At 40.8% G+C, this 107,882-nt stretch overlaps 5 protein-coding genes across 9 annotated transcripts; 2 read left to right on the top strand and 3 right to left on the bottom strand.

Annotated features, from left to right (window-relative positions):
- Nucleotides 1-532: 532 nt before the first annotated feature.
- esamb (endothelial cell adhesion molecule b) lies at nt 533-60,785 on the top strand. 4 transcript variants are annotated; one of them, XM_004558120.3, is made up of 8 exons: nt 533-971; nt 46,170-46,315; nt 47,101-47,302; nt 47,718-47,873; nt 52,394-52,438; nt 57,928-58,050; nt 58,151-58,280; nt 59,417-60,785. In XM_004558120.3, the coding sequence occupies exons 1-8, from the start codon at nt 917-919 to the stop codon at nt 59,886-59,888; spliced, it is 1,329 nt and encodes a 442-aa protein (XP_004558177.1). In that variant the 5' UTR covers nt 533-916; the 3' UTR covers nt 59,889-60,785. The 4 variants fall into 4 exon arrangements, with proteins under 4 accessions (XP_004558177.1, XP_004558178.1, XP_076729396.1 ...); XM_076873281.1 differs by lacking the exon at nt 533-971 and adding an exon at nt 44,244-44,613; XM_004558121.3 differs by lacking the exon at nt 52,394-52,438 and having other exon boundaries at nt 534-971.
- A 67-nt stretch (nt 60,786-60,852) lies between these two features.
- On the bottom strand, nt 60,853-65,624 carry acad8 (acyl-CoA dehydrogenase family, member 8). Of its 2 annotated transcripts, none has more exons than XM_004558119.6 (11): nt 65,470-65,624; nt 64,434-64,534; nt 64,044-64,213; nt 63,315-63,424; nt 63,093-63,169; nt 62,873-63,010; nt 62,648-62,783; nt 62,126-62,223; nt 61,857-62,009; nt 61,655-61,757; nt 60,853-61,521 (listed from the first exon to the last, which is right to left on the bottom strand). In XM_004558119.6, the coding sequence occupies exons 1-11, from the start codon at nt 65,582-65,584 to the stop codon at nt 61,466-61,468; spliced, it is 1,257 nt and encodes a 418-aa protein (XP_004558176.2). In that variant the 5' UTR covers nt 65,585-65,624; the 3' UTR covers nt 60,853-61,465. The 2 variants fall into 2 exon arrangements, with proteins under 2 accessions (XP_004558176.2, XP_076729398.1); XM_076873283.1 differs by lacking the exon at nt 65,470-65,624 and adding an exon at nt 64,974-65,101.
- A 1,211-nt stretch (nt 65,625-66,835) lies between these two features.
- On the top strand, nt 66,836-69,963 carry thyn1 (thymocyte nuclear protein 1). Its single transcript, XM_076873284.1, has 9 exons — nt 66,836-66,854; nt 67,149-67,231; nt 67,513-67,615; nt 68,783-68,952; nt 69,036-69,104; nt 69,254-69,346; nt 69,418-69,513; nt 69,589-69,739; nt 69,823-69,963. Exons 2-9 carry the CDS (start codon nt 67,157-67,159, stop codon nt 69,867-69,869), a joined length of 804 nt encoding a protein of 267 aa, XP_076729399.1. The 5' UTR covers nt 66,836-66,854; nt 67,149-67,156; the 3' UTR covers nt 69,870-69,963.
- A 1,961-nt stretch (nt 69,964-71,924) lies between these two features.
- Nucleotides 71,925-77,056, bottom strand: vps26b (VPS26, retromer complex component B). Its single transcript, XM_004558126.5, has 6 exons — nt 76,347-77,056; nt 75,731-75,887; nt 74,842-75,006; nt 74,383-74,558; nt 74,158-74,300; nt 71,925-73,036 (listed from the first exon to the last, which is right to left on the bottom strand). The coding sequence occupies exons 1-6, from the start codon at nt 76,567-76,569 to the stop codon at nt 72,899-72,901; spliced, it is 1,002 nt and encodes a 333-aa protein (XP_004558183.1). The 5' UTR covers nt 76,570-77,056; the 3' UTR covers nt 71,925-72,898.
- A 2,195-nt stretch (nt 77,057-79,251) lies between these two features.
- On the bottom strand, nt 79,252-91,347 carry jam3a (junctional adhesion molecule 3a). The gene is made up of 9 exons (XM_004558127.5): nt 91,151-91,347; nt 84,090-84,161; nt 83,867-83,980; nt 83,495-83,647; nt 82,403-82,605; nt 81,712-81,811; nt 80,578-80,707; nt 80,442-80,493; nt 79,252-80,352 (listed from the first exon to the last, which is right to left on the bottom strand). The coding sequence occupies exons 1-9, from the start codon at nt 91,212-91,214 to the stop codon at nt 80,317-80,319; spliced, it is 924 nt and encodes a 307-aa protein (XP_004558184.1). The 5' UTR covers nt 91,215-91,347; the 3' UTR covers nt 79,252-80,316.
- Nucleotides 91,348-107,882: the final 16,535 nt, after the last annotated feature.

Raw genomic sequence — 107,882 nt, forward strand, 5'->3', positions numbered from 1 at the left:
TGAGTTCACTGTACTCAAATGGCCTCCACACTCACCAGATCTCAGTCTAACAGAGCACCGCTGGGAAGTGGTGGAACAGGAAACTCACATCCTAGATGTGGAGCTGAAAAATCTGCAGCATCTATGTCAAAATGGACTAAAATCTCTGTCTCCTCGTTGAATCTGTGCTGTGAAGAATTAAGGCAGTTCTGGGTCCAACCTGGTATCAGTGAGGTGCTGAAAGAAGCCCTGTGCTTACCCATAAGCCACAGAATAATACAACACCATAAAAATAAAGAGGTAAATACACACAAAATTTTTGGCAAGTGGAGAATTTCTGAGAATTACTTCCAGTTACAACAGTTACAACAGCGGTTATTATTTAACGTATGAGAGTATGAGTGGAGTCTCTGGGCGTAGAAAACTGTAAGGTGCAGCACTGATTGGTGTGCGTCCTAAGACGAGCTGCTTAAAGTTTGGAAACAGTGCGTAACCGTTGCTGAGAGGGGGCGGCACCGAGCAGTTCCAGCAGGTGAAAAAAGCGCCTACAGTTTACTGTGGGATCAGGACAAAAAGGAGCGACACACTTCAGCACAGACGTGCGGCAGAAGTAATCCCTCCATAAAGCGGACTCAGCACAGCAGCAGAGAAACAGACGGAAGTGGAACAGTTTGAATGTTTTCTTCTCTCCTGACATCCGTGGAGCGCAGGAGCGGGGGAGACGCCGGTGCGCTCCGCGATGTCAGCCGCTGTTAATGATAGGGATGGGAAGAGGAGAGGGTGCTTCGTTTGCAGACGTCGCCTCGCATGTTTGTGTAACGGACAATTAATTGTTACCTGAAGATAACTGGGCAGCACTTGTGGAAAGGGAAGTGCGAGGAGTGTTTTGGTGCCAGCTTTAGAAAAGCTGCTGGGAGCAGCCGGTGGATGTGGCACCATGGGGATAAAGACAAGACTCCAAGCCATGCTGATGTTATTGTGGATCATTCAAGGTAGGGTAATTAATCCACTCACGCTCCCTAAACCTCACAGCATGTCAGTGGCGACAAAACTATGTTTTTCTTCACTTTTATAAACATCTGAGAGCAAATAACCAACTTATCACTGATGGAAGAATTTGCTTTAATATTGAATTGTCAATGAATTAAGCAAAGAGTCAAACTCCATTGAATAAAATACTTTTTTAACTGAACATGCACGACCTCTATACACTTCTGCCTCGAAGCCGAGTGGGATTTAAAGGCGTTTATTCATTGCTCAGATTCAGACTTATTGGCAGTAACAAACAGCGAATAACCTGCTTCAGTCCTAATTACGCGTCTTGGAAAGCTGAAACCTCTTTCCCCCTCCTACCTTAAATTTTGAATTTAGAAGCAGGGACTTTTCATTAAATATGTAATTTATATCGCTGTGGCTGCAACTGCTTATGTGTGTGTGCGTGTGTGTGTGCGTGTGTGTGTGTGTGTGAGTGAGTGTGTGTGTTTTTATACCAGAGGTTCCCTTTTAAGCACACAGCAGAGTACTCCTCATTTTAAGAGGGCATAATGTTGTTGCATGGTTGAATGCTCAGAAATGAATTTCAAGGAACTCAAACGTTGCTGCCTTTTTTCTCCCCCCCCCCCATCGTTATTGTCCCCTGTGAGGTTAAAAATAACATAAAAGCTTGAGTCTACCTGAAGGAGCCGGATGTCATTTTTGAAAATTCTAGTCAGAGAAATCCCAGCTGTCAAATTAAGAAGGCTTACCTAAGAATACTGGTCATACAGGTTTAATGTCCTGCACAGTTTGGCCCCTGTTACTGCTTTGTGTGCATGCAGTTAATGCGCAAACGTTTAAATAAATCATAGATAGTGACTGACAGAGTGAAGCATTGTAAATAAAAATGTTAATGCTTTTTGAACAGCAATTTGATGCAGACAAGTTTAAATCATATTTAGCTTTTATCAGTTTGGACTGCAGTCATTTCATTTAGCTCTAAACCCTAGAGCCAAAACAAGCACAAACAAGCACAAACACACACACACACTCACACTCACACACACACACACACACACTGATGTGCTAAAATATTATTAATTTCCTTCTGTGAATACACACTCCAATACACCATCCAGGCTCTACTCCAAAACACCCTTTAGGTTTTTCTGACTTGGCCGATCTTATTCCTGTCAACCGTGCCGCTGCATCATTTCCTACCAGATGTTGGCTTTCTCCCAGTGTGGAAATCAGAGATTGTTACAGCTTGTCTCCTTTATGTCAGGATTTGTTTGGTTCAAACTGGGGGTTTTGACTTAAAAGCAGCATCAGGAAAGACAATACTGGAACTTTATATCAATCTTAACTTACATTCAATGCTGTAATCGCTTAATAAAAACATCAGTGTTGTTCTCAAGCAGTTAGAGGACACCTGAGTTCAAATCTGTGTGGGCTTCTGCATTGGAGCTACTGTAGCGTGACATTACGTCTGCCGCGCTTTGATTTGTGCAACTGCTTTTAATGGGATGAAATGAATGAATTCAGTTTGTGCCTCGCTGATGAGAGACTTCAACCGCTTCTTGTTCTGATGATCAAATAGCTTTTTGGATTTGATCGATGGATTCCTTTTTACGTCTTGGACAGCAGCTAAGCAGCCTGTCAAACCCGTCCTGCCTGTCAGGAAAACGTCTGCCCGTCCTGACTTTAGAAGAGCAGAGAAGACTCTGTTTGTACTGATGAAATGCAGCAGCTTTATTGGCCTTGCATGAGAAGACCCGTAGCTAATTGGTCACTAAACGCTTAAATAAATCTGTTAACCCTTTACAGCCGATCGGAGCGGGCACGCTCTGTTTTGCGTAACTATTTTTAAATCCCGGTAGCTCTGCAACCACTTAAGCTAGCACAATAATTTTTTTTGCATATGAAACTGGAGGAGTTGTACTTACATCTTATGCCATCAGCTTGTCCTCGGTCACAGTTTCCTTCCACATATAGCTTTGCAAAAACTGCATAAAAATCACTTGCAGCAACAAAAACATGATATTCCAGAAACACGCTTCGCCGATCCATCAGCTGTTTGTAACACTTCCTACGTCCATCAGCACGAACTATCACATGACCGCATGACCTGCCCGAAACCGGAAGTGACGTCGTTTTGCGGAAATGTAGTTTTTTACGATCGGGGCCTTATGAGCTTGTGTTTTACTTGTTATGTGTTTTAAAAAGTTATGTTTGAGTTTATGACTTTCTGTGTCGTTTCTGGGACTCATATTGCACTGCTGGAAATAGTTTATTTTGATGCATATGCTGTTATTTTGCAAATTTGCACTATAATATTTATTTTCGTTTTTCCTGCAGTATATAAAAATTGGTGTATTTCAAAAATAAAACTATGAAGACACTCAAAATAAATTTCCTGTGGTGGGAAACTAGTTTGTGTAACTTTTTTGTATTTACAGTTTTGAGGGATAAGCCTCTTAAATTTCTCTAACTAGAAATATATGTTAAAAAAACAAAAACGATTTTCAATTTTTTTGTAGTTTATTGCACTTTTTTGCAATTTATGTAACTACTATGCACCTAATGCAGACATATTATTAAAGTTTGGGCTATAATGGTTGTATTGATGTATAGCAACTTGAAATGCCCCCAAAAATGGCTCCACAGCATGTAAAAATATAATATAAGCTCTGGCGAACTTGGTTCTATGGTAGGTCTTAAAGGGTTAATATGCTTCCTTTGGGCACCCATTTTATTTTTGATGATTTGAGGCAGATTCTGAACAATCGTTTGTACCCATTAGCAGCAGTAAATCACATCTTGGTTGTACCATTCGGTGTATTCATGCAGAAATGCACTACTCTTGCCCATTAGATATTTCAGATTGGCCTGAGGACCGTGACAAGGTGACTTGACGTGGCACCATCGCTCCCTTCTAATTTGAATGTCTTTCTCTTTGGTTTTGCTATTAAAAGAAAGTCATGTCCTCAGCCGATTGTCTTCACTGACGTCTGGTTTATGTCGTTGGTGTAAGCTGATGATTGCGAGCCAGTTATATCCCTTTTCAGAGACTAACTCCCAGAGCTTAGCGTGATTCTGATTATGTATTGCATGATTAACTAAACAAGAAATGAGTCAGTTGTGGTCCAGCTTGGAACAAACAGCATTCCTGGCAAGGCTGCTGCATGAGTATTAACTGTCAGTGCAAAGATTTGGAAGCCCTCAGAGACCACCGCAGAATGGCAAAGAAGTGTCTCAGTCTTCTTGATGTCAAAGTCAAAGCATTTGTAGATATCAGGGTGTTTGTGTCACTCCCAGCAGGAAACTCATATGAAAGTGAAGACTTCAAGAACTGTTGAACTTATTCATTTAACATGTCAATTATCTTATGAACAAAACGCAGTCATGTTTGGTTCTTTTTAAGCAGTTCAGAAAGCCAAAGCATCACATACACATAAAATTGTTGTTGTCGGTTCATCATTGCAGGAAAAACGTAAGCCCAATATCCCCTCATAGTTTACCACACTGTAGAAGCAGGAAATAAACAATATGCAAGAATGGGACTGCATCAGGCATTAGTAGTCAGTACCACAATACCAGTCGAGTTACACAATTGTTGATGCCTAATTTGATACACAGATTGCCGAATGCGTGCAAATGATCTCAGACTAAGTTATAAACACAGACAGACTGCCAACTCTTTGGAGTCTGTGCCGATAGCACAATTCGCCTGCAGCGCTACTCTTTATAGTAAGACACTCAACTCAGCTGGTTGCATTTGGTTTTCCTAAATAAAGGCACGGTTGCTGAGTGTCTATGTCCTTTAGCAACATCACTATTGTGAAGGTTCCATTTAGATTCAGAATGGTAAGTAGTTACTGTGAATTTCTGTGTAAACAGCAGCAAATATGTGATTTCCCCCCCGATTTTTTACAGTTAGTTGCTGTATTATTATAAACAGATTGCCTGAAATTGCCAGCTTGACCCCATTCAGTCAGACTGTTGGTAGACATGATATGATAGCAGTCACTCTAAACACAACAACTGTGAGTTGCAGTCATCAAAGAAACCGTTTCAAAAGATTAAAAGTTCATACCACATGGTCACAATGATTTTGGTCGTGCTGCAGATCAAAATCATATTATTCAAGTAGAATCATTTTTATTGCCAGTACTGCTGAAATGTTTGTAAGGAAGGTTTGTCGTTCACAGCCCATGGCCACCATGTTGAAGGCCCACACTATCAAACAGGAAACGGGGGATTCCAAATTGTTTTATAAGGGGGGGGGGGGGGGGGGGGGGGGGATTTTGGAGTGTGCCAAAAACAGAGGGGAGATTAGCACTGTTTGCAGTAGTTTTCAAATCTCTTTTAAACATCGTGAGTAAATTTGATTTTGTCTTTCTGCTTAGAAACCCTATCAATGGAAAGCAATGGATACAACGTATTTCAAAAGGCTTTTACTTTGAAGATGAACAGTCTTCAGTTTGTGTTGCACTTTCCACAGTTTCGCTACAGCTGTGAGAGTGGCTGGACTGGACAGTGTTTGTAGACATGCAGTCAAACTATGTCAGCAGCAATATGCTAGCAACGAAAGAAATCACAAGGTTTTTGCCATCTGGTTGGGAAAGATGTTTTTCCCTAGTGACGGGTGGTTGCCAGCAGGTCACTGACCAGCCTGTAGGCCTGTGTGATTGGATTTTTAGCAATTATTTTTCCTTGCAACTGCCATCGAACTCCAGCAACCACTTGCAATCAGTCTGGCAGTACTAATTTTACCCTTAGAGCTGGTAGTTTTCACACGGTCAGATGGTCATAGATCAGTGTCCAGACATGTGCGACAGGCGCCTTATTCACTTTACTCTACATTGTCTTTACGATTGTTACACATTCAAAATGGCAGACAAGTTAATGCCATGTGGATAGTAGTCATGTGTCTGCAAAATCTCACTGCACCACAAAAGATCATTCCTGCCTCCGAGTGTGCTTCTTCCATCACAGACTCTTAGAAATACACTGTGTTCCAAAGAGATATGCTGAGCAATGGCATTTACTCCTTACCTCATTCATAATGTTGTTTAGCATTTAAAATGTTAGGAGAATTAAAAACTTGGTTTTCATTTGAAGGGGTCTTTAAATGTTGTGAGTTTCTTTTTTTAATAGGAAATTCTTTTTTTTCCAGGCTTTTTGCTGGAAACATTACATTTGAATGCTTTTGCAATCATGCCTCGTCGTCAGCTCCTCAGAAAACATCCTGATGCCGTGCATCTTCGGAGCCGCTTCATTGAACCAAATTGATCTTTTCTGGCACAAACTGGTAAATTGGCACCAGTTTCATGCACAGTTACATTTGTTAGGCTGACACATACCTTAGTGTGGGCGTTGGATGAGGAAGCCTAATTGACCAGAGTCCACTCTGTATAGCACAAACTCACAGAAAGACCCCTGCAGTGGGGAGAGACACTGATTGGAGGCAGAAGGAGCCAAAGCTACCTAAAGAATTCTCTCATGTAAAACTAGGTCAAATTAATTGGCTCACGCTTGCCAAACAATAAAGAGGACAGTGGTGAGCAGTGTTTTATGTTGCTGCACGCAACAGCTGCTGCATGTTGGACTTCATACCGACATGGATCTATCAAAACATCCAAGTTCCCTCTGTCGACAGTTGCAGTAGTGGAGGTTGACAGGTGTTGATTGGAGCTTTGCGTGCTGGATCACTGAGCTAATGTGACTTTGAGGCAGGTCATCAAAGCAGTCTGAATTTGCTTTGAGTTAACCATGATGGATGTGGAACTTTGAAAACACTGATGCGGAACAGATTTTTGCACCCGGTAACAGACCAGAAAGCCTCATCCTGGTGCAAAAATAGTTGTTTATATAATGCTTGCAGTGGTTTCTTACAGTTTGCTGGTTGTGTTTGCGCTGCTGTAATGAAACTAATGTCACATTTTAGCCATGCACATTTTAGCTGATGCACATGAAATAAGTAGCCCACATTTCCCCCACATCAGAAAGAAAAATATGGCACACAACGTTAACCATTATGCTCACAAACTAATCAGCATTTTGCTTGCTGAATGACTTGCTTTGATGTTTGGTACACTGACTGCATTAGTGATTTGCTATCCACAGCACACTCTTACAGTCCAGTAACGCTCAGCATTGTGCTGCTACGTTTTAGAACCTTTAAGGCAGTAACTTCAACATTGAAGAGTGGAATAATACCTACATTCAGGAGCTCAGTTTTCCATCTTTGACTTTAACAGATATTTATGAGCATTTTTTGTTTTTCAAATTAAGGCAACAAAGCAATAAAAAAATCTATGTATAGATCCCTTGAAAGTGAAAAGACTCAAACTAGGCCTGTGTAGAGGACGAAAATCTCATCTGGGTAATATAAGACATGAGCTTGGCTGATATTGGGGTTTTTAATTCCAATACCAATACCGATATTTGGTGATCAAAAAATCAGATATTCAAATATAGCGCCCAAAATATATATTTTTAATTTTACGCTATTGTTTGTTTCATTGTGTCGCAAAATAAACTGTTTACGGCAATATTTTTCATCGCAACACCCAGCTGAAAACAGTTCGTGCAAGTCGAGTTGCCTGAGATTCACAGAATTTACAGAAAATGTAAAAAATTTTTGATATATATCGTTGTCGGGATGATAAATGTCTTATACTGGGATATGAGATTTTGGTCATATCGCACAGCCCTATAGTTATAACTATAGGCCATCATGGAAACGCCTTATTACTATGGGGAACAGAGCTTTCAGTTGCTCTGCTCCCCGGCTCTGGAACTCTCTTCCTCCAGCCATAAGAAATATTGACTCCCTTTCCGTATTTAAGACACAGCTGTTTAAACTGGCTTATTCGCTTTAGTGCTGATTTTGTCAAGCTCTGTTTTGCAATTTTAACTTATTTTATATATTTTATGACTATTGTTCCTTTTATTAATTTTGTTCTTTGTAAGGTGACCTTGAGTTTCTGAAAGGTGCCCTCAAATAAAATGCATCATTATTATTAAAAGTAGCTGGGTGCCAGGTGGGTAACCCAAGTGGGCCCCAACCATCAGACCTGCTTCTACCCATCTGGGCCCCAGACTCATTTGTTGACTGGGCCTGATTTGGGGCCCATCCGGGTCCCATCATTAATCCATCTGGGCAAACACATTTGGGGCCACCATGGAAACTGAGGACAAAATTAGCTGGGTCCCAGGTGGGTAACCCAAGTGGGCCCCAACCATCAGACCTGCTTCTACCCATCTGGGCCCCACATATTTTTTTTGACTGGGCCTGATTTGGGGCTTATTCGGGACCCAGCATAAACCCATCTGGGGAAACACACTTTGGGCCACCATGGAAACTGAGGACAAAATTAGCTGGACCCCAGTTGGGTTTCCCAAGTAAGCCCCAAATATTAGCCCTGCTACTCCCTATTTGGGCCCCACATATGTGTGTTGACTGGGTATTTATTTACTTGCTCGTCCTCTGTGTGACTGTTCGCATTAGCTGGTAGTTTGTGGGATTTTAAACACGTTTCTGTCCATCTCGTGGGCAGATGATGGAACATCAGCACTCGTAACATAGCTGAAGGGTGTTTCTCCCATCTCTTTTCGAGACTGGCGTGTACAGTGCAGTTTTATAGTCCACATTAGACTTTATGTAACCATCCATACTACAGAGGTAACCCCTCATTTAGGAACAAGCGCCTTGATTTGTCTTTACTGATCCTTCTGTTATTCAGAGCTTCCTAGTTTTGTCTCACCTGTACTCACTGAGTTGATATTCACATGTGTGCCTGCATCCATGTGTTGCTGCATAAGATTGAGCACCGTCACCAAACGAGGAAAACATATTGCAGTAAACAGTGTATTTTGCAACACCATGAAATAAAGGATAGAGCATGAACGACAGAGATGAAAAGGTTTTCATTTCATCATCTTTTATATATTGTCATATTGCACAGCTCTAATTCACACAGAATATGTAAAGCACATTAAGATACCGGTTCTACGGCAACAGTAAACCTTTGCTTTGTAATAAGAGCGCATACACAGCAAGACCTTTTGTTTCTTTTGTGTCATTACTCGTGTCCGTGCCCGGAGAGGTCAGAGCTGTCTTTGCAGCATAAGGGAGTCCTAAAAAATATTAAGGAAGGGATGTTAATATTGTGTGTTTGTGTAGTTGTGTAGACAGTGAGGCAAAAAAGAAGCACAGAGAGATCTAGTGGTAAAGTTTTACAGGTGGGCTTGCCGTCCATGCTCCATTTTTAAGAGACTAATGATGTTTCCACTGGTGACCAGTCCGGTTCACCCACCAGGGGAGATGAGACTTGCAGGACTCATTTCAGTCTCACCCCTTTGCCAATTATATCGTCACTTTGCTCTTTGGTCTCACCTCAGATGCGTCACAGCTTCTGAATCACAGTTCTGCAGAGTAAAAAATATCCAAATGAGGTGCATTGCGTTTGTTCTAGCCGTTGGTCTCCCTGCAGATCGTTGGCCATAAATGATGTATCTTGGAGGAGTGTGTCATTTACACCCCAGGCGTAGGCGAAGGTCGTGATGATTCAGACCAGGTGCACCCTGGGTAAACAACACACACCAATGAGGTATATTTTCTCTTTAAATAAGACTTTTGCTCCGAGTGTGAACACATGCACAACACAAAGCTATTATGCATTGTGTGCTGTGACATTTGATTTGAAAAGGGCCGTTTATGTTGAGGTCTGAGACAAAGCAAGCCATTAATGCTACTGTTCATAGCTTGAGAAAGCTGCCTTAAGCTACTGGAATTAATTTCCGGGCAGTTTCTGCAATTCAACACAAACACTGAAAGGATTTTGAAATGTTATTGTTTGTATCTTCTTTTAACCATTTGAACATAAAAAAAAAACCTTTTTAACTTCTTCAGCATTTTAAAATCTTTGCTTTTATTAAAAGATTGATTTTTTTTTATCTTTAAAACCGCTCGTTTGTTAAGAAATGATACCTTTTTTTCTCTTGACTTGGTAGTGGAGGTAGGAAATGGCCTGTCTGATGGCAGGAGATGAGTTTTGCACTAAGATGCTTGAAGATTATAGTCCGGTTTGACTATCATAGTAAAGCAAAATTAAACTGGATGTTTTTGGTGTCGGTAATACATTAATTTTAAAATTGTGGTGACAGCCCTGTAAAGCTGCTGTGTGGTCCGTGTGAAAGCAGCAGGGTTTTTGTCTGAGGAGAGCGTCCTTTGTGCCTTTTCTGTTGTTGCTCGATCGTCTCGGCAGATGGAGGGGAAGTTCGTTGTGGCCAGATTAACGCTGTCATCTGGTTTGAGGTGTAACCTGGCATTGCACCCTACGGGCGTGGCTATGTGAGGCTAAAGAAGGTTCCAGAGGTCAATCCCACCATAGCGAGGCAACTCACAGGCTGCTGTTATTCCGCCTTACAAATTAAACCTGCATTACGCTGCGCCTCTGTAATGTTACGCTTGTTCATGTAATGCGTTCTTGAAGGAAAGCGTTCCTCTTTTTCACTGAAAAGTGTGATGTTTAGTGTGTGTGGGATTTTGTAGCATCACCGTAAAGTTAAACATATGTGGTTTAGTGTGAAAATGAAGTGCACTGTATAACAGAAACATGTGTAACCCTGAGCGGGCTCCCTTCTAGCAGCACAGGGCTGGCAGAGTTGAGCCTTAATCCCAGTGATCGTAGTCATCATTTTAGTAACACAACAAAATTTAACAGACCTTTATACAACAGAAGTCAGATAGGTGCATTAAGTGTGTTTTAAACTCTTGGAGGTTTTTAACATTACACAGCAGCTGACAGTGTGCTGCTCCTGTGACAATCATGCATGCGGGATATGCCCATGGTACTCCAATATTCTCTTATTACTTATTTGCAAAGTTCAGGGTTATCAAAGTTAAAGCAGAAATTACGTATAAAAAGGAGACGTGTCAGTCAGAGAGTCATGAGTAAAAACCTATAGAAGTCTGTCTGTGTGTAGATTTTGGGCAGCAAGCTCCGTGCTGTGGCTCCAAGTTTGTATTTTTTTAAAATATGTCACACACTCTGACCTGAACAGCCTGCTGGTTTGTTCGCTGAACCATCTGAGCAGTCTGTCACCTTCCAATATTGAAAATCACTGACAAGATAAATCGCTGCCCGACGATGTGCCTGCATGTGTCAATCACAGATGTTCCCTGCACTGCGAACAGCTGTGAGCATGATAGAGTGCAGTTACATACTACAGATAACAGACAGTCACACACATACACAGCAGAAGTCAAAGTGATGTTAACAGAGAACATATCATATGCAGAAAGCGCTCTAGAGTTTTGTTTACACCACAGAGGAAGACAGTTAACCTATTCAACCACATGAAAACGCACCACTAACTGGAGTATCATGATCATCAAGCAGTGGTTGGTCATGGGAATTATCAAACGTTAGCTCTAACATCTACAAAGTGAGGCTGTGCAGCAAGTCTGCAAATCCGTCTGGCTCACAAAGACACTGGAATCACCAATGAAGGTGCATCCCATCTGGCATTGCATTACAAGTGTCCAATAAACAGTAAAAGTAATAAAGACTTATGGAAACTTGTCAATTTATTGGATAAACATGTGTTATCCCCTAACAGTGGTGTCTATTCTTGTGCTGTGTGCATACACTGGAGAGGAAATAGAGAGGGATCCCACAGCTGCCGAGTACTTTGCTTTGAGTTTTATTCATATCCGTCATGCAGGTACAATTAATGTAATAAAAGGACTTTTAGGGGATGCATTTATCTGCAAAAAATGCTAAAATATACAGTAATGAAGAAGAGTGTAAAAATAAAAGCAATATCGTGTGTATTTTATTTTTCGAAAAGTTTTGGTCAAATATTTTATTTATATTTTTCAGAAGAATCCTCAGAAATAATTGTTAACTCGGTATTTATTAAAGTGGTTATGATCATCCTTTTAGCCATAATCACGCACCGATAGAGCAGCTTCCTGTTCATATTATATAGTGATTGGCCTGTGGTTCCAGAATCCTCTTTTTACTTTAAATATTAAGTGGTGGGCAGCTGATTTGAATCTTAAATCATCCTGTTAGTTTCCACTTTGCACTGAGGCTCCTTGCCTCACTTCCAAAGCTCAAATGTTCACCAACTATTGGATTGTTAACCCTCTAACAAGGAACGTGAGCGGGGTTAATCCGTTGTGAGACAGGTTAGTTTTACCCTGTTGTTGCAATAGTATTCCTACTTAGTACAGCAGGAAGTGTGGGTTCTTTATGATTTTTACCAGAAATCGTCAGCCTTATATTACTGCAAAGAAAACAAAAACAAATTAACACAAAATAAACTAACAACCTAAAAATACTCATTTGAAAAATATCAGCATAAACAAAATGTTTTAGTTTTAAGATCATGGTCCTTGACCTGCTCTCTGTGTATGTTAGAGTAAATCCTCGTAAAACAGGCGTTGTTGTTTCCATAAATCCTCACTTTGCTTTCTAGCCCTCAAGTGTTTAGTGCAGCTCTAACATCAATTTAGGTTGTGGATAAAATTTTCACTGTGTTTTGTGCTTCCAGGGATGGTGAAGCAATTGCCATTAGAATTAGTACCTCAGGCTGGTTATGCTCAAAATAGGAACAACCTAGCAAGCAGAATATAAAGCCAAACAGTAGATTATAATCTCAGTGATCTGTCAAACCCTAGAATAATTGGCTCTTTGGGATGACTGAGAATTGAAGTCAGAGGCAGCGTAATGACTTTACTTGAAGTAACACTCCTGTCTATAAGCCTCGCTAGGTTTCATTAGTGTGATCAGGAAGGTTTGATAAGAGGGATTTCTCCTCGGCACCATCAGGAGGGCCTGTAAGACTGACCAGAAGAGATTCCTTATTACAGCATCACATACGTAATCTTTATTCTGCTCCAGGGGAAAAAACACTGCTTGTTAATTTTCACCGTTAGTGAGGAGCAGATCTGCAGTGCACTTATTTCTGTTGTCGACATTTAGCTCAAATGAAAAAGGATTTGCATTCAGCGTCAAACTGCTGCAGTTAATAGAAGTTCAGTGAATTGAAACGTTACTTTGCTTGGACTTCCCTCCCAGTTAAGGCTGTTGTTAGTGAGTCTAGGTCAAGATTCAAGGGAATAGATTCTCCTCAGTAGGAAAAGTATTTTAATTGAACCCCCCCCCTCCCTTTTTTTTTTTTTTTTTGTAAATGTCAGCCATGTTCACAGCAGCCATATCAGTATTAATTTCTGAGTCAATTATCTGCTGTTGTTCAGTGGATGGTGCTTGGTGCGTTCTGTGGGACTATCTGCAGACACACAGTGTTTCAGCTCTTTTACTAATGATTTGTGCCACAGCTCTGCTGCTTATTCATTGATAAAGAATGCAGAGTAAGGAGCTTTTGATGGTTGATACGTCAGTACGGTATGTAACCCAGTCAGTAAACTACTCATATACCATTATGTAAGGTCAAATAATGTTATATGGGTGTTTCAGGACAACATACGTAACAAGAAGAATGTACTAGACTACTACTACATCATTGCACACAACTGAATCATTCCCTTTTTGCGAGCCGTCAATGCACAAATAACCTATCCTAATTTGTAGGGGTGCAACGATATTCGTATCGATATTGAACCGTTCGATACAGTGCTTTCGGTTCGGTACGCGTATGTATCGAACAATACAACATTTGTAATTTATTTTATCAACTTTCCTTCTGACGATGCTGTCTGTGTGGAGCGCTCAGTGAATCTGCGTTCGACTACTCCGCCTAGGCTGCACTGTCGAGCCAGATCCACTGTGCGCTCCACACAGACAGCATCGTCAGAAGGAAGAGCGCAGGGCACCTCCCCCACCCTCATTCAGATCTGGCGTTTGGAATTATTTTGGTTTTCATGTGACGTATGACCCTGAAGGTAAGCAAGTCATGGACTAAAGTAAAACAGTATGTTGGATGTACCATGCAATGCTCAATTACATGGGTGGGAACTAGTGTGTTAGCGCAGTTAGCTCGTTAACTGTTGGCGTCTAGCCCCATGCACGGGGCGATCGGCGGTAGCTCGTTAACGGAGATTTGCCATGTTGTGGTGTTAAGGTCATTTCAACAGATTAACCTGAAAGCACTAGTGGGAACACAACGAATATGACTGCACATTTACGCCGACATCATCCTAGTGCAAAGACAAAAACAACAAGCATGCTACTAACTTTAGCCGAGTCATTTAGACAGCTGTTAGCACATGATTCTCCTTATGCTGCTGAGAATATAGCCCAGAAGAAGCGGATAGTATAGCTTTTATTTTGGAAAGAGCCATTTCTCTGTAATAAACTCTCTTTTCCAAAGTTGAGTGATTCCTCAATCAGATACAGGGCTCGCAATATCGCTAGCCTGACGTCCTGGAGCTAGCGATTTTTTCAGTCGGGCTACCAAAATCTATCTCTGCCCTGCCCATCGGGCTATTGTAAGAAGGAAAATATATGTCAATGCTTTTGCATTCTTTCAGAAATGTAGCTGGGTAATTATGTCATTGGCATCGGTGAGCCACTGTCAATATGTGACATATTGAAGTCGCGTTTGAATTTGCGCTTGTTTTTTTGCTTTCACTTTGCAATCGTGTGAACTGTGTATAGAGAGCGACAGCACTGATCTGTGAGTGATGATAATTTGTGCACCAATTCCTCTGACATCGTCTTATTAATCGTTAGCTTACTATGCAAACATGACAAGTGAAATCTCCCGCAGCTTAAACATGTGAGAGGTTGATCGCGCAGAGAATCGCTGAGCTTATGTGAGTCCGTGTGTAAAAGCAGCAGGATTTATATTTGACTACTATGACCTGGATGACTGAGAACCTTCACAGACAGATATATATTTCAGTTCTGCTGAGCCAAATAAGACAGGTCAGGGTGAAGAAGTGACAGCCAAAGAAAAGCTTACCACAAAACGGAGAAGTTATGACAAATCAGACTATAAGGCAAAAAGAAAGTGCAGCTTTATGGTTTCATGGACAAAAGAATTTCTGTGGCTGCAATATGACGAGCTAAATAACCAGGGCTGCACATAAGTGGTCCGCAGGTGCGCATTCGCTGTCAAAATAAAAAACACGCACAAGGGTTAGGGTTAAATTTAAAAACTGTACTTTTGAGTTAAAATATATATTTATAATTTTAATAAATGACAAATTAAAAAGGCATGAACATTTTTTTTGTATCGAAAAAATATCGAACCGTGACACCAAAGTATCGAACCGAACCGAACCGTGAATTTTGTGTATCGTTGCACCCCTACTAATTTGATATGTGCAAGATATGCACTTTTTTCCAGAAGCCTTCTTTCAGTAGTGTTTATTAGCTTATAAAGAGAACAGGAGGTTTCTTTCAACATGTCTGACGGTTGCCTCAAAGCTCTGAAGCACTGCCAGCTGTCCCTAGAGGCTAAGCCATCACACAATGGCTTTTGTGTCCCCAGGTTGTTCTGTTTGAACTGTAGTCTCACACTGAACATCTTTTACAGAAAACTTCAGGACAGCACCTCACATGTACCCCTGATGTATTCCAATATGCGTCTCTTTAAGATCATATTGAGTCACATTTACCCTGAAGTGGCTCCTGAAAGCCCACTGAAGTTAAATCGGCTGCTTTGAGGCTTAACTTTATGCCGACACAGCTTTAATGATTAAGATTTTGCATTTATTGCCTAATGAGAATTTTTCAGTTAAAAGAAGTTTGGAACTAGAACATTCTAAATTACTAATAAAAACATTTCAGTTCAGTATCAGCTTTGTAGCTGTTCTGAAATAGTCATGCAACTGTGAAACGTAGGATAATATCAAGCGGGCCTAAAATTACACTAGCCTAAAAACATGACCTGCTCTGTTTAGCTCTCTCCTGTGACTCTGTCAGCAAAGTGGCAGCAGGGAGTCATGCATTAAATTACATATATTAGAATCTATAGAGTCTAACCTGTATAGATTTTTTTCAGAGGGGGAATTTACTCATTTCTATTTCAAGCCCAGGGGTTGGTTGGTCTTCTAAATTGATCTGGCGAACACAGCTGCTTCTAAGAAGCCTGCTCCAACCTGATAAGCCCAGTAACCATGGCACCTTTACCGGCATAGCTTAGACATCAAATATGCTTCATTTCAGATGGGAAGGTGAAGTCATGAACCTCCTCAGGTATCAAGTCTGCCCCCAGAAAGGCAGAAATGATTCTGACACCTGTGAGACACAGGAGAAATTTTTCAGCCCCGAGAACTGCCCTCCAGTGTGTTCAGTAGCTGCAGCTGCAGAACAGAAACAACCACATTCGCTGTCCATTCGTAGTCTTTTTGACTGGTTTTGAATCTCCATTAAGAGAAGTACAAGATAAATATAATCTATCCTTTGATCTCTTTAAAAGAGCACGCTGCGTTACAAAGCTCTTACAGTGACTAGTGACATTTTCAAACCAACCAGATCCATTCACACCAAAACAACCCAGGAGCTGAACTGAGTAATTTTGAATGAGTACGCTGGTAGCCTTCAGCAGTCCAGAAGAAAATCTCCATCAAATAAAATGAAATAATAGCAGTGGTTAGAGCCTGACCTTAATAACCCAATAAACTATCAAGTGTGTGCAGGGTGTAAATAGACATAGGTGGGATTTCATCATAGGCAAACAGAAAGTGACAATATTTGTTTCATAGACATTTCAGGCACTGTTTAATTATTTATTGGTGAACATACACACAAGCAGGCTCATTGAATCCAAAAACTCTTATAGAGGTGTGCAGGTTCAGTTTGATGTGCATTTACAACTTCCTGCCTTCATCTGTGTGTTGACCCGCTCTGCTGGAAGGATTAATCGTTTCAGCCATAGTAAAGGGAAAATCATCTCTAACTATACTCGCCCCATGTACTGAGGGATCGATTCCACTCCAGCCCATGTGCTACACGTCTTTTCCCTGCGCTCTCTTTGACTGCCTTGAATGTTCAGCAGTCACTTCATTTTTCAAGCAGACATGTTTCGTGACTTGCTTTATGTAAGCGCTGCTTAAATGTTTGGACAAAGACATCTGATCATATGATCTGAAGTTATTCTGAAATAACAAGATACTTGGTAGGTTGATAAAAGGTGAAACCAATCCTTAGTACAAAATATCAATAAATTAACCTACAGTGACACCACCACCTCTGTGGTTTAAGCAAGTTGAAAGAAATATTAAAAACTAAAGTTCAGACTCCTCTGTAGTCCTGTCCCCTTAGTCTGTTGCACAGTATCAAATAATTTATAATAATGAAACATATTAAAATTTCAGTTTTATTTGTGGTTGTATGTCCACATTTTAGAAAATTAAGCTTGCTTAATTGCCTATGAAAAGCTCATTTTTACTTTTCTTAGGCCTCACATGTGCTCTTTGTTATGAGGTTGTGTGTGTGTTTGTCTTAGAGTTTTTAAGATTTCTGCAGCATTAGAGTAATCCAGTGATTATAGACAGTACTTCTGCTGCTACACTGCAAAAAGTGACTGCGAACAGTTGGGTCGGAAAACTTCATTTTCTAAATTGTAAACAAATACACCATAAAACAGCATTTATGCTGCTCCTAAAGTGCATCACAGAGGGTGTAGCGTCACCGTTTTTCGAAAGTGACCAATCAGACTGGGCCCTTTCTTTCATTGGGCTCTGCCCCCCAAACTTTTAAAAGCTGATTGATTCGAGCGAGCAGAATTCATCTCTAGGAGTGGGTTTTGATTATCGATTTATCGATTAAAATCGATTCTAGCTTGGATAACGTGATATCGATTCATTAAAATCCTGAATCGATTTTTTTAATATAAATTTACTTTACGCCAGAATCTCAGTTACAGCTAAAACAGTAAATGAGAGCAGGTACACGGATTCTGCACAAAGACGTAAACACAAAATGCGGATCAGAATCAGTGAGCTGTCGCCTTTCTCACCCGACGGCACGGACAGCTCACAGCTCGCTGATTCCGATGTTTCGGCGGGTCCGCGCTTTGTGTTTACGCCCTTTTTGCGCTGATTCTGAAGCTGCAGGTTTTTATCTCTCTCCAAACTATTTAACTGAACCAGCAGCAAAAGAAGATCCAAGCTACGCTTCACATAAACATCGTCTTGAATTCCCTCTTACTTTCGCTGTTTTGCTTCCACCATGATAAAATCCCACTTCATGCACAGCTCTCTCTCGCTCTCTCTCTCTCTCTCTCTCTCAGTGTACTTCAAGAACAGTTTCCCGTCTAAAAATCTGTTTTCTGCATTAGTCGCTTGCTTGTTAAGCACAAGTCTACAGTTGTTTACAGCGCTGTCGGACGCTGTTGTTTTTCCTTTTACTTACTTCCGAAAAGAAGTAAGTAAAACATAAGGCAAAGCCAGTGGAGAGCCACGAGTCACGTCCCCTCAGGTCTGGGTGGGAATTAATTGCAGTCTCTTTCTGAACAATTTCATACAGGCAACCTTTGATAAAAGTGAATCGGAATCGAATCGATTCTAGAAATCAGTGATGACACCCAGCCCTATTCATCTCAGAGAGCAGAGCTGCGTGGCTGTTTTGTGCACTTTGCTGCTGAGTTCTGCGTGCGGAGGTTGTTGAACTTAAATTTAATTGCATGAGTGGCAATGAATACCAACAACTGTGAAATTTAATTATTTCCTCATGATTATGTTCTATCTTGTGCACAGTTTTTGGCATGAACATAATAATGCTATAGTTGAGATTTCCTTGCCTTATAAGCACTTACTTATAAAAACTGCTTATTGCTGACATACCATTAGACCTGAACACATTTTTACTATGATAACCCCAAAACTCTCTTGTAAACTGTTTTGTAAATATAGCTGTCGTGACTTTTATTGTACTTACAGCTTGTTGAAAATAAGCCTTCAAACTAAAGAAGATAAAAGGTTATTTTCCGCATCTGTTTTTAGCTTTTTGGCTTTGTGCTATTAGAGCGGCGTCACCTTGAAACGCACACCCTCTTTTTGTATCATTTAAAGATGACTGAAAACAAAGCAGGGATTAACAGCTCCTTTTAAGAGCTTGTGAGAATAATTGTGAGCCGCTACAAATAATTTCCTCACAGAGATGCATTTATATTCTATGTTCAGGCAAAAAAAAGCAATTTATTAGCTCTAAAATAACACTGCTCTGTTTTCACACAGCCTTGACTCATATGCAATTTGTGATAAATCAATGGTGCCAGCCGAAACATTTCCTGGTTTTGTGGCATTTACGGCTTTATTTCATTATTCATCTATTCCTCCCCGCACTGAAAAGTGACTAATTACCCAAAAGACGAACAAAATACGGACAGAGGTCCTGCTGGAGTTTTCTTTGAAATCTTCTAGTGGAGATGACCGCCGTGCATTTTGATCTTCTAATCAGCGCACTTGTACATCTTCACTGCCTCCAAATGAGAACATTAGTGTGACGGCTGCAGTCACAGAAGTAGAGCTACAGCATTAAAGGACATTCAGCTTTCAAAGCGTTTCTATATTGAAGACATGGAACTTAAAAAGAAAGTTGTGGAACGTAACATTTTGTAGTTAAACTTTATTATCATTTTGTTCACTTATTGTCATATAAACTGCGACAGATCAACATGGAAACCCACTGGATGACTTCTGCTATGGGGGAAGACAGTCAATATATCTGCTGGGTCAAGAGTTCATCATTATTTACTGACTCAGATATATATATATATATATATATATATATATATATATATATATATATATATTAGGGGTGCAACGATACACAAAATTCACGATTCGGTTCGATACTTTGGTGTCACGGTTCGATATTTTTTCGATACAAAAAAATGTTCATGCATTTTTAATTTGTCATTTATTAAAATTATAAATATATATTTTAACTCAAAAGTACAGTTTTTAAATTTAACCCTAACCCTTGTGCGTGTTTTTTATTTTGACAGCGAATGCGCACCTGCGGACCACTTATGTGCAGCCCTGGTTATTTAGCTCATCATATTGCAGCCACAGAAATTCTTTTGTCCATGAAACCATAAAGCTGCACTTTCTTTTTGCCTTATAGTCTGATTTATCATAACTTCTCCGTTTTGTGGTAAGCTTTTCTTTGGCTGTCACTTCTTCACCCTGACCTGTCTTATTTGGCTCAGCAGAACTGAAATGCTTTTACACACGCACTCACATAAGCTCAGCGATTCTCTGCGCGATCAACCTCTCACATGTTTAAGCTTGCTGCGGGAGATTTCACTTGTCATGTTTTTTAGATTAGATAGAACTTTATTAATCCCTCGGGTGGGTTCCTCTGGGAAATTCGATTTGCATAGTTTGCATAGTAAGCTAACGATTAATAAGACGATGTCAGAGGAATTGGTGCACAAATTATCATCACTCACAGATCAGTGCTGTCGCTCTCTATACACAGTTCGCACGATTGCAAAGTGAAAGCAAAAAAACAAGCGCAAATTCAAACGCGACTTCAATATGTCACATATTGACAGTGGCTCACCGATGCCAATGACATAATTACCCAGCTACATTTCTGAAAGAATGCAAAAGCATTGACATATATTTTTCCTTCTTACAATAGCCCGACGGGCAGGGCAGAGATAGATTTTGGTAGCCCGACTGAAAAAATCGCTAGCTCCGGGACGTCGATACACATGCGTACCGAACCGAAAGCACTGTATCGAACGGTTCAATATCGATACAAATATCGTTGCACCCCTAATATATATATATATATATATATATATATATATATATATATATATATATATATATATATATATTAAAATGTAATAAAAGGCTAAATAATTTGTTACATTCTCAGCCTAGGGATAACCTAGACATATAATGCTCTAAGCAAGGAAGGGTCAGCAACACAAGACTAACGAAAAAAAAGGTCCTAGTGTTCCCTGCTGTTCTCTAATCGAAAACAAAAGGTAAACAAAAGACAGTACACTAACCTATGCTCCAATCCAACAAAGAAGAGGAAAAAGGTTACATCAGAACAGGCTTCTAACTCTTTATTACCTGCTGCAGCTCTCAATACATACAGTGGATAATTATTCACAATTTCTAATTACTAAACTATTTACAATGATACAAGGAGTACAAATGAAATCACACTATTCATTAAGGACTCTCAGTCACACCTCACGTTCATTCAAAATCATCATGCATTCCCTTCTTTTGCTTTCCATCCGTCCGTTTTCTTAACCCCTTACCCAAATAAGGATCGTGATGGAAATCAGAAATAAACAGGCTCCAAGGTGTATTTTTATATTATTTAGTCAAGACAGAATAAGGTCTGTGAGTGTCTGATGATCTGATGACAAAGAAATGGAAACTCTTAACCTTTAAAACATGCTTATCACATTTACTGCATGTCTGCAGTTCATCAGTGATAAAAATAGGTCTAGTAAAGGATACCACAGAAGCTATAAATCAGATTCTTCTCCCTAAAAGCTCACACAGAATTTGCAGCTGTGAAAAAGGTTTAGCTGCAAATGTTACGGTTACACAAACAACAAAGAAGACTGCTACATATAAGCAAATTACACGTGTAGACCATTCTACAATGATGATGCTGGAGAGGCATTAGAATAGAATAGAATAGAATTCAACTTTATTGTCATTGCACATGTCACAAGTACAAGGAAACAAAATGCAGTTTGCATCCATCCAGAAAGTGCTTTAGCCATAATATAGATATATTACAGAAATGGGTCTGTTATAGGTATGAGGGTACAAAATATGGGTCTATTATGGGTATGTTGCAATGTGCACGGTATGAAGGTATGTTATGAATATGCTATAAGTATGTACAGGCTGTAGTGAGTGTACAAGCTATGTACAGGATATAAATTTGAAAACTATACAGAAATATGAACTATGCAAGCTATAAACAGTTGTAAACAGTTGTAGAATTATGATTATCATATTGTACAGAATGATTCTTTATACAGAATTATACAGTAGTGCAGTTAAGATAAGTGAAATATGTGAATAATTTCTGAGTAACTTTGTACTTTCTTCAGAGATAATATGCATGTACCTTCCCATACCATAGTCAGTAACTAAAACCCAAGTTAGCAGTGGCGACCGCTTGGAAAAAAAAGAAGCAGTCGAAAGTACCTTAGTTATCTCTTAGAGAAGCTAATGTGAAGAATGCAGCTACATAGTTAGCTAATGTATTTATTGAAGTTTGTTAAACCTCTGTTTTTGTTGTTTTTATTTTCAGCAGAACAAAATTACGTTGTAAAAAAAGTTAGAAGTGAAGTTGTGTGACAGCATCATTTTCTCAGAAAAACATTGTTGATGAGTTTATGGTCTCAGTCTCTAGTTTTCAGTCATATTAAATATGTTTTTAAAAATCTAGCATTAGGGGGGCTTAGTTTGTAATTGACAAGTACATTTTCTATTAACCAATGGGCTACATCCAGTTTATGGGCTTCCATCGTTTATATGCAGTCTATGCACGATAACTTTATATTTTTATGAAATATGCACATTTCCACTATACTTCAAATTTCACACTGTAAAAATGTTTTTGGTCACATTCTCAGAAATACAGAAATTTCTGCTCATGCTTTTTGTCCCACACTATTGAATTTTTTGTCATGGAAGTTGTAGGTTTTCAGTTCAGCGTCTTGTGAAAACTAATTTCTGAGTTCCATAATCTGTTGATGATGCATCCCATAACACTTCAGCTTTTGTTGTCGTTGTTGGTTTTTGTAGCACATGGAATCAACATGGAGGAAAATTCACATAAGACAAGGTCAGTGGAGAGCCACGAGTCACGTCCCCTCAGGTGTGGGTGGGAATTAATTGCAGTCTCTTTCTGGACAATTTCATACAGGCAACCTTTGATAAAAGAGATTGAAATGTGTTAATACCTGGTGTAAAAGCAATTATGCTGTGTTATACAGAAAAATAGAGCGATATTGTGCCATGCAATATTGATTTCTCTCCATCTTTTACAGAAAAAGATTATCGATCTGTGCATAATCTTACAGGAGTCAGTGCCTCTCCTTTTCTCCTTTTTCTACTATAATTGACTCTCAATTCAAAGGAGAGTGTTCATGCATGCTACAATGTGTCTTTTGTGTACAACTTTTGTCAATCCCATCTCCCTCCCTGCTAAAGCCAGCTTGGCCTGATAATAAGATTAGAGTGTGGAGAGGCAGCTTAGTGACCTGGTCTAAGAAACAGTGATTGATTATCTGTAAAGCTGCTGCAGAAAGGCAAGGCTGGGAAAGGGGTCTCAGAGCAGAGGGTGGACGTGAGGCTGCGGAGGTGAAAGGGCAACAAGTGCTATTCATATAGCACTGCACGAATGTGTCCAAAAAACCAGTATCAGAGGTTTTGCATAAAAAAAGAACGGTAACTTAACATATTTTAAGGTCAAAGGTATTTTAAGGTCATTTTAAGGCAAAGTGGCAGGAACACATAACTCTAGAAACAGTGGGTCAGACTTTTTGTAAAAGAAATGATGTAATACAGGACTTCTTCCACCATTCATCTTCTCCTCTGTGATTATTCACCTGCATGAATACAACAAAGTAAAGGCTTCAGTATGTTATAGTAGTTTTGGGTTTCTGACAGTTGTGCATTTTGTTAAAATAATACAGGAATATAGTGGTTAGCACTGTCATCTACCAACAAGCAGGTCCTGGTTTCAAATCCACTGATCTGTGTGGAGTTTGCATGTTCGCTCTGGGTACTCTGGTTCCCTCCCACAGGGGTTAGGTCAGTGGGCAATTCTAAATTGATCCTGAGTGTGAACGTTTCTTTCTCCTGATGTGTTGACCCTCTAACACATTGCCAACCTGTCCGGGTTGTACCCTGCTTGTCTCCCTATGATACCATGGAGGGACAGTCTTCACCTCCATGTGACACTGAGTTGATAAGGAGAAGAAAATAAATGATATATATAATATACTCACAAAGTTTGGGTTGAGGAAATGCATGCCGTGAATGCTACTGAAAATCATTTTAAAACCAAACACAGATAAAGTACATGCAGGAGATCATGGTCTCTGTATTCACACTTAAATCTATACAAAATGCCTAAAAAGTCTAACTCTTGACATTAAAACACAATGAAAGGAGGCAGGATGCCCCATGGACACTTACTGGGTGACGCATAGTAGACACATCCAGCTGAGAGGAGGCGTCTGGGGCCAAAAGCCAGAAATGTATCCTGCTCTCTTTCTGCATTTCTGCATCACACTTGTTGAGGTATGACAGAGGAACTGAATCCTGTTTCACTATACATTACAATTTAGGTGCACTTTACAATAATTTCACCAGTTTTGATTTAATCCTCACATTTGAATGAATGCCAGCTGGCATGTACTGAGGCACCAGCTTTTTATTTATCAACTTTGTTTCAGCGAAAAGCAAAGAAGCTCAGGAGGATTACACAAACACCACAATAAATCTCTTTCATGTCTTTGACCATAACACAGAGACACCACACCGAGAATCTCAAGGGAGCAACTGTTCTCCATCTAATCCCAAAAAAGGAGGGAGCACACGTACAAAAGCACAGTTTATAATGCATTCACAGCCAGACCCCCGAGAGGCTTTAAAAGCTTCTCTCGCTTAATCTATCATGTCAGGGTGTGGGGGCCATCGAATCCTTTTACACTTTGATATAATCCAAGCTGATTACAGTCCTCTCACCTCCCTTAAATTACTGCTGTTCTTAATTGTGTTGAGTGCAAGTCGACGTCGACTTTGCCTCCGTGTTGTGTACTGTCTTTTTTCTATGTGTGTGCAAAAAATCATTTAATTCTCCTGGAAATAGAAAGGCTGAGGTTATGGCTGAATTATAATGTCTACCATGCTGCAGCAATTTTTCTGTGCGTGTGTGCTTATGGATCTATTTGTGATTTTCTGTGGATCTGTTGGTGGTTGAAATAAAAGCCTTTTTCAGGTCTTTGAATTTAATCACTCAGTATGTCCTGCTGTCACACGCTGGTAATCTTTCTGTGTCGGTAATCTGCACTTCAGATTGCTGTCAAATTAAAGGACATGTGAAGACTTGACAATCTTGGACTATTCACCCCTAGCAGTCTGCTGAATGTTTGCTAACCAGCTGACTGACTTTAAGGAAATAGTGAAAAAACAGTTCTCCAGAAGTTGATTCTGTTCATCTGGACGTAGCGTTTTGTGGGAGAAACGTTTCGTCACTCATCCAAGTGACTTCTTCAGTCTCAGCTGACTGCAGGTTTCCCCAATCTTATAAACAGTACATTTGCATAATGACTGAAATCAGCCCACTGAAGGAACAATGGGCTGGGAGGACAGTTCCTTAATCGTAATTATGCAAATTCTCATGACCATTGATCAACAACCACTGACCAAAACCTACTGATCAAAGACCACTGATCAATGGCCGTGAGTACCATTCACAGAGAGTTGGGGAATGGCTGCAATCACAGCATTGTAAGATGGCAAAAGATCTACCCTTAGGCCCCCTCCTCGATTCAGAGATGGTCTTTCCCTTTTCATGTAAATGGCCTCCTCAAACCAGCGTTCCTCCCTGTCCAGGATGTGTACATCCTCATCCTTGAAATAGTGTCCACTGGCTTGTAGGTGTAAATAGACTGCAGAGTCCTGGCCTGACGAGGTAGCTCTTCTGTGTTGTGCCATCCGCTTCGCCAGAGGTTGTTTGGTTTTCCCGATGTATAAATCCTGGCAATCCTCCTGGCACTTAACAGCGTACACTATGTTACTCTGTTTGTGTCGGGGGACCCGATCCTTGGGGTGGACCAATTTTTGGCGCAGCGTGTTTTGGGGTTTAAAAGCCACAGAGACCCGGTGTTTAGAAAAAATGTGTCTCAACTGCTCCGATACTCCTGACACATATGGGATCACTACAGGTTTTTGCTTGGGCAGCGGTTGTTCTGCAGTCAGCTGAGACTGAAGAAGTCACTTGGATAAGTGACGAAACGTTTCTCCCACAAAACGCTACGTCCAGATGAACAGAATCAACTTTTGGAGATTTACTTTCCTGGATGATTGAGAACGCATCAAGATGAAAAAACAGTTGTCTTAAGCCATAGCTGATATCATGACACAGCTATTTTGTCTTATTGTTTATTTGGCTTCAAAAACCAATATTTAAAAAAACGACAAAACCAGTGTTTAGCTTTGTGCATTTATTGGCTTAAAAAAGGCTGCCAGCAGTACAAAAAAAAAGATTATCAGTGTCATGGTCCCAGGACCTAGCATTTTGAGTTTGGGGATATTTTCCATTTTGTTGTGGTCTCATGAGTCTTTGTTCTGAATCAAGAGATGATTCTACTTCAAACATTGTACTGTTTAGTCTTGAGTTAGTTTTTTCCAAGTGCCTCTTAGGTCTCTATCTATGTTTGTGGTTCATGGTTTCTTGTGTGATATTATTAGTTCCCTTTGTGTCCTAGTTTTGTCTCTGTCTTGTTCTGAGCATCTCCTGTGGAAGTCAGTCCTGTCTTATTTTTTCTAAATCTCTTAGCCCATGTCTTAGTCCTGGTCTCATTGTTTGTTACTTCCTGTTTTATTTTGATAGGCCCTTGTCTTTGTGTGTTTTTAGTTTTGCTTTCCCTTAGTTAGTTTGTCAGATTTCATTCAGCTTTGTTCCCTGGTGTTTCTCATCTCCTTACTTTACTGGTGTATAAATATTATCTGAGTCTTCCTTTGTTCTCCATTCTCCTGTGTTTTCTAGGAAGAATTTTGAGTTTGGATTGACCTGACCTGCTTATCTTTGTATTTTTGTTAGTCTGCAAAAAAGCTATTTAGAGTTTTACTTGGTGCTTTTGGAGTTTAACTCTGCCAGCCACATAGCCAATGTGACAGCCGGTTAATTGAGGGATTAATAATTAATCAAAGACACCTTTTGGGCTCTTTGTATGGTAATTGCCTGAGTTAATGTGGCCTGAAGCAGGCAGCTAGTGAAAAAAAGCAACATAAATCTACAATAGCGTGCAAAAAAGTCAAAAGCCACCCCTCATTTCTGTATATTTTGTTAGGAAAATGGGAAATAGGTGTTGTAGATTTTTTTTCTGTTCTCAAATATTTAAGAACACACTGGACATCATGCTGAGCTCTGAAAATTTCTTAGCTAATAGCTCTTTGGGAATCACTTTGTTGGTGCAAAAATACAATTATATCTGTAAAACTATGTTATCTTTGACATTTTTCATAGATTCAACTAAGGAAATGGGAATTAGTGATTTTTGTAACATGCTGCTGGAAACAAAGTGCTTAAAGATATTTAAAATCGGTTCTTTATTAAGTTATGTACACACCAGAGACAACACTAGTTCATCCCTAGAGTTATGCGTTTTGCATGCTTGAATGAGTCATCCCATATGGAAAAGAAATAGTAAAAACCTATATGTGATTACTCATGAAAGTGGCCACTTTCTCATTACTTTCATACATTGTTTTAGTAAGTATCCAAAACATACAAGTTTCATTATATAATTTTTCAAGGGATCTTATATCTGTTTTCACTCTTATATGCTTTTCATACAAGTTTCACACAAGACAGATACAAACTTTATAAGATTTATATATATCTTTTCCATATGGGATAGGTCAGCCTTAAGTGGCTAAACAAACAAACAAAAAAATTGCCCTAAATAAGGTCAAGCATAAGGACTGGAGTGTGTTAACTCTCATTCAACCACAGGCTCCGGGTTTAACATGACAGCATCTTTACCAGCAGCAGGGCTGCTCTCCCATTACTGACCCTGCACTTAGGCCATTCCTTGAAGAGAAAATGTCTCTACGGGGATCAATACTGTGTCACATTAGTACAGTAATGCACAGCAGGGAAGTAAAGCAAGATTTGAATTAGCTGTACAAATTACAGGGGCCAAGGTAATTGTGCCTGTGATTGATGAGGATGTCAAACAGATGATAATGAGTCACGTCACACGGCAGTACTGCCTGCAATACCCTGTGAACTCAAACAACTGACTATAATATTTTATTTTTATGTTATGAAAGCACTGTTTCTGAGAAGTATTGTTCCCACTCAAGTAAAGACTGTTCTTAATTACATTTCAAGGAAACCACATTTTCCTCTCCTGTGAAATACTTAAGGAGGTAGATGGGGTGGAGAATACTGGGGGTAGAGAATTCACTTAAAACAATTGTTGTACACTACAATTGATGAATAACAAGATATTTAGCTGTAAATTAGACACTGATGGACATTACCATTGGTATGACTGGCTAATGTACTTTCATGTTCTATCCAAGTTCTATCCAAGTTCTTGCTGAGGAAGCTGAGGCAGTAGACCAGGTCATCTACTAATTAACAGGTTGGTGGTTCCATCCCTGGCTGCTCCAGTCTGCATGCCAAAGTATCCTTGGGCAAAATACTGAACCTATTGTTGCTCTTTCATGTGTTCATCAGAGCGCGAATGTTAGATAGAAAAGCACTTAGGCATAGAAAACAAAGCTTGTCTGAATGTGTGTGAATGGGGAAATGAGGCATGTTGTATAAAGCGTTTTGAGTGCTCCAGTAGAATAGAACAGCACTATATAAGGACCAATCCATTTATCAAATTGCTGTATCTCTTTGTAGGCAGACTGTGCCACACTGCACAGCCATTCACAGTATACTGGTAATGCTGCTTTGTTGGGCTATTTTAAACATAGCACTAGAAGGGATATTATTCACAGCATTTTCACTCAGAAATCAAGAGTTTTATATTCTTAAGCTTCATTTTTCATTTGGACAGGTCCAGGTACAGAACAAATTGCTTTGTTTTAGGAACAGATCAGGTTTTAGGTTAATATAGGTCTTTTCACAACATTTACCCCTTTTTTAGCTTTCTGTTACCAGGTAATGAGTCTAATATGATTGATTGCTCAAAATTATGAGAGAACAGAATGAAAGACAAAAAACTTTGCTCGTGTTAGTTAGATTAGAGTCTTTTCCTGTTGCTACTCTCACCTTTGGCCAGACCCTTCAGCGATTCTGTAGGTGAACATGTGGGTAGGTGGGCGAAAGTGTCAGCTGTATTCATCTGCATAATTCAGACAGTTGGATATGTATGGAAAGGGATGATGCCCAACAGGGTCATCACTACCGACCATCTGATCCTGTCTCTTCTTGATGCCTGTCTCTTTGAAGCTTTATATAATGATTTCTTTTTTTCTTTTTTTTCTTTTTTCTTTTTTTTTAAATGACATCAGAAACAGCAGTATGCGACATTACGTGATGGCAGAGCTTCAGTTCATCCTTTGTCATTTTTTTTTTTTTTTTTTTTTTTTTAAATAAATAGGACAGGGGGAATGAATGAGAGAAAGAGGGGGAGAGAAAGAAAGAAAACCAAAGGGGAGAAGAGACGGTGAGAAGGGGGGGGAAGAGAGAGAAAAAAAAAAAAGAACTCCTGGGTCACCTGTATGGAGAAAAAAAACAAACAAACAAAAAAACAAACAAACAGAGGAGACAGCAAACAACAAAGAGCAACATAATAATAGAGAAAACAAAGCACCATCACAATAAACTAGCTAGTCATAGATATCAATATTTACTAAATAATAAACGATATTGTGCAGCACGCAAGATAGACAGCGCACAGTGTGCTTTGAGGCAGCAGCCAAGAAAGCTTTAGTCCGCGTCTGTGAATACCCATGTGTGCATACCTGTGTGGATCAGCATGCTTGCATTCCAAAGGTTTCTCCATGTAATGATCTGCTAGGGAGTGTGGGGGGGCCACAGCCCCGTCCTCCAGGGTGTGAAGCGGGTATGGAGGAGATCAAAACTCCAGACATCCAGAGGCCCCCAGAATACAAGAGACCATGGAAGACCAACAGAGGGGCAGCCGCGCCACTGTTCCAGTAAGAGCTGAGGAGAGTCCCAGATGAGGGCTCGCCCAGCAGCCGCGGAGCAGAAGTCAGGGGGAGTTGCAGTGACGCGCCCGTGAGCTCCGCCGGCCCCCAGCTGTGCCTGAGTGACCGAGCCCCAGGCCGAGAGGCCGGGGGCACCCCACCTCCAAAGGGGCCCGAGCGAGCCCCAGGCCCCAGGCCCCGACAAGCGGCCGCCAAGGAGTGAGCCGGTGTGTACCCGGACGCCCACCCCCAGACACAAAGAACCACCAACACACCGACACCTGAGGGAGTCCGCCACCGGCAGGGGAAGTGGTGGTGGGTGGAGATAGGCCTCCAAACCTTGGAGGGCCTGAGGTGTCCCCAGAGAGGTGGCGTCTGATACCCAACCTGACATATAGACACAGAAATACAGGCACACACAGACACAAACATCCATTCCCACCCTCATGCTCTCATATGCACTCACTCCACACTCAACCAACGTGGAGACAGACATAAAGAGACGCTGTACACACAATCACACTCCCCAAGCGTACTCTACAAACCGGGTCTAGGTACCCTTGCCCCTGGAGGGGGGAATTGCACCCAGACCCAGGTGGTGTTACCCTTTTCCCTGCGGTGGGGAGAGGCAGACCACCCCGACTCCGCAGCAGCAGGGAGGCCCCACACCCCAGACCGCAGTCGGACGGCCAACTCCTCCTACTAGCCCTCCCGCTCCAGCAGGCCGCAGAGAATGGAGGTGGGAGAAGACTCCAAACCTCCCTCCACCCGCTCATTGTAATGTTGATGCATGTGTGTTCTAAGGTGCAATTAAAACCCAGGAGGGCATGGAGCTACCTGCCAAGGAGCAGCAGGTAAGCGCATAGTCCCTCCTGCTAGCCCTCAATGTCTAAGTGTATTTAAAATTGAGAGGTGGGCAACGACGTCAGGGGTGAGGTATACACCCTGATGGTAATTTGGACTCCGTGATGGTGCCCACCCCCAAGATCCTATATGTATGTGTAATGAGAGTGTGAATAATGTGAATGTCTAAGTTGTGGGATAAAATTGAGGCAGAGGCAGCCAGAAGGGGACGGGGGGGGGGGGGGGGGGTAGCCTCCTCTGCACCCTGGTGACATATCCCCACTCCAAGGCCCTGCATGTGTGGGTGGTTGTGGAGGAGCGGGAAGAGGGAGGCAGCTGGAGATGGGGAGGGAAGGAAGGGAGGGGCAGGTAACCCCTCCCTGGGGCCAGCTCCCCCGCTGACCCCAGTAGGCACTCCCACCCTTCGCGACCCGCCAGGGAAGGGGGGCCCAGGCCCATCAGACCGGGGCCCAGTGCAGTAGCGCCCTCCGGCTCCACAGAGCCCTGGACAGTCCACCCAACCCCACCACAGAGAAAACTGCACCCACCCCACCATCCACACATCTTCCAGACTACATAAGACGGTAAACGCCCAGGCTGAGATCTTCTTCCACCTCTCCTGTATCTCCCCCTCCTGCAGAGAGTTCCTGAAGAGAAGAAAGCTCCTGCAAGATGTGACCATCCCCCCCACCAGTTGAAGAGCCCCCCAGGCGGCTCGACGCACCGGCGGCACCCTGCTCCAGGGCCGGGCCCCCATGCACCCACCCGCCCACAACCCCGGCAACACACCAACCAGGACCCAAGCCCCCGAGGCCCGGCCCGGGCCCCAGCCCAGAGACGGAGCGCCCCCAGAACCTCACGCCCATCCCGGACCCACCCAGGGGCAGCCAGGTTGCCAGGTCAGTAACCCACGTCCGTCAGCACAGACCCTCCCCTAGCCCCACTGCACGCAGCCGCGAGGAAACAGTCACCTGAGAGCCAACAGAGCCCCCAACCGGACGTGACCGCTACCCCGGGTTGAGCCCCCCAAGGAAGATGCCTCCGGGGAACCCCCCGACGCCCTAAGCCTGTCCCTACCCCCTCACCAATCACAACAGTGAAGGCGGGACCAAACTATGACCCCCCACCCCCACTAGGTGATGGAGCTGATAAAAGGGGCCCAGAGCAATTGATCTAATGTGGTGGCAGAGGCTGTGTCAAGACTAATGTAATCTAATAGATAATTTCTATATTGGTTAGAATTAAGATTATTTTTATTTTTCCAGTTCATGAGGACTGTTTTCTTGGCTATGCATAGGGCAGTGAAGATCATATGGGCTATATTCTTTTCTGAAGTGACATTATCTAAGCTGCCCAACAAACACACTAAGGGGGAAGTTGGAATGTTACATTTCAGACACTTTGATAAGTCTTCACATATCTCGCGCCAAAACTTTTGCACTGGTGGACAGAACCAAAGAGCGTGGATGTAATTGTCTGGTGTATTGCCTTGACAGTGTGAGCAGTTGTTGGAAGATGTAAAGCCCATCTTGAACATCCGATGACCTGTATAGTGCACTCTATGAAGTATTTTGTATTGTATTAATTGCAGACTGGGATTTTTAATTAATTTAAAAGTTTTTAAGCAAATCTGAGACCAGAAGTTTTGGTCTAGGTTGACTGATAAATCTGCTTCCCACTTTGCAGTAGGAAGGGATATTGATTCATCTAATTTAGAAAGTGTTCTGTATATTTTAGATAATAATTTGGGGGATTTAAGAGTAAAAAAATGTGCCGCACTTAGTGGTGTTTGTAATTCAACTTGACTGAGGTTAAATTTCTTTTTTACTATGGATTTAATTTGTTGATATTCTAAAAACCTTGTCTTGTTGATCCCATATTGTTCAACTAGTCTGTCAAATGGAATAAATTCTGTTCCCTCTAATATATGTTCTAAGTATTTAATTCCTTTACAACTCCATTCTGGGAAATTAATCATATTATTGTTTTGTAATATGTCAGGGTTATTCCAGATAGGTGTACGTTTGCATGGGATTAATGAAGACTCCGTTATTTTTAGAAACTCCCATAATGATTTCATTATATATTCAAGTCCAGTTCGTTGTTAAAAGCTACAGACTTTATACACACTTTTGTTGTGAAATAATAAACTACTTCAAACTTTGACTCATGTGTGCTCTACGGGAATGCATGAAGTGATTTATATTACCTATCTCCTAGATACATGTTAAAATAGCATGCTATAATTAGGATTTTTTAAAATATAGATTCAGCCTATGTAATGGCATGTCCATCAGGTGTTAATTATTGATCACTTCATTTATATGCTTAAGGTAAAGATAGACATTGAGATATAGGGCGTATTAGCATATTTCAAATGGGACTTTTATCCTCAAAAGGATAGTTGTGTGGTGTGATAGTTTAGCGATTTTACAGAGGTTGGATTTTTTTTATTAAAGGTTTCGTATGATATGAAATTACTTTCATTTTTTCCACCAAATGTACAGGTCAAAACTGAAATAAATAATATTTGCATAGTATTGATGGATCAAAGAAATGTTTTCCCAGCTTCCCAGTTTTAGAGAGCTTAATTGGCTTTAGCTCATTTTATGTGGCACAACTGTTTTGGTCACTACAGTACACTACATGGTACCTACAAAGAACTAAGATTAGTATTTAGAAAATGAATATAGCAGTTCACTATAATGATCTAAAGAGCCAGAGCTAAAATAAGCGAGAATACTGGACTTTGGTTTGTCATATTTTCAGACATAATGCCATAAACTGTGTGTGGAGCAGGCAGGATTGGACCGAAAAGCAGACTCGCCAGGCAGGATTTAACACAAGAACTCAGATTTATGGCTGGACTGTCAAAGAAATGCAAAACTAATCTAAACTGTGAAGCTTGAAACCTGAACTAACACATAGAAATACACAGTTAGGAATGAGGGAGAACACGACACTGGACTGAGGGAATCCCTGAACATGGAACGAAGACCTTCACAATAAAACAGGAAATGAAGGAATGCAAGAATCACAGGGAATGAACACAGAGGATGAATACAGACGAGGAATACAGGCAGGCACACACTATAAATACACAGAGGGACACTGGGAAATCACACACAGGTGGGAGACACAGCTGGACCTGATTAACCTGACGAGACAGGGGAACACTAACACCAGGGGCCAACAGAGGGAGCACAAGCCCAGAAACCCAGTATCCAAAACCCCAAAATACAAACCATCCCAAAACAGTCCACAAATAATAATAATAATAATAACAACATCAATAAATACACTAAACACAAAATCACTGAGTCACGGACCATGACAGTTACTCATTCAAACTAGTCCAGAAAACTACAAGGTTCATTGACATCTGCAGATACGTGGTCGTACATTGATTGAGGGAGCGCTTGGTTTGCTTTTGCTTTTGCTTTGTCTTCTTTTGGTGGCGTGCATATTTTCAGTGTCACTCGATCATCTTCACTTGTGGGAAGCTGAAATTGTTATTGCGATTAATATGAATTGTGCGACCCTTGTCTGCAAAGACTTGGCAGTTACTTACCGAGTGGCAGTAAAACATGAAAAAGTGCAATGCAAACAGGAAACAAAGACTGTTTGCCTTCAAAGTAAGAGTTGCACCTTTTGAAACCTTATGGTGGAAGTGGTACGACATTTTAAAAAAACTTGTGTTGAACTTTTTCAAATTTCACTAGCGTTTGGTTGTAGTTAACCACTTTTTGGAGATAAGTTTACATCTTTCATGCAAACAACAGTGAATTCAGCAATCTACTATCAACAAAAGGAGGATTCTGGTGCAGTACCTTCTTTGTGGCTGATTTCACCTAGCAACAGAAAACAACCACTTGCCAGTCGGCTTTTTTCCTTAGCAACTGAAGATTGACAGTGAGTTGCCAACTGGTCTCTAGGCCTGTGTGGCTGATAGCCACAACATTTGTTAAATGCGTGCTTTACACGTCTGTTAAAGGCACATATTAAAGGCAGAAGATGTGAAGGCAGATGTGGTCTGTGCATCAGTTAAAAGGCTCCATCCTGCTGATCACATTGATTAGGAACTTCAAAGTCACATATATCGATTGGATTGCACTTCAAAAAAACCCTGTGGTTAAGATTTGACACTTGCCCTAAGTCTGTCTGGTAAAAGTTGAATTCAGGACATCTTTTTTTCTGTTTATACCATGGCCTTCTGAGTCTTAAATCCTGCTTTCAGGTTGACATCTTAAAATCTGGGAGAATTTTAAACACAGACCTTTGGTGTCTGGGGTCTCTGAGGAACCACTGTAGCATAGGCTTATTATGCTTTGTCAAGAAATTCTGTGATCATTACTAACTGTAAACCTGTAATAACCTGTAAATACATCAGCTACATCTATAAGTGACCATATTGACACATCTGTATTTAAGCTGATACGAAGAGATTCATCTAAATAGTGTTAGTGCTAAAAAACTCAAACTGTTCCTTAATAAACAGACACGAGAAAGACGACTGTTCCAGTCTCCAGAAAGTGAAAGCAGCATCTAATTTACTTCTCACCCTGCACGTCCTCCTGTGATGAACTTGTGAGGCATCTGATGTTGTATACAGATTATGAGCCTCATCCTGTAATTCCTCTCAGCCGAGTGCTCAGTGGAAATCTGAAATCAGATCACTCAGCTTCTTAATTACAGTCTGACTGCATTAAGCCCTCCCCGTGTCCCACAGGCAGTAAAGTGGCAAGAGGGGGCCTTAGCCGTCATGTTCGACCCTGGACTTGTTCAGCAGAGGCCCTTTCAGCCCTCACCCTGTCACTCTTGTCAGCACAGCTCGCCTTGTGCATGGTAACACATGACAGATCTGGGAGATAGAACAGCCAAGCCTCACCCTGCTGCCACACTAATGGTTTATAAATATCTTCTTCAAAGAGCCGAGATGGTGTGAGGGGTAGCATGGTGGTTATGGGCTCTGTTGTGGTGTAACATTGCAGACCCATTTAAGCTCTCAGCTTGCCTTTCATTCCCTGCCACGAGGACCCAAGAGCTGGCTGGAAGAGGGGTTAGGAAGTGCACTGCGGGACTCGAGATGGACAGCTGGGATGAAAAGGCTTCTGGCTGGCATCCGCTAATTCAAATCAGACAAACCAAGTCACCACAACAGCTACTGTGGTCATATTCAGCTAATTTTTTTACCAGTTTGGAACATTTATACAAGTGATACATTAATGCCAACATGTACAGATGTTACCCTTTTTTTTCAGTTCAACTTGCATAAGTCACAGAAGTTGTCCTACAATAGAAGTCTTTGTTTTCCCACATAAACACCTATATCCCCTGTGTGAGCGGTATTTGCATGTGATCAAAGCCTCAGCCCACTGCACCCTCCTTCTTTCTCTGACTATAGAAAACTGTTCCTCTGCTTCCCAGTTTCTTGTATTGCGCTGTGTTCACAAAAAAGAGCATTGCGGTTAAATTTTCTGTATGTCAGGGCTGTAAGAAGACATGTAGGGCTTTCAGGATAAGAGTCAAAGGACAAAAAGCCAAGCGTGTGCAACGGTTCTCTGACTGACCTGTTGTTACACTCCTTAAGAGAGGAGGGGAAAGAAGAGAAGTAGTACGGTGAAAATTTACTGATCTCTATTTAGTTTTCACTGATGCGAGCTTTGTGAATAATGATTATTATCAAAGGTTGTAATGGTAGTAATCTCATTTTAGATGATTTAAGCGTACAATATATCACGCAGCGTTTGCCTCAGTGCTTTAGAGGCAACTGATCCTCGTATTTACCTTTGTGTTGGCAGAATGCAGTGTCAGAGAGGACATGAAGGGTCATGGCTCTCCGGTTTTTATTGCTTCTCATGTTTATGTTTAAAGGAGTCTTTTTTCAACTGATACTGACACCCACTGGCTACGTTATTACGTACAGCTTGCTACACTAAATGGATCAAATTCCTTGGCCAACTACACATTACACCTACAGGAGCTTTTTAAAGTTTTTGTGCTGACGTTAATGCCAGAGCAGGTTTGGAACTCGGCAGTTACTGAGTCAAAAGTTAAAATAGAAAAAGTCATTAATAGAAATCATAACGCCAAAGATGTCTTTTACCCCGTCGAGTCAATTACCAGCCAAACTGGGAAACATACAAGTATGACAGTGTGGTGGCGGGAATATAGTTACGTAGGTTTTTCTTGATAACCATAATGAGAAATGATCCAGAGCCACATTCTTTGAATTAAGAACATATTTAAAAATGGTATGTAAAAATCTGTGACTTGTTGAACTCGGGTCTGCCATAAGTTGTAGAATGACTGATGCTCCACCGCCTGTCACTCTAATGTCATAACGCAGACTTTTCGTCCCTCTTAAAAGTGGAAAATAGCGCTCAATAATTTGGATTAAAATAAACGTAACTGTGGTTTTTCTGACTGATTTAAATTTACAATTTAATCTTTTAAAGTCAAACCCAGTTTAATCCTCAGTTCAACAGCTTTACATGAGATGGCGCATACCACAAGATAACATAAAAAGATGGTGATAATCACTTAAACTTTAACTTAACATTAGGTTGGGTTAAAGTTAACCAGAAAACTTTAATACCATTTTAACTCTTTGGTCAGCCTGGCAGTTAGCTTAGCTTAGCCTAGCCTAGCTTAGCTTCCGCCTGCTTTAAATATATGGTTAATGCTCTAATTACAGTGGATACTTTAATCATAGTGGACAGTATTATTTCTGTGTACATGGGCCACAATCAGTATGTAGAGGTTTCTCATGTGATATCATGTGGAATTTGTTCGAGAACTAGTTAGGAAAAACCAGAAACCTCGCTAAGTGAAAGTGATAGCAAAGCGCACACTGCATCAAAATCCTTCTTTTCATTGTTTTGGTCACTATCAGATTGTTGTGGTTGCCTGATTATCAGAAACAGAAAACATAGACCTTAAGTAAAAGCCCTGCAGCGCTGTAGCCAACAAAAAGTGCAGCATTTCCTTTTAAGGTACCTAGTCTCTGTTTCTGGTTTTCATCATACTTTTCAAAGTTTCACTCAAAGTAGAGGATGCAGTTATTGTTGGCTACCAAAGCAATTGCAAAAAGGTTTTCCTGATCCAGTGGGGGCAGTTTGACCAGTTTGGTTGCCAGATTGTGACAGACTGGTTTCTAGGCCTGTGTTAATGTTTACTTTCACCCGAATATTTCCACATTCACTCAAACTAAATTTAGTCCAGTGGGAAACAATGCTGCATGTTCTCAGCTGCCACCTTTCTAATGTGAGTGGGCCGCTGCTTCTGCTACGACCTCAAGGTGATACTGTAAAAACAGTCTTCAGTTTTGCATGTGTGTGTGTATATTTGTGTGTGTGCATGACTACACATGTGTCTGCTTTTGCATGTGAGAGTAAAACGACTTTGCTGTGAGAACCAGAGGGAGGTTGTGGGAGTTGGGAGCCATGTGTGCGAGGAGAATCAATTTAAACACAATCAAAAGTTAAGAGGGATTAAAGCTACTGTGATGAGATAGCACACTCAAAATGGTTTAAAATAGCTGCAGAGATTACACTAATGTAATCCAATTTAAAGGAGCCTTCCCCAAATATTTATTATTGAAGCACCATCTGCTTGAAGCCTGTAGGGTCAGTCCAGTATGCAGTTTTACACCAACAAGGCTATTTTGTTGTCCTACATTCCTGCTGGTCCTGTCTGTCAAAAGACAAAATCAGAGAATAACCCATTTTTTTCTGGCTCCGCTTTAATCTTTGTTCATGTTTGTCCTTGTTTGACTTTTAAAAAAAAATCTGGAAAATCACTTTGCAATGGCTTTCTCACTTGCTGAACTTCTCGATAAAAGTAAAGCTCAAGGTCATTGAGATCTGTTAATCAGCCAGTGTGATGAAAGATTGTAATGAGCAAAATGAGTCTGGTGTTTTTAATTATTTATGTTCAGATCAGCTGTGAGTGCAAACATATGATCTCCATTTTAATTAAACATGTGGCGTAAAATATATCACGCTATACATTGGGAAATGATGGAAATTTGTCAGCTGTCACTGATTTTTTCATGTGGCTTTTGATTAAGATACTTGTGTTTGTTTATTCCCCAAAACATGATTTTTAAGCAGTTTTCCAGAAGGTTTTGCTTGGTATATTATTAGTATAATATATGTACAGTAACATAAAACTGCATACATAAAAATGAAAGACTCATTTTAATCTTGTTTTCTCTTTTCAGGTAGTATCAGGTATAAAAGGAGTTGTTATTATGTATTTTTCTGTTTCTGAGAAACACCTGTGGTTATATCACCTCCACTATGGCAAATCTGAGTAACACACACAAACAGTCTTTGAGATGTTTAGTCAACTGGCTTTTGGTGTCTTACAGTTGTCCTTTTCAGCTGAGTGTATAGAGAAGGTCTACTGACTAAGATCTTGTTGACTCTTCACTGTGGGTATAAATAAAATAGGAATATGACTCTTGAAGACTTTCCAAACGCTGTTCTGGATTAAATTCTGAAAATTACTGAAAGTCACTTCACAGATTTCAAACTAACCATATTACAGCCGCTCCTTTTCAGATAATCATTTGTGGGAGAATGATGGCAATATGTATCACATAATATAATAAGAAATTATAATGGAATTTGGACACTTCCCTTAGATTACTGTATACACTCACTAGACACTTATTACTATGCCTTACTAGTATCAGGTTGGGCCCCTTTTGCCGTATAATTCTCCATAGAGCTGTGTGGTGTGAATAAGGCACGGCGGGACCACGGGTTGTTGCTTTGAGCCATTTTTATTCGCGCCAGCTGCAGCTCACAGGCTGGCAGCCGCACATCACACCACAACACAATCCTCCACCAACCCATGAGTCCCCATGTTTTAACAGGCGGGTGTGATTGCGGATGCCATGGAGGTGCGTCCGCACGGCACCACCGACCACGCCTCACCACAGGGCTGTGTGTCTCTTCCGGGGGCCGGCCACACCTCCAGTGGTGGCAGCGACGCTGGTCCGGAGGCCGGCCACCTGACAAGCCGGCACGACCCTGCAGACACAGTCGTGAGCCCCTGCTCTCGGGCGGCTGGACCAGCATCCGTTGCTCCGGGGCAGTCCGTGCCTCAACCTCGCACCCGGATCGAGCAGGCTCCACTGGCGCGGGGACCTCCGTCTCCCCACATGGTTCTTCCACCGCTCCCAGCTGGAGCGGACCCTCGTACACCTCCATCTCTGGCTGGAGCGGCTCCTCCACCTCCAGCGGGCACGGACCCTCTGGCACCTTGTCCACCACTGGCTGGAGCGGCGCCTCCACTGCTCCTGACCCGCTCCCGTCCCCGTGTTTTAACAGGCGGGCATGATTGCGGATGCCGTGCAGGTGCGTCCGTACGGCACCACCGACCACGCCTCACCACAAGCAGATTCAACCATGTGCTGGAGACATTCCTCAGATTTTGGTCCATATTGACATGACAGCATCACACAGTTACTGCAGATCTCCTGTTCCCAAAGTAACTCTATTGGATTGAGATCTGGTGACTGTGGAGGCCGTTTGAGTACAGTGAACTCATTATCATGTTCAGTACACCACTTGGAGATGATTTGAGCTTTGTGACATACTATGTTATCTTGCTGGAAGCAGCCATCAGAAGATGAATAGGTATGCTGTGGTGTTTAAAAAATGCCCAGTTGATATGACGGGGCCATAACTGTACCAATAAAGCATCCCTAGCATCCTCTTTGGCCACACTAGTCATCTGCATGCCTTCTATTGGCGACTGTCAAGCCTTTGAGTCGCCGAGCAGCTGAATAGGGGAATAATGTTGACACGCTCGCTGTTTAAAACGTTAGTCAAAGTTCTCCTTTATTTGTTATCAAATCCTTAAAATCCGTAGAAAAACAGTGATCAAAAACATTCCAAGCTTGAGCGGTCAGCAAAAGTCGACTTCCCCCATCACCCACTCATTCACAAAATTTCCCTCGGGCCGTGAACAGGTGATATAGCAATCACTATTACTGACACCACGTGACCCAAAACTACGCCTATCCACAACACCTTCTATTGGATTCAATCCAGTCAATCTTTGGATGGACCGAAGTGGCCTTCGTCTTTTCCTCCTGCCTGGCAGCTCCGTCTTCAACATCCTTTGTCTCATAAATCCATTATTTCTCCTCTGCACATGTCCAAACTTTCTCACCCTTGCCTCTGTAACTTGTCTCCCAACTGCTCAACTTGAGCTGTCCTTCTGATGTACTCATTTTTAGTCCTGTCCATGCCGATCATTCCCAGTGGAAATCTTAACATCTTCAACTCTTCCATCTCCAGCTCAGCCTCCTGTTTTTTCCATTTTTTTTTATCACCGCCGTATCTAAACCATACATCACAGCAGGTCTCACTACTATCTTGTAAACCTTCCCTTTCATTCCTGGTTCTCTCAGTCTGTCACAAATCACTCTTGACATTCATCTCCACCCACACCTCTCTGCCTGCACTCTCTTCTTCACCTCTCTTATACGCTTGTCTCTCACTTAGGATGCTTGACCCCAGGTCTTTAAAATCATCCACCTTCTTTGCCTTCTACTTCTCCCAATTTCATTTATTCACTTGCCTCCTCTTCATTTACATACATGAAGTGCTCGCAGATTCAGCACCATATGACCTTCGATTTTCTGTTTTGTGTTGCTTCAGGGCATTTTCAGTGGTTTTATGGTTTTAATGAATGTAAATGAAAGAAACAACAGATTAAACTAAATATGTAAGAAGGTCAGTGGTTCTGACTGACTCCTCCAGTTTTCTATAGATAAGAGTTGTACACATTAAATAGGTGGTTTAAAAATGTGCTTGTGTGAGTTGGTGAATGTAACCTACAGCATAAAAGCTCGTTGAATGGTTAATAACATTGGAATAGTGATTAAAAAAGGTCATGAAAATGTGAGATTGTGTTTACCGTCTAATTAAAATTCAAATATATTGTTTGTTAGGTCATTTTACAGCTAAAGCCCCGCTCTGCTGTTTTGATTATGAAAAAAGGGGGGGGAAGAGGTGGAAATCAAGAGTTAATATCAGCCTCAGCTAAACCTTTAGCTCCAGAGAGAGACTCACATGAGGGAAAGACATGGGTGGAAGCAGAGATTACTCGGAGAGATAGAGTAAGGCTGGTTAAAGAGGATCAGTTTATCTTCACACAGGCCTACATGGCTACCTGAGGGCTTGGAGGTGGAAGGCGGGGGGGCGACTTTTAATCCTTCATTTGATCATAACACAGCAAAACTAGGTTTGGATGCCCTGTTAGACATGCTAATTACACATATCTGAGTAAGTGAGGCACTAGTTTGTGTATTTTTAGACACTTGCTGAGGCTGCTTTTTCAACATTTCATTTTTATATAAGTCTGTGATTACTTACTTACTGCGTTGCATCTGTTTACAGTTATTTATTCATCTGCTGGGACTTAAATTTAGCTGCTCTGGCGAAATGATGGTTTCCACTGGGGTTTTAGCTACCATCAGAGGATCTCTGGTTTCATATGAAAGTGCTTCCCCCTATGGACGACTGTCGGTACTACAGGAAACACATTTGGTCTCCTAATTGTGCTCCAGCTCCAGCATGCGTGATATGGTTGACTGGGCTTGTTTTTCTATTCTGTTTTGTTAGTACAGTTTCGTTGCCATCTGAAATGCTTTTGCAGCTGAGAATCCACCAAGATGCCCCTCAGGAAAAATAATAATATTATATATTTTTTTAAATGTTGTTTATTCATAAAGGAAAGAATCCTATTAGCAGAATCAAAGCGTGGCTAGGCTGAACAATAGCCTTTAGGAAAATATAATTAGGGCAAGGTTAGCTGAGGCTACCTAGTCTCATTTCCTCCAGTATCCTCTTTTATTAGTAGCTTTTCCAGATTTTTTACCTCTGGTGAGGGATTTAAGTTGATTTATATCCATATCCACATGTTGAACAGCCTTTGTATCTGAGTCTACTGACATACACATACAGACAAACACACACACACATACGCACATACACACACACAGACTCATCCCAGATGGAGACAGGCACGGATTAGTGAAGATTTTACTTCATTTAATAAACAATTGAATGACACAGTTCTGAGGATAAACCTGCTCAAAGAAGCACAAGAATAGTCTGGACTTAGAAGACTACAGGTTATTATCGCGCTTCATCACAAAATCTCCGTGTATCATTCAGAAATGCTGTTTGCATGCACTGCTTCTGCAAGCTCTCTGCAGAAATTCATAGCGAAAAGCGACCTGCAGAAAAAAGCTGGTCCTTTCTAATTGGGCCTTTTGTACACGCTGTATTTTGATCAGCATACACTGAGCATGTGACCATTTAGAGAAGTCGGAGATACGCCACACAGCTGCATCACAAACAAGACCATTTATGCAATAATATTACACAATTGTTGCAGCATGTACATATTGCTTTATTGATGGGCATGACAGTAAAGACGATAGCTGGTGGAAATGAAATCAGAGAGCTAACAGGATTTGCGAGGGAAAAATCTATGTTTCAGATCTGAAAATAGATGATTTCGCTGCACCCTGGGCTGCTGTACATTACCAATCAAAAACAGGCTGATCTGACGGCTGATATGGGCATGGCGGTGGTGATGATGATGGCGATAAAGATATTAATCTCATGCACACATGCCCAATAGATGGCTTTACTCCTCAACATGGCTGGCACGAGCAAATGAGGAACAAACAGGAAGAATGTTTTCCTTTCGTTTACATGTCACAGTATAAATCACAGCTTTTGACATCTTTACATGTGTTGATGAAAAATAAAAGCAGGGTAGATCTCCCCTCAGTTGTTGACGTCCCTTTTATCTACAACCAACACTGTGTCCGCATTTTAGCATTCAATATTTATGCGATTAGATGCCAACAGATGATGAGCTTCAGTTTGAGTATGAATGAGCAGCTCTGCTACATCTACTAATTGTAAGCGTGCCTCTGTAGGATTGATACATTTAAGGGTCTTATTAGTTTCAGTACAGCCTACTGAAAGGTCAAGGTTCACCTGTGTATTTGCACATTCACCCAAAGGGAGATCAAACTGCACTGCCCCTCATGTGCACCACGTGATCGCAATCCAAAAAATCCACCCGACATAAGAGGTGTTAGGGTTGGATGCAGGAGTCAAGTTGCTTTCTGCCTTGAAAAATATTTTTTAGATAATTTTCTTCTATCTAATGTTTCTGATTGCATCATTTGCAAACAGGTTCAGCTGAGGTCACCCTAACCCCGTAACCACCCCACAGTTTTGTAATTGAAAAGCCTACATGTTGCTGTGATGATCGTGACCCTGGTATTGGTGGGAGAAATGATCGTGTGTTACATCATATCTGTGTACAGCTGAGCTCTTTTGCTCACATGAGGTGAGAGGATTGAGTCTGAGATTGTTGAGGGATTAGTCAGAAGGACTTACCAGATTCAGAGATTGAGAAATTAAGGGATAGGAGCACCACACTTGCGGGGTCATATTGTCCCAGGAGGAAAAAGAAAGCACTGAGTCACTGCAGGAAAAAGTGCATGTGAAAAAACCCCAAAAACAAGTTCTGTTTCATTTTTTGGTGCTTTATACATGCACACACACTTTCCTCCTTTCCATCTGTGCCCACACCACCACCCTCTGACTAATTCTCCTGCCCCTGCATGGCTTCACTGTGGGAGAGAAGGAAGGCGTGTCTGCATGAACAGATGTGGGGATCTCAGCTGGATGTCTATGGATCATAACGCTGCCTCCCATTCCTCTCTGCTACGCCCTGCCATCCATTTGAGCGAAGGAGGGACACTTTTCACTGTTTCATTTGCAGCATTTAAAGGATATAGCAGCAGTGGGTCTTTTTCACGTCCTTGGCTTTAGTTTTTAAAGCAAGCTCCAAACTGGAGACTCAGACGGGGACCAGCTGCTGGGATCAGTTGATCCAGCTTCAGGTGTCTGGTTCGGGTGACTGGGCACCCTGTGAGTTCAAAAAGATCTCTTTTGTGTTATCGTTTCCCACAACCTGTCTTCATATCACCATGACTGCTTCATTATCATCATTCCACCTCCGTCGTTTCGTCTTTGGTTTCTTTTCTATGTGCAAATGTATTTAAGAGTTTAAGAGGAAGCATTTTCCAACCACATCAGCTTCATCCGAATGTTAACAGTAGTGAGATAGTGGACACTTGTAAATATGACTTTTGGTTGATGAAATTAGTTTGAGATAAGCCAAAATTCTACTTTCTTTACCTCTTAAACCTGTATCAGATGCAGATGAAGAACCAAATATAGCGTTTTAATTTGCATCTTAACAATGAAACATTGCTGGGAGGGGGGGGGGGGGTCAAACGAGTGAAAAGAAAAGCGTTAATATCCTCCAATAAAAATAAAGAGTTACAATTTTCATGTATTGATACGAAGGGTTAAGTTTGTTTTTCTCCTTCACCATTTGCTCGTTTCCCATGCAGAACAGTAGAGACTTAATCTAACTTAATGTAGTGTAAATCTTTTATGAAGGCTAAATTTGAGAATTTAGAGGCTGGGTGTGTGGTGATTTAGATCTTTGTTGATTTGGCAGCACTAATGTCCGCTTGTTTTGCCATAGATAATAACTTAAGAGATACTGATTTAAATTAAAATTGTCAAGAGTGCTCAGATCAGAGAAACTAGAGTAGTAATCTCCACCTTCTGCAATGTTATCATTGAGTTTTTACTACATATGAAGATGTTACAATGAAGCCATTAAGTCATTTGACAATTTTAGTTATTGTTTTTGTGCTGTTCAAAAGTTTTTATGCCGCTAATTTTGGTTCATCCAGTTTAAAGAACGATGAGCATACGCCACTTATGCCACCGTTTACTAGTCCTCCTGTTCTAGTCGTGGCCAGATTTTAGTGAAACTTACTTAAAAATACACAAGTTGTGTTCAAGGTCAACTCACATTTGTCATATGACGGGCAATAACCTGGGAATTGTGAAGGATCATGAGATGGATGAGCTGCTACGTCTCTGATGTTCTGGTTTCCTGAGTAGTTCTTTTCATATTGCAGATCAAAACAATTGCTGCGAAAAAAGATGGTTAAAATCACTCAACTAATATCTCTTACATGGCCATGATGATGGCAGACATTTACAGAACAAAAACAAAAGAAAACGGATTATTGATATTCAGACAACTTAAAATAGAATCAGGGTGATTTTTATACCAAAGTATTATTAAAAATTATTGCTTCAGCTTCTTATATCAGTGAAAGTCAGTGCTGCTTCTCTCTCCCTAATATTATTACGTGAATATCTTTGATATCTTCCATGACTGCAAAATAATGATCTCTTGTTGGAGCCCTGCAAAAAATGGATTCAATCTAATCCCCAGAAATAAGTCGAATAAAACAAACGCAAAAGTTAAACTGACTTATTGTGTTGCCATAGCAACCTGGCTTTCTGCAAAAAGCAGTCAAGGCTGCTGTTCAGCTGCTCCGTCGAGGTCATGATAAGAAGTGCTTTTTAAACCCTTGTTATCACTGTTTTGGTTCCAGGTGACACAAAGAAGGTGGAGTTCCCCAGAAAAGAGATGGAGGTGGTACAAGGCCAGATGGTGGTGTTACAAGCGTGGTACAGCCCCAGCGCAGACACTTCCAAAAACTCTGTCATTTGGTACTTCTCTGGGAACGAGTCCAAGCAGGTGAGAAGGGAACAGCCAAAGCAGTGTAACGTTGTGCTGAATAGCTGCTCTGACCTCTGGTGCAAAGACAACCGAGAGCCTCTTTAAAGGGATTAGAGTAAAGTACGGTTTGCTGGTTGGTTCTCTGGCAAGCGCTACAGAAGCTTTACATCTAATGCAAAAACTATTAGAGCTCAAACAACGAACTGAACTACTTTGCGTAGATTATTTTCTATCATACAATATCAGTTTAAAGACTGTATTTAAAGCTGTGTTTAGATCTTCTTATTGTTTAATTTAAGCAAGAGGAAGAGAGTAATGTTGCATTGCATGACAATGTTACATTCTGACTCACCCATAGAGATTTGTAAAACATGTTGATATGTAGAGATTAGGATTTTTTCTAAAGCCACTGTCTAATTCATAGTGGAAGGAAGAAGGGGAGGGCGTTAGGAAGGACAATATGCCTCTAATGACACTTGAGCCCTACATTGTGCTGTACCTCTCTTACATAGCACACGCTGCTAGTGAACTTGCACATGCCTGCACATGCACTATGTTTGTGTGTGTTTATATGATTAATATTATCTAAACAGTTTCCAATGCCTGTGAGATTATCTCAAACAGAAAATCGGGCTAAAATTCAACATCCACCATCTGTAGATGCCAGGATTATCTTTATGAAGGACATGGTAATCTGCACATCTTAATATCAGGCAGAATTCAAAAAAATGTTCATTTGAATGAAATAATCCATATCGATGTAGTGATGTCTGTGTTTCTGTGGACGTGTTCTCTCCGTGCAGGTGATAAACTTTAGCTCAGGTGAGGTCGGACACGGTCAGAACGAGTTCACAAAAAGAGTGGGCTTCAGTGTGGCCATGCCCTCGGCCAACCTCTCCATCTACATCAATAACACCCAGGAATCCGACTCTGGTCGCTACACGTGTATTGTCATCATCCCCGGAGCTCCTGGCATTTCTGGGGAGATGAGCCTTAATGTCAAAGGTAATGGTCCGCAGCGTCAGAGGAATTTCAAAGGTTAGATGTAATCAGAAAGTCTGCAGTGCAGCTCACACACTTCCTCGGATTTGGAAGTTCAGGCGAAGTAAATGCTAAGCATATTTTAAAGGATTCAGGATTAGACCAGTCTGTCAAAAATCATATATTTATATGAGAACGCACTGTCCACATAAAACTCATCTGCTGTTTAGGGATTCGCTGGGCTCTCAGGTTGTTATGTCATCCTCCAGCAGCAGATTGAAACGTACTTTTTTTTTGCGGCGTGGCTACTGCCCTGAGACATTTCCACATCGCTGGCGCTGCATTACAACTACCATAGAAGTTCACTAAATGGGGCTGCTGGTGTAGCTTCTTATCACACATGTTTTAAGTCACTAACATTATCTGTCCCTCTGCCCAGTCCCTCCTTCTCCCCCAGTGTGCACCATGACAGGGAACCCAGTGGTGAAGGGCAATGTGACTCTGAGCTGTAAGTCCAGTCATGGAAAGCCTGTCCCTCAGTACAAATGGACCAAGGCTGCACCCATGTCTGAGGTCTTCTTCTCTCCAATGCAGAGTAAGTATTTTCCCAGCACGCAATGCCTAAACTTAAATTACTCGTCCCCCCTCCTGCCTGCAAAAACAACTCTCCACCCACTCCATATTTGCTCACTTGATGTCATGTTCATCCTTTCAGGTTATGTTTGCCCAGGTTTTGCATCAGCACTGAAAAAAAAGTCCCCATCGAGCAGTGTGCTCTGGTGATTATACAAAGACTGTAAGGACCTGTTTCACAGGCGTCATACTGTGGCAGGAAAAAGCACACCGATCATTTCAGGTTCCTGCTGTTGTTGCTAGTTTGCTGTGGTGTTTCACTGATGCAACTGATGGAACAAAGCCATCCTTAAAGAAGCTGGTTTCACTTTGGCTTTACCTCAGCAACATGGGTTCAGAATGTCTCCCATTAAAGATGAATTTCTCAGAGGTAAACATGGTAATACCTGAGCAAAAGTGTTTTTATTTCTATTATTCATTAACTTAGTGTTTCACAACAGGAAGAGTTATTCAAACTAATTTCCAGAAAGAGTTATCATACTGAGAATACAATAGGATAGCGGAAACTCTTCCAGTATGTTGGACCAGGTCACTTTCCATATTCCGCTTAATTTTCTGACTGTAAATCTCTATATGCGTTTTCATGCTGTGTCAAAAATGAAAGACCAGAGGAATTCATAGCCTTATAGAAACTGTGCAGCAGTCAAAGACAAGAAGGGAAGAGCAAGTGCTTTGATGCCCTTTTCCCCAGTATTTTGCCTCTCAGCCATCACACCAAGGTGTTTGGGTTGTTTGAAGCCTGAGAACAGGAACTAAACAAGACCAAAGAAAAATAGCCTCTGCTTGGGTTTAATGTTATCCTGAGACTTTCAAAATAATATCATTATTAATCATAATCAATAAGTCAGCTATTTAACAAAAACTTTGAATTAACTGTTGAGGAATTACAGATATTTTTTATAGTCTCCCATTTTCAGAGGATCAGAAGCTGTGTTTCCTCCCTTAAGATGCTCTGCTAAGCCGTTACTGCTGCCACCTTCAGTTGTTGCTTGTTTGCACCTCTCAGCCTCACATTTATTTTCTATACCCAATTTCGTTGCCTTGAGATACTCTTGGGATGCTTTTGCAGTTTGCTTTTGGTCATCATCCATTTGCACTTTACTGCCTGATCAGTTTTGCAGCATTTGGCTGAATTTGAGCAGAGAGTGTAGCAGCAGTCACATCATCAAAAAACAATAGTGACCCAGTTCCACTGTCCACCTTACATGCCCACGATATAACCTTGTCTCCACCATGTTTGACAGATCATGTGGCATGCTTTGGATCATAAACTGTTTCTCGCCTTTTCCATATTTTTATTTTCCTGTCATTCTGGTACAAGTTAATCTTGGTTTGATCTGATCAAAGAGGGGGTTTTTTCTGTTTTCAACCATGGAAATAATTCTGTCATCATCCACTTTAGTTGTTTTCTGTAGTCTATGGGCCTTTTGGTCTTGGTGAGCTGATCAATTTGTTTCTTCTTTCTTTCTTAAGATTGTACCAGATTGTTATTTAGTCACTCCTGAAGCTTTCGCTGTTTGATGGGTTTATTCTGTTTTTTTCAGCCTCTCCCACTTTTCCTGAAATCTCTTTGGGCCTCATGTTTAAAATCACCATGAAAAGCTATAAGATATAAATTCAAGACCTTGAAACTTCACATATTACATCTGCTTTGTTTCATGAAATAACAAGAAATCAGCCATAAAACCGCTTGATGGAATTGATGGAACTATTTTAAGCCTCTGAAAATAGTAGACTATGTATAAAAATGGCTGTAATTCCTGAAAAGTTCATGCTAAATTTGTTGTGCAACCCTTTAAATTAAAGCGGAAAGTCTGCACTTCCGTCACATCTTAACCGTTTGATTTTAAATCCTCTGAAGAGGCAAAAGTACAAAAATGTTGTCTTTAATTATGGAACTAACTGTATCTTTTAAAAAAGGGCCACCAGTTGTTATTATGGTCACATACTTAGTTAATCAAGTTTCAAAGTTTAGCAAAATCACACATTTAAAAATAACAACTAGGAAAAAAATAACCCACTAACAGAAATAACAGAAACCTTGCTCGTCTCAGTTTATCCACAAAAAACACATAGATGACAACTTGAATATGCAAGAACCAAATCACATAATCCTGCTGAGTTCAGAGAATTGTTTTATTGAAGTGATGAAAGTGAATTGGAACACATGGTCAAAGCCTGCTAAAAAGACCATAAGATGTGGAGATTTGGTACTCTGTTACAGAGCAAAGCATCTTAGATCGTTGGAAGAAAGCTGTACTTTCTTAATGATGAGTTTTTCTGGGAAGGGGGTGACCCCAGCACTTCTAAATGTTAAAACACTGGTTCAGGAAACATGTCCCCGGATTTAAATCCCTTTTAAAATCATCAGTGAGATTTAAGCAAAACAGCTGCAGCACAAAAGGAAAGGAATATTAGTGAATTCAATATTAGTGAATATGAGAATATTAGGAGCAGAACACAAAAGACAGGAACGTTTGTCAGAAACTATCAGAAATGTATATTAATCATTATAGCAAAATGCACTGCTTGTTCGTCACAGTATTGCACACAGTCCGTTAAACCTCGGGCATATCAGTCTGTCCAGTTAGGACTGATAGATCATTATGAATACATTTAGTGCAAATGAAAGAGGGTTTTACTTGTAGTGGCCACAGATTGTTGCTCTCTCCTTATCCCTCCTGATTGAGTTTGCTCTAGTTTTGTTTTGTGTTGGTGCCCTCTTCACTACTGGCCAACAGAGTTATTTGCATCTCCCATGACAGTCTATCAGTCATTACATGAGGACATAGACAGAGCCGTAGAAGTGCATCAACCAGGAGGACTGGTATATGCTCCTTTGTGCCAGGAGGAACAGAAGGACCGCTGACAGAGCCCTACAGAATGACCTCCAATGGGCCGCGTATGTGCATGTTTCTGACCAAACTGTCAGAATCAGACTGCGTGAGGGCAGCATTAGTCCCAAATGTTCTTTAGAAGAACCTGTCCTCTGTGCATCTGCCAAAGAACAGCAGAACTGGTAGGACTTTTCTCTCAAAATATGACAATAGGTTCACACTGAGCAGATATGGATGGTGTGAAAGAGTCGGAAGACGCTGTGGCGAATATTATAATGCTTCCAACATCATCTGTGAAATGAATGGGGCACCAGTGATCGACCTGCCAGTTCTAGTGTTCGGCTGCGTGATGTCAGTCTGTGAACACATGCTATACTAAAGGATGCCGATCCCTATCATCTATCACCTCCTGCTACTCCTCGTACAAAGGAGCAGATACCAGTAATGCAGCTCTCCTCCTTGTATCCATTTCCTAGTATCTCCTCCACACTCTTGAGGCTGTTCTGGGAGACACAGCAAAGCTTCTTGCAATGGTACACATGAATGGGGATGTGCTCTCCTGGACAAGCTGGACTACATGTGCAACCTGAATGGACTGCAGGTACTGTCTCATGCAAAAGTAGCAGCAAGATTACTAAGAAAAAGCAAAATTGCAGAAAAGTCATTCAGAGTGTATAAAGAGAGAGTAATGGTCTGTGGCTACCACATGCAAAACCATTCCACTGTTGTGATCCTCTCCAGCACACCTGTTGTCACTTTCATCTGAACCACAGCAGGTGAAATGGATTCACAGTGATTCATGATTCCCAACTGAACAGATTGACCCTGTCGAAGTTTAATTATTTGAAGCTGTTTTGTCTTTGTTCACTACAGTATAGTGAATAAATAAATGATTCCCTTGAGTTTTATTGTTTACACCAGCAGGATAAAGGGGTTGAATAATTTTGACTGCAGCTGTAAATGTTTCAAATGGACTTCAGAGGAAGATCCTCGATCGTGGCATGACGCACAGTGTGAAATCCTCTTTACTGAATGAGACACGTAGCATTCTCCTTTCAACGTGCTGCACAAGCGCAAGAGAGAAAACAGGAATTTCTTGCATTATTTTTCACAAAGAAAAAAAAGACGCCATCTGTTTCTGAGCAGTAGGACTTTGGCTGATTGATTGAGTATTGACTTAACTGTTCTGATCTCTGGCCTTCATCTCTTTAAGTCCTCAAACTCATAACATGAAAACTACTCCCTCTGATTATGCATCCTCTCACATGCTTTCAACACTCGAGCTCCAACCCTGCGCGCATCTTTTTATGCACACTGATATATGCCAACTCTGTGACACTTGAACTTTACTCTGCCCATCACTGCTTATCCCTTTCAGCAGTCTCTCTCTCTCTCTCCCTCTCTGTTTTTTCCTCTCTCTCTGCTGATCCTCTCGCCGCACTTCTCATTTCCTGTTGGCCTAGGTACCTAATCTAACAAGCCCCATGTCATTACTTGATCAGCCCCTCTAAGAAGCATAAGTTGGATTTGGGACAGAGAGTGCAGCACATCTTGCTACCCCTCCCTTCAATTTCTACCATTCCCTCTCTACCTTTCATTTAAGCTCACTCTCTTTTTCATCTTTTTGTAAAAAAATAATTGAAAGAGTGGAGAGCCTGCCCCCAGACCATGCTTGTCCTTGGGTTCATGGGTAAGGGCTTTCAGTCATACGTTTTTCAGTTATTCCCCATACTCTTTCTCACCTCTACCTGCAAGAATAATTATGTTTGTAGAGTCAACATGGCACTCCTTAAGCTCTAAGAAAGCTTTAAAGGAAAAGACAAATCAACCCCATTTGTAATAATGCTTATAATAGTATTTTCAAAAATTTAAAATAAAAAGACTAGATTCAAACTCTATAAATATTAATTATAAAACCACTCAGTTGTCTTTATTTTAACCATTTGGAATTGTGAACCAGTGTTTTATGCTGTTATCTTTCCTGACTATTTCCATGACAAGCAGGGGTTAAAGTGGGCTGGAACAATCTGGAACAGCACGAGTAATTAAATCTGACAGACAGGTTATTGTACAGTGGTGAACAAATCTTTTCCCCTTTCCAGATTTCCTGTTTTTTTTGGTGTGTTTGTCAAACTTAAATGTTTCAGATCATCAAAGAAATGTAAATATTATACAAATATAATGCAGGTAAAGAAAAAATGCATTTTCTACATGAAGCTGTTTATTATTTAGGCAAAAAAATAATTATCTAAATCTACATGGCCCTGTGTGAAAAAATAAGAAATAATGTAATTGAGATCTCGTAGTCTGGTAAAGTTTATAAAGCCATTTCTAAAGCTGTGGTACTACAGTGAGAGCCATTATCTACAAATGGTGAAAACATGGAACAGTACCCTAAGAGCACAAGGACGACTCATCCAAGACTTTAAAAAGACCCCAGAACAACACCCAAAGAACTGCAGGCCTCACTTGGCTGAGTTATGGTCAGGTGTTCATGACTCTTCAGTAAGAAAGAGACTGGGCAAAAATGACCTACAAGGCCAAGTTCCAAGACGAAAACCTCTGCTGAGCAAAAGGAACATAATGGCTCAACTCAGTTTTGGAAGAAAACATCTTGATGATCCCCAAAACATTTGGGAAGATGCTCTGTGGACTGACAAGACAAAATTTGAACAGTTTGGGACATGTGTGTCCCATTACATCTAGTGTAAAAGTAACACCACATTTCAGAAAAAGCAGAAAAGGAGACTGTCGGGCCATCTGCTTCTGACCTCAAGCACACTTTGGTTCTGCAGCAGGACAATGATCCAAAAAACACCACCAGAAATGAAGCCTTCGGAGTGGCCTAGAATTCGATTCTAGCATGTGGCATGACCTTAAAAAGGTGGTTCATGCTCGAAAACTCTCCAGTGTGGCTGAATTACAACAATTCTGCAAAGATGATTCTGCCAGAATTCCTCCACAGTGCTGTAAACTCAGTTATTGCAAACGCTTGATTGCAGTTGTTGCTGCTAAGGGTGGGCCAACCAGTTATTAGGTTTAGGGGCCATTTACTTTTTCACACAGGGTCATTTTTTTCACTTAATAATAAAGGCTTTCATTTAAAAACAGGATTTTGTGTTAACTTGTGTTATCTTTGTCTAATATTTACATTTGTTTGATGATCTGAAACACTCAAGTGTGACAAACAGAAAAAAAGAGGAAAATCGGGAATGGGGCAGCACTGTATATCACTATTGAATGAGTTCATTCTTCATGTGCTGCAGGCTGTGGTGGCTGCCAGGGGCAGCTTGGTGGTACTTACTCAGTAACAAGAAAAAAACTGACATCCCAAGGCCCACTTACACTTTCAACACATCCCTCTTTTTATTGTTGCTGTGATGCGTTCATGGTGCAGAAGTAAATTTGTTGTGGTACTTAGCAACTGGGTAGCTACTGAAGTAAGCATAACAGAGTAACATTTTTTTTAAATGGCAGGTAGTTTTAAATGCAACATTTTAATCAACTTAAATGTCACCAAACACACACAACTGTTTCCGTGCAGTTTTTCAAAAAGTGGACAGTTTCTGTATTTCCCAGGGGGGAAAATGTTAATGTGTGACATTGACAGAGAAAGAAAGGGAAGAAAGGAAAGGAAGATCAAAGGTTATTTTCAAAAGTAATCATTGCTCAGCGTGTGACATTTTTATGGACTAGTAAGTTAAAATTTATGTGTAATTTTCTGATTCATTTTAGAGTGCTTAATTAAAATTTTGGATCTATAGGTGATGTGTTGCTAAATTATGTTTTTGTGAAATGTCTTCCAAAAACAAATTTAAGTCATTTAAATTTTAAGAATATACTGTTCAGGCTAGTGCAGGGTACACTGGTTAGTTTACAGTAATGCAGTGCGCTTGACTGGTTACAGCTAGGGCAATGTTACCAGATTACATCAAAGGTAGCAGACATCAAGGTATAAACCTTTTATACTAGCTTTATTGTATCTAGTTAGGGGGTTGGAAATCGGCCATATAGCCTGTGTAACATCTGCTTTAGATATTGTTGAATTCAGTTGGTTGCATCATCAGACAGAGCAATGAATATTAGAGTAGAAACCCAGGTCAGCAGATCACAAGGTTGTACACAAGGACAAACCTACTGGAGCTTACAAAACAATGTCTTATGTGCCCTTTTTCTAAGTGATTCTTAAGACTAAGACTTGATCTTGGTGTTCCCCACCTGCCAAATCCCACTTTAACCCCTCATGACAAGGACTTTTAAACTTCCAAGCCTCATTAATATTAAGCGGAAGGGTTGACTTTGTCCTTTAAATCTTTGCAGTATGTTGTGTTAGATTTAGCTGTCATCCCATTGCAGTTTTTAACTGTGTACTATAAGATTATGTTAATTTATTATTGTGTAGTTAAGCTATGATGTGGGTTAATAAATAAATATGAATATAGTCAATAATAGCCCTAAATTGTATAAATTTAATATGCTTTCATATTTTATTACTTATATATGAATATTTCACATGTGAAAAACATGAATATGATTTTCTTGCAGATATGGATAAAAATATCTGTAACCCTTTCAGTCACTTTTTAGCTTTCATGGTTAGCGAGTTAGCACACAGAATAACTGACTTAATCCAAGAGGACCTAAATATCACACAATAAAGTTTAAACTTTAAAAAAAAAACACAGCAAGCAATGTTTAAACCATATATTGAAAAAAATCTTATACAGTCATTGATTTAAAAAATAGTTAATGTTTGCTAGCTAGCTAGTAGCTAATTAGCTTTAGCTTGATGTGCTAGAAATTTGTTCAGCAGCTAGTTTGAAGTAACTGTAAAACTCAAAGGAATTGTTCAACTGTTTAAACTCATTAACTTGATATGTAAACTTTGTAACAATGCTATACAATTTGCAGTTTAGTGTGCTATAAATAAATGTTTATTAATAGCAAAATATAAAATTAGTAGGCTACAATACGAGTAATTAACAGTTTCTGCTGGTAATAGTTTTACTTATTTAGCTAAGTAAAACTATTATTATTATTACTAATATTACTGTTATTATTATTATTATTATGATTACATATTGTCTGTTCACTGTAGCTTTTTACAGCATATATGCTGTGTAAAAGTCTCAAGCCAACACTCATTTAAAAAAGAAAAAAAAAATTGCCTCCAAGGAGTCAGATGTTCTAAGTTCTCCAGGCTTTATAAAGGGTTTAATAAAAAATATATATATATATTATAATTTTATAAAAAAAAATAATTTTGACCACCTTTTTAGCTATTTAACACTAACCTATGACTTATTCAAGCATAAAAGAGGCACCTAAAGTCAAGGAGATTTATGGTGCAGAGTGCAAAGATGTCAGAATAAATTATGTTATTGTAAAAACCTATTTTTTTTTTTGCCCTATATACTGTATCTGTTTTAATATTGTTACTGCAGCCCAAAAACTCTTGAGACACTCCTCATACTAAGGATATCATTTAAACATAGGCATGAAATTAATAGATTTATGAGTGAATAAACAGGGAAAGGTGTCTTTTATGCTTCTGTTTTAGTTGTGCTTCTTACTTACTCGAAATTTTATCAGCTTATGGCTGTTTAGCCCTTTAGGTCAGAATTAATGTTATACCCTTTACTGACATCCAAACTAAACATGTTTGCTTACATTGCTGTGCAAACTAATCCTGCATTCGATGGGCACATATGCCATGTGAGGTAGCTGACTATACTATTAGCTGCAAAGTCTGCCAGTTTCCATGAGTCACATGTCATGTGTCAAGGCTTTGACAAATGCTGCTCATTGACCTTGCAGTGATGGCAGCATAACATGAGTAATGGTCCCATCTTGACATGAAGTCGCACTTACTGTAACATCAGATCCCTGCAGCTCTGTTGCCACGGGGATCTGTGATCACTGTGCAGGCTTGAAATCGCTCCAAACGAGTCAGCTGATACGCGGCTAATCTGTCACAATTAGGTTGGGGCCTTCACAGCTGTTTTTTAGGCCCAGGGATTAAATAATCACAGCAGGACAGGTGCATATCACCCTTATCCACAACTGTTTTTCTTGGGTTTATTTTGATTTCTCACGCATAATGTTAACACGCTGGTCTTAAGCTTAATAAGCATAGGCATAATTTATTTCTACTTTTGATTTCAATGTTTTTTTAAGACCTAGAGGGGCAGGATATATGTCAGCAGCTTCTTCTTCTTCTGTATTTATTGAAAACACAACAGATTTAGAAATTATTACATCTGCCTACCTTAGCCCTCCTTGTAGTAGTGAAACAGGAGAGACAAAACAAAGCTCAGTCCAGCCTTTGCCCAACCAAAACTTTGGGATTAGAGCAGTTTGGGAATAATTATTAAAGATTTTGCTCACACCTTTCCACTAAATCTACTTCTTTTGCCCTTTGTGACTGACTCAATGCTTTACAGTCACTTTTTCAGGGGAGGGTTTCCAGTAAAATCAAACACACCTACTCTCAGTTGCCGCCATGAATCAAAATGAGATCAGATGAAGGCGTGCTGCGATATGACGTCTCAGATTGGATTTCAGAGGATTTGCTGTGATAAATCCAGCATGAAGCTTGTTTATTTTTCGACAGCCTATGTCTGCAACATAGTATTTTAAGATCAGATGTGCTAAGAGGAACAGATTGTGAGACTGATGCACATGCTCTCACTGCATGTGTGAGAAAATATGAAAACAAAAACTCATGTCCAGCATCAACAGACTAGTGTTGTTAGATTGCAGCAATGTAACATTTCTTTTCCTCCACTAAGTAATGGAAACCAGCCAATAATGGCCAGCCAATAATTATATTCTGTATTAACACTGCAATGATATGTTGAATACATTAGTCTTAGCATGATATAAAAAAAACAACAAAAATAAATAAAGTGATACTAACATAATACTTGTGATACTGATAGAAAGAATCCCATGTTTAAGTTTAAAAGAGAAAACTAAGTTGCAAACGAACAAACTTTTTATTTTTAATAAATATAAATCCAGTTATAGTCAATTGTAATTGTGTATATATAGTAAGTCTGTTACTTCGTACTGTAGTAAGTTCATGTGTTTAGTTCCCTTGACGTTTTTCTTCTTCCTGGCTCAGATCACATAAATATGTGATTGTGAAGAGTGTGTAACTACAGTTGTTTTTTTCAGATGAGAGACACGGTACCCTCAGGCTGAGCAACCTCACTAAAAGCATGTCAGGGAAGTACATCTGTCGAGCCAGCAACACCGCCGGCTCCGACAGCTGCTCCATTAACCTGGAGGTTTTCACCTGTATGTACACAGCATGAACTCTGTTTTTATTCTCCTTCACCCCAGAGTATTTAAAAGTTTGTTTGGGAAATCACCACTCCATCTTTGTTACGTTTCTCAGCTTCCAACGCAGGTGTGATTACAGCAGCTACTCTGGGGTCAGTGGTGGGACTGGTGGCCATGGTGCTGTTTCTCATATTCATACTGAGGAGGAGAGGGGACACAGAGGAGGAGATAGCCAATGAAATCAAGTGAGTTTCACTGTCTGTAGAGTGGGCACTTTGTCACATTAAATCCTCTTTTATGCCTCTACAAGATCACAGTGACGCCATGCGTGGCTTATTATATTCTAATAAAAACATCATTAAACAAATTGCTGATGAGTTTAATATGTTATTCCCTTGTTTTAGGACATGTTGAACAGTAAAATTATGTCAGTTTTGTAAATTTTGGTCATTCCATGTAATCCAAAAGGAGGATTAGCCTGGATTTTCTCATTGGTTAATCACTTGTGATCAACAAGTCATTGGCCAATAAGCATCCAGTTTCCCTTCTCCAGTTTAAAAACACCACATAAAGGTTAAAATGCTCATCTCATGTCTTCAAACAGAAGTTTACCATTAAAAGGCTTATATCACCGGAGCTAAGGCTTTATACAGTCTATGTGTACATCATGTATTTCTTGACAGCTGTCAGAAATGTGGAGTAGTGAGATGTAATTTCTGTGTCCAAAAAATGATGATGATACAAATGGAAAGTAGAGTGTGTCGTCTCTGAGCACGACGTGACAGTAAAGTCATCCTATTCATCCTAAAGAGGCCATTTGGAGTCGAAGAGGGTAGATCCTGTTTTTTCTCATTATTTTCAATCCAGTTGTTTGGAGCAGGGCTTTAAATTGACTTTTGCTCAGTGTGAAATGTGCAGTGTTGCACATCATCCAACCAGAACCCCTGCACTAAGATATGGTAAGCGCCATAATGTGTGCCCTCCACCTCACGGTGTAATGTACCCACAAATTTTCCAAAAAAAACCAAACAAGCCTTCTGCTTCTAAGAGTCCGTTTACAGTAATGCAAAGCAGTGATTCAGCAAGTATGTGTTATCTGTGTTTTCATGCTATCCTAGTTTTTGTGCATTTTTGAACATTTAACCTTTGTAACTGATACTGTGTAAGTAGAGCATCGTTTACACTAAATCAGTAGTTTACAAGCGCTTGATTGTTAGGAGATCACGTGAGTATAAAATACTGTCACTCAATGTGTTTTGTTGACAGTATTGCAGCTGCAGTGTCCGTTATCGTTTTACTTGAAGCACTTCACTTCTGTTTTGTTTTCTGTCTCCTTTTTAATGATTTTTCTTTCACCCTCTTTCCTTGCTTTTTACCGCAGGGAGGACGCTCAGGCACCAAAGCGAGTGTCATGGGCAAAGAGCAACACAGGCTCAGATGGTATGTCCAAGAATGGCACGTTATCCTCCATAGCCACCAGCCCTCAACCACGAGACCCCCATCAGCCCAACTTCCACTATCCGTACTCCCCGATATCAGCTTCAGACGCGAGCTCAGTGATCAACGCCTACCAGCTGCGCCCTGGAGAAGCCAATACCTTACAAGGGCTTCCTGGCTACAACATCGGAGGCACGCCGTCGCGTAAACACAGGCGGCCTCCGAGTGCAAACGGGGCTCCTTCGCAGGTTCTCAGGAGCCCTGCGGTCACCAACCCCAAAAGAACTGAGGGGGCGCAGCCTCAGATGGCACCTCCACCCACTGTGTCCCCACAAGTTAGTTCCTCCACTCTGACACGCATGGGAGCTGTTGCTGTCATGGTGCCTGCTCAAAGCCAGGCTGGATCACTGGTGTAACGGCGTGGGAAGCAAAGGACAGAGAATCCCTCGCAATGAAGCGCCCTTTCTCGGTGAAGGCCTGATAGGTTGAGAGAGAAGGAAAAAAACGTGCTTCACTGGAACAAACTCTTCCTTCGGTTTGTTGACGAACCAGTGCAGTGTTCTTCATTTCAGTTTTCTTTTAAATGCTGCGATCAGGCTCATTAAAGAGAAATATATTTTTATTTCCATGCTTAGAACGAAAAGAAGTGTTGATTTTACGTAGCAGCATACAGTGATATTGTAAACCGTAGCAAGCAGGATGGTTTACTTGCGATTGTCGTGCAATGTTTTGGCTACATTTCTATGATTTCTACAACTTCATTGTAAAGAGATTTTTCTAATTTCATTTTTATGTTATTTTACCTGGATGTGTAAAGTTCACTTTTCTCAGGCTAACTGCACTCGTTCAGAGCAAAAACACACAATTCAGACACTGAAAATAGTTTCTAGAGTTTCACATTTCTGGCCCACATTCATGTTCACATCAAGAAACAGTTTCAGTGTGGGTTGAAGACTGATAAGGACTCAAAACGTGATGATTTTGCTTGTTATGGTAGCTGGAATGTAACCAAAGTAGTGAGTATAAGTGTTAAAGGCGATGGTTTCTGACTATTTTGCTTAAAATTGTTGAGTATAACAAGATTACTGCAAACATATGGCAGAGCCAGTAGTGGAGACCGCTCAAGAAAGCGTCCATCCTCGATATCTGACCAATGTTTTCTGCTTGTTTGTTTTCATGATTTCAATTACACTGAACTCTGGAGATAACGATGCAATGATGTTCTGATGTTGAAATACTACATGTAGCACTTTTAATGCAGTTCTGACTGTTGATGGAATTTTGTTTTTCAATAAAATGTTCTGCAGTATTTGACTAAATATTGATCAGTTCCATATTTAATGGAAACAAAAACCTAAAGGTGCTAAACTGCAAATGAAGTCCAATTTAAGAAAGCTTTATTTGGAGTGTAACATTTCATTATATAACCTTCACAGCACCTGTGACATATTTCTGTAATTCTGCAAAAAGCAAAGAAAAGGATGAAATACAGTAAAATTGCAATAACCATGAATATACATAAGGATTGAAAGACCACTTTAGGGACAGTGATGCTGGGATTTTATGAACTGTTACTTTTTCTTATTACTTTTTCCTCTGTCATCTCTCCGTCGCTGGTGGATGAGTTTAATTACCTGGGGTAAACCCTTCAAAGCAACAGACGGAGTGCCAGCAGGGTGGAGCAGTTGGAGACGAGTGTCAAGGGTGATTTGTGACAGAAGGATTGAAAAAACTACACTGAAGTTGGTTGTGCTAACTTACATTACATCTGATGTGGCGTACACATTCAAACATGGAGTCTAAAGGGTTTATTTATGACAATGATGCTGATTTGCGAGGGTTATTAGATGGAGGGTGGGTGGATGAACATACACTCAAGTCAGGAAACATTCATTGAAACTATGATGTGCAGGGCAGCACCAGTCATACTGTAACAAACCAGATATGAAGACCATAACAACATGGTCAGTTTAAATCCAGAGGACGAGCTTTATCACGACTCCGACAGCAGATTTCGGGAAATGATCATCCTCATCACTTCATTGGTTCCTTTAAGGGAAACAAAAGCAGGAAACAGCTGGTGAAAAACAGCATCACAGTTGCCTTACATGAAACCAAAGGAGCCACACTAAAATATGACAAAAGACAAACAAAAAGGCTAAAGAGAGAGAAAAAACCTCACCTTCTAGGATCTGGTGGACTCTGATGTCCCGGACAAACTGCTGCACTGCGTAGTCTTTAAGGTAACCGTACCCACCGTGCATCTGAAGAGCCTGGTTGCAGATCTGTTGAATACAAGCAGGAAAAAACATAAAAGATCACTTAATATAGTTAATTTCATGCTTTTTAGCCAAATACTGTTAATCCTCCTTAGCACTGCTCACATTAAAGCACTCGTCTGTGGCAAAGAGCTTGGCCATGGAGCAGATGGCAACAGCATCGGGGCGGTCCTCCTGCAACGCCTGCGCTGCTTCACGTATCAAAAGGCGAGACGCAACCAACTTGGTGGCCATTTCTGCCAGTTTGAACTGAAGAAACTACCATATTAAAAGAGAGGGGGGGGGGGGGGGGGGCGTGAATAACAGTGGCAGGACAAGTATTCTGTTTCACTGAGTTTTCACTAAATAAACTGAAAACAGGGGAACCTGCTTACCTGGTTGTTTGAGAGTGTTTCTCCAAACTGCTTGCGCACTAACAGGTGATCCCTCGCCAGCTGCACAGAAGCATGCGCCGCCCCAAGAGAACAGGAAGCTGGCGGCAGAGTATTTAGAGGAAAACCAGTGAGTAAGTTGTTTGGCTTTGTTTTAAACGCCTTCATGTCAATGCCAAATACTGTGTGACCACAAATACTGACGGTTTGAGCTGAGTTATTACTGAGCAAACCACTGCTACTGGTCATAACCAAGGGCATGCTCATTTATAAAAGTGTGTTAATCCAAATCTACTGAAACCATTCGTCATGCCTTAACCAACTCAAGGTTTCTTTAAAAGCACGCTGCACGCAATTTATGCACAAATCTGTTTCCCCCGAAGCTCGTTGAAGCCCAATTATGATGCAGATTACATACTGTTACTTCTAGCTTTAAAAAAAAAAAAAAAGATTTACATTGGATTGTAAGTATAAAAGACACAGTTTTTGGATGCTTGGCTACTTGGGTGGTGTTTTCCTCCTTACCAATATTAATTCTGCCTCCATTCAGGCCTTTCATTGCGAAGTTGAAGCCCTGTCCTTCCTCACCGAGCCGGTTCACCACTGGAACCGCACAGTCCTCAAATATCACGGCCCTGGTCGGCTGAGAGTTCCAGCCCACCTGGAGGACAGATTGTTTTTAACAGCTGATTGGCTCAATTCTGCCATCTAGTGGTTGAACACCAAAGTGGCGCAACTGTGAAGTCGTACTTTTTTTTCTTTTTTGCCAAAACTGAGGCCGGGGGTTCCCTTCTCCACCACCAGACATGAGATACCTTTAGGTCCTTTACCTCCAGTTCTGCACATCACGACGTAGACATCTGTGTCTCCTCCTCCACTGATGAAGGCCTAAAAAGTGCCGAATAAATTAGAGGAGCTTGCATTTCTACAGACCTTAAATGACCTGAGCGTACAGACAGGTCTGAGTTACCTTTGAGCCATTCAAGACGTAATGGTCGCCTTTCCGCTGAGCAGAGGTCAGAAGAGAAGCAGCATCGCTGCCGCTGCCTAAAACAAAGATCGCAGGTTGAACTTTAACTAAAGTACTCACATGTGTGGAAGAACAACATACATGTGAAACGAATTTCTCACATAGACAGCTGTGAATAATTTTACACAAAGAACTCTGCTGTCTTTTCGCATGCAGACTCACCTGGTTCAGTGAGACAATAGGAGGCAAACTTCTCCATAGAACAGAGATCAGGACAAAACTTTTCCCTTTGCTCTTTATTGCCATAGCTGTCTATCATCCAGGCACACATGCTGCAAAGATAAGGAGGACAGAGGAGATTAACATGCAAATAAATAAATAACATACACTCTCTGGCCACTTTGTTAGGCATACCACTTCAACTGTTTGTTAACACAAATATCTGATCAGCCAATCACATGACAGCAACTCAGTGCATTTAGACATGAAGACACAGTCGAGTCGACCCAGTGATGTTCAAACTGAGCATCAGATTGGAAGAAATGTGATTTAATGATGGTGTTGGTAGAATACGTGCTGGTCTGAGTACACAGAGTACCACTCCTGTCAGCTAAGTACAGCAAACTGAGGCTAGGATTTGCACGAGTTCACCAAAATTGGATACTAGAGATATGTTGCCTGGTCTGTTGAGTCTCGATTTCAGCTTCAACATTTGACATGAACAACATGAAAGCATGGATCCATCCTGCCTTGTATTAACAGTTCAGCCTGCTGAAGTACCAATTATTTAAATGCTAAAGTGAACCTGAGTATTGTTACCGACCACGTTCATCCCTTCATGGCCACAGTGTACCCATCTTCCTGTATGTATAATCCAGACAAACTGACACCTGCTGTAAATATGGCGTCTTTTAAAAATGCTCCCAACCAAAATAATCTTATTATTCATACTTGTGGATGCTGATGTAGGCTGTGGTGCTCACACATCCCGTGGACAAAGCCTCAAAGATGATCGACGTGTCCAGCCGAGAAAGGCCAGATCCTCCAACATCTGGCTGAACGTAAATCCCACCGAAACCCAGCTGGGCCGCTTTACGCATGGTCTCCACTGGAAAGATTTCCTAAGTGGGGAAGAAACATCTAACCATTAGCACACCCTGCCTAGTGCTGTTACTAGTTACTTATTGCCTAATACTTATTTTTACTTTTTTTTTCTCCTGATCAGGACTTTGGATTGATACAAAAGATTGCCTTTATATGAGCAAACATGGTTTTGAACCCCTCACATCTGTTGCTTTCACGTTTGATTAATAACAGTGTTTTAAGCTTCCTAGCTCATACCTTTTGGTCCCACTCTGCCATGTGTGGGGCCATTTCATTGGCTGCAAAGTCAAAGGCCACTTTTTGAAACTCCTTCTGTTCATCTGTGAGTCCGTGGGAAGCTGCAGACAAAGAGCGGAGGACATTAAATACAGAAACTGCTCTGTGTGCTTTTAACCATTACATACTGTTCATATTTCATGTCTTCACAGTCTGGCTCAGGTCACGTTGAACCCAGGCTAAGAATTCCCTCATAAGTGTCTACAGCATATTGTTAAACAGAGATTAATTTAGAGTATATAAATAGTCACCTTTTTTACTCACTATGTATTTATAAACCTATATTAATCTCTAGCTCTCTTCCACAGTCTTTGTCCTGTCTTTGTCCCTCAACCCCAGCCAGCTGTGGCAGATGGACGCCCCTCCCCGAGTCTGGTTCTGCTGGAGGTTTCGTCCTCCTTCTAGTTTTTCCTTCCTAGTGCTGCCAAAGCGCTTGCTCACAAGAGGTCATATGAGTGCTGGGTTTTTTCTGTTTTCTTTGTATTATTGTAGGATCCTTACCTTACAATACAAAGTGCCTTGAGGCAAATGGTGTTGTGATATGGTGCTATATAAATAAAATAGAATTGAACTGAACTGAAAAACATCTAATATCATAGAGTATTATGTCCTGTTATACCTAACACATTACAACATAACAGCCACGATGATTTAAATAACATCTAGGTGTTGAATAATCCGAAAGAGAGGGGCGGTGCTAAGGAGAGGCGTGCAGCTTTCTCTGCCTTCCGACTGGAACTGAGATCTAACAAACCAACCAATGACAGTCGGCTGCGATAAATAAGTAAATAAAAGCGCTGAATATGTGTAGCATAAGCTTCTTTTTTTTAAAATCTTAATCAGCAGTCACGTTTGTTTGCTACAAAGCTGTGTGACTACTTAACATATCGCTGGTTCATTTCATTGCTTCAGGTCCAATGAGGTAAATGAAAGAAACAGAGTTTTTAGAGCTACTTGTATTACTTAAAGCTAGTAGATCTCGTTTTCTGGTACTTACGGTCGATGCATGCGGCTATTCCTCTTCTCTGTGAGTTTCCGCTTAATGTTACACGATTTTTACATATTCTGGAGCCCAGCCGGGCTATTCTCGACAGAGCTCCTACAGCAGCCATGTTTACCTCTACAGTGGTGAGTCACTCGGCAGCGGGACTGCTGGTTATTGTAGTTTGTAGTCGCACTTCCGGCTTGTATTACGCATTTAAAGGTGCCATATTGAAACGGGGTTCGTTTCAATTAAACGAAATGTTGAAAGTAAATATTTTAAACATTTATACATGTTTTGAAATTTTACTTTGATTTGTTTAATCACATGAAGTAATTCATTTATGCTAGATAACACAAGTGAGTATTGATATTATGCTTATGAAAAAGTTTTTGAACTACCACGGCATTTATTTGCTGTTATTTATTCAGATGTATGACATGACCAGTTTGATTATTACACTACAGTGTAGGGTCCATAACATTATTTTTTTAATTGTATATCTTTTTAAATAATGATATTTAAATTGTGAAATGTAAATGATGGAAGCTTGTGTCTACCACTGATTTATTTTTTATTTTTTTCTTTTGTTAACGTATTCACTTATTTTGCCATCTGTAAGTGAATATTTCAGGTTCACATCTCAGAATTCAACTTGAGAAGTTAATATTTTGTCTTAATAAATCAATAACATCTCAAGTTAATTAAAAAATTTTACAATTTACACTCTGCCTGGCAAAACTTATTTTGGAAACAAGCTTCCATAAAATTGTGAAGCTTGCATAAATGAATAAATGTATATAGCTTTGAGAATCCTTTTAACCTTTATACATTAATACCAACAATTCTGTAGGCTTTAACACATAACATAACACTTTGTAACCTCATATTTACTTTCTTTATCACATATTCTCAGACTATTTATTTTATTTTGGATTCACTTTAGTCGTTTCCATGTGTATCCTGTACACACTGAAAACTTACAATAAAGTTGACTTTGACTTAACTTACACCCTGTTTATTTGTAGGTTATAATAATAATAATAATATATTAATAATAATAATAATAATAATAATAATAATAATAATAATAATAAAGGGGTGTTATTGTCATAAAAACTGAAGTAAACAGGCAAACGAAAAATAAATAGACAATAAAATCCGATTAATTTAATTCCTAATAAACCAAAAGGCCTGAAAATAGTCACGTGTTCCCCGTACCAATATGGCGGCAGTGCTTCTACAGCGGACACACGGCAGTGGCTGGAGAATAAATCGAGTGCACCTATACGGTTTTTAGGTCACGTGTTGCAGTTTTTTCCGCGGGATTGATGGCTGGAGCTGTGCGGAGCTGAAGGTACGACTCCATGACTGATTATTACCGAGTTTATCTCCGGACAGTACGTTACGTCTAGTTTGCACGCATTCCTGATGCTTCTGCTGCTTGTTAGTGTCTAAGCAGTTTACACATGTAAATAAGAGCACTTATTCAGAAAACATTTAATAATACCAGCATTAATATTGTTAACTAGTGCAGTATGTTTTTCTTTAGTTACAGCAAGCACTTGAGTCACACCAAATATAGTTTGTGGTTGTGTTATTTAAGTTGAGGTGTTTCTAACCTTCAGTCTGCCACTACTGATGTAAACTGTGGTTATTAAAAATATATGTTAGTAACACTTCTCAAATTAAAGCTTCCTACATGAAGAAGATAATCACGGCTCATTGGAAGACTGCTGTGCTTACCAACATTAATTGCGGCTGGACGCAACTACCGGTAAATAAAGCCAAATTTATGTGATCTTGGACTCATTTTGAATGATTTTTAGAGTAGTCCGTTTGGGATTACATAAAGAGACAAGACACTGACCCAACCTAATGTTCTTCAGTTAACAACACTTTGTATGAACTTTAGAAAAGTATAAATGGATATAAATATAAGGGATGGAAATCATTAGTGGATAAAAAGGAAAAAATGCTGATTGTCTGAGTTCTTGGTGGGAGAGCTACCAGAGTACAAGTTATACCTAAAACTTCTTGTGTTTTTGCCCTCACAAGCTTTACAGAAACAAACCATCCAAACCTTTTGTGGATCTTTACAGAGTCAAAGAGATGCCACCAAAGAAAAAGGCCAGAGTCAGTAAAAGGAATACAGGTTCAGGTAGGTAAATCAAATCACAGAAGAAAATCACCTGTCTGATATTAGAAGGTTAATACACTCATCCTGGGCATGAATCTCAGAGTAATTTCAGGATTTCTAAGGATTTTCCAGGGTAGAATATTTTATAGCTACATCTTTAATTAATTAACCAAAACCATTGGGTGCACAAGTGTGAATTTATTTTGAATTTAGTCTCAATTTTATATAATGAGTCAAGTGCATTCAAACACCCCCACTAATATTTGGTTGACTGTCCTTTAGCAAGCTGCACGTCAACCACACACTTTGGGTGGGCATCAACAAACTTCATGCATAATTCTGGCTGCATGTTTGACCACTCTTTTTTTGAAGAATTGGTAGGGTTCATTCAAATAGTCCAGAAATGTTCAATAGGGTTTAGGTTGGGGCTTTGGGAAGGCCATCCCAGAAGCTTAATGTTAACCTGCTTTATCAATTACAAAACCAGATTTCACATGTGTTTGGCATCATTGTCTGATTGAAACACTCAATTGTGTCCAGGTTGATTTGAGGTGAAGTTGAACAATTTGGACATAGTTCTCCTCCTTCATTATTCCATCTACTTTGTGCCCATGATGCTACCACCACCATGCTTGACAGTTAGTCCATGGCACTGTAAAACTAACTTCACTGTAGACAGTTTTCCTGTTGTTCCATTAGTTTCCCGTTCATGCTAGGCTTGAACCTTTTTGGTCCTTTAGTTGTTCCTGAACATCTGAACCAATTTCTGCTCATGCGAGGGTGACAGTGTGGGTCTTCTTCTAGAACCCCGGAAAGTTGTGTTTGCACTGATTATTTTGGAATCTGCATTTCTAAGAGACATTCCCAACTTGTGTTAATCTACAATTCTATTTATTAGATGTTTACTAAGTTCCTTCGATTTTTCCATTGTTCTGAGTATTGGTCAATCCAATGGGTGCTGCCAAAGAAATAACAACATTGCAGAACCTCCAGTGCCGCTTATTATTATAACTTAAGCGCTTGTTCTTGTTTTTTAAAGTCATCACAGATTTATGCTGTACAATCACTCCACCCTGGAAAAAGAACGGTTCAAAGAAATCATTAAAAACACCAAATTATTGTGACATTCAACCCCTCGAAGAGTGCGTGTAAACACAGTTTTAACTAAAGAGTGCTTCCAAACCACAGGCAAAGATGATGACAGGGAGCCAGTGTCCCCAGCTTTGAAGAAGAGGAAAGCTGCAACTTCTGGTGGAAAAACTGACGAGAGCTCGGCGTCTTCTGGTTCTCCACAGTACAGTCGCTGGCTGATGAAGTCTGAGCCCGAGAGCCGCTTTGAGAATGGCATCGACGTAAAGGTATGGAGCAGCACCAGCTTTGTCAGCGCATTTTAAAGTGTGAGCTGGTCTCACTTGTCTGATGCTTCCTGTTCACTCTGCAGTTTGGCATCGAGGACCTGAAGGCTCTGCCTGATCAGACCAGCTGCTGGGATGGCGTTCGTAATTATCAGGTAGAGTTGCAGCACAGAGTCCTGCAAAAAGAAGATGTTTATCTGAAAAAAGGAGCAATGCGCTGCTACTCCTGAAAGGGCTTTTCTGTCTCTGCTCACTGCACCACTGTGCAAATTATTTTTGAATTTGCTATGCTTATCTTCTGCAGGCACGCAATTTCATGAGGCAGATGAAAGAGGGGCAGCTGGCTTTCTTTTACCACAGCAACTGCAAGGAGCCGGGGATAGCAGGACTCATGAAAGTGAGTCGCTCTTCTATATTTAGGTAAAGCTCGAGACGGGCCCGATGTTCAGCTTCATTTCCTCTTTCTAGGTTGTGAAGGAAGCTTATGTGGACCACACTCAGTTTGACAGGAAAGATGTGCATTATGATGCAACCAGCAAACCAGACGACCCCAAGTGGAGCATGGTAAGCTGAACGCATTAAGCGCAGTTAATGATAAGACTCAAGCGTGAAGGCTGAGCTCGTTCTCTTCTCCCTCAGGTAGACGTCCAGTATCAAAGGATGATGAAGCGTTTTCTTCCTCTGTCGGAGCTTAAAAAGCACCACCTGCAGCATCGCGCTAAGGGGGGGCCCCTCAAGGACATGGCGCTTTTTACAAGGGCTAGGCTCTCTGTGCAGCCTCTCAACACCGGTATGACAGAAGCGGAAAGAAAAAAGTAAATAAATAAACAAATAAAAGAGAAATAGCTGTGAACACTGTTTCTTTCTTCGCAGAGGAGTTTGACTTCATCTTGAGTCTGGAGGACAAAGAGCCACTGTAAGGATTGACTTCACAACGCAGCAAAATCATCACAAGTACCATTGCTTCACTGTAACTGTTAACGTTTATTAAAGATATTAAATATTTTTATTAGACATCATAGTCCAGATTCAATCTGTGAAAACACAAACATGTGGTTATGACTTGAGTTTCTTGGAACTGGATGGAAAGCAGTGCCTCTTTATAAAGTATAAACAGAAGCAGCATTAATTATGGCTGGCCTTTGCTCTCAGAGTAGCGTCAAGCATCATTTTATTGACGTTATTTAATTCATAATTTATAAACGGCAGCATATTTTACGACTCCTGATACCCTTTCAACGCTCGTTTTATCACATGGGAATAACTTGACATTGTGTGCTCAACTGCTGCCCGGTGATGACAGAGTGAGTGGGAAAATAAAACCCGCAAACAGCCTATGTGGCATGGCCTTCCAGGTATTTGCTTAATTGCAAAAAAAAAAAACAACAACAACAACATGCAAAGGGCTCTTGGTAAATTTTCCTTTTTGTAGACTGTGGGGGACCCACATTAAATGAATTTAATGTGCTGAATGCTGAAAAGTACCTTATATAACCTCTGATGAGATGCTGGTTTGGAAGTATTAATGCTGTTGCTGCAGCCCGATGCCACAACAACAACTCCCGTATTATATGTCAGAGTCAGTCAGATGGTGTAGCACCATTTATCTCCTAACTGACATCACTGTTATTTAAATAGTTTTTATTAACTATTTCCAATTGATTTACTTGAATAATTGTGTATGCTGATGCAAAATAGCTACTTCGAACAGCAGTGGCTGAAAAAGCCCAGCCTGCTTTGGAACCCGAGCCCTGGGGCACACTGTGTGTTTCCACTCATGAAGTGTGGCCCAGGGCTCAGGTCACAAAGCTCCAGAGCGCTAATGACTGAATCAGTGTGTTGATATCTTCTGTGGTCTTTTCCACAGTCATAGTTTTATGAAACATTGTCTCCTTCGCTCTGGTTGTCACATTAGGATAACATCACCTTTAAGTTTTAAGCCTTGTCTTTAGTTGAGACCTTTCTCTTTACGTGTTTAAATTACACCTCAAAGCACATGCATGCATGTCCTCTTTCACCTGATGTTACTGTTGTTAAGATAAAACTTATAATTTTGACACGGATCTCCTAAGAACCCACCAGAACGTAGAAACCTGTTATAAAACAGATAAAACCGATATACAGACAAAGTCTTTTGTGGAAATGTCCTTATAATGAATATGTGGTCCAGCAGAAGTTGCTGTGGCTTGCTTGCACCGTTGCCTCAGAAGGTCCTGAGTTCGCCTCCAACATCTAGCCAGGGCTTCTGTGCGTGGTTTGTATGTTCTCCCCATGTTTGCATAAGGTCTCTGGTTTAACCTAACCCTACCCTGCCCCACCCCATGTTTTAAAGACATGCAGTTGGTAGGGTTAGATTAATTTGTTGTTCTAAATTGCCCTGCATCAGACTGGTGACCTGTCCGGGGTATACCCTGACTCTTGCCCTATGATAGTTGGGATAGATCCAGCCCTGATGAGAAAAAGTGGAAGAGAATGGATGGAAGGACATTTTCCTATGAGAAATTCAAAATAAAAATCTACTAATTTTGCAACTCATGAGAACTTAAAAATCAAACTGTACAGTCATGATGTGTATGTGAAAAACTGAAGTATATCGTATCATTCAGTAGCTTGTAAAACCACCTTCAGCACCAATAAACTGATTATTGTCTGTATCCCTGTATTAGTCTCTCACATTGTAGAGGGATTTTGGCTCACTCTTCTTTACAGCATTGCTTCAGTTTATTTAGGTTTGCAGGGAGTCATTTATGCACAGCTCTTAGAGAGGTTAAAGTCTGGAGTTTGATGGGGCCACTGCAGCACCTTGATCCCCCCCCCCCCCTCAGTCACTCTGTTGCAGATCTGCTCACTACTCTATAGCAGTTGAATGTTAAATAAATAAAACTACATTAGCTGTAAGTACATTTTAATGAATGCTCAGGTTCATTAAGTCAACACATTCATTCATTTTCACAACAAAACCACAGAGAATTAAATTCATTTGGCATCAATTTATTAGACTTTTGGGAACAAGGAGTAATCGAGTAGCATTTTGCAAAAGATAGTTCTACTGTAACTTTCTCTGGTTAAAAGACTAAAATTATGTTAGAGGCAGGAGGATTCAATTAGCTTGATACACGTAGGCACAACTTTTAAGTCTCTAATAAAGAGGATACAGAAGACTTCATACTATCAGACCTCAAGACAAACACTTTGACATCCTTTCCTAACACCACTGGAATGCTGAGGTAAAGCTTATGGACATGAAACGTCATTTTGTAGCACTGTGTACTAGATAGTCTGTGTACACGAGCTGGAAACAGGATAACAGGTTTAACTGGCCTTATTTACAGGTTTAAAAACAAACGTGTGGATTAATACTTTAGCTCTCTCACTCAAACAGCAGCGAGAGATTAGAGTTTCCACTTCCATCCTTTTTTTGTGCAAACACACAAACACAGAAAAATGTGTTCAGCAAGGTAAAGCAGTGCAAAGTTATCTTGGATTTCTTGACCTTAGAACAATGTTAGGAATGCATTCATTAAACGTGGAATGTTGGAGATGCACTTGATGAGCATTCGTTTGAAATAATTATGAGATTAGAAATCAATTGATCCCAAAAGTGTTAGAACGTAACAAACAGAAGGCTTAAAATTTCAATTTCACATGGTTTTACCCAGCGAACAATAAGACATGGGTTTACTTTGATTCCCAAAAAGAACCCCCCCCCCAAAAAAAATGCATTAATGAGGAAGGATAGGACCAGCAGCCTGAAGCCCATTTGAATGCCTCATGCAAACTGTTTCATAGTTCACACAGTTTTACCGTATGTCGGTCTCCCTTCTTTCTTTACTAGAAGCAGCAGCTACAAGTAAAGCAGCTGCCTCTCCAGATGTTGTACAGTTCACATGTACCCCCCACCACCCCAGTGCAGACCCTTTGTGAGTCCCGTGAGAGGAGAGCTGCAGCTCTACCCGCTCTCCTCTTTTGCAGCCTGTTCCAGTGCGCTCTCTGAAGCGGCTGATCCTTCGAACCTCTGAGAGGCGATGGCAGCCTGGTGAGACATGCTTTTCCTCACCACGTCCCCTTTTCTCCACAGTGTGATTTCCTGGAGGGGAGAGAAATCAAAGACAAATGTAAGGTGATGACATGAAGAACACCTCAGCCCATGACCTGTAAATGAAAGAAAAGGTACCAAACTGAGCACAGAGTTTTCCTAGCTCTCAAATGTGACTGATAAATGATTTTAGCCTTTTAGAACCAGTCAGTGGGACATCAACCAATAAAAGCACCACTACTTCTTATTCGCTGTCAGACTTGTTTTCTAGTGCAACATTTTCACTATCTAACACAGAAAAAAAGCAGAGCTCCACAATAGCACCTGTGTTTAAGAATTGCTATTGATAAGGTTTTACTGATGGTGTTCAGTTTCAAGGTTTCAAGCAGATTCTTTATTGATTATTGATCGATTTTCACCTACATAGGATTTCGTTTTTTGGGGGGGTTTTTAGTGCCAGTGCAGCAGGTCTATTATCTCTTCAGCTCCACTGCCATGAAAAAAAAGACATAAATAAATAAAACATGCCAGCACTAATAAAAGGCACTGATAAGCTGGGGGGCATAAGCTTTGGATGGAGTACAATTCAGAACAGAACCAGTTGGAACCTGCTCTCAGTTCCCACCTCTGATTATTCAGTAGCGCTAGCTGTAACTACAGTCAGAATCGCTACACACTCACAGCTCTATCATAGCCTGTACCCCCACATTTAGAAAGCAAACAACAGGAGGATGTTCGCCAGCTTTCTTAGTGAAACAGGGTTCAGCTGCCATTACATCCTGGCTGTAGGCACACTTCAGTTATTACAGTTACGGCTGTGACACAACAGGATGTAGCACTGATTGACTACATGCAGGCGGCTTTGTGTGCCTACAGTGGTAGTTGGAGGCTGAGCCTCCTCTTGAAGCCACACTGTCCTTTCACTCTGACACAATCGAAATACAGAGGCAGTCAAAATCAGAACCACATCCAGCCACAGCTGCACTAATGTCAGCCAGGCAGAGCATCTGCAGCTGTGCCCACATCCACCAGCTGGATACTGTTTGAGAGCTGCCCTTCATATAGACTAATAAGCACTAAAAATCACATTCACATGGATAGTTTTAAACTAGTGAAGTAGAAGATTCAGAAAAATGTAAAAACGCTGTCTGATGTTTTGCTTCCAGTCGTACCTGCTGTTTGAAGTAACGTCTCTCCTCCTCGTCAATCAAAACCAGGTTCAGGTAGTAGCGCACCGAGAACTTCTTGTTGATGTCTCGCATGGTGGGGGTCAGATCATATCCAGCCAGAAATAATCGGATGGGGATGGACTCTCCTGCAATGTTAAACACACTCTCAGAGGCTGAGCAGTGTTTGCATTGTGTGACTTGTTGAAACTGTGAATAACTTTTGTTTACCTCTGACCGGCGCTCCATCCATGATCTCGTACTTGGCAATAGTGTCATTTTCGTGGTAAACGCTTGGGCCTGTGCCTGTTGTCTCACGTTTGATAATGTCAATCTCCATGTGTTTAATCTTAATTCTCACCAGCAGAAAATAGATTTTTCCCACAATTACATCTTTCAGATGGTACCTGGAGAAAAAGAAAAGAAAAGCACAGGCGACAACTGCGAATGAGATCTACAGTTTAGTCACTAACAAGCACAATGTTCAGTACATGCTTTTCATTTAAACTGATAATAAATCAATCATTGTTTCAGCTACTGGTTCAGTTTCTAAATAAATAAATAAATGCATCTTTCACTTAAAAAGAGATGGTTTTGCTGATACTGTATAAAACTATTTCACTCTTAAACACAGCATAACAAGGGAAAAAAGTGAATGATAGTGGTTTGCTGCAGCCCTGCAAGCCTTACTTGGATTTGTTATACTCAAACTCGATGTGGAGGCAGTCCTCAATTCCAACTTCCATTTTAATGGAGGAGTTGAGCTCAGGATAGGTGCTCAGTGTGTGGACCACAATGTCCATCTCTTTAGTGATGTCATTTAGTCTTCTTATCACCGTGGCACGAAGAAAATATCTGAAAATAAAGCACACAGGCAATGAAAAAAGTGCCATTTCCTCCTTAGTAGAAAGTCACAACTACACACTAATTGACCATAATGTCAAATCCACCTGCCTATCCTATCGTTTACTGCTCCACCTCATGACAAAGACTCAACCAGATGTCTGGTTGCAACACTGAAATGCATATTCATAATGCTGCCACCTCTTACACTGGTAAAAGCCTACCTTCTCCCAGTGCCCTTCCAGCTATGACGCTGTCGCATTCATCTGTAGGAACCTTTGGTGGTGGACAGGGCTCACCATGGTCAATCTGACTAGTCTGACACCTTCAAGTCAAGTTTAAAGCGTTTTCTGTTCATTCAATTAACAGAGTCCAACCCTATTACCCATTCACCTTGGATACGTTTTGATAGGTACTTATCACTGCATACAAAGAATACCCCAAAAGATCTGGAGCTGTCTTCAAGCATTCACAGTCTAGCCCTTGTCCAACATTTGCAACACATATTAAGTCGTCACAGTTCACTTTTCACCCCTCGATTGTTGACACTGTAATGATTTAACGTTACTCACTTCCACCGTCATTGGTCTGAGCAGCGTGCATGTACTGCAAGTCAAATGTGGGCAACATCAAGCTTGAAAACTGCTCAGTTTAAGTGCAACCACATGACAGGCAGGTTAACAAGTAACGCGCTCACTGTACTGCTGACAAAACGACAGTGAAGGATCAAACTTACCTTAGCTTGACATTCTGGCCTGTGTAGGACTCGTAAGGTTTCTCAACATGAGTGAACTCAAAGTCAAAGGTCTGGGACTGAGTTATTTCACCAGGTCTTGCGAGATCTTTCACCAGGGAAACAAATTCATGATGGTTTCCTCTGTCGTAATACAACTCTAGAACAAGAGGAAAGATAGTATTAAAAAAAAAACTATACTGTGCACGATTTTGGATACAACTGAGCTCTTGAACTCGTAATTGATTTTAGTGGCCAGAAAGCCATACCATGTGAATTTTACTTTAACATGTGAATTTCACTTCTTAAAATCTATTTATGTGTCCAAGTTTTCACACAGCTCTTTCACAAATGTAACACTCAAGCAGGGATTGTCTGTGTTGCTTACAATTTCACTGCTGGAACTTTTAACAGTCCAGCTGCAGCAGATTAAGGACACTAGAGTGCAGCTTACAGGTGATCTGAAACAGGTCTACACAGGTGTAATATGTGGCCCCCTGAGTTTCCTTTCATGTCTAATATAAAGTTGAAAACTGAAGCATCTGTTTGTTTCACTGTTGAGGGATGCCTCCATGTTTCTTCACCCCACAGTCTATCACTCGCTGCTATTTTTACATACCTATTTGTCCCACAAATTCAATTTTGATGCCGTGGTGCTCCAGCCTCTTTCCGGGGTTCTTCAGCGTCACATTCACCTTTCCACTGACAGTCTCGCCGTCGTAGAAAAGAAAATATTTGTCTTTCTTCCCATCTTCAGTTTTGTGTTCAACCTTCTTCCTCGTTTCGGCGTCATTCAGGACAACATCGATTTCTGCGCTTTGACCAAAACTAAAGAAACTCATTATAATGCTGCGTCCTCGCTAACTCTTTATCTTATCTAAGTGCGAGTTAACTGACTTGTTAGCACGCTGCACCGAACCTGCTAACGTTTCAAAGTAGAAAACAAGTGCACGCTAAGGCCTGCGGAGTGCGCGAGCTTGGCTGCTTCTCGTAGCACGAATTACACCGACTGACATTAAAAAGTCTCAAGATATGTCACAGAAACCTCCACACGAGCTACATGTCAAGCAAATTAGCGCTTCGATGCTAAAACACACAATATTGTGAATAGCCGTTTTCTTTTTTTCTGCTCTCCGTTGCTGAGCCTGGATCTCACCGATAAACAGCCCGAAGCAGCGACGGATGGGTCTGCTGTTCACACAGAGCTCGCCGCGTAAATGTATCTTACATGTTTGTTTTCTGGGGATAAAACGACGAACGCTGTCAAACGACCAGGATGTAACACCAGCTTTCTTTACCTGCGTTAGCTGAACTACTTCCGGGTGGCGTTTTTTCACAGTAAAAGCGGAAAGAAAGGCGCGGAAGTCGCTAGGCACTAGCGATTATGCTTGAACTACAGCGTGTTTAAGACCTGCAAGTGTTAAAAGGAAAAGAAATATAAATAAATTGCATTACAATACTACACTCATGCAAACAATATAAACATTTATAAGCACTTTCAAACCATTAGCAAAAATTATGAAAATACTTAAATTATCAGAAGTTAATAATAATAATAATAACAATAACAATAACAATAATAATAATAATAATAATAATAATAATAATTATTATTATTATTATTATTATTATTATTATTATTATTATTATTATTATTATTATTATTATTATGTACAGCGTATGTAGTATGTATGAATGCTATTATATTTACACTGGCACTGGAGGCAAAATGTGAACACAACTCCAACACAGCTGTCATCTTTCGCACGCAGCAACTCACTACACAAGAGTTCTACGTCATCAGTATGTGCGATCTACACACACTTTCAGCAGCGACGCTTAGAATTCTATGCCCATAGACTTACTATTATGCTATATTGTAATGTACATAAATGAAATGTGTATACTGTAAATACACTATTTCATCTTTCTTTATAACTTATAGTACACTACTGTAGAGGATTTGAATTGGATTTCATGAAAAGGACCCATGAATATAATTTCATAGATGAAGCAGGATTCAATCTGGCAAAAAGGAGGTGGAGAGGCAGGAACATAATTGGTCAACATGCCATTATTGAAGTCCCTGGCCAGCATGGTGGCAAAGTAACTGCGGGCCTCTCCACTGTCATGCAAACCTGGGGCCATATAACACTGCACATCTCCTTACATTTCTGGGTCATCTACAGGATTTCATGGTTGCACGTGAACAGCTGGATCAACAAGCAGTGCAACCTGTATATGTCATTGTTTGGGACAATGTGAACTTTCACTGTGCTGTCCTGATACATGAATGGTTCACAAACAACCAGCGCTTTATAAACATTTCCCTTCCACCTTACAGCCCCATCCTGAATCCAACAGAAGAGTTTTTCTCTGCGTGGAGGTGGAAGGTCTATGACCGGCAGCCCTACACTGGGGAAACTTTACTGGAGGCAATAGAACACATCTGTGATGGGACAACTTTGGAGTCTAGTCAATGCTGGTTTCTGCACTCAAGAAGGTTTTTCTTATGTTGCCTGGCATGGGAGAATATTGCCTGTGATGTGGATGATGTGGATGAAGTCCTCTGGACTGGCCCCACACAAAGACATGATGATGTTGAATGAATCTGTGAATTACAGAAATGTGCTTTTAATTTAGTTTTATTTTTAATTAATTCATTTTTGTTATCTACATTCAGCACTTCATATCATTCTAATTATGGTCATTTGTTAAATACACTTAAATATTTCCTGTTAACTACATGCCCTGAATGCCGTATCTTCAATTATCTGATGTAGTGTCTAACGAATATTCTGTGGTGAATATATTTTTACTTGTTGTGTAAAAACTGATTTTGAAGTGATAGTTTGATTCTGACAGAAGAATCTGAGGTTTTGTGAATGTAGTTCTGTTTAAGGTTTTGAGAAAATGGGTGGAGGTTTCAGCAAATGTGTTTTAGCAATTCAGAAAAACTGGAATAATAATAATTACAACTTGCCTAATGAAGCGTTGATTGGCGCTTCAATGAAACTCTGGATGTCTACAAAACTATGAGCCAACTGATTTCAAAAAGCTTTTTCATTTTACTGTAATACCTGCACTAATTTTCCTCCACTCTGGATTTTTTGACTTGCATATATAATTTGTGTGTTGTCATGTGTTGTGATGGTAGTGAGACGGCGGCCGTAAAAACAACACAGGAGGTTGAGCCGGAGATGGTGAAGATTTTCGCTGATTTACCAGGAGGCACAGGATTAAAATGAGTATCAGAGGGATTGAGTTCAGGTTGAGAGGTTTGGAAACAAAGTTAAAGCGGCAAGGGTGAGATTGTGCTGCCAGGCAGGAGAGTCTCTTCCAGAGAGAGCTGCAATAGGAGGACCACAAAAAACATTTCTGGATTGAGTCAACATGGACAAGCTATGTTTGTGTTTGTGCGTGATTTCCCCCTCACTACACAGAAACCTTGTTTGTCTGTGTATCTCTATATTTCACTTTAATCATCTGGACAAAATCCACCAAAACATTTGAGACTCCAAAAATTCAGCTGAAATATATTTAATAGTAACAAAATAACATTAACGTATAACATTAATATCAAATGAACAGTGGACATTGTACAACAGTTCCTGAGTTGTTACACACATCTTTGACACTAATGTCTAAAATGACACACTGTTGTTACTGACAGGCTCAACACTGCAGATACACACTGAACAGTGAATACTGTAAATGTATTTCCAATAAACAGTTTATTGCAATATTTACAATAAGGTATGGAGTGCTACGCATTCAAATGAAAAGCTCCAAAAAGTATATGCATGTATGTACATTTATAATACTGAGTCAAACCTGGACAATATGTCCAATACTCACAAAATAATTAGTAAAGCACAAAAGGTCACTTATACACAGAAACAGCACTCCAAGAAATCATCAACACCACCTTTATATTGAGTTTGCAGCATATTGGAATATATGGTGTTAAAATTCACACTTTATTCTGTACTTGTACATGTTTGTTTTCATTTGTAAATATAGTCATAGGCTATTAAATTGTGCCTTCTAGTCAGCTCATGAGCCTTTTGCAGCCTGCTACTTATTGCCTGTTTAACTACAGTATGTACAAAAACATGTTTCGTCCTCTGCATGTGAAACAAACTAAGAACAAGGATGAAGTAAACAATTTACGTCCACTGTAAAAAATTGAAGAGCTATAAAAGAGGATTTGTCCAAAAACAGTGAGGGAATGTAGTTTACAGTAACCTTTGTGATGACACTGTGATATAAACATCGACCTCCACAGCTTTGAAATCGTTTTATTGTACAGTAGCTTTATGTTGAGTATAAAATGAGAAAAATATGTAAAAACCAAATATTTTCATGGAATTTAATATTAATAAACAACAACAAAAAAATCTGTGGCATTGCAAAACTCAACCAAGTGCCACAAAATGATATTAAAATTACTTTGGCAAGTCGGCTGATTTGATTTTGATGTGCATCAGAGAATAATGTGCCATGTTAGACTCCAAACTTTACCAAGTGGAGCATCATTGTTGCAAGTTTACTTCGTCGTGGTTACATCGCGTCCTCTGTGTCGGCTGTCAAATAACGAAGGAAGACTTGTGGCGGAAATGACCCTATGAAAAACAGGAAGTAGGAAGTTACCTTAGATTTTCTTTTTTTTGGATTTGACTTCCAACGAATGCGGTGTGCTTTGTAAGTTTACCTCATCCGCGTCTCCATACTCAACACTGCTATTCTGTGCAGGCCAGTTGTAGCTGAAATAAAGTGAAACAGAATGCATAAAAAAAAAAAAAGTCAGGATTTTATATCCTTTCATCAGAGCTGCAGACTGTACTCACTTATTTTCATTGTGGCCTTTTTTGTGGAAGCATCCACGTCTGAAGGAATGACAAATGGAAACCGCCAAGCATAAGAACGCAACCACAGCACCAAACACCTTGAGGAAAATCCCCAGGATGTCAACATCATCTGCAACAGGGCACAGAGAAGTGCTCTTGAGAGAGTTACGTGGCCTGAGACATATCGATAGCCTTTAACCATGACTTATATCATTGCTGCATTTTCATTTTTATGTATATCTTGTGTAATTGCCACACTCCTAAAATCCTCACTTAATTGTTATTGGCTTCGATGAAAATAAGAAGAATTTCATGTTCATTAAATACACCAACTCAAGATACCAAACAATGAAACAAATAAAAACAAACTTTGTCTGCTTATCACATTAAATAAGAAGAATTCCGATGATGTACAGTAACAAATTTTGACATTTAATAATAAATGTGATAAAAATAACGAATTAGATTTTTTACATGAATTATGGTGAATGTCTTTTGTTTGTTTTTTCCATTATTTTTTCTATAAAAATGTTCAAATGTTCAAAAATGAACAACTCCTACAACAAAATGAATGCCTATAGTGTGCAAAAACACTTTAACTGTGTGGACAGCTGCTTGATCCTTTCTGCTTCATGTTCTGGCTGCAGAATACGCTGTCATGGGCATGTTAGCATATCAGGGGCGTGGGTGTCTGAAACTGTTGCTTCCCAGCGAGGTGCTGGGATCAGACTGACCTGGACAGCCGGAGCTTTCCTGCATCCAGTTCGTTGCAAAGGGATGACGCTCAGCAGAGGGAATTAGTTTCCCTTAGCTGCCTTCAAATGGCAGTTATAAGCACAAAGTATGCTTGGCCTTCAAATAGTTTATATAATATTTAGTGGGAACAGTGGTGCTTGGGGTAAAATTAATGAAAAATATTGATGTTTGCTTTGAGATAAAGTTTATTTCATTCCTACATGTGAAGTCGCGCCTGTCTTGTCCTCTCTGTGTTCATATGTTTTAGCTTCCTTCTGTTATTTCACACTTTTTCTCTTTGCCGTGTTAACTTGAAACTTGAGAGTGAACGTGTCTGATTTTGCTTTTGGCTTAAAGTGCTGTCAAAAGACCTGCTTGGCTGGTGTGAATGTCACTCACAGACTTCCATTATTTGCGTGGGACACTGTGCATGCCCCGCATCATTCTTTGCCTGGCAGTAGTACTCCCCCGCGTCCTCCTTCCTGACCCTTCGAAATTTCTGTGGAGACATTTTTAGAAAACTGTCAGTGCACTGACACGCAGACGAACTGTCAACAATAGGATGTCTGGCTGTGGTTGAATATAGCGACATTTTGGCCTTCAGATGGATTTACGGGCTGCTTTTAATACTGCTGTAAGATTTTAGATTAGAGGGCATCGCTCTATGTTTTATAACATGGTTAAATTTCTGCCAGATGTTAAACTTTTACCTGGAAACACATCAGTTTGGCTTTAAATGCAACATTATCCTTGTTCCATATGCCAGGTTTTGGATAAGTGTTCTTACTGGCTCTTTTTACACACGAGGGTTAATCCTGCTCTTAGTCATATAATGCTTAAGGTTTTATTTAGATTAAGCGGGTAACATTTACATTAGATAAGCTCTGACAGAGAATACCCGGCACTAATGAGTCCTGTCTACAAACAGAACAGACAGGCAGGGAGAAGAAGTTTACATCTGTTCATTTAACAATAATAACAGTAAATACTGAGTGCTGCCGTGCCTCAAGAGATATTTTGCACAGACAATAGGAACTGAAATGATAAAGCCATAAATGTAGCAACAACAGGATGCTTGTCATTTTTGTACCAGGCCTCCGGTGTCGGGGTTGATGCTGTAGGAAGAGTTGGCAAACTTTGCGCTGTTTTTGGGATCCTGTGGAAGCTCTTCATTGTTGTGAAACCAACGGTACTGAGGAGCGGGAAAGCCCTCATTTTCCAGACATCGCAGCTCTGTTGATGTTCCCACTGTGACGGCCTCTGGCACGCTGCACCGTGGTACAACAGGTTTCACTACACACAAAAAGCACAGATTCACATCAGGCTGCTGAATGTTGTGTAGCATTTACACACTGCTGAAAGCGATACTTTTACTTACTAAATGGCTAAAGGATAACATTTCTTCATTTCATCTGTAACAACATACTTTGCTGGCCAGGATTTAAAAGTAGCAAATACGTCCATAAAATTAATCAGGAAACTGTTGACTGAGCTCAAAGACCAAGTGGGTGATTTCCTCATTGACTCCCACACAATCTGTTTGCAACCAGAGGTGTTGCCACCTGCTGGTCACTATAAAGAATGCAGGTTTAAAGAGCATCCACACTGGCTTCACTTTTCAGACACACAGGGTTATTGTCCATAAAGTCCATAGTGGTGCACAATTTATATACAGGCAGTGGTTATGCCACATACAGCAAACACTGCTGGCACTCGTTTTTTGTGTTTCTCTGTGTGCAGGCCAGGGTCTGCAACAGGCTCCGTGTCTAAAGACAAGTCTGCGACTCCCTGAGGTGAAGTGTGTTCTCAGCCACTGTATGGTGACAAAGAGAACTGTCATCAAGTGATACGTAAGGTTAAAGTTGGAATTGTTATAACGTCGCCACAAGCCCCAGATATCCCGAGTGATTTATGTAAGTGGGTGTTAAATGGTTGTGATTGCTGTCCCAGCAGGCCACTAGCTTAATCTACCAGCACCTCAAAGGCAACGGTTAGATGCATGGCAACCTCACAGTGACAGCAATCATGATGTAGCTTTATATTTCAGAAGTAAATTGAGTGTAAAATGTATAAACTGCCACATAATCTTAATATCTATTCGATCATAAGAACAAAGTGTGATTAGAACTTTAGAGGGTTGACGATATAGACATGCAGTGACTTTTAGCTCTGCTCTCCATACCTCTTACTGCAAGACTAATAAGTATTTCATCAAAGTCCCTTTGATCATCGATGGCGGCCACCTCGCAGCGGTACTCTGCTGTGTCTGATCGAGTGGCGTTGAAGATCAGAATGTTGGCCGGCTCTCTGAGCTGAGCTCTGCTCTCCAAGTCCCCTTTTGGAGAACGACAGAAAGAGAGAGAGATGGGGGGGTGAAAAACACTTTACAATTGCTCATTCAAATACACAGCGTGACTTCACGGCTTAAAAACAGAATTCTGAGCCAAGGTCTTTCAAGGTAGCATTCACTCAGCTAAGCTTTGAGTGCTGCGACTTTGCTTTGAAACACTGTGCTCTACTGGTTTCTCTAAAAGACAGTTTCCAAGAGGTTTACCTGCTATCTTGTTTTGAAAGTACACATAACTGGGAACACCATTTTTAATCTTTTTCCACTCGATCCTTGGGTTGTTTGTCGAGATGGACTCTATTAAGCAGGTCAGTTCGATGGCTGGGAAGAAAACAGAACGCATGACAGCATGAGAGAGAGGCAGGCTAAATCTGGAAAAAAGAAACGGTACTTTGGTTAAATAGGTTAGTGTGATTTTCAAGCAACTCACGCTCAAACTCATTTGCCCAAACAATCTTGTCCGTGGTCCGGAGGATTACCCCAAGTGATGATGGAATGTGACCTGTGGAGAAAAAAAAACACAGGCAGTAAACGCTGAGTAACCCCGATTGGACACGCGAGCATTTTCATTAGCAGACATTATAAACGGGGCATGTTGCCCAATAAACACTGGATTAGACCGACAAATATAGCTGACATAAGTGTGCCACATATTTTTAATGAACTCCTTGTAGAAATATACTGTCATTAACATTTAACTTGAATTATTTGTGGCGTTTAATTGGATAATAACGTGACTTATGATGAGTCGATGGAAGAGACCAGGGCTAGTTGTAAATGATAATGAAAGAAAACAGAGATTTGACACGAAGGACTCTGTAAATATTTGGATAATGACCCATTTTTTGTTGTTGCTGTTGTTGTCAGCTTTAATCCTGCGCAAGATGAAATCCAGACCGAGAATGCAGCAGACAATGTAAGTAAGCGTGCAGACAAGAGCCAAAGTCACTTTAGCTCAGTTACTAAGGATCAGCAATGCTCTTGTAATAAGTTGCAGGACAGAATAAAAGGATTTGTGTTTAGTACTGCAGCACAGCCGGCTCAGACCAAGTAAATGACACACAGGCTTTAGCCATTAGCAAACATGACAGTTGCTATATTGACTTTATTTCACACTGCTTGTTTTATAACAGAAAGGCTCCAAACATTAACTGTATATAGAAGATGGATGTTGCCACTGTAACCTCACTGAATTCCTATGTTGTAGTCTCAAGCTACACACTCACATGTAGTAGTAACTAAGGATGCTCCTGGTAACTAATTTGCTAGTTATTTAAACAAGAGAAAAAGTCAACCCTCAGAGAACATTCAGAACTGAAGTGAAGTGATGAGGTTAAATATTAGCCATACAATAACTGCACATGTATTTGAGAGCTATTTGAAGCCGCTAATCACATGTCTTGATAATCAAGTTGAGTTTTAAATGTAAATCTGTTGGACACTGTGCCATATATAATAGTCACAGTACTTAATGTCACAGTACCAACAAACCACAGCCCTGGTTTGTGGCTGGTGGCGTCACAACATTTCTCACCGGGATGGAGCTGCCACTGCTTATTAATAAAAACCAAATAAGTAACTTAGCTAACTAGTATCTTTGGTACCAACTAGCAAGAGGCAGAACATTTTAATGTGTAATCAAGTAGTCGCATGCATCCCTAGTAGCAACTTGGTAACTGCAAAAGCAAGCCTAACTTGTTCTTTTGTTTTCAAAAGGATGTGAAACTAACACAGAACATTCAGGAAAGTGTTTACTGAGGTCATAGGTCAGTGAAGTCCAGTAATTTTACTTTCTTTTTGCAACCAGGAGAAAAACCCGGAGAAAGAATGGAAGCAGATTTGAAGCAGATTTTCCTCTGGCCTCACTTTTCCAGCCTGGAGCTTATGTTCAAATTTTATGCACAGCCTGCTGTTCCCATCTTCTGTGTGTGCTTCTCTTGCACAGTACCCTCACCTGCATGTCACGTTACCAGGTTAACCAGCGATTTTTAACTGGCTGCAAGTTTGAGTGTGGTTGGCCCTCCAAATGTTTACCCCCCAGCTCATCACCAGCAACAGGGATGTCCTTTAGCCATTAGAAGTGAGTGTAGTTAATGCACATATGGTTATATTAGTTGATCATAATAAGACACACATAACAGAGTTTTCTTCCTGTTCTCTCTTTCCACAGTCACATGCTCGATCAAAGAGTGTTGTTTAATTGTTGGGGTTTCCTCTGTATTATTGTGGAGTCTTTACCTTACAACAGGTGACTGCTGTTGTGATTTGGTGCTATATAAATACAATTTAATTGAACTGAATGCAAGTTTTTAATTTCTTTTTTTAAGCGACCGTTACACTGGAAACCATTCTGGGGACATTAACTATTAAAAAAGGGGGAGTTAGAGATGATATCTTTATATTGATTTCTGACAAAAACACAGCTGCAGAGATAGTTTGCATCACTAGTTATGTTAGATATTATGGATGACGATGCGCCCCTGAGGAATAGCTGGAAATGGTCAATGATGTGTCACCCAGTAGACCAGAAAGCCCCCAAGTCATTTCAGTATTTGGTGCAGTGTACTATTAAAGCGTTTACTCACTGAAGAAAAAAAATACTGGTTTAGAGTTCATCCACTTTTACACATCGTTTAAAAACCATACACACTAAAATATTACTAGAATTACATTATATTATTATAATGTACATCTAGTATATAGTATATTATATTACTAGAAGTACATGTACATTTTTTTGTATTTTTTCAGGGCTAGCTCCTTTGCTAAATCATAATACTAATTCATACTGAGGTTGCAAAATAAATCATTTATCAAGATCCCCAAACAAATCAAATCAGAAGCACAAGAATAACTTCACAGCGGGAATGAGCTCACATTTGAACCATACTTAATCAACCATCTTCGTTTCCCTCTGGCACAAACACAACACATGAGACGCGCTTATTTTAAGTTCAGTGCTTGAGCGAAACGCTGAAAGCAATCAGTGTTATTTTGCAAATGTCAGATTATAACGGCGAGAGGCGTAATTCACAAGTTTTGTTCAATTTGGGTCCGCCGAATGCCAATTTAAGTGGAAAATACGTGAATCTGGGGACGAGACGGGTGTGCAGTGTGACATCGAATTAAGGAAATGTGAAAATTACTGCTCGGCAAACACAAATAATTCAACAGTCTTTGCTAAGGCTAAATAAGTAGGTTTCTACCTTCCCTTGGTACCCTATAGTCAACATTTTTTTGTTCCAAATGCAGTAATTACTGAGTACACGCACAACGAACAGCACCCATGCTGAGTAATGAAGGCAATCACGCTCCCAGTGGGGGCAGTAGTTAGGGTTTCAAATAGAGGCTGAAATTAGACAATAATAATCTGAGCCGCCCCTGAATACGACAAGACATCCCTCCTGTTTTCCCGAGGCAGCGTGCACTCTGACTAACTCCGAGGGATTTGAGCAGCCTTGTTAGGACACGGGCGTCCCTGAGTTGTACATTGTGACTGGGAGCCAAAGGGAGAGCGAGCATATAGCCTTCAAGTGATGAAAACATGGGTCCAACCAAAGCATCCGCTCTTATAAGCACAGCTGCGGACAGTGATGAGATCTGACTCGCAGGTCTCAGCTTCCATCTCTGCTGCTGACTTTCCCACCCTGTACATCAAGGGCTATTTTTACCACAGCAGTGACTGGACATCCCGAGAGACGCGACGAAGGCCCGTCCAACTGAAGCTCCCTCGACATACGCACGTACTGACCCTTCAAAATGCCCTTTGAACTGCTTCTTCCAGATCTGCGAGGTACTCGTTTTGAGGAACGATATTTTTGAAAAAAAGAAAGAAAGAAAGAAAAACAAAAGCTCTTTCAAATACTGGAACGTTTAATTAAATCTGCAGCTGCAATCACACTGCAGACTCAAAGTATCACGTAAGAGAAAACAACTGCTTTCGCAGTGTTATGGGTTGCAACACGGCCGTGTGTGATGTGCTTTTCAAAGTTTACAGGAAACAGATCTGCTCGAGTTCATCTGTTTTCATAAGTATGTTGTAACGCTGACAAAATCTCCTTAGAGGATACATCTCCCGTGTTCATCTGAACAAAAACCATGGAGAAAAACAAGTTTTTAGCCTTTATTATCTGGGGCGAACAAAATCTAGAATCAGTGCGCACCGGTTGTACAAGCAGGAACGGCGTTAACAGGATGTTATTAAAGGTTTTTCTCATCTCTCTTCCAAATAATGCAAAATGTAGGACGTGGGAAAGAGTAACCACAGTCAATTAACATGACAATGTATAACTAATTACTAATGCGAGCTTAAAATAAAAGCACGCAGACAACAATGTTTGGTAGCCTCCCTTCCCCCGTGACACGGTGCAGGCTGAAGAGAAGACAATGTTTCTGAATTATGAAAATAATCTCAGCGCTTGCTGGAAAGCAAACAGGGGCTCATTTTTAATCCCTCTGTCATTCTAATGCAAAGACAAAGTAGGTCTATAGTCAGTTCTGAGAGAAACTGGCTTTTAAATAGCCACATTCAGCAATCCTCTTACGCTCTAAATATGAAAACAACCACCCATCCCTGTCCCTGCAACAAAAAGTTGTTGATCCAGTGAATCTATAAAAAGCTTTTTCCCAGACATTCCAGTGCAGTCGCAGCAAATATGCCGAAGACAGTGGATGGAGCGAGGAGGCCCACTGGGATTTACAGCATACTGGAGTGACTGCGTAACAGAACAACTCAACGCTCAAGCAGATTTGATTAAGTTGGTTATGTTGTTATAAGAACTGGGAGGAAATAAACTGTTCATTCAAGCTACGCACGTGACACAATGACTGCAGCACCTCAGACAGATGAAATATAAATGAAGTCCCAATAAAGCACAAGGCCGATAAAATATAACTCATTTTTCGCAACCTATAACAACGCAGCTTAAATTACATAAAACAGCAACGCCAACAATGTTCATATTTGATAGAGCGTGTGTTAAACACTAAAATACCAGATATCCTCTGGTTCCTGCCTCTCATATGTGAATATATGATTGTAAACTTTATGAACTTGGAAAAAGCAATTTGAATACATTTTTGTGGTGTGTGGGAAATGGGACTCTAGCAGTTTTTTATCATCTATTGACAGAAAAATGTATCAATTGCTCCTGAACAATCATTCAAGACAATTAGCATTTAATGAAATCCTAACACAAAAACTCAACGGCCAATTCATTAGGTACGCTTTGCTCATACCAGGTTGGACCTTTTTTACTTTTAGGAATGCTTTAATTCTTCAAGGCATATGTTCAACAAGGTGGGGGAATCAGATATTTTGGACCATGCTGACATGATAGCATCACGCAGTTGCCGTGATCTGTACCTCCCGTTCCGCCACATGCCAAAGGCATTCATTGAGACAAGCTCTTGATATCTGGTGAGTGCAGAGGCCATTTAAGTATGGTGAAGTCATTGTCATGTTCAAGAAGCCGGTTTGAGAAGATGAGTACACTGTGGTCATGAAGGGTGGACATTGTTAAAACTACACAGGCAGGCTGAGGCATTTAAATCACGCAAACTTGGTATTAAGCAGCCAAAACTGAGCCCAGAAAACATCTCCAACACCATTACACCAACAGCAGCAGCCTGAATAGTGATATAAGGATGGATCCATGCTTCCTGGTTGCTTACACCAAATTCAGACTCTACCATCATCAGATCAAATCAGTAAACATTTTTCCAAGCTTCTCCTGTACAGTTTTGGTGAGCACATCTGTTTCCTGTTCTTAGCTGACAGGGGTGGCACATGGTGTGATCTTCTGCTGCTGTAGTCCATCTGCTTTGAGGTTCAACATGTTTTGCATTCAGAATGCTCTTCTGCGTGTCCTCATTACTTACTTATATTTATCTTCTTATCAACTCAAAGCAGTTTGGCCATTCTCCTCTGACCTCTGGCATCAACAAAGCATTTTCAACCAGAGAACTGCTGCTTACTGGATATCTTATCTTTTATAGTAAACCCCAGAGGTGGTTTCATGGGAGATTTCCAGTGGATCAACAGTTTCTGAAATACTCAGACAAACCCGTCAGCCATCAACAATGATGTCGCAGTTCAGTTTAAACTTCAGCATGTTGTCTTGACCATTTCTACATGCATAAATAGACTGTGCCATGTGACTGGCTAAATAGCTATTTGAGTTACCTGTTGTACCTAACAAAGTGGCTGATGAGCAAATGATTACAGATTTTTATTTTTGATGCAAAGTCTCATTCATAATGTCCAAAGCCCAATTCTGAGTCCGGAAAATCTCAGAAATAGCATTTCTTTTTTTTAACTTTTCAATTTTCTTGCAGCATAAAGGAAAAAAAAATTAACAATGTAAGAATTACATCCAATTTTCTGCACATCAGAATCACAAGAAGGCATCTATTTTTACCTTAACTTAAAATAATTCAGCTTTACACATCAGTGCGTTCCAGTTATATGCAGCATGAATCACAATATGCTAAATGCAAAACGTTTGAATAACGATTCATTTTCATTATTCAAACATGACAGCACCCTAAAGCTCAAGGTCAGAACATAAACCAAATCGTGAGCTACATTCACACACAGCTCGGAGTTTTTACAACCAAAACTTGAGAGCATAACAAATGAACCTCTGCCTGTCATCTCCGCTTAGTCATTTGATTTACTGCTTGCAGAGCACCTGGGTGAAAAGTTCAACACTTAGTGGTGCACCCACCCGCAGCCAATTAGCCGACGCAACCATCCAGCATCAGCTGATCGCCACAAATCTCTAGCTGTTGCTGCTGCACATCATCTTGTCACCGCTACCCTCGACCTGCCTCACTCATGGCACCCCACTCACCATCACTATCGATCAATCACCACGTGATCAGGAGAGGTCAAACTACAATAAAATGAAATTCAAGCAGCCTCAAATGTATATGATGCATATACATATATGCAACAACCAAAAAGACAAAGCATTTTAAATATATATTATTCACAGGCCCGTGTTTCTGTGTACCACAGGTCTCCACCATGTGGCTGCCGTCTTTTTATACTAAAGTAACGTTTGCATTGTTTGTATTCTGGAAATTTCTTTAGAAATTAGTCGACAAGTGAGCGTGCAATATGTATGATTTCTAGGCTAGGTTACACGTTTTTAAAATCACGTAAAAAAAAAAAAAAATTCAAAACGTCAAGGGTGCTCTGACAACTACGTCATTTTCCAGCTCGGATGTGAGGTTTGCTCAAGCGTAAAACAATCAAATACAATCTTCAATCGATAATGAACAGACTGTTAAAACGCCACAAAACACAACAAAAACGTTTTCCTGACATTTCCCAGCCCGTTTACACGTCAAGCTAACGTTAAAAAACGTCCTTGTCGGCTCGTAGCGCTGACAGAACCGCTACAGCTCGGATTTAACTTGACTGTAGTCGCACCTCGCCGACTCCGATATGATAATAGCTTTGTGAATAAGCGGGGGAAAACTCACCTAGGCTGCTGTAAAGCACAAAACAGGCTACGAGTCGCGCAATCGCCATCTTGCAGCGTATCATTTATCGGTTACAGCTGCACACACTCAGCACCTCTGAGAGGTAAGAGGAGGATGAGGGCACAAAAGACTGGTGGATGTTGCCATCGACGAGTTTCCATAGCTACAAGGGCTGCTGTGTGGGGTTGCGCCCTGAACGTAGTCTGACAGGCGGTAGGCGGTGCCAAACATGCCCTCCACCTCCTCCTCCACACACACGCACAATTCTGACCGTATGTTCTCGTGGGAAAGTGGCGACCTACACCCTCTAGTGGTTATTGTTCTTTTTGGGACCTTAAAAGACCATAATAGGGAAGATTTTTTCCCCTTTATTAAAAGAAACATATAACAGCTGAAAATCAAGCAGCATTTTGAGATCTCTTGCTCACGCTGACAGACAGACGCATTATATACATGATCAGAAGAAAAGGATGCCGATGCAGATTAACAGACTGGATATAATCTTTTACGGATGATGCTTTGTTTTGTTCTCCCCAGTTCAGTGTGAATAAGAAGTACAACTCATGCTAAAGTCTCCAGTGAGCTGACACTGTAATTGGTGTTTGAACTGAATCAGAGAGGAGAGGGAACAAGGCAATCATTGCATCAGAGTCTTGTAAATAAACATGTAACGCTGCTCTCTTCTGTATGCTCGGGAGGACTGTCCCTCTTTTTCATATAAGATAAAATGGTGAGAAATGCATAATCAGGATGATTTAAGATGGATGTAGGTCAGTGTTTTGATCATCAAAAGTGGATGAGAAACTGATTTATTTCTATGAAAAAAAAAATAATTTCTCTATTTAATTTCCTTGATACAGTAGGTGTGAGTATATTTATGACAATCAGTTTCAATGTTAAGAGTATTAAAGATGTTGAGTATGTCGTCTGGATATTTGAATACAGTGAACTGATTCTTCTGTTTTATGCATGGAATAGACATCGAAACTGGAATGAGAAATAAAATAAAGTCATTTAAAGGTCCATCCACTATAGCGTCAACTATCAGTTTGACTTCTCACACTTTCATTTAGCTTCCATGACACATTTTTTACATTTTTAAAGAACCGTTATGATGGAAACCTGAGACACATACATGTGAAAAAGAGAGTTTTTACAGGCCTAAAGGGACTTGTGGAGGAACTTTGGCACACTCTTCATTACAACATTGCTTCAGTTCTTTGAGGTTTATGGGCATTTGTTTATGCACAGCTCTCTTAAGGTCCAACCACAGCATTTGATTGCAGCACCTTGGTTCTTTTGTTTTTGGGCCATTCTCTTTTAGATCTTCTTCTGTGCTTGGGATCACTGTCCTGTTGCATGACCCAAATTGTGCCCAAGCTTTAGCTGCCAGGCAGAAGGCCGGACTGAATATACAGAGTTCATGACTAGATGGTCTGGTTCTGTGGGAGCAAAACAAGCCCAAATCATGATCGCTCCACCACCATGCTTGACAGTTAGAATGAGATTTCTATGCATGTAGTAGTGATCTGCAAACAGTCTGAGAAAACGTTCTATCTATCTATCTATCTATCTATCTATCTATCTATCTATCTATCTATCTATCTATCTATCTATCTATCTATCTATCTATCTATCTATCTATCTATCTATCTATCTATCTATCTATCTATCTATCTATCTATCTATCTATCTATCTATCTATCTGAAAACAGTTGCCTGTAAGACCCCGCTGAGGTCTTCGGCAATAATTAATCAACACCACAAGGGCATAAAGGCAGAGGATCCCCCCCCCCCCCCCCCCCCCCCCCCAAAGGAATCCTCACCAAAACAAATATAACAAAAATCACTGATGATGCAACATTTATTAAGAAAGAACCTTGTGCTTTTTTTATCTTTATTTCAATTTCAAAAGATTGCAGCGTCCTCTATAAATTGTTTTATATTCCCGACATCAAAGTGTCCTATAAAGATTCTATTAATATGATTTTTATAGAGTTGTATTTCCTATAATTGTTTTGACAAATATCAGCTTCTTGGATTCCTGGAAAAAGCAGTAGATGGCAGTGTGAAACCAGAAATAATAATCTGCCAATACATCTCACTCATCCAAAGATCAACAGCATGTATGTAGACATAAGGTCTATAATTAGGTATGCATATATTATATTTTGCATTTCCACAATTTCACAGTCACATGATGTGAAACTCTTCTGATGCAGTTAAGGTTTAGCCCACTGAATACAACCATGTAGTCCACCCACTACAAGAAAAAGAAAGAAAGAAAAAAAAAGACATAAAAAGGCAACATATTACAGATGAACTTGTTGCCCTCTTTGAATACTCATGCTCCATCAGACCATGCTGCCCTGCTTTCACTGTTGGTAGTGTTGCTAGGCAATGGTTCCTCTGTTGAGAAGCTCTTCGTGGCTGCCCTTTTGTTGCAGCTCAGACAAAACTGTACATTTTGATTGTTTTACAAAGAAATATCCAGGTTTTTCATTTTCCTTTTTGAGAAAAAATGTGAAGACTTCATTTTTCTGAGTGAAATGCAAAAAATATGTGCCATGCTTCAACTAATTAAAGAGCCAAATTAGCCAGAGCATCACAGTGTGACAGTGAGTCATATTACAGGTGTTGCTCATTGGCACCTGCATCTGTGCTATGTAGCTGTTGTACAAGGCGGTGGCTGTTTGCTTGAGCCATCGTGCATCATTTGCACAGTGATTATATATCTTCCAAGCTATGAATAATGCACTGCAGTTGGATTTAATATCCACCCAGTCTTTCCAGTCTCAAACCCGCAAGCCCTCTTCGTGCAAGCTTGATAGGCAGGTCTAACACCAACTAAGCTATTTAAGGGGTTGAAATAAGCGCAGGATATTAAAGCATATCAGCAGGTAAAACCTACAGTGAATTAAAGGAGCAAATTTCTTTCTCTAGTTCGTGCTTTGCGCTCCTTCCTGTGAGTTTTGACATTTTGCAGTATATCATGAAAAACAGAAACTGCTGCTGAATGGATAAACGCCTGATAAACACATTCTGGAGTTTAAACATTTTGATTATACTCTGAAGCCTCAGGGTTTTTATATTTTATTTGTAGTACAGCGAAAATTCTGTAAAGACTCTTCATCTGTGAGGCCAAATTGACCAACCTTGGCCTTTGTGAATAAGAGACAAAATTCTGAACTACAATAAGCCTTTTGTTATTGACTGTTGTCTGCATCTCTCAGCTACAACTCCACTAGATTCAATGCAACAGAAATAAAGCACAAGAAACATCACATCTTTTTAGTTAGTCCCCTTAGTCAATGTGCCATGCACTATAACCTTTAATAATGGTTGATCCGCATTAATCTGCATGCAGTACATCTATAATGTATTTTTTTTTTTTTTTTTTTTTTAGTATTTAGGCGTGTGTTCCGGAGCATTAACACCAGGAAGGCGGCCGGGCCGGATGGAGTGCTGGGCCGGGTGCTAAAAGACTGTGCTGCGGACCTGGCGGACGTCTTCACCTCTATATATAACACCTCGCTGTCCTGTTCACTGGTACCATCCTGTTTCAAAGCAGCAACCATCGTTCCCATCCCAAAACAGTCAAATGTCACATGTCTGAACGATTTCAGACCTGTGGCACTCACCCCCATTCCCGCCAAATGCCTGGAGAGACTGGTCATTAAACACATCAGAGCTGCTTTTCCACCATCCCTGGACTCGCACCAGTTTGCATACAGGGAGAACCGGTCAACCGAGGATGCCATCGCCACAGTGCTGCACACATTACTGAAGCACTTGGAACACAGGAACACCTATGCACGGCTCCTCTTTGTAGACTACAGCTCGGCTTTTAATACCATCCGGCCATACAAACTCCGTCCCAAACTCCACCAACTGGGACTTAACTCCTCTCTGTGCAACTGGATTGTGGACTTCCTCACTAACCGTAGACAGAGTGTCAGAGTGGGTAAGAACACCTCTTCCACCCTTGTGGTCAACACCGGTGCCCCTCAGGGGTGTGTTCTGAGCCCTCTGCTATACACTCTCTTCACCCATGACTGTATTTCCTCCTGCGCGTCCAATCTCATTGTTAAGTTTGCAGATGACACCACAGTGCTCGGACTTATATCCAACAATGATGAGACAAACTATAGGACAGAGGTGCAACAACTAGAGTCATGGTGCCACGACAATAACTTGGTCTTAAACACCAAAAAGACCAAGGAGATCATTGTAGATTTCCGGAAGAGGGGTCATAACAACCATCTGCCTCTCTTCATTGGCAGTGAGGCGGTGGAGAGGGTGAGCAGTTTTAAATTCTTGGGGGTAACTGTGACCGAGGACCTGTCCTGGGGCAACCATATCACCTCAGTTGCACAGAAGGCCCAACAGCCCCTCTACTACCTGAGGAGACTGCGGAGCGCACACATTCCCAGATCTCTGATGTTGAACTTCTACAACTGTGCCATCAGCAGCGTTCTGACGTATGGATTTCTAGTGTGGTTCCCCAGCTGCACCAAGGCCGATCAGCAAGCACTCCAGCGGGTGGTGAAAGAAGCTGGCAGAATTATTGGAACAAGTCTGCCAGAGATCAGTAATATCTTCCCCACTCGCTGTCTGAGGAGGGTGCACAGTATCCTGCGGGACCAACATCACCCTGCGCGCCACCTTTTCCATCTGCTGCCCTCAGGGAGAAGGTACAGGTCTATACAGGCCAGAACATCCAGACTGGCCAACAGCCTGTATCCACAGGCTGTGAGGCTCCTGAACTCTCTGCCCCCCTCTCACGGACAATAACCATATCCAACTTCTTAATAGCAATGAACTGGTCTGCATTGGTGCATCATATCTTTATTCTCTTCCCCCTCCTGCCCCCCCCCCCCCCCCTCTTTCTTAAATAGATAACTATCATATCTGATATCATATCTCACAGTACAATAATATTGAATGGGTTGCATTGTTGTATTTTGTCATGTTTCTCAGGTCTTTGTCTGAATTTCTACGAACATTATTGCTAAGGATTGTCTTATTGCATTGGAGTCACACTGGGTTAAATATGTACACTTGGGTTTTAAGGGGTATTTATTATTTTCTTCTTTTTTTGGGGTTGTATGGAAGCCCCAAACGCAATTTCATTGTTCTTGACAATGACAATAAATAAATAAATACTAAATACTATTTTACTGTTTACTACTTTGTCCATGATTTCTATTTTTTCTTACAAGACTTAAATGGTTAGTCAAATGGAGGCACTTTAGTCCCTCAAGTGTAAATACTGTATATAATAACAGCTTCCTTATAGCAGCTTCTAAAACCAGTGTTACAATGTGCCTTAATATTAGAAAACAATAAAAACAGAGATACAGGAAACATGGTAAGATAGCTGTAATTGTACTTTTCTTGCTAGAGATTTAAACTTGAACACAGCTTAAAATATAGTCTTGATTCTGGCTTGGAAAAGCTATAAAACCATTCAGTAACAATCTTAAAATCAATCTCTTACAAAATTAAAAGCCCACGTGGCAATTCTCAGCGTGGTGTGATCTCTTTTCCTGGTTTTAGTTGCAATTTTAAACGTTCCCTTCAGAGTCATGTGATTTATTTCTGAAATCTTAGCAGTCATGAGACGAAGGTAAGTAGGGCATCTTCTGACTCTTTCGACTGGACCAACCATGGAGAGATTATTCAGGTGTTTTAAAAGACTTGCTCATGACCGAAACATTTGCCCTTCTTTGCCAAAGCAGTCACATATTTCACTTGCAGCGTATCATCTCTAAACTGCCGGATTCATCAGTCAGTTACTGCGAAATACACAGCGAGCTGTGTTCTGCAGCGAGAGAGTTCTGCAGGTTATTCACAGCAGATACTTTCTGTTTATTTCATTTAAAAAAATCAGGGCAGAAGTGAAAGAACATACCAGGTCGCTGTCTTGCACAACGGCAGTAACGCGCTGTTATGCCGTGCAGAGACGCATCATTATAAACCTGCTCAAGATAATGGCCATCCATATCCAAACTTTAGACCTTATACACTTATTATATTGTGTATATAAATGCCTTATATGCAGTTCAGTGCCCAGTACTTTTACATACTGCTGTTTCTCATGCTTTTCACACTGAAAACAAATGATACATATGTTGGATAGATGAAGGCACTCCACATCTTAAGGGATTTAAAGAAATGCTAATGTAGACTATCTCTGGCTTTATATTGGTCATAACTGTCACACTTTCTTTGATGGATATTCTAATCTCTAAGTAACCTTCTGTGAGAGTCAGAAACCTGCTCTTTAAAGATTCCCATAAAGCCTGCCATCCCCCTCCATGCAGCCATCATTAGTGTGTGTGTGTGTGTGTGTGTGTGTGTGTGTGTGTGTGTGTGTGTGTGTCTTTTTCTCTTCCAAATATTTCTGCTGCATATTGTTCCTGTTCTAACTGTATAATGTAAGTACATTTAAGCTGCATTGTGCTTTTTAAAACTGCGAGATTCCTGAGGCTGTGTAGCTTGCGCTGCTTTTGATCTTTCATTTTAAATGTAACATTTTTCTGATTGCAGCTGACACACATTCGGATGGAGCTTTCATTAAAAAGCTGCAGCCAGAAGAGTCGGTGGGACTTTAAGGTGCAGCTCAAAGTCCCAGACACAATGATCAGATAGAAAAGGCAGGAAAAGGAACAAATGCTGGGGAGGTTAAAGTTTCACATCATGTCAGATTGAAGGAGGCAAATGGGTTCGTTAAGGAGGGATTCAGCGTCCTTCTGCGGCATTATGTAACTATTCACTTAAATTAAATTATCTCTATATAATCTTAATGCTTCAGCTCATTGTGACCTTTATGGATATCCTGATAACTGTTTATTTGTGCCCTTTATAGCATGATTAGTTACCACACAGCAAGAAGCCAGGGGCATTTCTGTGTGGGCTTCCTACAGCTGCTCCAGTTTTTTCCCCACAATCCAGAGACATGCAGCTTAGATCAACTGGTGATTCAAAAATATACCGTAGATGTAAACTGGTTGTCGGTCTCTCTGCATTAGATCAGTGACCTGCCCAGGGCGTACCCTGCCGCTCTATCCATGACAGCCAGGAAAGGCTCCAACCCAACTGCAACCCTGAACTGGATAAGTGGAGGAAAATGGAGGGATGCATTATTTATCTGCACTTTCTCTAAAGCTGCAGTTTTCTAATGTCATTCATTAGAAATTACAAATGATCTCTGTATAAAATTTCAATATCTCAGCCAATAGAAGAGCTGAATTATAGATCAGGTTATGAAACTGAAATTACAAACTTAAAATAAAATAGCTTCTTATTTTACATCTGCTTCCCCTGTAAAAGCAAAACAAAACAAAAAACATAATGTGTAAAAGTACAGTACAATTTACTGAAGGAATTTTCCATGTTAATTTTTATGGATTTGTTTAACCACACATTGAAATGTACCATTTATGATATAAGAAGGACAGAATAACAGGTTACCTTTTGTGATATTGATTTCACATATGAATCATGTGATCAGGATAAGGAAAATACAAGATAGCCCCAGTGTTGTTAAAGGTTTGCAGATGTAAAATCTTGAAAATCAATCAAATCAGCTGTGCCTTCATTGCATTTGTATGATCGTTGTCATTAGAAAAAGGCAGAAGTTGACTAAAGCTCTAAAATCACCTGTGAGGATATAAAGCTTATTTTAACTGTTGTGCAGAACAGTAACAGATTCTTGAACCAATTCTCTGAAGCCACTGACCCCTTTCATCCAGTAACTTTACTGAGTGTGTCAAAGTGAACGTACATTATCTGCTTTACACTCCAGGCCACATTTGTCAAGATGATGCTGAATGTGATGTGAATGATGTCTTGTAGCCTGATCCTCAAGGAACAAAAGATTTAGCTGAGTTTTTGTTTTCTCACTGAGGTTTTTCAAGAAAATTAAATGAAAAGTTGTGTGGTAGAGAGATGTCTTTAGAATAAATACTGAATAACTCCATATTTTGCATATACTTGAATACTTCTACACATCTGTGCTTACAGTACTTTTTTAAAAACAAAAAGTTCACTGAATTGTTTCAGCTAGTGATGGGTAATAGTTTAAATTCTTCTGTAAAAAAAGGAATAAACCATAGCAGTATTAAACACTGGGAACAGACTGCACTGTTCAGCTTGTAGCACTGTAAAGTTTGTCTGCTGGTTGCAAATGGGATTAACTTTACAAAAGTTATGAGAAAAGTCAAAAGCAGTAGGCGAGTTCTTTGTGTTCATTGTGTTTTGCTCACGTGCAGAGATTCCCGCCGTTGGCCACAACAGCTTGAACTCCTTCATCAACTGAGCCTCGCCCACAGTGAAGCTGATCACATTCAGAGAGGCTAAATGGCACCGTGATGCTGCACAGATCAAGAGTGTAGAATTAGACAGCGCTGCATCTACAGCTCTTTTTGCACTGTGGTATTTATAGATTTCACAAATGAGCTGGAAAATAGTGCGATGCACAGGAGAAAAAACACAGATGTTTAGAGGCTTATTGATTTTAGGTTGAACTTCAAATTTCTGCTTTTCTTCCACACCCTGGTCTTTTGCTTTATAATGATAATAGCTGGGTGTGTTTTCATTAAGAGGAGCTATTTCTGGAAGCACTGTACACCTTTACAAACATGCAAAACCATGGCAACTACACTTAGCTAAATGTGTTTTAATATAACTGTCATCAAAAAGCTGAGTGCAGGGCTTTTGATGGGTGTGGAGATGCTGCGTGCGGGTAGTTATATAGACTCACTGCAAATCAAGACTGAAAAAAACGTTAAAATTAAATTATTTAACCTTCTGAGCTAAGCTGAAAGACACATGTGAAGGATAGTGCTGTGATTCGGTGCGCTGAGAAAAGCAAAGCGTGGCGCTTCGCTACTGCCGTATTTTCCCCACAGATACACAATTTGGGCGGGCTGTTCACAGACTCTACTGATGACCACTGAACATGACAAGTGATTCTCATCTGAGGAGCACTGCAGAGAATCAAAGTGACTTTGAGGCCCTAAGCCCTCCTGCCAACACAATGGATTTGTCAGTCACATCTGCTGCTTCATAGACAAACAGAGACAAAGGACACAAAGATATCAAATTGGTTTTGGATCCTGCTTTTAAAGGTTATGTTTAGCATTTACGCCTACTTTTAATTGTTCTCATTGATACAATAATTTCTGTGAAATGCTGCAGTGTGTCTGCGTCGGGCAAAAAACTGGAAAAAAAATTGTTCGAAAATAATTCACTTTATTTTTTCTCTGGGTTATAAAAGTTATATGAGATTTTTCTGAGACACTACAAGGCTTACTTAAGGATTATTTCTTTGCCTCGCACTAAATCCAAATGGCCCACATGTTAATTCACACAGTCCACAAAGTCAAGCTCAGCACAGTAGATCAGCTGATCTCAATGCCAGCCCACATGAGCTGAGAGCTCAGCTGATGCCCTTAGTTAATTTCAGGTATGGCACACTAATTAAGCTAATTATCCTTATACATGCTTATACAGTTGCAGCACATCTGCAGGCCACTTCACAGCCATCCTCCACCTTTTATTCTTTCTCTTAATTAGTGTCATGGCAACTTGATGCATTTTGAAGGTGCAGATATGGTCAACATTGAAGTTCAAGCTGAGCTTCAGAATGGGAAAGAAAAGTGATTTAAGTTAGTCTGAAGGTGAAACAGTTGCAGACAGGCCGGTAGGAGTATTTTAGAAAATGTTGAACTACTGGGATTTTCCCATATAACCATCTTTAGAGTTTATAGAGAATGGCCTGGAAAAGAGAAAATATCCAGCTGTCTGGGTGAAAATGTCTGGTTGATTAGTCTGGACTGGTTAAGTCTATGGAACAGTGACTCAAAAAACCCACTTGTTACAGCCAAGCAGAAGAGCATCTCTGACTGTACAACACATTAAACCGATGAACTAATTGGACTAGAGCAGCAGAAATCCACACTGGGTGTAATTCCTGTCAGCTAGAACAGGAAATGAGGTCACAATTCACACAGGCTCACCAAAATGGGACATTCTCTGAGTCTTGAGTCATGAGTCATGATTTCAGGGTGAGAATTTGGCGTAAACATGAAAGCATTGATCTGTGCTCAACAGTTCAGGATGGTGATGTTGTAATGGACTGGTGGATATTTTCTTTGCACACTCTGGGCCTCTTACTACCAGCTGAGCATTGTCCAAACACCACAACCCGACTGAATATTCTTGCTGACCATGTCCATCCCTTTGTGACCACAGTGTTCTCTTCTTTTGATGGATGCTTCCAGCAGGATATGGTACCGTGCCACAAAGCTCAAATTATCTCAAACTAGATTCTTCAACATGAAAATTAGTTCACTGTACTGAAAGAGCCTCCACAATCACCAGGTGTCAATCTATATATAACATCTGATATAATTCCTTGCTCTAGAACAAATATCAAAGTATAGTGTACTATTATTTCCCAGATTCCCTGCTTTATCACATCAAAAAAAGTCCCACAGACTGAATATTTGACATTTGACAGGCTAATTTGAGGCATTTGTGCTTGAAATGTAAGTGAAACAGTAAGAAGACACTGAGCTAAAGGCAATTCTTCCAGACTGACTCACGCATGTCAAAAAGTCATTTTGTCTATCATATGACAGAAATTTGTATATGTATACATGTTTTCTGTTTCTGTCCCAGATGGATCATCATTATTATTAAAACTACAGGGTGGGCCATTTATATGGAAACACCATAATAAAATGGGAATGGTTGGTGATATTAAAATCCTGTTTGTGGCACATTAGTATATGTGAGGGGGCAAACTCCTCAAGATTGGTGGTGACCATGGTGGCCATTTAGAAGTCGGCCATCTTGGATACAACTTTTGTTTTTTCAATAGGAAGAGGGCCATGTGACACATCAAACTTATTGGTAATGTCACAAGAAAAACAATGGTGTGCTTGGTTTCAACGTAACTTTATTCTTTCATGAGTTATTTACAAGTTTCTCTTTGTTCACAGCCATTGACATGTCGAAGAGGTTAACACGTGAGGAGCCGATCGAAATTGTGTTGATATCTGGTGAACACAGTAACCGGATCATTGCAGCAGATTTCAATGCAAGACACCCTACGAAACCACCCGTCTCCCATGCTACAGTTAGCAAACTGCTTGCTCAGTTTTGTGAAACTGGTTCAGTGTTGCCAAAATGTGGACGCAAGAAAACTGTCACTAATGAAGAAACATCAGTGGCTGTCCTAGCTTCATTCAGCAAGAGCCCACAGCGTAGCACTCGCCGCATGTCACTGAGAGTGGCATTAGTTGAACATCCCTTCGGCGGATATTAGCTACTCACAAATGGCACCCTTACAAACTCCAGCTACTGCAGCATCTCAACGAGGATGACCCAGATCAGCGCACAGAATTTGCAGAATGGGCAAAACAAAAATTGGAACAGGACCCTCAGTTCATACAGAAGATTTTGTTCAGTGATGAGGCAAACTTTTATGTGAGTGGTGAAGTTAAAAAACAAAACCACCGCTATTGGTCTGACACTAACCCACATTGGATGGATCCCTCCAAGACTGTTGGAACAACAAAAGTGATGGTTTGGTGTGATATATGGGGTACAACGATAGTGGGTCCATTCTTCATCAATGGAAACCTCAAGGCCACTGGATATTTGAAATTGCTACATGATGATGTGTTTCCCTCTTTATGCACTGAAGCTGGCACGTTCCCTGAGTTTTTCCAGCAAGAATCTGCACCACCACATTATGGGTGCCAGGTCCGAGCATTCCTAGATGAACAGTTTCCTGGAAAGTGGATTGGTCGTCGTGGGCCAGTTGAATGGTCCCCAAGGTCTCCCGATCTGACCCCCTTAGACTTTTATCTTTGGGGTCATCTGAAGGCAATTGTCTATGGTGTGAAGATACGAGATGTGCAGCACCTGAAACTATGGATACTGGATGCCTGTGCTGGCATTTCTCCTGCGGTGTTGCTATCAGTGTGTGAAGAGTGGGAGAAGAGGGTTGCATTGACAATCCAACACAATGGGCAGCACATTGAACACATTTTATAAGCGGTCAGAAACTTGTAAATAACTCATGAAAGAATAAAGTTACGTTGAAACCAAGCACACCATTGTTTTTCTTGTGACATTACCAATAAGTTTGATGTGTCACGTGGCCCTCTTCCTATTGAAAAAACAAAAGTTGTATCCAAGATGGCCGACTTCTAAATGGCCACCATGGTCACCACCAATCTTGAGGAGTTTGCCCCCTCACATATACTAATGTACCACAAACAGGACTTTAATATCACCAACCATTCCCATGTTATTACGGTGTATCCATATAAATGGCCCATCCTGTAGTAGGAGCACTATGAGGTAATGCAACACACCATCTATTGATAATGACTGTTTCGTCAGACATATGAAAGGGAAAGTGAACTACAAGCTAATCAATACTCTGAACTTGTAAAACTCATAGTGAGAGCTGATTCATATTTTGAAAAATTAATGCCACATTTTTTTTTGCACAAACACAAAAATAAACCATCCGTCCATCCATCCATCCATCTTCATCCGCTTTATCCGAGGCCAGGTCGCGGGGGCAGCAGCCTAAGCAAAGAGGCCCAGACCTCCCTCTCCCCAGCCACCTCCTCCAGCTTATCCGGGGGAATACCAAGGCGTTCCCAGGCCAGCCGAGAGATATAATCTCTCCAGCGTGTCCTGGGTCTGCCCCAGGGCCTCCTCCCGGTGGGACATGCCTGGAACACCTCACCCAGGAGGCGCCCAGGGGGCATCCTTGTCAGATGCCCGAACCACCTCAGCTGGCTCCTTTCGATGTGGAGTAGCAGCGGCTCTACTCTGAGCCCCTCCCAGATGGCCGAACTTCTCACCCTATCTCTAAGGGAGAGGCCAGCCACCCTTCGGAGGAAGCTCATTTCTGCCGCTTGTATCCGCGATCTCATTCTTTCGGTCACTACCCACAGCTCGTGGCCATAGGTGAGGGTAGGGACGTAGATCGACCGGTAAATTGAGAGCTTTGCTTTTACACTCAGCTCCCTCTTCACCACGACGGACCGGTGCAGCGTCCGCATTACTGCAGCTGCAGCCCCAATCCGTCTGTCGATCTCCGGCTCCCTTCTCCCATCACTCGCGAACAAGACCCCGAGATACTTGAACTCCTCCACTTGGGGCAGGAACTCATCCCCGACCCGGAGTGGGCACTCCACCCTTTTCCGGCTGAGAACCATGGCCTCAGATTTGGAGGTGCTGATCCTCATTCCCGCTGCTTCACACTCGGCTGCGAACCGTTCCAGTGCGAGCTGGAGGCCCTCACCCGATGAAGCCAACAGAACCACATCATCCGCAAAAATCAGAGATGAGATTCTGAGGCCACCAAAGCGAAAGCCCTCCGCCACTTGGCTGTGCCTAGAAATCCTGTCCATAAAAATTATGAACAGAACCGGAGACAAAGGGCAGCCCTGGCGGAGCCCATCACCCACCAGGAACGAGTCCAACTTATTGCCGGCAATGCGAACCAAGCTCTTGCAACGGTTGTATAGGGATCGAATGGCCCGTAGCAATGGGCCAGACACCCCATACTCCCGCAACACCTCCCACAGGACACCCCGAGGGACACGGTTGAATGCCTTCTCCAAGTCCACAAAACACATGTAGACTGGTTGGGCAAACTCCCATGCACCCTCAAGTATCCTCGAGAGGATAAAGAGCTGGTCCAAAAATAAACCAGCAACTAAAAATAAAAGTTGAAAAGCAGGGCTATTCTGTTGTGTAAAACACTGCTGACCACTAATGGCCAAAAGTGTGAATTATTCTTAGAAACAGTCTGAAATGATTGTGACCTACAGAGCTTTTAAAAACACCATAAACAGACATGCAGCAGAACATCTGCTCAGCAGTCGACGTCCTTGACATCTTGCTTGGTGCAAGCAGGTTAGCGAGCTGCAGCCTGACTGACTGATGCTGGATGGGGCCCTCAGTGTACACACCCATATGTCTCTGTCACTAAAGCATCCGAGTCTGTGGGAGCATTTGAGCCTATGCATATTGCACTGGATTTTAAACACACTACAATAAAGGAACAGAGCCAGGATTTGCTGTGGGTTTTGTTTGAAAATTGTGGATTAAGGACACTATAACTGTATTCTTTTCCAGTTTTTAGAGTAATCTTGTGGAGGACATGGAAAAAAAAACTTGTCTGCTCACAGTGGCGACAGATTGAGATGATCCCACCGGATGATCACCCTAAAAATAAGCAAGCGTACAGGACTTGGTGGTAGTGGAGTGATATAATCTTTTATTCAAGCACAAAAAAACCCCACGTAATAAGCCTCCCTTACATGTAGAAATCCAGCAGATGCAACATGCAGCAACGTGACCTTGAATGATCAAAATCAGAAATGCTGCACCAAAATTGTACTGATACACTTTAAAGCATTCTGCAGCAAGGATGTGGTGAAACCGAAATCTGATTAATGATGCCTTCATTAAAAGAAATTACTGTTTTCCACAAAAAAAATCCCTGAAATTATTTTCCAGACAGCACGACTGGTTCGCACTATATTTAAAAATATAGACTTTTTTATGTTCCCTTGCTCCATTTGGTAATAACTATCCTCAGCCTCCTCGATTGGAGCTGTAAAACTAATAGAAGTGGTGTTACATAAGAGATTATCCTAACTCTTATCTTTTCTTTGCCATTCGTTATAGAAAATCAAGTTCTCCATAGAAATTACAACAACAACAAAAAAGGCTCTCCTGTGGTCTTTTGAAGCAAATGTCATGTTTGTCCCCGTGGAAACAGGCTCATCAAAGGCTCGGGATATTCAAGGTATAGGCCTATAATGTGTCCTGGTGTTGTGTCAGCACTTCTGTAACTTTAGGTGAGGGTTGGAGAGGGAAGGGGGGTCTGGCGGTAATATGACCTTGTTTTGCCATGCAGCAGCCACAGCACAACGCTGCACAACTCCACCGGCAGCAATTGTGAGAATCTGACGGATGCTCCACCTTCCAAATGGCTCGAGCTGCATTGCTAACACTTCTTCCGTGCAGCTCTCTCTGTGGAGTTTAAATGTAGGGGCATGACTAAACAAGAGCTTCCTGCCACACTGCTATTGATAATTAGGACTCATAATTTATGACTCACAACTTGCATTGTATATGCCATTGAGCCTGCTGCTGAGTAAAGCCTTCCTTCCAGCAGCAGCAGCAGCAGCATTCAGGCTGTTCTCTTACTGGCACAACATGAGCTCAGGGAGGCTTTCTTTAGCATCCTGCACTGGGTCTCACACCTATAAGAGCTGCACCGAAACATGTATGCAGCATGCTACAGCTTGCTGTGAGGGAGGAGCAGATGCTACCTCTACCTCATATTTGCACGAAGTTTGATTCATTTGAACACTTTTTAGAGGCTTGGTACTGCAAAGCTCTGTGGAATTTCACAATAAAGGTATATTCAATATAAATTATTATTTTACTTACTTCCTGTCTTATAAATCCTTAACCCCTCATCTTGTGTGAGCCCATGCGAAGGCTGGAAGCAAGTAACATAGAGCGGGTGAAAGAAAAAGAATCTGAATGGGGGTAAATGCTTGCTTACAGCATAACAATAAGTGGAAGGTTTCATAAGATTATCTGAATCATGGCAAGCGGCATGGTGGAGCTGTGGTTAGCACAGTTGCCTCACAGCAAGAAGGTCCTGCATGGGTTCAAATCCACCCTCTGGCTGGGGCCTTTCTATTTGGAGTTTGCATATTGCACAGGTTCTCTCCTTCAGTCTATAGAGATGAAGGTAGTGGGGTTAGGTTAACTAGTAATTTGAAGTTGCCAATAGATGTGATGTGAGTGCAAATGGTTTTCTGCCTCCATGTGTTAGCCCTGCAACAGACGGGTGACCTGTCCAAGGCGTACCCTGCCTCTCGCCCTGTTGCAGCTGCGATGGGCTCCAGCCACACTACCACCCTGAAGAGGATGCGTGGATCACAGCTTTGGTCTTGAAAGTAACCACACCTGAACCTGACACCTTTATGAGAATTTAAGGTGACATTAGTGCAGCACCACCATCACCAAATCAAAGAATGGGCAATTATCTTTTGTTTGAATATTCCATCAAAATGTCCCACATCTGAGATAAAGTGCAACTCATCTCGAAGATGAGTTAGAGACTGTGTTCTGTATGATACTTCAGTATGCCTGTCCCTTTTAAATGCTACTGCATTTAACACATATGCCCGAGTTTATGTGGAGGAGGCTTAATGCTTGAGGTTTAATCCCAGTAAAACCTGAGCCCTATAGTGGATTTCAAATGTGTGCTAAAATATTCAAATGCGTTATGACAATATCATTTCACTGCATGGTTTCCAGACAAAAAAAAAAAAAAAAGGGGGGGGGGGTGTCTTTGATTTTTTTTTTTGGTCACATTTGTAGATTTTTCTTTGATTTCACGCAGGAGCAAAAAAAGAAAAAAAGGAGGGAGGGGTGAGACAGACAGACAAGACAGACAGAAATGTCGAGGCAAAAATGAGACAAATTCGGCTGCAAGACTTTGCTAAAATGATAGATCACCCACATGTTTATCTTCAGTAACAAGGCAGCAGCGGCGGCGGCGGCAGGAGCGTGTAAGGAGTGTAGTTTGTGCGCGATCTGAGCTGATGTGGAGCAGCCAGAGACGCACAGGCGTTCTGAATCCTCTGTGGTCATGCATGTAGAA

Source organism: Maylandia zebra, linkage group LG14 (genome assembly GCF_041146795.1).
Source record: "Maylandia zebra isolate NMK-2024a linkage group LG14, Mzebra_GT3a, whole genome shotgun sequence".
Taxonomy (NCBI): domain Eukaryota; kingdom Metazoa; phylum Chordata; class Actinopteri; order Cichliformes; family Cichlidae; genus Maylandia; species Maylandia zebra.

Excerpts from the sequence above, each read along its gene's own strand:
- acad8 (XM_004558119.6), bottom strand. The coding sequence starts at position 65,584 with ATGGCTGCTGTAGGAGCTCTGTCGAGAATAGCCCGGCTGGGCTCCAGA. Across the intron at positions 64,535-65,469 it reads AATAGCCGCATGCATCGACC|CTTCCCACGGACTCACAGAT; the intron begins GTAAGTACCAGA and ends CTTTGTCTGCAG. Across the intron at positions 61,758-61,856 it reads CCACAGACGAGTGCTTTAAT|ATCTGCAACCAGGCTCTTCA; the intron begins GTGAGCAGTGCT and ends TGTATTCAACAG.
- esamb (XM_004558120.3), top strand. The coding sequence starts at position 917 with ATGGGGATAAAGACAAGACTCCAAGCCATGCTGATGTTATTGTGGATC. Across the intron at positions 46,316-47,100 it reads CTGGGAACGAGTCCAAGCAG|GTGATAAACTTTAGCTCAGG; the intron begins GTGAGAAGGGAA and ends CTCTCCGTGCAG. Across the intron at positions 47,874-52,393 it reads CTTCTTCTCTCCAATGCAGA|AGTGGAGAGCCTGCCCCCAG; the intron begins GTAAGTATTTTC and ends AATAATTGAAAG.
- thyn1 (XM_076873284.1), top strand. The coding sequence starts at position 67,157 with ATGAAGAAGATAATCACGGCTCATTGGAAGACTGCTGTGCTTACCAAC. Across the intron at positions 69,105-69,253 it reads ATGGCGTTCGTAATTATCAG|GCACGCAATTTCATGAGGCA; the intron begins GTAGAGTTGCAG and ends TATCTTCTGCAG. Across the intron at positions 69,347-69,417 it reads GGATAGCAGGACTCATGAAA|GTTGTGAAGGAAGCTTATGT; the intron begins GTGAGTCGCTCT and ends TCCTCTTTCTAG.
- jam3a (XM_004558127.5), bottom strand. The coding sequence starts at position 91,214 with ATGATACGCTGCAAGATGGCGATTGCGCGACTCGTAGCCTGTTTTGTG. Across the intron at positions 84,162-91,150 it reads TGTGCTTTACAGCAGCCTAG|GTCACATTCCATCATCACTT; the intron begins GTGAGTTTTCCC and ends TTTTCTCCACAG. Across the intron at positions 81,812-82,402 it reads ACCCCGACACCGGAGGCCTG|AAATTTCGAAGGGTCAGGAA; the intron begins GTACAAAAATGA and ends ATGTCTCCACAG.
- vps26b (XM_004558126.5), bottom strand. The coding sequence starts at position 76,569 with ATGAGTTTCTTTAGTTTTGGTCAAAGCGCAGAAATCGATGTTGTCCTG. Across the intron at positions 75,888-76,346 it reads TGAATTTGTGGGACAAATAG|AGTTGTATTACGACAGAGGA; the intron begins GTATGTAAAAAT and ends CTCTTGTTCTAG. Across the intron at positions 74,559-74,841 it reads TTTGAGTATAACAAATCCAA|GTACCATCTGAAAGATGTAA; the intron begins GTAAGGCTTGCA and ends CTTTTTCTCCAG.